We start from the raw sequence: 144,179 nt of genomic DNA on the forward strand, positions 1-144,179 counted from the left end.
GATTGGAGACCCGTGGGGACCCAGATACAAACTGGTAACCCGGAAAAAACTCGGGGCCTTGTGAAAACCCTGTTCACTTAAGGCCGAATAAATGGGCCTCATTGTACGGGCACTATTCCCTGCGCACCCCGTATGGGATGATGACGGCAGTGCGAAGAGCGCGGGAACTGCCCACTTTTCCCTATTAAAAAGTTGGAAGAGGCAGTCCTCTCTATGAAAAACAAGAAGTCGACAGGACCCGCTGGTATGCCAACAGAGGTATACAAACTGCTGCTGCAACATCGCCCAGACCTACTCCTTGGCGCATTCAACGCTTGCCTAAAAGAGGACAATTTTCCTTCTCTTTGGAAGATGGTGAGGCTTGCGCTGATCAGCAAAGGGAAAGGCGACCCTGAGCTGCCGTCTTCATACCGGCCAGTTTGTATATTTGTCACTGCCGGAAAAGTGCTCGAGAAGTTCATCAGAAGTAGACTCGCTGAAGCGATACGTGTTGCCATTGACTTATTCCCACGGCAGTTCGTCTTTAGAGCGGAGAGATCCACTGTTGATGCTGTCATGCAAGTCGTGGATGCTGTTCGTCGAGCGGAGGCACACAGCCGCCGATCTCCACGAGTGGTGCTCCTTATAACGCTTGACGTCAGAAATGCCTTAAAGTCTGTAAGAAGGAGAGCTATTATATGGAGATTAGACAATTCTTTCCACGTTCCGAACTATCTCTTACCGATATTGAGGAATTACCTATCTGAGGAACCGCGTCGGTGATACAGATGATGTGGCGCTTATTGCAGGACGCACTGTCAGCAGCAAAGCAGACAGCGACGAGTAAGCGGATGGATGACTGCTCACCGTTTAAACATGGCGCATTGGAAAAACCAAAGTAGTTATCCCAACTAAAAGGAGAATCCCGAACCTGCGCCCTATATCGATCAGCGAATCGATAATCGAGGATAAACCAACAGTAAAATACCTTGGACTGATACTTCTATCAAAGATGAGCTTTTTCGAGCAGGCAAGCTGCCGCTGGAATTTCGGTTCTAAGTCGGCTAATGGCAAATATTGGGAGTCCTACTTCTAGCAGGCGACGTCTCCTGATAAGTTCATCGCAGTCTATTCTGATCTACGTCGCAGAGGTATACGCTGAAGCTCTTGGCAAGGAGGTATATCGTAAGCGTCTTGCACAATTACAGAAACGGGAAGCTTTGCAGGTAGCATTTGCCTACCACACTGTCTCTGAACCGGCCGTAATGATAATCGCGGGAGTGATCCCCGTTGCCCTTCTTGCAAAGGAGCGTAAAGCCATATACAAGCGTAAGGGAGAAGAATCAAAGAAGATGGTTGCTCGTGAAGAACGGTAACGCACACTAGCTGGGTGGCAACTCTCTTAACAAATTGAGACTACAGGCAGATGGACTGCGCGGCTCATTAGCAACTTAGGAGCGTGGCTGACTCGGAAACATGGTGAAACTGACTATTTCCTTAGCCAGCTCCCAAGTAGACATGGACGTTTTCCGTCTTACCTGAACAACATTCTTCTGATTGTGTGTTTTGCAATGGAGTTGTGAACGACGCCCATCACACCTTTTTTTCTTGTAGAAGGTGGGATGGGTTTCATCAACAGCTCTATTTAAAGACAGGGGATTTCTCTCCAGACAACATTGTCGAAGAGATGCTAAGGAGCGCTGACAGTGCAGGACCTTGGCCAAATGGCTCGGGATTTGGAAAGAGTGGTAAGTAGAGTTGGACTAAAGATAAACAGCAATGAAACCAAGGTTCTCAGTCTGCCTATCTGCATTTAAGAAGCGTGGTTTCTGCTGACAGTGGCGCCGACCTGAATGTTGCTCGACGCATTGAGAGGGCTAAATCGGTATTCGCTGCCTTGTCTACAATCTCGAAGTGCAGTTGAGACTGTTCTGCGTTAGAGTTCTTTCTGTGTTGCTATATGCGAGTCCGTGCAATTCATCGGCTAAAAAATCATAAGTCGCCAGGAGCCGATGGAATTACAGCCGAATTGGTTAAATATGGAGGCGACCAGTTACGCCAAGTAGTTCATCAACTTGTGCTTAAGGTATGGGACAGCGAATCAATGCCTGACGATTGGCAACGAGGCATTATCTGTCTCATACATAAAAAGGGAGATATCACACAGTGCAGCAATTATAGAGGTATTATGTTGCTGAGTACCATCTATAAGATATTCTCCACTATCTTGCTAGGCCGGATAGCCCCATACACCCAGAATATCATTGGCCCATACCAAAGAGGCTTCACTCCAGGCAAATCAGCAACAGATCAGATTTTCTCTCTGCGGCAAGCGATGGAAAAACTATTGGAATATGGACAACAGTTGCACCATCTCTTCATCGACTTTAAAGCCGCCTATGATAGCATAGCCAGGGTAAAACTGTACATGGCCATGGGAGAATTCGGTATCCCGACGAAATTAATAAGACTGACTAGGCTGACCCTGACCAATGTGCGAGGCCAGATAAAAGCAGCAGGATCACTCTCAAGACCATTCGACATCAACAACGGTCTACGACAAGGCCCTCGAGAAGGTGATCCGTGATGCTGAGGTGAATGCAAGAGGTACGATCCTCTTCAAGTCCACCCAACTACTGGCCTATGCTGACGATATCGACATCATGGGAAGAACCACCCGAGACGTTCAAACTGCCTTCATCCAGATCGAGCAGGCGGCGCGAGATCTTGGGCTGCACATCAATGAAGGCAAGACAAAATATATAGTGGCAACGTCAGCACCGAAGACGAATCAACCAACAACATCAAACCGCACTGGTCAAACACGAAGAAGAATAAGGATAGGAGAATACAACTTTGAGACCGTTGACAATTTCTCCTATCTAGGGTCGAAAATCACAACCCATAACAGCTACGATGATGAAATCCGCGCACGATTGTTGTCAGCCAACAGAGCCTATTTTAGCTTACAAAAACTGTTCCGCTCGAAACGTCTCACCATAGGGTCAAAGCTCTTACTGTACAAGACTATGATCTTGTCAGTCCTCATGTATTCCCCGGAAACTTGGGTTCTTAGCAAGAAAAATTGCAAACTCTTGGCCGCATTTGAGAGAAGAATCCTCCGAAGAATTTTTGGCTGCCTACATGAGCATGGACGATTCCGTAGCCTTCACAATGACGAAATCTATGAGCGATACCATGACCTTCCGGTTGTGGATAAAATCCGGCTCAATAGGTTTCGGTGGGCGGGTCACTTAATCCGTATGGATGAGGATGATCCCACCCGGAAAGTCTATAAGGGCAATATCTATGGTAGAAAAAGAGGACGAGGCAGACCCTGGCTGAGATGGAGCGATAGCGTAGGTCAGGACGCCAGACAGGTTTTAGGGATATCGAATTGATGGACCTCGGCGCAAAACCGGGATGTCTGGAGTTCCTTATTAAGGCAGGCCAAGACCGAATACCGGTTGTTGCCCCGTTGATGATGATGATATATGGGAATAGCGCATGAAAAGTACACCCCACTATTGCTCAAAAGCTCCAGTATCATCGAAGTACACTGGCCTGATACTATCCCAAACGAAGAACTTGGTCGGTACACAGGTGCTCAAAGGTGGCGAGGGAGCAGGTGGCGCGACCATGTCTGCTAGGTAAGCATCAAAATGGCCAAAGGGGTTCCTCCAGGTAGGGGCAGCAGGAAACGCTATATTCACATCGACTTGCTGTTCGTGTGTACAATAGTCGAATGCTCAGAGGTCTCATACGTCGGCTAACAGCAGCCAGACACAAGACTGTTGAAACTGTTGTGTTAGATAAGAAACCTATTGAGCTATAAAGGGTTTGTGTAGTTCCATAAACAGAAATCCAGCCATGATAGAAACATGCTGGACCATGAGCGCGATTTAAATTTTGAAGGAATTCGATCTGCTTTTATGTATGGAATACAAAAGGTGTGTATTATGTTCCTTGGAGAACTTGTTCCATCCATTGAACGTAAAAGGTAGGTTCTGGGGACTTTGACAAGACTTAGATACTGCAAGTGTGTAATCATCAATACACGCGGACAGTTCAACGATTTATCTTTGGACAGCATAAGCGGTTGAAACTTGGAGTGCGTTCCAAATCCAACAACATCCTCAAGGAATTGAACGGACGATTGCATCAGCATAAGAGAAGTCTAAAACGAACGCATACTTCGGGGTTGAGCAATGGTCCAGGCATACTTTGGTATGTGCCCAATGGCACCGTTGAACGCGAGGGTCTCGTAATGGGGCACCTTTCGAAAAATAGTCCATCTAGTTTACCCGAAAAATGCCGGGGAAGTACGGCTGAAAGACTTGGTATTTCACAGGCACTTGCAGTAAATACAGGCTGCCTGCCTCTTTGTCAATATTGTCTGTCTCCTCACATCTAATATCCTACCCGCTGAACAAAAGCCTCTACCCTGTCAAATTACTTTCTGCCCTTTGTAGGCACCCATTTCGGTCCTATTGTATGCTTGATCTTTGACTACGTTATGTAGGTCAAGTAGTTCGACCCTATCGTTAAAACAATGCAAAGCCCGGCCTGCAAAGACGACAGAAAGGACGAAGAACTCAATTATGGAAGAAGATAAAGGGTAATTCTCCTAACGATTTTTTTAATGGGAATATCTTTCTAACTACTCAGAGAAATTGTTATTATCTCCTTAAATACGCACTATAAGCCGACATTCATTCCTTCTTCCTTTCTTCTCCTTAAGAGACAAAAATAACTTCAGCACTCTACTCTGTCAGCTCTTTTATAACTATCCCTGCCCTAGTTTCCACCCTTATAGGTACTTCAAGTATTTTCCTTCATTTCAAGCAAATAGTAATCATCTCCCAAACACTTTTAATTCTTCCATCGTCGCAACTCATTATCCTCGAAACAGTGGGTTTTAAAAACGAAGGAGCCGAAAGTAAAAAGGACATTTTCTTAATTCATTATCCGCACCATAATCCACACACAAACAATCCTAAAGAGCGAACCATTTTTTTCTTCGATTAATCTGTCTCTCGCGTCGTCTTCACGAAATCGTTTATCAGTGAAATAATTTCTCCCTGAGCTTGAAATCACGCTGCCGTTATCTGCATTTGCATAAAATGATAATTCACCAACATAATGGCTCTTCTGTGCATAGATAGCTCTGCTACAGGCATAAAATGGCGAAATGGTTGAAATGGCTGAATGGCGGACGGCATAGCGAACGTACCAAACTTGAGGACCACGACCAAGTCGACGATTGTGCAGGAAGAGCTGCTGCTCGTATGAAGTGAGCTGGTGAATCCTTTTTCGTAGTAATATTCTTAGCACTTTTCAATTGTTTAGGCAAATGCAAGACGACAGCGGGTTGGGGAGGGGGAGCGCAGGAGATAGTGTTACCGATTTCGAACTTGTACTGGGTAAGCGAATCCAAGAGTCAATACCTGAAAGGTCAAGATTTTTCGACCCTCGTCAGGTTAAATTGTCGACCCCGGAGTCGACGAAGTCCTAAAGAGGCTATTATTCGCTGTCGGATTTATTGTGGTCCTTGCTCATCCCAACCTTGAATAACGGGCATGCATACAGTTTGTTACTACGTTTATCGAAAACAGGACCATACTCCGCATTGTTTGTCATAGTAGGACAAACGCCAGGACTTACGAAGAAATCAAAACGCAATGGACCATATGCATGTCGCTCGAGGGATCAAAGCTCTACTCGCATAACTATCTTACTATTATCCGGGATAAGTTTGAAATTTACTTCAAAAGTATCCAATAACCTCAAGGTCCTTCCCAAATCAATAAGCTCTTCTTCAATCACAAAGGCAACCCTCAATATGTCCAAAACAAAAATGGAATGGATTTAGCAAGTATAAGCTCTAAAGTACTTGCACATAATAAAATCCAATGACACCGACTGAAACTTAAGCTCCTCATCCTTTCTCGTTTCACAATCTCACCCCATTCCCAAGCAGAAGATCCAAACAACCGTCGAAAACTGGCAAAATGGCAAATACAAAATACATGGACGATTTATGCATCACGAAGATCCTCCAATGCTTCGCGTTTTAAGCACATACAGTCAGTGCGCGCCTAATTTACTGTCTTTAATTAGATCCACTAATTGCCAAGTTGTTTTTTGTAATTGTCTTCAATAAGGACCTGCCCTGCTGCAGCGCTTCCAATGGCAATGGCGGCGGTAGCGGTGGCGGCAACAACGATACGACGACGACACAAACAATGATGGGTGCGGAGATATAGGAAGCGCTCAAGTTGCCATTCGAAAGAAAATACGGAAACATTCGTGAAATTGGTGCCATTTGACGCCATCAGGACCTAAGTGCTTGCTATCCTGGCGAAATCGAATTTGCTGCCGATATGCCACATGATATACACGATGACAATGGGTACAAAATTAAAAGGATGCGAAATCAACCGGGTAACATCCTGACGACGACCTCCCTGAACTCCTCCGAGCGCATATCCAAATGCTTTCCTCTTGACTTCGCTTTTTCGACTTTGTCATCTTGAAAATTACTAAAAAAACAAACAAACAGAAAAACATTAGAGAAAACTGTCGCATCGAGCGTAAAGGATTGGGAGCGCTCTTCGATCAGCGGTCGTTGTCTGAGCCCCATGAAGCGCTCTAATTGCGGTCATGCCTTGCAGCTTCCACTTATCCTTTGGGTTTTTCTAATATTACATTTGGAAATCGTTTGGATAATTTTAATTTGAACTGTTTGTAGTTTTTCCGCTTTTCAATTAGCTAATGCCCGGGGCTGGGGTTGTTCCCTTGCTATTGGCTTGGGTCGTCTAGTCCTTCGTCTTCTAATTGAGCTTCCGCCTTGTCAGTTTTAATTTTGACTGTTAAGTCGGAACGAATTTCCAAAATGTAACCAAGAAACAAGAAATAAATGCAAATTGGCTATTGCACGAATGCTACAGAGAATGTTGTTTGCGAAATTGGATTCGGCGATAAGAAAGGCGAGATGGAATCACTGAGAATGGCGATAAATAATGAAAGTTGGCCAGCGAGTTTTGAAATAAAAACTATGAAGCCAGTGGCTAAGCCGGAGTGCATCCTTCAAAATTGTCGATTGTCAACTACGTATCTCCGTTGGCACGCAAAACAAATATCTTTGGCATGAAAAGAATGAGTTATAAATGGGTCGAAAATGGTAAGAAATTGATGAACAATTTGAAATCCCCAATATGATAGGCGGCCTGGTCTAAATATGCTTCAAGTTAAGGCAAGTCCTCACACGATTGTAAGGCCGGGCTAGGAATAGACTTATCCAACTTACGAGGATCTGTCAGCCTGCTGGTCATGTGTTAAGGACAAGCGGGTCTGGCGGGAGAGTGAGTCGAAGTAACAACCTGAGAATCATCCTCCCTGTACTGGAAAAAGAGCCAACACGACCCCAAGCCAAGATGGAACAGCATACGCCACGGGCTGCGTGGCCAATGAGGAGCTTGCTCTTTAGTATGCAAACTCTGAATACCTAGGGCACCTTCAGTTTCAAATAGGACCCTCACCTTGATGACTAGGCTCGCCAGGGTGGACATTTTTCTCAACTTGTCATGGGGCTAAGACATAGACTCAACAAACAAATACAAAAACGCATCATTGTAGGATGAGCTACTGGCATCCACCCAGGAGACAATAGTCGTCAAGAGCAGTACAATCGGTACCAGCACCACTGCCCTAAAACCAATGGAAGCGAGTTCCGGGAGCGAGGCAGCAAACGATCTAGTGGTTTCAAGCTCGGAATCCGCTGGCGTGGAGCTGGGTGTAGTGAATACAAGCCATAGTACACGTAACCTGAAACCATCCACGTCGAGGGAACCTTCAAAAGCAAGGGTTGACAAGAATTTCGATAACCGGAAACCGGGTAAGAAGCGGAGGTCAACTAGAGTCCTGTCCAAGCACACATGCGATTGTCAAAGAATATAACAGCAAACGCATGGGGAACTAGTAGAAGGCGAAACCCACCGCATTCAAACCCAATCGATCGCTAGACGAGGTCAAACAACAACATAAGCAGAGCAGAGTGAGCAAGGGCTCGGACGCCAAGCAACCTCTACAAAAGGGTAAGCCGTAACAGCCGGTCGAAGAACCACGAACTACGAAACGCTCCAGCCCCGCGCCATTAGTTACTTACGTGTGGCGTCGGTGGATGGCAATTCTGCCAGCGACAAACTAGCGCCGAAGTTTTGAATCAGTGTTGAGGCCAAGCTATCGGAGAAGATCATCGAGCATCTCGTGAGCACTAAAGTCGAACGGGGGGGATTAATCTTCGATACCTCTCAGGGAGTCCGTGGGTTCCACCTTATAATATGCGAAGAGCTTTCTCGGTACATACATTGCTATGTTCATCGACGCCTTCAAGGACGTCATCCTATACGACCAAATCTCCAAGAGACCGGGCACTCGCATTTGGCTGCCAAAGATCCGCATGGATAAGGACAAGCCCTACGTTTTCAAAACCCCAGGATTCGCATGGACGGCTGGGTAGTTCCCAGGGAGGAGGAACCGAAAAAGCGCAGCCAAGCTTAGGTGCTTCCTATAAATGGATAGTGTCTGGAAGCACTAAAAAAGGCTGGTTACAAGCTGCAGTTCGGTGTCGAGAAGGCAAATGTAAAAGAGTTCCACACCGTGAAACCGGACGATGCCCTAGACCCAGTCGTCGCTGCCAACAAGTTTTTGGAGGAAATTAATATTGACGGTCCGGCAGAGACTGACCAATCCCCTACGTAAGCAGATCATATTGAGAGCAACACAGGTAAATTTACAACACTCGAAGCGCGCCTCAACTAATCTGCTGGCCTTTCTCCTGGAAGAAAACATCGACGTCATACTAATAAAGGAGCCCAAGACCGGAGGTGGCCAAACTGTCAAAGGATTAAAAAAGAAATTTTATATTTTATTCCACAGGACAAGATGCGCTAATCGTAACAGACCATGTATCCTCGCCAGGAAGCGTCTGCACGCTTTTCTGTTTGAGAGCGAAGAACGCGTATATTTCCCCCGCTTATATAGTCGACGACCGATCAGTCCCGCCAGAAGAACTGCAACATTTGACGTCTACCATCGCAGCAGAAAAGTCTAGCCTGTTGATAGACTACAACCCCAATACAAGGTAAACGCTTTGAAGCAACTCGGAAAACAATGAAAAAAGTTAGTCATTCTTTGATTTTATTTATAACAACAACCTATCGGCGTGTAACAGGGACAGTACACCAACCTTCTATTTGCCCAGCGCAGAGAACTCTGACCGTTGTAAGGAGATCCTTGATATCGCCTTATTAATCGACAAAGGGAATCTTTGGTTGGAAAACTGAAAAGTGTCTGGCCAGAGATCCTTCTCAGAGCACTTTTCAGGCTAAATTTCGATGCAGAGGCTTCAACCATTTCAGAGACACCAAAAGGATCGACTAGAGGAAATATGGTCAAGCTAACCAGAATAAACTTTTCAGAGCGCAAATTGGCAACATTGGCGAGACTCTGGAAAAGACATTCGAAGCAACCCTTAAAATGTCGTGATCTGCTAAATGCAACAAGAAGACATTGTCATTGTGGTGGAATGAAGTTCTGTTCAGCCTCAGAATGCTGACCTGAGAAGTCTTCAACATCTGCTACAGGCATAAATATTGACAACCATACAAGGACTGCATAAAGAGGTATAAGTCGCCCACCAAGACTGTCAAGTAACGCCCCTGGTTGGGCTATCTGCGAAGGATTCTGGTTAAGGAACATAGGGGCCAATCCTTTCTCAAAAAGTCGCAAAGCTCACAGACGGACTCCACTGGCGAAACCCTGGAGCTGCTAATTTAAATTCAATTCCACACCAGCAAGGAAGACAGTCACGCAAGATTACCAAATCGGCAATTACCGAGGATAAAATCACCTAGGCTACAAACAACTTCTTGGCATATAAACCTTCTAAACCAAATGGCATAATGCCAGTCTTGCTGCAAAAACATCGAAAGGGAGCAGGCGCGATCATGACTCCGCGCAGGACTTTTGACCAATCAGCTCCACCTTCTTCGTATTGAATACCCTACAGCGCCCCCTGGATACCCAATTAAGGACGGTTATGGAGAGCGCCTTTCTCTAAATCCCAGCATGGAAACCTCAAAGGTAAATCCACAGAGGTAATTGCATGATTGAGCGGTTACTATAGTACAAACAGTATACTCTAGCCACCTTCCTGGATATAAAGGAAGCATTCAAAAACATTAGTACCAACACCATCGAGGAAGCCTTAACCAGAATATGATTGCAGGAATATCTTACGAATTGGATAATCCTCATACAAAGAATTATGATAATCCAGTCTGATCTGGGAGCCATTTGACCTGAGCTGTGAACAGAGTTACACCCCAGGGCGGCTCCATCTCTCCAGTGCTCTGGTTGATAATGATGGACGAAATTATACCGATATTGGACAGTGATGAAGGTATGTAGTGAAGGTGATGATATTGGTGTGGGGGATGTCCTACTCCGTTATGAGCGAAATCAAGAGGGAACGTTTAAAAAAGTGTCCTCATGGGCTACAAAATGTGAGCTCGGCATAAATCCAACCAAAACGAAGCTGATGCTTTCCACTAACAAAGCAAAGGTACTCGAATTCCACTTCTTGCGGCTAAATGAATAAAGGCTGTTTTTTCTTCCAGTGCAAAGTATCTGATTGTCATTCTGAATTCTAAGTTAAATTGCAGATTGAGCATATAACTGAGGATTATGAGGGGCTTTGTGGCTTTCTATGTCTTCAAAAGGACCTTTGCAAGGGAATGGGGTCACGGGATGTACCATCTCAAGCAAAGTTCTTCGGACTTCCCAAACAACGTGTTGCATTATTCTTCAGCGACGGTGCGGAGGTTTTCTCGGATACACATAGCGTGGCCGAATCATACAATCTCCCAGGATTCCCCACTATATTCCAAGTTGAAGTACTGGGGATACTCGAAGCCTATCGATGGCTGAGGCGTGATCAGAACCCGAAGCGTAACATAGCCATTCTAACCGACAGCCAAGCGGCCACTAAGGCTTTGTACTCAATGGCGACATACCTGAGCGCAAGAACGCGCTGAACAGTCTCAGCGGCACACTCAAAGCAGCCCTCTTCTGGGCTCTTGGTCATAGGAACATAGAGAAGAATGAACGGGCTGGCAGACTGGCCAGACGGGCCCTGCTCTGGCCAGTTTTCGATAGGCACAGTCTGCGTCACGCCGACGATTTTAATGAACGGAACTCGGTATATCCTACAATTCGCAATGCCGAAACTGCGGAGAGGAGGGAGAAACCCTCAGGCACTTGGTTTGCGACACAAGGTAAACCATTTTTTGAGGACCTCAAAGAGATTTCAAGCCCTGCAAGGAAAGCTTCTGTCCTTCGTGAATGATACGAGCTGGCTCTGAAAATCTGAGACGGTTGGACTATGTTTCAGTAAATCTTCATGCGAAATATTTTTACTGCATAAATGCATGGTTCTTTCGCAAGCGGAATATTGTTATTACATACATTCATAACTTTTCCGCGACTTTCTCGTTGGCGACATGCCATCTGAACGGGAGTCAACATTAGCGACTTCCCGTGCAGGTATGCACAATATTTGGAATTGAACGTGAACCGCAACATTATACAAACTGCAAAACAACCGGGCCGTCTGAAGGCTGGGTATTATAAAAGTATTGTGTGGACCTGCGCTCACTTTGGTTAGCTTGGAGACACTGCAGTTAGATAGTAAAAGTTGGAGTAAAGCAAGAGATTAGTGTAAATTTGGAAGCCGCATTTGGAAGTTACAGTTAATTAAGAAAGTTAGTCTAAAGCTAAAGTCGCGATTTTCTTGTAATAACAGTGTACAAAGAATAGGGAGAGTTAAAGGGAGGAGACAAGGAATAAGGTAAAACAGTTCATTTTCAAACCCGTTTCCAGGTTAACCTTGGGATTTACTGAGTGCTGGCCCATCAGGTGAAGTACATCAGGACCATCCAGCCCTTTAGGTGTTTCTCAGACAGTCCCTCTTAATCTTACCACAGCGGATATGGTGTTAGAAGTTTGCGGGGTCAAAATGACACCACGACAGTAATTGGGCTCCTCGGAGCGGCCACTAATACCTACCTACCCTACCTAGGAACATCCTGAACTACTCATACCGGAGAGCAACATGAGGACAAAGCTCCATTTAGTCGGGACATTTTAGAAAGACATTACTTCCTGTTTAAACCAGCAAATGATTACCTGGTAATCGATGGTGTTACACTATCTTTTGTAGAAGTGTGCTGATGTGAAAAATCGAACCTTGATGTTTATATCGTCCGCATATGCGACGATTTACCAAAACTTGTAGAGTTCTTGCTCGCTTTCCGGACTGTTAGAACCCTGGGGTTGTACTTGTAGACTTCATGGAGTACCCTGAAGGCACCAAATTTGTTTAGTGACTTAACATTTCAGAATCCAGGAACGTAGTCATTTATTAATTTAAGCGGTTCTCGAAATGCCTGCAACCCCCCTGCATGGCGTGGAATTGTACTCCACCTCCGCCTCTCAATCACATCGCGCACGGGTAACAAGCCTGTACGCCGAACAATTCCTTAATTCGTAATTGTATCAGAACAGCGTACTCCAATGATACATCGCAAAGTTTGAAACCTTTGAGTGACAGTGGGGGTCACTTTCCATGTCCTACTCCCATAGAGCAACACAGAAAGAACACTAGCACAAAACAGACGCAACTTAATCTTGGTGTTGATCGAACTCCATTTCCAGATTTTAAACAAGGCAGCGATCTATTTTCGCAGATACGGCTGTTAACGTTCTCCACAGGATCATCGAAAAATGTGTGGCCACATGATACTTCTGAAATCATTGCGTTCTGTGACATCTTCCCTTTTGTCATGGGGCACATTACGCTGAACTTCCTGGAATTTCCTCGGTATCGAAGTAGCGTATCATACGGTTAGGTTAATCAAAATATAATATATGCTATTTTAATGGGATCCGTTACGTTCGACTACTTTTTAGAAAACATTAAGTCCTCAAATACCAAGTGCCGGCAGTGAAGGCGGATCCATGACGGTACGGTCTTGTTTTTCTCGTAATACAATTAGTTCAATGTTTAAAGTCGTGGTGTAATGACCGCAACCAAAGACTGTAATTTATTACCGGGATTTGGGATGCCTCAATCTCGCAACAAATTGGCTAACGATTGGATTTTTATGCACGACAATAACGAGAAACTTTCAGCTCGAATGACGGAGAGTTGGACAGCCAACAACCATTTAACATCTTGAAGGACGCCTGCACATACCCCTGACTTGAATCCCGTCGAACATCCCTGGGAAATCGTTGGCATAAAGATCAGGGAACGTAATTTCATAAAAGCAACATAACTTTCCACTGCCATTAAGTAAGAGTGGACGAGACTTCGAATCGGTCTGATTGGCTTGTTGTGTTGTTGCGAATACTAGAGCTTTCAATTCGCATACCTTCCGTACAAAAAGTACCCGGAATTGATTAAAAAACACATAAATTTAAATTTATTTGGTCTCCATCAAAATAGGCCTCCAGTTGTGATACCGGCTAATCCAATCTTTCATACACTTTGTTTAATGTCTTCAATTGACTTAGAACGGATTCCACGAAGTTTGGGAAAGGGAAAAAGTCTCATCTCCTGTAATGATGCGTTTCAGGAGTCTAGTCCACGGGAAATCATGTCTTCATCGACCTTTTCCCGCTGCTCTTTTTGCATAAAATTGAGTTCTTTCGGAATCAATCTTGCAGCGACGCGTCTCATACCCAACACGAAATTCCATGGACAGTGATTTTATCAATGCTCAACTCACGAGCCTCTAACACTAAAATGACTATTTTCAAGAACTAATTTCTTTATTTTGTCGATGTTATCGTCAGTGGTAAAGGTTGAAGGCCGCCCAAAACGAGGCAAATCTTCCACTGCTTCATGCCCTTCTTCGAACGTTTTGTACCACTCGTATGCTTGCGTTTTCAGCATAGGTATGTCACCGAAGGCTTTTTTCAATATTTTCAAAGAATCAGCACAAGAAGTTCGCAGAGCACTTTTGAGGTAGGCTGACACTGGCAGCTGCTGTAAACACACAAGCTGACAGATTGCGCTCATAGTTTTTATTTTTTTTAGTAATTAAGGAAAGGTGTGTCAACTTAAGGAACAAAATTGTTACCGATTCCTTTTGAGCGGTTACTTTAAATTGCCTTTTCCGAGTACCTTTTATACAGAAGATACTTGTTAACTGTTAACAGTCGACTCAGATGTGAATGAGTACCTGAGCCAAATCAAGGTAATAATCTCGGGCGAGCGCAATGCTGACCACATTGCCTCCTACAGTGTACTGTAGTGTACCGTTACGGTCTTAAATGAAGTGCCCTAACACACTTCAAGGCCCTGATCCAATATGGATTGCTGCGCCAACGATTGTTATTATTATTCCGCGATGGTTTTCAGAGTGCCTAGCGATTCATGTTGTATCTCCTCCATCGTCTAAAAACGATTTCCTCGCAGTGGTTCTCAGTGTTGAAAATAACTAGAAGTCACACGGTGCTAAATCAAGCGAATTTTTAGCGAAAAAATCACGAAAAACAAATACTTTTTTTCCTAGAAGTTAAGTTGTGTTCGCCTAAAATATCTTTCAAAATGGTATTAACAAATGCTTTCGAAATACGCACAGCATCAGCAAGGTCTCTAACAGTCATTCGATGATTGACAAGCACAGATACTTCAATCTTTTTGATGTGTTGTTCATCAGTAGAGGTTGGTAGTAGTCCGGAATTCTCTTCGTTTTCAACAACTTCATGACCTTCTTTGAACTGTTTGTACCACGTGTAACATTTCTTTCCGATATAGGATGGACCCCAAAACCTTTCCGTTCAACCTGAACATTTGTGGACCGAACATTTCATTGCCAGGGAGAAAATTTAATACAACCTCTTCGCTCAATATAATTAGATATTGCGAAAATCGTCGAATGGACTTTAGCGACATACAAAACTGAGCCTAAAATGAAAAACAAGGAATGTTTTAACATGAAGTTTGTCAAAGATGTCTGCCATAATGCTGTCAACTTAGAAAAACAATTTTTTAATACGCAGTTTAGCCGCGCGCTTTCAATATATAAATTGATCTTACTTTTGAGGCACAATATTTTAACGTAAACGGGCACAATGCTGACCACATTGCCTCCTATAGGGTATTGTAATCCTGAACTGTTACCGTCTTGAATGAAGTGCTCTAACACACTTCAAAGGTCTGATCTAATTGGATTGTTGTTGCGATTATTATTATTATTATTTTAACATATAAGATAAAGATCAAAAATCCATCCGTTTTTGAACAAAGAACATCTTTAACACATTTACTCCTAGACCCGACAATAGTAACTTAACGTGACCGAAGCATTACAGACATGGAGTCAATAAGGCTTCACTGTCGCCAAAAAGGTAGCTGAACACTGTTTGTTTTGAAAAACCGACAGTCTATCCTACGCAACTCTATCTATATACAAATACTTAATAGATCAATACAATATAAACACTTTTCTTCTAATATTAGCATTTAATATTCAAAATAGTCTCAATCAAATAATGAAATTCAAATACCACTATTACAAGGATATATCAGACCATTGCACCTCTTTATCACCTTCCTTCCTCCCTCCTCTGAACATTCGCCAAATTCTGCGCTGATTTAAGATGTGTTCGCATATGCACCTTATTATGGCCAGTCGTCCGGAATGTCTTATCACAATATTTACACTTATACGGTCGTTCGTTTGTATGCACGCGAATGTGGACTTTCAGGACATCCGCTGAGCTGTAAGATTTCCCACAAACTTGGCAATCGAACTTGGCTCGATTCTCCTCATGTACTCGTTTATGAGTATCTAATGTGCACTTTAATTTGAAGAATGCGTGGCAGACATTGCATTCAAACGGTCGTTCTTGAGTATGCGTTCTCAGGTGCCGTCTAAGATCGATAGGTTTTTGGAATGATCGTCCGCATTTTTCACAAGGATTCTTTCTGACTGATGAATTATCTGAAGTAGATTGAGGAGGGTCGATAGGAGGAGGAAACTCTTCAATAGAATGAACAGTAATTGTGTTTGCAAGTGCCTTTGTAGACTTTTTACGGATCAGTTCTTTGATATCAATAAATTTCGATGAATTCACACGTTCTGCATGCGCTGTAAATGAAGGGACATCTTCCACTACATCCTCAACTGCATTACTTTGAATCAGAGAATCATCAAGATTAAGATACACACTGTTATCAGTCTCTATGAAATTCGTATCCAACTCGGTTGCTCCATTCGCATCGCTCGTATGGTTAACATAATCATGCATAGATTCTTCCGCACAATTTGGATTTTCTTCGTTTACTTTCAAATCTTTCGCATGCGTTTTAATGTGGACTCGGCATCTTTCCCTTGTTTTGAACGATTTCTGACAATATGGGCACAGATACGGTCGGGCCGAACTATGAACAGATTGGTGTCTTTTGAGTTCCGTATTAGAATGGAATTTGGCGTCACACATATCACACTGCTTTGTTTTCTGTCCGGTATGAATCTCTTGATGCCTACGTAGAGAACTGAGGGTAGTGAATTGCCTGAAAAATTGATTAAGATAGGATACGTTATGAAATCATTGAAACGTAACTGATTTAAACAACAACAAAGACTGTGTGGATGTCTTATACTTCACCAAGGAGTGATAGAATTATACATACCTATGGGAACCCGGATTCGAATGTCCTAGTTGAATATTTATAAGGGCCCTCCAATAAGGCAAGAGCAAAAACATGTGGATAATAGCGAGCCGCAACGTAATCCAGCACCATATTTTTCGAATGAATTCTAATACGAAGATCTAAACTACTCCAATATCTGGTATAAAATCAAATTCTCAACTCGAGCACCCAACCATCCCATCATCATGACACCTCCTGAGTTAACTGCTTCCTAAGGAATGTGGCGGCCATCAAACGTTATCACACTCCGCATGTACAAACTTGTACTGAACCCCCGAGCAGCAGATCCTGGCCGGAATTTAAAAAGCAACCTAGGTGATCACTATTAGCGTGAAACAAGGCTTCGAAGAAAACTGTCCTCTCAGTGCGTCAAACAAGGTGGAAAGATCATAGTAGAACTAGAAATTCACAAAGCAAGGGAGAAGCGCAAAAGCACTTCTCTATCAAATTCTCAAAAACGCTTGAAAATTATATTAAGCACGACTAAACCATCATTGTGGAATCGTTTCTGCGAAAAGACGAACTCGCTAAAAAAGTTGTGTGAAGTGAACCCTAGTTCAAGAGCATGGCCAACAACCGGACAACCGACTCTTGCGAAGTAAAAGGTAAAATGAAGGCGATAAGCATGGATTCAACCGCACCTATCGGATAATATCCAAATTTATAACTCTCGACCTGAGACAATACCTAGCCCTCAACCCAAAGACTAATCTGTGATTTGAAGCCTGGACACCGTATAGAGAGTTTCATAATTTTTTTCAGATTTTTCGGTTGGGTAATTAATGAGCATGGGCCCGTTGAAGAAATGATCACTTTTCAGCGCCTCCACTCCCCACCTTTCCTACAAATGTAAAAACTTCGAAAAGTCCTAATCGAGACCTTTCATTTAATACCTAACATCACTATATTTGGTGAAAACAAATTTTACACCCCCGTTTTGCGTATATGAGGAGTCCCCCCTTTAAATTCAACGTAGAAAGATCCAAATCCATAGTTTCCATCTTCCTACCAAATTTCATGTCAATCTGTATAGCCATTTCTGAGAAAACTGCGTGTGACAGTCAGATAGATAGATGCGCAAGCCTTCACAGAAGTGTAGCTAAACCAACCTGCTAAGGCTGGTGGCCCCACGGAAAAAGCTTTCCATGTGACGCGTGCATCTCCAAGGTATGTGATGCATCCATGCCTAGGAGGTGCACATTCCTCAATAGAAGATCCAACTACAGCCCGCCACGAGTCCGATGAACGGCTCAGCGGCGGTAGGTAGGATTGATCAAGTCCAAAAAAAGCGAGCAGCATGAGCATCCAACGGAGCAAAAGAGAGTCCTTTAGGGAGCTCTGCTCTGAGGTAAATGTAAACCCGTGGGGGAGCACCTATAGAGTTGTGATGTGCGATGTGTTGTGATCTCCGCAGATCACGCGCCTTACCATCTGATTGGAAATCGTGCAGGGTTGTTCCCTTAGCAGGAAAAGGGCGTCGACACGTTTCAGAAAGCTCAGAATATGACGACAATTTCAGTGGTAACCACGCGCGAGCTGTTGGAAATCTGCAGCAGAATAGGTGACAAGACAGCTTCGAACATCAACGGAATATCGGATAAAGCCATTAAGCTGGCCGTGAAATCCATCCCGGGCATAGTCGCTGAGTTGTTCAAAGCGTGCATGTCCGAGGGGATATTTCCCAAAACATGAAAACGCAAAAGTTGGTACTGTTGCCTAAGGCTGGTAAACCTCCGGGTAAGCCATCCTCCTATAGACCCATATATCTTCTAGACACTATGGGGAAAATGCTGCCACGGGCAATCTATAATAAATATATTGCTCCCACTTGTTAAGAACCAAAGAGGCCTGTCATATAGACAGTATGGATTCCGTAAAGCCCATAGATGCAATCAAATTATTTACTGGCTAAGCCGAAAATGCAATTCACGGAAAAGGTAATACCAGCAAACATTGCGTAATGGCGACCTTATACGAAAGTCTCCCACGTAACTAGCTGCTATTATCGATAGTTACTTGCGAAAACGGACGCTCTGATATGATAAGGACAAGGAGTACGTTGTCTCCTCGGGTGTCCCACATGACCCACTATTATGATCTACTTAATCTTCCGGTTCCGGAGGAGACCACGGAGGTGGGTTATGCCGACGACATTGCACTGGCTGTGGTCGCAATGCATCTCGAAGATTCTGAGTTGAACTCATGTGGAGCGATCAGTGCTGCTAAGCACTGACACTTACGGAGGAAAAACAGGAAAAAGAAATGTCGCTTACATTAGAATTGGGAGTCATATCGTCGTTTCCATCGCCAGACATCAAATACTTGGAACTGTTGATCGATGCAAATATCAACGTGATGTATACTTCCGAAAAAACATCTGCCGCTAGTATGGCTCTGGCAAGACTGATACCGAATGTAGGAGGTCCGCGGCGGGGTTCTATGTAGGGGGGACTAACGCTATTACCGGAAAATTTTGTCCGGAGAATAGTAGTTTGCCAAGATCAACTCTATGATCGCGATGATCCAAAGTGAACTGTGAAAAGCGGAAGACGTCGGGAAAGCGCGGCAATGATCGCCGCAGATAAAAGAAAAGAAACCTTGATAAATTAAGCTGACTCCACCCTATGATGGAATACTTCAAAATGGTTCCACGTAGTAGGTAGGAAAGTCGAGGGTAGTTTTAGTGGTGGAAATCTGTGAAAAAAAACAATACTGGGCGAGGTTGCAGCAATGTGTGGGATTCTTACTGACCAAAAACCATCCCCACTTCTCCGCCTATATCCACGCGAGGCCACTATCTAGTATAACTTCGCTGGGAGGGCTCTGGTTTACTCCAGCACAATTAAGTCCCATGTGCGCGCTTTTCGGGCTCAATTCAGTTCCTGCAGCTTTTCGTGTATCGCGATTATTCCTATATTAGCACCTCCTTCACATGATTATGGGCTCCGTTGCGGACGTCGTTTAACCTTCCTTTTACATTCACGAGTCCCGGCCAACGGAACACAATACACTCCGGTTCCTCGGATATAGCAGGAGCATCTGGGAACTCGTCCAATCTGAAGCGATGGAAGTACTTCCTCCGCAACACATTATGTCCCAAACCAGGGCCCCATTACGAAGTCTTGGAGAACACGTACTGTCCTAACATATCATTTCGACCCGCCATTCCCTGCCTGTAGCAATCTGCTTACTTTCCCGTATGGCCCTCTTAACGCTTTACCGACAGATAGCCTATTAATCGGGTTTTGTTATCGCTGCACTTGCGCGCCGGCTCGCAAACTCGATGATCCCAACAGAGAGATTTTCTGGTTCCACCAGTAGTATGGTTTCCTATTGTGGTGAAAACGCCGTTGCCGAATTGAAGAGTCGCATGCCTTAGTTGCCCGTTGAAATAGCTAGTTCACCTTTTCACCCCGTTCCTCTTGTGTCGTGACATCCTTCTAAAGCCGCCAAGAATGTCTCCTTTTCAGGAGCTCCAGTGGACCGGATTTTTCACCTCTGTTGGACATTCGTCTGTTTTTATTGTCGAGAAAGTTGGCTTTTTGGTTACTGTGGATATAGTGTTCACTCACAAGCCAGACCATCCCTCTCGCCAAATAGGTGCTGAGGTAAGTCAGATCGAGAAACGAGCCTAACCCTCTGCCTTGGAAGGTGGCATACATTCTACGTTGACTAATACGATGTTCAGCTAAAAGAGGTTTCAAGCAGAATTTGAACCCTGGTGTTCATCACTCGACTGCCCCAGTCCAAGGCCTCCAAATCTAAGGCGTTGCAATCGCCGGCAATAATTTTAGGTCTGTGGTCTCTAGCGTCCAGCACCAAGCTCATCACCTCCTCATACTGCGTTAATGTTGTTCATATGGAGGCCGTTGATTTCAGCCCTTGCAAAGCCAGTTCCCGAGAAAGCAACCTTGCCGAACTCCACTTTCCACCCCAAATTCTTGTGAAATTTTATCACGGTAAAACGAAAAACACTTTCCGCCATCATGACTCTGATATTATTAGTTGCTCTGGAATGCCCCTCCATTGAAAAACACGCCAGATACACTCCTTATTCACGCCATCGAAAGCTTTCTCCAAATTGTTGAAGAGCAGGTGAAGCGGAAATTTAAACTTCACACACTGTTCAAAAATTATCCTTAGGGTGTTGATGTGGTCAATGCAGGAGGATCCGGAGCAAAAACCAGCCTACTCTTTGTCTAATAACGTTTCGAGATGTTTCTTAATGCGCTCCACGACTATTTTAGCTATTATCTTGACGGCAGCGAGCACGCAAATACCCCTCCATTTGTCGCACTCAAGACGGCTGCCCTTTTTTGGAATCTTAATAATCATCCCCTTCTTCCACCCTCTAGGAAAAATTTCTGATTTCCAGAATTTCCGTATGAGTGGAAGTAGCAGATCTGCAATGTAGTATGATGATTAGTGATAAATAACTCTGCCGGAAGTGACTTTACTCCGCTTGAATGCATTGATGGTCGAGAAGATTTCACTTTAGTTTGGAGGAGCAGTCCGTATTCTTATGTTACGGTGACTAGCCATTTCATCCACAGTTGGCAGAACTTCATCAGATGTTATACGGTAAATAATGGTGAAACGTTCCTTCCACTCCATAAGCTGCATTATGGATGAGCAGTCGACGATTAACGTCCCTCACAGGACCATCTTGTGAGTACCCGTAAGCTTTTCTTCATATGAAATCATTGTTATATCCGAAAACTTCTGCCACCCTGACAAGCACAATATTATTATTCTCCTTCAACAACGCCACACGCTATGCTAAATTTCCCGAAATTTGGCATGATACCGGCCCAATACTCATCAATATTCTTCGGTGAACTGTTCAAGATGTCTACCGTACGGCCAGCTAGTTCATTTCCCCACTGTCGAAGGACACCCGAGTTCCGAAAGCGGATTCCGTGGAGATTCGACGTCGAGGTTCCCCACTCTTGCGAGAAGATGCGAACACAATACGCCAGCAAAGGCAAGTCAGTAATGATCTCGCTCGAGACCGTTGTTAGCGCCTCTCTTATTTCGCACATTCAGAAAACAATTCCTAATTCTTCTGCTGTACGCGATGTGATTGATCTAATTAGATATACGTTGATGGCAGACTCTGTGCTCAAACAGTGTGTTACCACTAACAAAACGGCGAAAGCTTCAAAAGGCCGTAAACGTTTCATTATTGTCATTACGGCCGCTAAGACTGTCTTTCCTCGTCACAAGTTCGAGCACCTTAGCATTTAAATCACCAATCATGATCGCAATGTCACCTTTTGGAAGTCTCCCCTGAACTATAATACATTGACCTGTTCAAAGAAAGCCTCCTCGTTCTTTGCGTTACTGGTCTATTGAGATGGTCTTCATTTTTTAAAGCAATCTCGTAGTTAGTATTGTGTCTGATACCGGCTCACAGGAAATTAAGGCGTACCCAGCGGATGCGATAATCATTATTCGACACGGGACTCACACTTCCTTCTCTCAGGCTTACCAGAGAACAATAGCACAGTGCTTCTGACACAGAAAAATTAAAACTTTCGGAGGAACTGAGACAAAAATTAATCATCTAACTAAGAAGACAGGCGAACGGGATGACACAAGGTTATGAAAGTGCTTTCAAATATTCAAACGAAGCGCTCGCTTGTAAAAATGAAACCAACGCACGCAAATGAAACCACGCAAGGATTCTAGTAACAAAATGGTACTTACTTCAAGCAAACAGAACATTGATGTGGTTTTGCGCCAGCATGGCTCCCTTCGTGCTGCATCAAATGATCTGGTCGTTTGAATTTCAACCCACAAATCGAACACTGGAAACGTCGATATTCTTCCGCTGGACTTTCCAGACCCATTGATTCAGTTAGTAACATCGGACCCTTCAAATTTTTTCTTGCCTCCAATTCAGCTGGATCTTTTGGCCGATGCGTGTACTCGTGTATTCGTAAATTGCTTGAACTACTGAAATGTTTGTTACATATTTTGCAGGGAAACAGTTTCGAGTCCTTATGGATTCTGAAATAAAAAATGAAGATCACTAAAATGGGGTATATGCATAAATACCTTGGAAAATCATTACTTGGCGTGAATATCAAGCTGTCTCAATGAGCTAAATTGTACAAAACATTTTGGGCATTGGAAGCAATTTGTGATCCGTTCGCTGTCCTTCCCATGAATTCGTAAGTGGACTTGAAGGTTACTATTTATGGCAAAGCAACGGCCACAAATGCCGCATTCATATGGTTTCTCGTTAGTATGCACTCGACTGTGTCTAGATACAAAAAAACTGAAGAGTCAAAAGTAACCAATTTCAAATATAACAACTTTACTTACTTCAGCAGATCATGAGGTCTTTGGAACCGTTTCGAGCAAATATCACAGCAATAGTACTTCCTCCCGTCTTCACCTTCAACTTGCTTCACAACCACCTCTGACTTTTCTTTGGCCGAATTCAGGGTTTCGACAATCTTCACATAGCCACAATCAGCATCACTTGCGGTCAATACATCATCCCCAATCATTCCCACAGACCCTATTACGGGGCTGCTAACTTTTCCATTGGGGAATAATGAACAATTATCCGATGTGGTATCGGGCATGGCAATAGTCCGTAATTTTGCCATGATTTGATCGAAATTGCATTCAGAATCTTCGTCGTTATTCTCATGAATTGTTGATAGTTTAGTGGAATGCATTTTGGCTGAGTGGCGATTAAGACTGTTCAGTTTGTTGAATACACAACTACAATCCGGGCATGGGAATTTGTTAGTTAAATCTGGATTGCTAGGATGCACGCGCTGCATGTGAATTTCGAGATTTCCACGTTGTGAGAATCTAGAAATGTACAAAAAAACGAGAAATTATTGAAATTAATAAAAAAGTCATTTCTTCCATCAGAGGCTCCTCTTGCTTATTGAGATTCATGGGTAATTTTGTATTTTTCCAAAAAACTATAAGACTGGTGTGGAAACGACCGCATTGCATAACAGGGGCTTTTGAGTAACAGTGGGGTCACTTTTCATGTGCTACTCTCATATAGCACAGAAGAGTCTCAACTTAATCTTGGTGTTGAGATAATTGCATTTCCAGATTGTAGATAGGGCAATACCCAGTCCGGTACCAACGTTGGCAGGAATCACGCTTAATCGACGCCTTCGATGCTTTGTCGATTAATGCTAATAGAGAGAGTGCGATGACCCATCAGACTGAGAACCTTGGTTTTGTTCATATTTATCTTCAGTCCAACTCCACTTGCCTCTCTCTCTCAATCTACAATCATTTGGCCAAGGTCCATGACCCGGTGAGAGAGCAAACAGGTGTCATCAGCATAGTCGAGCTGTTTGGAGAAAGATGTCAATCCATTAAATTCCTCCACGTCCTCTTGACAAAGCAGCAAAAAAAACGTCACCGATATCGGTCACCGGAAGGCAACCCTGCCAGAATCCGCTTTCAATCTGAAATTTCGCTTTGATAATAGCTATTAGTTTCTCCGGAACGCTTCTCCTGTGTAGAACACGACAGATACACTTTCTCAAAATGGATAAAGAACAATTGAAACGATGATATAAACTCTGCGCACTGTTTCAAAATAACCTCTAGAGTATTGATGCGTGGAACGCAAAAAGATCCGGAGCGGAAACCAGCTTGCTTTCTGTCGATCAAGCTTTAGAGATGTTTTCTTTAATGCGTTCCAGGATTCCTCTAGCTAGTTTCTTTGCAACAGCAAGGAGCAAGCAAATACCCCTCCAATTGTCACAATCAAACCGGGCGCACTTCTTTGAAATCTTCCACTCTCTGGGAAAGGGCTCGGATTTCCAGGACTTCCGCGTGTATGGAAGCATCAAATCTGCTTCTGGGGAAAAGATGTGAAACCCAAAATTAAGCGCACGTGAAGCCTAAACGCGCACACGATATCCCGCAAAACTCACACTAAACAAAGGCCCGCGTATGTTTGAATTTTAGGTACCGGTGTAGACCCCCGCATCGAATAAAGGACACGTTAAGTTTTATATGATGAGACATGAAAGATCAAGTGTTCAAAGAATGCCCCCCCCCACATTCCCGAGCCTGGCTAGCAAAGAGGGCAGCAAGCGTGTCAACGGAACATTTCGATGGTGCTTCAATATTTACGAGCGGACCTTCATGGTTGCCAACTCCCTGACGAGCACTCACTACGGTCGTTTGATCATCGAAAGATCACATTTAGTCAATAGAAGCCTTCATCAGAAACAATCCGAAATCACACTTTTCTGGTGCAAGAACCATGGGTTCAATTTAATATAATCTGTGGCATTGGAGGCTAGGATCTTCTACGATGAAAGATCCATAAGATCGAGAGCTTGTGTCCTGATGCCAAGACGCTTAGAGGCAACCATGCTGAGAGAGTTCTGTTCCCAGGACTTAGATATGTTCATCATACAACACCAAACTAATAGCGAGAGGAAAAACATCATAGTTGCGTCCGCTTAGTTACACTATTATTCTTTGTGTCCTCCACCGACGCAAGAATTAAGGGATCTGGTAACATATGCAGAATCAAGTGGTCTCGAATCGAACTCTTAATAGGTTGCAATGCGCTCACCATATTTGTTGGGACAGTAGCAAATGCAATCCAAGAGGAGAGAAGCTAGGGTGCGCACCTACGTTCGTGGGGCCGAGAAAAAGTCAAGTAATTGACCTAACAATATGCACTTCAAAGGTGTTAGAGTTGATTACAGATTGGGGGGTACCAGACGAAATCTCACTGTCAGATCATCAATACCTAGAATTCAATCTGATTATTGCGGGCGAACAGTCTGTAATACAGATTGGACAAAGGTTAATGATCTTCTTGGCAATGAAGTGCAGCTTCCTAGGTGACTAAGGACTCCTTTGGTGCTTGAAGATTAATTGGAAACTCTGAATTGCATACATTTAGAGTGCTAAGAAGAGGCTAGTCCAATTTGCCGGGGCTAAAGCGATAAAAGGGTTCCTTGGTGGAACCAGGAACTGGAGAAACTTCCGGAACTCACAACGTGAATATAAGAGGCTCATTAAGTGTTCGAAATGAGACTTTTAGAGCGTATTGCGAGGAACTGGCAGGTGAAAAAGAGACTTCAAGGCTATACGGCGTTTTTAAATGGAATGAGTCGGCCAAGTTCGACTCTCTTAGAAAACCTGATGATACTTTCACGAGCTCCAGACATCTAAAGGAAGTTATGGAGCACTTAGAGCAATTGCTGAGAAATACAGGGTGCGGAAGCATAACTTCCTTTTTTAAAATGCGCGCCACTCAGTTAGTTGATGTCATAGCGGAGCGCTAGTGGTCTCGTTCAAGAGGGGATACTGTAAAGTTTTGTCCCGACATGGTTCAGTCGTCATCATGCGTTGGAATAGTGAGGAGCGTGCATTTGCCGTTGAGGTTTACTTTTCAAGCGGATGTTCGGTTATTGCAACACAGCGTGCATTTCGGAATCGCTTTAATTTAGCCCCGTTGGCTCCCGTCCCAGACCGCAAATCAATTGTTACATGGGTCACTACATTCAGACAAACTGCAAGTGCGACAAAAGGAAGAACTGGAGTCCCTCGGCCCGTTAGATCACCTGAGAACATTGAAGCAGTGAGAGCGTCAATGTTGCGATCGCCACGGCGTTCTGCGCGCAAACACGCATCTGCCCTTGGACTATCCGATCGTTCTGTGAGAAGAATTCTTCGTGATGATCTTCATTTTCATCCCTATAAGATGGCTATAGTGCAGAAACTTTCAGAACGTGACTTCAATTCTCGGATGAACGCGTGTGAGCTTCTTCTTGATGTCGTTCCCGAGGGGGCTATTGTTTTTTTTAGCGATGAAGCCCATTTTCATTTGTGTGGGTCGGTTAACAAACAAAACATGCGCTACTGGGCTGACACCAACCCTCGAGAATTGCATCAAAAGCCTTTGCATTCACCCAAAGTCACAGTGGGGTGTGCAATTTCCTCAGCTGGAATTATTGGTCCCTGGTTTTTTGAGGAAAATAAGGTTACAGTGACAGTGAATTCGCACCGGTATGTAAACATGCTACAAAATTTTTTTTTCCCACGGCTAGAAAATTTGGATTTGGGGGACACTTGGTTCCAACAAGACGGTGCAACAGCACACACTTCAAGAGCATCGATGGCTGTTTTGAGGGAACACTTTCCAGAGCGCCTTATCTCAATTAAGGCGTTTTGGAATGGCCGGCACGCTCTCCCGATCTGTCCCCTTGTGATTTTTTTCTATGGGGTTTTTTGAAATCCTGTGTTTATGTGAACCGTCCCAGAACCCTACAAGATTTGAAGACCAACATCCAAGAAGAAATTGCCAACATAACACCTGCTATGCTAACAAGAGTCATGACAAACGCCAGAAATCGGTTTACGCAATGTATGGAGAATGGGGGACGTCACCTAACAGATTTGATCTTCAAAACAATGTAAATAAAAACTTTAGACATGTACCTACATTATAAAAAATAAATAAATATTTTCCGATGCATACAATAGTTTTTATTGAGTTTTGAAAAAGGAAGTTATGCTGCCGCACCCTGTATATTGTTCTAGCAGGTCTTGCTTTGGGCTATGTGCTTACTTCTTGGCAGAAGGTTAACGCAATCTTCATTCCAAAGCCTAGGAAAGATGACTATTCTAATCCAAAGAACTTCAGACAAATCAGCTTCGACTTCATTCTTGCTGAAAGGTTTTGAAAAAAATGTTTGAGCATCACAGTCGTGGGAAGGCGCTTAGGCCGCACCCACTTAATGAAAACTAACATGCTTAGCAACGTGTAAAGCTCTGAGAGTCTGCTCTTCATTCTTTGGTTTCAAAGATAGAGGATGCAACTCTGAACGGTGAGTACGCGATGGGGGTGTTCGTGAATATTGAAAGGGCGTTTGACTGTGCGACTTTTGTGCCGAGCTGTGATGCCGCCAGAGCGCATGGTGTTGATGATACTTTAATTAAGTGGATCTACGCTATGGTAATGCAGAGATTGCTTTGTGCTAAAGTGGGTGTTGATCGCTACCTAACAATGGAAACGACGGAAGGCTGCCCTCAAGGAGGTGTGCTATCGCCACTTCTGTGGATGATCGACTCACTGCTCTGCAAACTGCAAAATTTGCCAATAAACGCTCAAGCTTATGCTGATGACGTGATTATGCTTGCCGTTGATCGGGATCTTGGGACGGTATGTAGAAATATACAACGTGAAATATCTGGGAGTCACTCTAAATAAAAAAACTTCTTTGGAACAAACATGTAGAAGTAAAATTCAATCAAGCTCTCACAGTTTATGGGCTGTGTAGACGGTATTCTTCTTGAGAATGATGGGGTCCTAAGTCCGCATCAACTTAATGCTGGACCGGACCAAATGGGGAGCAACTTACTCCCTCTTTCCTGGTCCACGGACCCCTCGCTTAGGACTTTCGCCTCGACATGGGGACTCAGGCCTCATGTGGTAATGTGGATATAGGTTGCTATCACTAGCCCGATGTTCGCTTAAGCATCCGTAATGTGGTTCTGCACTGGTCGTTCTCTACCCGTTCTTTCATGATGAGCTCTTAATAAGCTCCCGTGGCGACCACGCCGTCCCGAATGGCACACATGAACCCCTCCGTCTCAGCAAAGACAAATCGACAAATGGCTGCTAAAGATAATTCACATGTTTACCGTGCATTGCCTTCGACTTCCATTCATCGATCCGTTCTTGGTCCGACTTCACTCCACTCAGAGGAGTGAAAGATCGATCCTTCAAGTTAAGTGGAGTCAGTCCACAGACAGCCGCATGCAAGGGACTGGCCTGCTCTTTGCTGTAAAAATAAGCGGGCAGCGAGTCGACTTGGCGATGATGTTGTGCCGCCACGTCAACCACGCCCCTACTTCCGATGTCACGAGGCAGGTTTATCCGCCCCGCGGCAGACTTTGGATGATGCACTCGGACTTTGGACTTAGTTGTCCGTATCCGCCGCTGGACTATACACACTCCATCCAAATATCACGGCTGAACATGTCTATTATTCACAACAGACTTCTAAGATGGTCGTCAGTACCAGCATACAGCTTGATGTCATCTAAGTGCATCAAGTGTGTCAGTTCGCACTTGGCACGTAGGCCATACTTTATTGCAAACCCATGCCCTCTAGCTTCATTCAGTAGCCATGAAAGGGGGTACAGTATCATACAAAACCAAAGGGGAATCAACGAATTCACCTGGAAGATGCCCCTCCGTATACGGATGGGCTCCGTGGTATTGGCACCCTCAGATGTACCACTGATAAGGTGGTATACCATTCTTCCATGACTGTCGTCAAAAGCTTTATTAATTTCCGATCAATGCGATACACATGTGCGATATCGATTAGCCAGGTATGCGGGACGCTATCAAAAGCCGTGGTATAATCGATATAGCAAATAAAGAGGTTTCTTTGGCCTCTAGTTGCTTGTCCTACAACTACCGAGTCGATAATGAGTTGCTCTTTGCAACCCCTTGATCCAACTCGGCAGCCCTTCTGCTCCTCGGACAGAATGTTGTTGGTCTCGAGATGCGTATTAACCCTTCCACTAATTATGGACGTTATGAATTTATAGAGGGTTGGTAAGCAAGTAATCGGTCTTGTGTCTGCGGGGTCGTACACCGTGTCCTTCTTAGGGATAAGGTAGGTAATCCCCTCAGTGAGGAAGGGTGGAAATTCCTCCGGCCGATTCATGACCTCATTTATACTGCGTGCCAACCGACTGTGTACGCTGGTAAATTTCTTATACCAGATAATCTGCACCCAATCCAGACCTGGGCCCCTCCAATTTTTCGAGCTGTTTATGGTTCGTCGAACTTCTTCTTCGTTAACATCTGCAAAATTCATGCCAGGCGTATTGGCACGGAAGGTGCCTTCGGCGGTGATCCACTCAGCATGCTGGGCGGGTAACCCCCAAAGTCCACCCCAATACTCTTTCGCTTCGGTCACCGAAATCTGATTTGTTGAGAGATCTGAAAAAGCTCCGCTGGTTCCTCGCGTATGTTGCATTCTGGACACGTCTGGAATGACTTTCGTCATACCGTCATAACCAACTACATATGACAGAAAGTTTCTGCTTTAATATGTTCAGAATTTCAACTACGGGTGTCTCACTGGGGATCGCATAGTTCCGGTAAACCCTCTGCACTTTATTCTTCACCCGTCTGCTGGCATTGCTAGTGCTGATCTGAATCAGTCTAGTAATGTCCTGCCTTCCTCCTTCCAGATCTCTTTGGTCACTCAAACCAATAACACGAACGCGAATCTTCTGACCGTGGAATCTGCTAGCCGCAACTGTACCACAATACACAAGTGATTGTAGCCAGCCGATATGCAATTTCATCATTGATTTGAGATAGAATTCCCGGAGTTACTGGAGATACATAGTGCCTAGGAATACCTGGTCTATGCAAATATCCGAGAATTCTATACACGCTCTTTGGAATTCGGCCCTAACCTCAGCGGACGCTAGAGAAGAGTGCTTCGGCGAGTACTAAAACTGTTCCCTGCAATGCGGCGTGGTGTTGTTGATGCCACTGCCTCTGCCCCCATCGACTCTCGATCACCAGTTTCCCCGATGACCTCAAGTCGCACACGCTCCCTGAAGATAGCCGGAATTGTGTCGTAACGAGAAATAAAACGGTACTGGTCTGCGACTCGCTGCACAGTCACGTGCGCGAATTGCGGGAAATGCTCGACGAATCCCTGGTGCAACAAGGGGTGGTAAGATGTACCCGCCCCCGCCGTTATTTCGTAGTAGGAGCGGATAATGAAGAGGTTCATTTCTTCAGTCCATTTCATCCGCTGCTGAAGTGGTGGCCACAGATTTTGTTGATCCTTTGATATTCCTTTGAAAGAAAACCGTGAATTGAAATCAAGTCGAACTAAGTTTATTTAATTTGAGGACGTCCTTTCCCCTACCTCCCCTCTAACCCCACAAAACTCTGGTTACAAAGGGCCATTCTTCATAAAGAATGGTCTGAGGATGTCAAAGCAAAGTGGAAACCACGCGCGCGATCAAGCCGTTATTTTTTTTTAATTTCATTTCCAGGTTTAATTCGCGGGGTGATGCTTGTAGGCTCACGTAAATTCCCTTGTTTGTGTTTTTTTTCAGAATTCGTTGCGGACCCACGCATGAGTAAAGGACACGTGAATTTTTGTAGAATGGCCCGTGAGAAATCGGGAGGCTTCCGGAAACCCTTCGAGATTCAATAAACGATCTACACTAGCAAACGGGAATACATCGAAATATGTATATATGATGAACACAAATATGAGCTTACCGTGCAGAACACTTTGGACATTTGAATTCTTTTGCCCCGGAATGAATAAGGTAATGTCGCCGCAAAGTGGATTTCTGGGTAAAGTTCATCGAGCATTTCGTACACTGAGAGAACAGTGAAATTTTATTAATCCAACTATTTCGATTCTATGAAATGCAAATTACCTGATAATGTTTAGTTTTCGTGTGAATCAGAAGATGTCTCGTTAAATTGCTGGACCTCGTAAAGGACTTTTCGCAAATATTGCACTGAAATCTCCCTATTTCCTCGCCCATTGCCGAGCTGCCAACATTACCCTTTGAAATGAAAAATAAGCAATTATTCGTTTTTTAGCGTACAACAATGGGAATACCTTCCGCATAATTCCCCCGGTCAAATCATCGTACTCAACGCCCATTGTACTGTGAGAATGCTTCATATCAATATGCCGCCAAAACACGTTCTCATTCTCGAAATTCTGGTTGCATTCCTCGCAATAGAGATCTTCATTCCTCATATGAGTTTTCAGATGGCTGCGATAGCGTGTCGAACGTTGAAAACAAGCACCACACTCAGGACATGCAGCTGGTGCTTCCAAATGGCTGGCAACATGGATTCTACAGTTCTCTTCGGAGTTGAATCGCTTAGGACACTTCTCGCACTTGAAAGGCTTCGGCAACGAATGAGCAGTCTCTCTGTGTAGACGACGAAGGCTTGGAAGATGGAACTTTTCAGTGCATAGGTCACAGTTGTAAGTCCTCGGAAGGCGGTTTGCAGATGCCGTGGAGCTTTGGATGTGCTTCTTTCGACACTTTTTATATTTAAGAGTCGCCTTGGTTGATGGAGCAGATCCAGGTGGAGATGGTGGCGAATGTAGACGGGCTGTGGTGCCGTCAATGGCCGGGTTAACTGACGACGCAGCAGATGAATCGTTGATGAACCGATCAAATGAAGAGGAATCGGTTACAGGCGTCCCAAAGATTGATAAATTCGTTTCATCCAAGGGAATAATCATAGTCTGTGAATCGGAGACCGAATATAAAGTGTGAGGACCAGGATCCATAGTAACGGTCGGTATTCTCCCATTTACTTGAAAAAGGGGAAGAACCCACAATGCGAATGGTGAATTACTACGCCTGGGTAGTCGGCGGTTTTGCTCTACTTTCTCATGAGTTTGAAATCAAGTTCACACAAACAAAATATTAGATAAACTCTCGGTCGTGAGCTTTTAAGTGAAAAGTAGCTATTCTCGCCATTTCCTAATATAATAAACACTTTCTGCGGAAATACACACAGATCCAAACTTATGACACAAAACACAAACTAATTCAATAGACATTGGCGGTTATCAGCTGATGCCGGCAATGCAGTTCAATAAAATGACAAGAAGATAAAATGACGTCAGTAACGGTTTAGGTACTATCCGCTTTAGAAGGAGTTAAGTTTTGCCCCAGTAAACACTTAACCACATTGTTAGATTCAGTTAGACATTTAATCGATTACTCAAATATGTAATTATGAAATTCTTTTCATGTTGTCATGAAAGTCATAAATGCAGACCTGTTCCTTCCGCAATTGACTCATGAAATAATATTATGCAGACCTGCCTGAGATGGAGCGATGGCGTATGTCAAGACACCAGACAACTTTTCGGGATATTGATGGACCTCGGCGCAAAACCCAGATGTCTGGAGTTCCTTATTAAGGCAGGCCTTGACCGGATACCGGTTGTTGCGCCGTTGATGATGATGAACGCAATGCTGACCCCATTGCCTCCTATAGGGTAGTGTAATCCTGTAGTGTACGGTTACGGTCTTGAATGAAGTGGTCTAACACACTTCAAGGCCCTGATCCTATTGGATTGTTGCGCCAACGATTATTATTATTATTATACCTTTTTTACCAAGCCCGTTACGTAGTTTCCTTCATCGTGTTTTAAGGTTACTTGCCTCCCTTCTTTGATGATACATATGCTTTCTGCGCATCCAAAAGGTGTATTTTCCGCAGCCACGTTGCCATCGTTACGGTATGTCCTTCTTCCACCATATGCCTTGCTACCATTGACTTGATATTTCGAGGGTCGTCACTTTTTCGTTTGGTGTACTGTCTTATTTGTTCCTCGAATCTTGTGGCCACTAGCCTTTTAGTCTGACCAATATACACTTTTTCACATTCTGGACAGCTGACCTTATAAATTCCACTCTTTTTTTAATTTGGCTTTGGTAACTTAGTCCTCAGTTGTCTGTTAGCGCTTGTGCTTACCACTTCGATGTTAGGTTTTGAAAACAACAAACAAATCCTTGAATGATCACGAGAAAAGCTATTCTGTAACCGACAAGGAATTCCTGGTCGTAGTATGGGCCGTTACATACTTTCGGCCATACCTAATAAATTCAAACTTGTAACATATCATCTTCCTATTAAGTCCCTCCACCAAAAATATTCGGGCAAGGAGTTCAGCCAAAGAAACGAACGCAGGTTGCTCAAGTTGCAGGAGTACCAGTTTGAAGTAGAGTACCTAAAAGGCAAAGAGAATAAAGTGGCTGATTTCTTAAGCAGACTTCCTAATTGTGGCGCAAACAAAGATGATGAAAACTATTCCGTCCATGTTCTGTCTGATAATGCCACCATACATTCTCAGGGAGAAAACAATTAGACCATATTCCCATAAACGAAACAATAGTTAACCGATATAAAACACAACTGATATTCAGCTACGATGTTGATCCTGAAATAGAAACCTCACATGGGAGAAAGGTAATTTATGTGGATATGTTGAGAAACAGGGATTACTGGATAGGTATCTCAGAAGATTTGTCACCCCAGGTGTTATCGGAATCTATACGGAAATTCCCAATCACCAGTTCAACATAGTACAGCAGCTTTCAATAGAACTTCTTGGAAGCCAGAAATAACTAAAATTCATAAAAGCGACTTATCGAGCAAAAGAAATCAAAACTTTAGAAGGACTCCATGAACAAATATCTCTTTACCATACTCAAAAAAGCCTCCATAGTGGTATAGTTGAACCCTACCAGTTTGAAAAATAAAATATACTATCCCGGGTTAGTGAAAGCAATTACTAAAATAATAAATAATTGCAAAACGTGCCTCGAAACAAAGTATGAACCCAAACCAATAAAAATAAAATATAAAATTAGTGCAGCACCCACGGAAGCAAATGAAATACCATACCATACCATTTTTGACCCTGATAGATAAATTATCTAAAAAGGCATACGTCTATCATTTACTAAACCGCAAGTGGACAAAAAAGGTAGAAGCTCTAGAGGAACACTTTTTCAAATTCGGGAAACCTCAAACACTAATTTCTGAGAATGAATTCAAAGCAGAAAACTTCAAAAAATTCTTGAGAGAGCAAAATGTTGACCTTCATTTAACTAAAAAACACACATCGGCACTACTGATATAAATAGATTTCATTCCACCATTCAGGAAAAAATAGTAGCTACGAGGAAATCAGATCTGACAATAGTCCAAAAACTACACAGAGTTGTTCAGAACTATAACAACAGGTTCCATTTAACTATAAAAGTGACACCAGAAGAGGCAATGCGAGCCGACCCCATGAATTCAAGGGAAAGAGTTCAAGCATTCAAGGAAAAGATACTTATTAAACTTAATAAAGATAGGGAAGAATATACTGAAAATCGAAATATCATTCTTGTGAAAAATTATAAACGTAATTACTACAAACATGAACCCCGCTATAGGCTCTAGGCAATGCAAGACGACTCAAGTAGCATCAAACGTCCACGAAAATTTTCAGATGCTGACATCAGTATTTCTCATACTGAGTCTGCTGGCGCTTCCACAAACTCAAGCATCATTAACAGTGAATGCAATCACAACAAGTAATGGCTTTACTACAATTAATACGGGACAAACCGAATTGGTAATTGACGCTAAAACCGTAATACATATCAATAATACGATCGAAATTAGACAAACTGTTAATCTAATCGAGGAAAGTATTCTCAATTTAAACATCATTTCCGACCGATTAGTACAAAAACAGCTAGAAAATATCTACGTAAAAATTGCAGCAATAGAACCAAGAGGGAAAACTAGGTGAGTTTTTGCTGTTTCAAAAAAATTAAAACAAAAATGAAGAAGAAATGTCAACTGATGTAAAAAATAACATAAGTAGGATTGAAAATTTAAAAAATGGTCCGACGGGGGCCACAATAGCATAGGCTCTCAAATTTTATTATCAAAATTAAAAGAAAGCACGCGAGGTTCTCGAGCGAGTGAAGGCTCCTCACTTCACTTACTCTCCAAAGGAAGAGAAGGTGCACACCTTCCTTCTCAAAGGCTTGGATGCGGAGGAAGATCCCGATGAGGTGTTAAAAATCCTTCGGGAGACGGGAACTGATTTAAAGTCCCTCTCAGTGTCACGTTTTAATACGAGGAGATCCGTTTTGGAAAAACGAATCCTGCCGCACTTCGTCGTGCAGATAAGCCTGGAGAGCCGGGGAAGCGATCTGACCGGCATCAGTTGGCTTAATTACCAGGCGATTCGTTTTGAGCGCTTGCTGAGGGACGAAATAGTCCAGTGCCGAAAATGTTAGCGCTATGGTCACTCGGCAGTGAACTGTCAAATGACCTTACGATGTGTAAAGTGCGGGAAAGGCCATACCGTAGTCGAATGTTCCCTGACTGAATCAGAGGGCAAGGAAAAACCTTCTGTGTTAACTGCGGAAGCGGAGGGCATCCGGCTTCGTACCGTGGATGTCCTGCATACCTCAATATTAAGGCCACAAAGCAGCAGGCGTCAAGATCGGCCCAAAGGCCGAAGGTGTCAGCGGCATCGAACGGTACCGTCCCTTCGGCACCAATTTTCCCGGGGATCCCGTTTGCAGAAGTAGTCCGACAAGATGCAAGTGGCGGCATGAACACCATCCACAATAAAATATTAACTATGTATGAAAACATGCAGCATAAGCTGCACGTACACAATACAAAAATAAACAGTATAACGGAATATTTACACAAACAACATGTCCACTGCTAGGTCTGCAGTCACAGCGGTACCACTGGATGGTCTCCGGATCATCGCGATTAATGTGAACTCCATCGTAGGAATCCACCGAAGAGCGGAGCTCCTTGATTGCCAGGCAATAGCCTGACATTGTCTTGAATTCAGAAACCCACCTCAATCCGAGGCATCCGATAACATTCAAGGATATTGAATTCGTGAGGAACGATAGACGAAATTGTGATGGGGGAGGCGGTACCGGAGTACTTGTGGGTCGCCATTATCGTTTTAGGCATATTAATAGGCCTGAATTTGAAACCTTTGATTGTTTGGATGTCTCTTGTATTCTGTTTTCACTGCCTAGAGGAGGGAATTTCTACATTCTGTTAGTCTATGCAGTGGGAAACAATCGAGCCAAATTGAAGGAGGAATTCCATTCTCTGTTTACGATACTCGAACTGAACAGGCTGTAGTATAAATGCGAATTATATGGGTCAGAGAGTCCAACCTGGCCCAGGGCAAATTCCTATCTGGATTTGTGCATTGCTGACTCGCGCCTGAACTTTAATTTTAAGAATCTTCAACGGAATCTACAGACTCTTCCTTACGATAGCAACCATAACGCAATTCTTAAAGAAGTTTTGTTTGATGGACGAAGAGTTCGCCTTCTACCGATGGACAGAGAGGTTTATTCGGGGATATCGAAAGGAATGCCCACCTCTTGATGGGGAAAACGATAGAACAATTCCGCCAGGTGAAAGGAACTTGAGGAACAAGGAAATACTTCAGTATCTTCTCAAGCTGGAGAACTTGACGCTGGAAACAATTGAACAAGTCGTCCCTAAAATTAAACCTCGCAATAATATGGAATGATATAAAACTACAGCCATAAAACGGTTGAAAAAAGTGAAAAGCCTTCTGCTCACTCGCGTCAACAAAATCTATCGGAGATATCATAAACCCATATTGGTTGAGTTCAAATCACTTCTTAAGATCGCAAGGGATCTTATCCGTCAATATTACATAAATGAAGTGAACTCCCGATAGCGGGAGAAGTTAAAAGTAATTTAACCAAGCGATTCAGATTCCATGTTTACAAAGATAAATATGTTATTCCGGAAGAAGTCCCGAGTAACTGTACCGAGAATTAAAGTCGGTTGCAGCGAGATACAACACCTTATTGACTCAGGTATAGACACGAATAGTGTAATTGCTAATGCGCAAGGCAATTACAACGTGATGGATGATGCTCTGAAAGTCGAACTTATAGAGGAGTACTTTGAATCGGTGCATCGGTCCAGAGCGGACTTAGAGCCAACGCGGCTTTCGGAAATTGTAGAACGAGATGTCCACAATTTCAAATATAGCCTGAACGGCACTACAGTTCACCAGTTTAGTTCTGCGTTGCAGGCTGATCTCATCCCTATTGATAATCTGCTTGATTACTTTGTCTCATGTGGAAAATTAACCACTATATTTAGAAGGGTAAACAATAAGAGATCATCGCGTAAGGATTGCATTCCCAACGTGGTCCTCAGGCATTTACCGGACATTGCCATTCGTAATTATTGCATCTTGTTTAATAATTTATTGAACAATTGTTTCTTTCCAGGACAATGGAAGAAAGCCCGAGTGTTCCCGATCTTAAAGAGAGGAAAGGATTCATCCAGTACTAAGAGCCACCGCCCAATTAGTTTGCTGCCTAACATCAGCAAGGTGTTTGAGGTTTTGTTATTGAAAGCCTTGAACGGGCATATTAAGAGGAAGGAATTATTGTCGAATGCGCAATTCGGCGGCGGATTAACAATGGTGAGTGCGTAGGCGCTTGTCTTATAGACATGGAGAAGGCCTTTGATACCGTCTGGTTGGATGGACTGATTTTCAGGCTCCTGAAGAATGAGTTTTCCAACCATCTCGTAGCGATGATGTGTAGTATGTTGAAATTAAACCAAATAATTGATAATATAGCATTGATAAAACATAGTCTAATACATTCTAGTACGCTGACGACAAGAGAACTAAAAGAAACTCGACTTATCTTCTATGGACTCAAATACATCAAAGTAGGACTCTTAAGATACGACAATTAAAGAAAAGGGAGGTTACGTATCAAGTTCCCTATCCTGATGTTGCTACCTTTAAAAGCACATAGTGGGATGCATTCCAACACAATTTTCCCACAATCCCATCTATTGTTTGTCTTGTAATTCTTAATAATCACACCTGAAGTTATTTTGTCGGATGTATTGAACACATGTTCATTGCATGGCAAAGTAAATATTCCCAAGATCAAGACCCAATCTGCAGATGCACAATTAACCAACATAATGATGAACCAGTAAACAATTAGAGACGATAAAAGAGCTAAGCATTTAGAAGTTAAGTCAGTTCTTAGATCCAATTTTTAACACTAGCTTTAAATTTTAATAAATTTACTCTTTTACATTCCGGAAGTATCCGTTTTTTATCTTATACACTTCATGCGCTCCCCCAGCGAAGTGATACCCCACATGGCTATGTATTTGGTGAACCGGGCTCCTCCCACTCTTAGCGATTATGGGAACTCAATGTACAGCAATGATATGCACTTCATTTCCAATGAATAGATTCGTCTCCCAAGAAAGTGCGTAGGACAGGCATACAGCTCGTAAACCGATTTTAATTAAGTTTTGTTTTTCACATTACTCTTAAAGCCTAGCAGAAGAAATCGATGAATACAAAATCGGAACCAAAAATTATGCACTTTAACAAAAACTAGAAATCACTATGGACGATCAAGCGGATGAAGTCTTGCTCATGGCACACTTGCGCATCCGTGGAAAAATAATTCAACTTCGAATCTTATCCGATTGAATTGTTTCAATTTAGGGATACCTATCTTCATCTTCGAAAAAGACCGTACCAATACGAATAGGAAAGGCATATTAACACTAATTAAATATAGACAAATATTACAATTCAGTCGCTCATTATTCTCTAACAATATTTTAAGTTTTAGGGCACATTTCATGCCGCATTCAATATTTTCAAATACTCATTCAGTCCAAATTTCTTAATTCATCACTAATCGACTTTTGTCCATCTTCAATCGCATCTGGGTGCGGCGGCTCATACATGAAATCCGGGGGACAATCCATATGTAAACTGCATTTCTTTTTCATAACTCTTAGATATATCACATAATCGTTGTTTTTTATCTGCTAGAAAATCATCGACATCATCTGATGCCATGTGAGACATGACGGAGTCCTTCCGTTTTCGTCGCGGACTTTCCGATTGATGAGGATCGCACTCCTCTGCTTCACTAGCTTGGTATTGTAAGTATATTGGCGTTATGAACCTAGTAGATCTGTAAGGAGTAAGAGGAAGACAAATTTCCATTGAAAAAAGCTTTGGATTTTTAGATGAAAATTCAAGACTCGCATCACAACAGCTTAAGATTATGGAAACCTAAAATCCAGGAGTTGACTTACTTTTTTAATAAATACGGATCAAACGGGAAAAACGTCTCCAAACACTCTTCCGGCGTTGAAATTTCATTTGCATAAACCGTTGCCAACTTTCGCCTGGCATTTCGCTCTAAAATCGCATGACAATAGGCTAATTGATAAGCTCGTGTTACTCCTGCGAAGGCCGTCGCTACAGCTGGTAGACATACTCGGAGCGGGTTGAATGTGCATCCAACAATTGCCGATAGTTGAAGAGATTGTAAAAATAGTAAACCCTTTTTGTCGTGCGTTAAATCTCGACTTCTGAATGCAATTACATAGAAAATTGCCTGGCATACAGAGAAGAATACTAAGTTGGCCTTGAGAGAACAATTCGATTGTACGGAATCGGAACGCTGGATGTACTGATGCACCCATGTAGACATTTCAGAGAGATAGTTTTGTATTGTACTGGAAAATGTGGATAAAAGGGAAAGTTTGAGATTAGAGAATGAAATCCTATCTTAATTTAAAACTGCATTCCATACTTACTCCTTCGATACAAATTTCGCTCTGGCTAAGAAGCTGGCTATATACCCCACGGCCGATTGTCTTATAGGAGCCGATACATTAGGATTTATGACTTTACTCCACATATTGGATAAAAACTTTTCAGCTAAAATATTCTAGAAAGTGGAGAAAACACATAAGTAACAAGATGAGATATTTGACCAATTGACATTACCTTTAAACTACAAAGATAGAAAAGTAAAAATTGAACATGGTGCGTGTTGTGACTAGGCAGAATGATGTCTTCGAACGCACTCAATAATAAATTAAAACAGGAGTTTGTATTTAGCACATTATTTTTCGTGGAACTGTTGGTGCTGTTACTACTACGGGACGATTCTTTAGCTAGGGTTTCGATGAAGCAAAACAGTTTTTCTAAGCAAATATCCAAGGTTTCTGCCACTGGAAGCTTCATCGTTTGTTCAGCTGCTGCGAATATTACAGAAGATTTCTGATTATTGACTTTAACAAATTACAAACTTTTATTATTGCGATTAAAACTAGGAAATTTGCTAAGCCTGGTGCAACAGGAAGGCGTAAAATACATGCGCTACCTGTTGTCAACCAAAAAAGAAAACTTTGACTATGACACCTAAACAAAATTCTACAAAAGTCTTACAGTCGATCCGCGATTATTTCAATCCGTTAACCACTCTTCATTCCACGAAAAAAAAAACAAAACAGTTTATCCTAAGAGTTACCAAGAGAAAAGAGTAAAAAATTCTAAAAGTAAATATGAGTCTAGTACTTCGATGGACATTTTTTGGCGCATCATCGCGAATATGAGCACCCCCATCTTAAGCGCAGCGAAGCTATGAATTGCTAGTGAATCTGCACAACAGATCCCCCATTGACCCCACAACTTCCCCCCTAGCATCTAAGGAAGAATCTCCATCCATTTCCATCGTTTTTAAAGATGTTGTTGACTCACGTATTCCCAACCTTCCTCAAAAATACCGCAACATCATTATCGTGCATAGTCTCTCTGAGCCGGTTAAGCATGATGTTGAATCCTACATGAACACTCCTAGCTCCCCCATCGTTTATTAGGTGCGCCCATTACCACCGAAGAAGCTGACAGTTGTTCCTAAACCCAATGGCGAATGGAGACCTTGTGGCGATTCCAAACGTCTAAATGCTCAGACGACTGCAGGCCGATATTCTATTCCATTCATCGACGACGAAAGTGCGCAAAGAACTCCATCTCAAACTGCCGTATTTTCTCCACCTCGACTTATTACTTACGTCATTGTTTGCCATTGACCGCCCACCATCAATCTGATTGTAAGCTCCCCGGGGGCTTTCCAGGCGTTTGCGACCACCAAGCAACAGATGGTAAAAGTTACACTTTTGGCATTTCCGTAGCAAGTTGCCGTACTCATCAATCTTCAGACAACTCTTCCTAAACTTTAATGTCCTCAAATCCTCCGGGGTAACTGCCGACATAATCGTGATTCCTAATCCCAGGAGAGAATTGACATCTCCGATAGATTCTTCCAAATCCCACTTCCCTAAAAGTGTATCTATTGAATGATATCATAGACCGCACAGTTCGCCAGTACACTGAAGAAATTTTGGAAGTATTAGACGAACTTGTGCCGATATGAACCCTCAGTTACCGCAGTCCTGACGCCCTTTGCTTCACGACGAAGACTCTTTAGAAATAGATACCCTCCGCAATATTCCTTTCTGAAGAGCGAAAACCACCATACTTCAATTTGCGAAAGAATCGCCACCCTGTATACTTTATTAATATAGAAAGCCCAAATATGTGCAAGAAGATAGAATCTCCCCGCAATTATAACCTGCCGCAAAACATGTTTTCCTGAAGACGTCCGTGCGAATCACTTTTTCAAAGCCTACCATTATGCACTCCACAAAGAAGTCGACTGGACTGGAGAAAATGCCTGAAGAAATGCTTTGCAACCATTAGTTCTCTCCCATGAACCATTGTTTTACAAATCGAAAAATATTTTTGATTTCCACCTTCTTTATATCTTATCTTTATAAGTTAATCCTTAATTGTCTAGATGCGCGGCAATTTCTAGTTAAAGCTCAGCAATAGTTGTCCTCATCTGACCGATTCCGGTCTAGGTCAGCCTTCAAACATACAGAATTCCCTCATACGGATTAGGTGACCCTTCTCTATAGCCTATTGAGTCAGATTTTATCCACTGCCGAAAATATTCGTCCATTCTCCAAGAGAGAGAGCCAAATTACTATCAACTGAAGTATAGGAAGTACCTATTGAGTACTCACGTCTAGCTATTAAAAAGCTACCTTGATGTTCAATACCGAAAAATATTCGCAATCTCTTAATACTGTCATTGATAAACATTCTTTGATCGTCATCACATACGTTTGAATATGTTTCTTCAGAGATTGGCGCAAAAATTTGTCCCGAATCGTAATTAAGTGCCACTGCAAAAAATAGAGATGATGACTTATAGTCATTGGGACGTTATCATTTTTGTTTCATTTAAAATTTTGTCAATATAGTGCTATATTTTCAAAAATTACAACCCCTTGAGCTTCATTTTCAAAACAAAGCACTATCTATAGTCATAAATCGACACATTATTTTGGCTAATCAGACCCGCAATTGTAGTAGCAACTCTGTACAGCGACCAAAGAGGATAAAATTTATTAACAGGTTCTACTATTAATCCGGAGCTGTGGGATGCTTGTGGGGAAAGAAAGACGACTGATCACATCATTTACAAAATATTTCACTAAAGTGTTTAAATATTAACCCTATCTCCACCTTCACGTGCTTTTTCTTAACGAAAAGCTGAAGTCGGAGAAGGAGGAAGGCGAGCCTCCCGCGCCTAAAAACGGGACAAATTGCACCAACTGTTCCTCCAGGTTGAGGGTTGGATAGGGCTGATAACTCTACACGGAAAACCAACGTTACGAAGCCACAGAAGGAGCCTCGGACAGGATGGACTTTACAACGGCGAACTCGGCAACAACAACGGAACGTGCGCTTCTTGTACAGATATGGAGCTGCCAAGCAGCTAGTCGATACCTTGTCCCAATATAGGGCTATGTTACAGCGTTGCAAGAAATGCGTTGGACAGGGACCGGTTTCCTGGGGAAGAGCCACTACACCATATATTTTAGTGGCCATCCAGTAAACCATATGCACGGAGTAAGTTTCTTAGTCAGCCAAAAAATGAAACCTGCTGTTATCAGCTTTGAAAACATAAGCGAACGGCTGAGGACTCTGCAAATTTAGAAATATAAGCCTCATTGACGTTCACGCCCCTACAGAGGAGACTGCAGAGTAGGAGAAGGATACCGAGTCAGTTGAGCGGACCCTCGAAGCCTATCCCAAGTATGATATCAAAATCATACTTGGAAATTTCAACAGTCAAGTAGGGACGGTGCCCGTATTCTGGCGATACGTCGGCTCCCATAGCTTACACAGGGATACCAGTGACATAGAACTGCGGATTATTCAGTTAGCAGTATCGCACGAAATTGTTGCTGGAAGTACCTTGTTTGCGCGGAAAGCGGTCCACAAACATACGTGGGCCTCTCCAAACGGGACCACTTTCAACCAAATTGACTCAGCCTTGATGAATGTCAGAATATATAGGGGGGCCAATATAGACTCGGATCACTATCTTGTTGGCATGATGCTCCGAGCTCGAATAACAACACTACCCAGAATCCCTTCTGACAATCAGGTGAGAATGAATACTGAAACCATTCACAACACAACCTTCCGTAACACCTATAAGGGGGAAATGGTTACCGCAATACCCGCAGTTAACAGATGTCCTGGAGATGAAGCATCAACAAATAATCTTCACAACCACCAGAAGAGCGTTATCATTGATACGGCTCCAGCCGCAAGAAAAGCCGGAACGGCTGGTTCGACGATGAATATAAGCTAGCAACGGAACGGAAGAATGCCGCATACCGAGTAATGTTGTATTTTTAAAGAACGCGGGCACGCGCAGAGACTTATCACGAACTCCGTCGAGCGGAGAAGCGAATTCACAGAGGGAAAAAAGAAGCCTGGGAGAACCAACAAGTCTGTGAACTCGAAAAGTACAGGGAGCAACCGCACCAGGCGCGGAAGTTTTACCAACAAGTCGGCAGGATGAAGCCTTATACATCTCGATGCTCATCCTGCTGAGACAGAGAGGGAAATCTGATTTCCGACAGAATGGGCATATTGGAGCGATGAATTGAGTACTTTGATGAGCTACTGAACAACCAGAACATCGGCGAGTTGGAGGTCCCGCCAACTGAAGACGAAGGACAAATACTGCCACCACCAAGTTTAGGAGAAACTGTCCGTGCAATTCATCGGCTAAAAAATCATAGGTCGCCAGGAGCCGATGGAATTACAGCCGAATTGGTTAAATATGAAGGCGACCAACTACATCAAGTGGTTCATCAACTGATGCCCAAGGTGTGGGACAGCGAATCAATACCTGACGACTGGCGACGAGGCATTATCTGTCTCATACATAAAAAGGGGGATATCACGCAGTGCAGCAATTATAGAGGTATCACGTTGCTGAGTACCATCTATAAGGTATTTTCCGCTATCTTGCTAGGCCGGAGAACTCCATACGCCCAGAACATCACTGGCCCATCCCAAAGAGGCTTTACTCCAGGCAAATCAGCAACAGATCAGATTTTTCTGTGGGGCAAGCGATGGAAAAACAGTTGGAAAATTATATCTGTTGCACCATTTTTTCATCGACTTTAAAGTCACCTATGATAACATAGCCAGGGTAAAACTGTACACCGCCATGAGAGAATTTGATATCCCGACGACTGACTGACTGACTGACTAGGTTCACCCTGTGCGAATGTGCGAAGTCAGATAAAAGCAGCAGGACCTCAATACCAATCGACATCAACAACGGTCTACGACAAGGGGATCATGCATCCTCTTTAACCTGGCTCTGAATAAAGTGATACGAGGGGTACAATCCTCTTTAAGTCTGGTGGCAACGTCAGCACCAAAAACCAACAACATCAAACCGCACTGGTCAAACGGGAAGAATAAAAACAGGAGAATACAACTTTGAGACCATTGACAATTTCTCCTGATAACAGCTACGATGATGAAATCCGCGCACGGTTGTTGTCAGAAAACAGAGCCTATTTCAGCTTACAAAAACTGTTCCGCTCGAAACGTCTCCCCGTGGGGTCAAAGCTCTTACTGTACAAGACTTGCCAGGTCTCATGTATTGCTCGGAGGCTTGGGTTCTTAGCAAGAAGAATTGCGAACTCTTGGCCGCGTTCCAGAAAAGAATTCTTCGAAGAATTTTTGGCGCGAAATGTTGTAGCGATGGAAATAAGAAACGAAAAAGTGACAACACTGTGCAGATCTTAAAAATAATAATGGTTGGCACAACAATCCAATTGGATTAGGGCCTTGAAGTGTGTTAAAGCACTTTATTCAAGACCGTAACGGTACACTACAGAATTACAGCACTCTATAAGAGACTATGTGGTCAGCATTACGCTCGCCCGAGATTATTACCCTGATTCGACTCAGTACTCATTCACAGCTGAGTCGACTGGTATCAAACATCAAATAACGATACAAATTCCGCTGCCACCGCGATCTTCCGTACGACATCCCCTCTTATCCTCGTGAACAGCGTAACGATGAGATTCGGCAAATACGAAAAAACCATGGCTGTTGTTGCTTATACGAGTGTGGAAAGACGGCCAAAAAGATTCATAAAACGTTTAAATCGGTTTCCATAACTGAACGATTTGTGGACTGAACGCTACAACGGTACAGAGAAACAGATGACATCGAAGATTGGCCGAGTGAGCGGCGTCCGTGGTCTGCACGACAGCCGAATGTTGATCGCCGTTTAGCAGTTCGAATGTTGGCCTCGGAACTGGGCATGAATCGTGAAACAGTCAAATAAATTATAACAGGCAATTTCGGGATGAAAAAGTTGTACGCGAAGATGGTTCCAAAGAAGCTTTCTGAGGAGCAAAAGCAGCATCGAATTATCGTCGCAGAACTGTTTGGAATACGTGTAAAACAATCTCACGCTACTTAATCGCGTTATTATAGGCGATAAGAGCTGATTTTTTCAATACGACCCGGAAACCAAACGCCAACGTCCCAATGGTTGTCTCCGCACGCCGCCCCGCCCGAAAAAAGCTCGCATGAGCAAATCGAAGGTGAAAACGATGATTATTACCTTTTTTGATAGCCGTGGAATCGTCCACACCGTAAATCAAGACTACTGTCGCCAAGTACTCGAAAGATTGCGAAAACGAGTCAACAGGGTGCGCCCGGACATCGCTCGTAACTGGATCCTTCATCACGACAACACGCCGTGCCACACCGCCCTCAGCGTGTCCCAGTATATAGCCTCTAATTGGCCCGATATGTCACCTTGTGACTTTTTTTGTTCCCTAGAACAAAATCGGTGATCAAAGGAACTCATTTTGAGTCAATTACGGACATCCAAGCGGCCGTGACGAGGGTATTCGCGGACATCCCAATCGAAGCGTTCCAGAAATGTTACGAAGGGTGGAAAACGCGCTGAAATCGCTGTGTAGCTGCCCAAGGAGACTACAGAGTCGTAGAATAATTTTTAAATATACGGTTTTTATGGAATCAGCCTCATTACTTAATTGTTTAACCTCGTATGAGACTAAGGATCGAGCACCACGTGTTCAAAGGGGGCACCATCCTCCTTAAGCCATGGTGTGGTAAGGAGTTCCCTACCACGGCGTGACAGACATTCACTTTTATGAAACCTCTGTCAAGACTAACTTAACAGTGTATGAACAGATGTTAGAGACCGTAGTTCAGCCTCTGAATGAAAGCTTATTCGGGGGTATTGATTGGTGCTGGTGCAGGATTCTGGCCATCCAGAAGCCCAGACTTTAATCCATTGGATTATTCTCTGTGGAATAAGCTTAAAGAGGTCGCCTGTCGTCATCAGCACTCTAATTTGGCAACTTTGAAGGCCAGTATAGTGAAAGTCGCGCGTGAAAAGCTGCTGGACACAGTTGGCGCAGCGATCAACGAGTGGCCCAAGAGTCTGAAGCTTTCTGTGAACAACCGTGGCGATCATTTCGAATAACCATGTACACTTAGTTACTAGACTATTTTGTACCTTCTCGCCTAATTTCAGTTTTGTATCTATTTTAGTTTTGCGGTAACAAATTTTCAAAGTACTCATAGAACTTATGGCTATACTGTGTATACATGATCGAAAAAATCTTCATTTTCTTCGCTATTGAATACAAAATCCTAATATTAATCAAAGTCCAACATACCTTTTTCATTTTCCATATCAATTTGAAACATTTCTTCGCCGCCATCGTCCATCTCTTCGTCTTCATACTCTGCATCTTCAATATCAGCTCGTGGAGCATTAGCGTCGAGTTCCAATAGTCTGTAACAAAGAATTCATGTTTTAAATCCCGTGTCTAAGAAAAAACAATATTTAACCATTGCAAAAAATTACTCACTTTCTAAACAGCAGATGAATTGAAAAATTGCATGAAATTAGTTTATATTTCATCATCGTGAGTATATTATGAACATAACCGCCAATCACATGTGGCGGTTTCTTGTAGTAGGGGAATGACTTTTCTATCGTCTCCAAAACAACATCAAAGCTCATTGGCATAATTGTCATCAGTCGCCTTATGACTTGATGAACAATTTCCAGTCGTTTACTTGCCGCGGCAGATGGAACACCTTTAGGCCAATTTTCTTCATCTTTGTCCTGAGGAATCCAATATGAAATTAAGTGTGAGATTCCGAAGTGAACATATTTTGTATGCGCGACCAGTAGATCAACGTAGAATTCAATATAATTTTTGATGAGAATTTCACTCCGGTCCTGCCAGTCAAGCGAAATTAGAGCTTCGACTAGAGTTGAAAATTTTGGCGTTAGAAGATTTATTGATTCTCGAGCTTCAGATATCACCCGTTCAAAATCGGCATCCTGGAAGGGAATAAAAAGAAATTGTTAAGGTTTTAGATACAATCGAAAACATTTATTTACTCATTTATTCTGTAAACAAAGAGAAAGACGAGTTACATGCTGATATATAGAGAAGTGGAAGGAATTAGTTTGTAAGTTTCATTAGTGGATGTGATGCTACGCAGTTGGAGCACATCAGCACCAAAAATCTAACATTTGATGCGTCCATAAGCGGGGCACCCGCATAGAAAATGTTCCGTCGATTCCGTTTCGTCATTACAGGATCGACAGGTATCATCTGGGATAACTCCTATTCTGAAAATATGCCCAGCTAGTGAATTATTGCCAGTCAGAACGCCCACAATATTTCTGCAAGTCTTCCTGCTTTTCGATAGGATAAACTTTGCAGTATGTTTGTTTTTGGTTCTGACTGGAAAAGTTTTGTCTGTCGAGCAGCAATAAGGCTTTGCTACTTATCATTATCGGAAGCTTGTTCCCAGTTTTTGATAGCAGCATCAGCTGATACTACTGACACTCCAATTGCTGGGTCCAGGTATGGAGAAAGTTGAAGCCTCTTTTGCTAAGGCTTCCGAGATTTCATTTCCCTCTACATCACAATGACGAGGTACCCAGAGTAATTCCACCGTATTGAATCGAGAAACAGAGTTCAATCGGTTTCTGCATTCCTGAACGGTTTTTGAAGTAATCAAAGTGCTACTCACGCCCTCAGTGCAGCTTGATTATCGCTACAGATTACGATGAGCCTGCCCGTCCACCGCTCGTCAATGATCAATGTTGCCGCCCTTAGGATCGTATACACTTTAGCCTGAAAGACCGTTTTGTATTGTCCCAAGGGAAAACCCCATTTCTTCGTTTCAAGTTTCAGGATAACACCACGTCCATTATTTCCCCATAGATCTAATCGAATTAGTCTATGAGCTGCTCTCATTGCAGTACTCTGAATAAACAAATCCAAAGGCTGCAAATCGAGTAATGCATTCAGAGCGGCGCAGGTGACACCCAGACATACTGTTCTTTGCAGTGTGGCTAGTTTATAGCGAAAACTCTTTTGTTCCAACTTAACCCACCACACTGCGGATGCATAAGCGAACATCAGCCTAATGATAGCAACATATATCCACATTACTACCTGAGGTCTGTCCCCATGTCGAGGCAAAAGCCCGCCTTCACAGCCCATAAGCTGTAAGGGTTCGTTTCATCGTTATCTCTATATGTTTGTTGCAAAGAAGTTTCTTGTCTAGAATAACTCGCAGGTATTTCACTTCTTCGGAGAGTTGAAGGTTGGTACCTCTCATCTCTGCAAAGCAAAGACCATTCAGTTTCTTCTTTTTGTGAATAATATCTTTGTGGCTTTATTTAGATTAACTGAAAGTCAATGGCTGAGGTACCAACTATCTATCAGATCAACGGCGCGTTGTGTATTTCTACACACCATTCCGGGATCCCGACCAACAGCTAGCGCAGTCACGTCATCCGCATAAGCTTTAACATGTATTGGCCCAGAGCCAATATCCTCGAAAAATGTTTCTTAGAAGTTGCTCTAAGTGCTCTATACTCTCCTTTAGCATCGCTGGGTGGATCAAATCCATACCAGGAACTTTGAAGTGTTCAAATGATAGTATAGCAGTCCTTAGTCGCCTAGGGAGCTCAACTTAGTTTGTTTAGTTTATTGGGGGGAGCCATTGTACTATTCCCGTAAATCGCCTATTCAATTGCTTCCCGCAGGCTTTAGCGAATCTGAAAACATTCTCCAGAGGCAGAGAGTGTGGAAATTCTTCATTGAAGTACACCTTGCCCCGTTAGAAGCCCTACTAGGGTTTTAATGTCCCACTTTTTAAGGGACAACAAAAATGAAGCTATAGTGACCGAAGACTCTTTCACAAGGATTTTCGCCTGCCGGCAAGAGTTCAAATTTCTCCATTCGGCTGTGTGAATCCTTGCAGTTTCGCCCTTCAGGCGGCCAAGTTTCAACAACACCTGATGACAACTCCACATCAACTGGCTTGATATGTCGTTGCTATGTAGTGCTGATAATGCCGCCCAACTGTCGGGCCAAGAGTTTGCATTTTTTTTACTAAGAATCCAGGTTTCCGAGAAATACATAAGGACGGGCAAGATCATAGTCTTGCACAGTCAGAGCTTTGACCCTATGGTGAGACGTTTCAAGCGAAAAAGTTTTTGTAAGCTGAAATAAGCTGTTGGCAGCCAACAACCGTGTGCGGATTTCACCTGCAATAGTCAAATTAAATTCTAAGTAACGGTAATTTGAGAGTGAGACTTCATCTAACACTCGCCAGTTTCTAACCAACTCTAACAACTTTAAAGTGCAGATTGTTAGGTCAATTACTTCACTTCTTCTTGGCCCGTTCGCGGTCATCAGACCAGCTGAAGTGATCAAATCAAATAGCTTCTCTCCTCTAGGATTGCATTTGCTACTGCCCCAACAAGATATGCTGAGCGTTCGCATCACAACCTATTAAAAGTTCAAGGCTCCTGCATACACTGGTATTGTAAGTTGCCCGCAACAGAATCCTTAACTGATCCAATACCACAGATTCTGTTAAAAAGAACCCATGGCTCTTAAACCAAAAATATATAAGGACAGTCCTACAACTGTCAGCATGCTATAAGTTGATTTGACTAACTCTTATGTTTGTAGCCATAAGCTAACTGAAAAGTTTGCTGCGTTCAGTGTGGATCTCACCGGGGTTATCAGCTTGTCCTCGCCGAGAGTTCCGCTTTCTTGTGTCCGATTTCTCTGGATATCGCCACACATAGTGGTGTAGCAACGTCCATGTCCTTATTCTCAAAAAACCGCCTTATTTCGCCTTCCGTTATCGTCGGCTGGGAGCCCTCCCAGGTTCACGGTGTCTGGGCTGCATCGATCTGTTTTCACATACTGGCGTAAGGCCAGTTGCGTCCACATTGCCAGCTTCCTTTTTTGGGTTTTTCCGGCCACGCGAAGTTATTCTAAATTAACCCCCAATCCATATAGAGGAGAAACAGAAAGCAGCTAACGACGCGTGGAAAGGAGGCCAATCATACGCTCATGCGTCTTTCTCGAAATTTCTTGGCAATTATCAAGTGGCTCTGATGCCCTCAATCATATTGTGTCCAGATTCGTCTTTGAAAAGACACACTGCGTCGTAATCATCAAAAGAAAAGAATGGTCGATAAATTGGCACGAGTCCTTTGGGAGTACAAGCTTAATAATCTTCACCGACGGGTCAGCCATGAAAAACGGATCGGGCGCAGGGGTTTTCTCAGGAAATCCGATTATGGAACTGGGTCGAACTCTCGGAAATATATATGGCGGAGATATTGGGTTGGGGAAAAATAAATGTCGTATTTTGTCAATAGATGACGACACTTGGAACATATCTTGTGTTGTACTTATCGCATCGAGTCATTCTATACGGCGATTTGAAGACAACAATCTGTGCTACAAGTGCCTCTTTGACAGTGTTATGATCGTACGTTTTAGTCTCAAGTTATAGCGCGTCAAAGATGAGAGGTAAAAATGCAACGAAGGCGGTCGAAAAAATTTGTGAAGTTTATGGGCCCGATACTGTAACGATTCGCACACCACAGCGTTGGTTCGATCGATTTCGTTCTGGTATAGTGTATGTCGAAGATACACCCCGTACTGGTAGGCCAGTCGTCGTAGAAACCGATAAAATCGTCGAAATCATCCAAGTAGACCGGCATGTGAGCATTTGCTCGATTGGCCAGGAACTGGGTACAGACCATAAAACCGTTTGGAACCATTTGCAGAAGATTGGATTCCAAAAAAAACTGGATGTTTCGGTACCACACGAATTGACGCAAAAAAATTTGTTGGACCGAATCAACGTCTGCGATGCATTGCTGAAACGAAACGAATTCGACTCATTTTTGAAGCCAAGCCCGAATTGCCGGCCAGGAAGGTTTTGCTGAGTGTTTGGTGGGATTGGAAGGGAATCATCCACTATGAGGTGCTCAACTATGGCCAGACCCTCAATTCGGTCCTCTACTGTGAGCAACTCGACCGTTTGAAGCAGGCGATTGACCAGAAGCGGCCAGGATTGGTCAATAGGAATGGTGTTGTGTTCCACGAGGACAACACTCGGCTTCATATATTTTTGATGACCCGCCAGAAGCTACGGGAGCTCGGATGGGATGTGTATAATTCGGACCTGGCACCAAGTGATTACCATCTCTTCCGGTCCATGTAAAACGCTTTTGGTGCTACTAAGTTGGCCTCAAAAGAGGCTTGCGAAAACTGGTTGTCTGAGTTCGCAGCAGGGTGAGTGGTTATAAGGGGGGGATAATGAAATTGCCTTCTAAATGGCAACAAGTTTGCGAACAAAACGGCGCATATTTGACAAGAATCGGATAACTCCAAGTATGTTAAATAAAGCCTCAAATTTCGATCACAAATACGACATTTCTTTTCCCCCAACCCAATATATGCCATTTTATTGGCAGCCGAAGGATGTTTGCGGCAAAAGTGGAGGGGTCGTACCGTTCGAATCTGTTCCGACAGTCGGGCAGTATTATCAGCACTAAACAGCAACGATATATTCAGCCAGTTGATGTGGAATTGTAATCAGGTACTACCGAAACATGGCCGACTGAACGAAACATTCCTGATGTGGGTGCCAGGGCACTCAAACATCGCTGGTAATGAGGAAGCTGACAAACTTGCTCCCCATGGTTCTAAATCCACAATGGTCAGGCCAGAACCAGCTTTTGGCATCCGGCTATACGCTGTCAAGTCCACTGAAGGGGAAATGGCAAGGATTCACGCAGCCGAATGAGGAACTTTGAACTTTTGCAAGAAGTCGAAAATCTTTGTGGAGGAACCCGGCGTCGCTATAGCGGCATTTTTGTTGTCCCTTAAGAAGTGAGATGAAAACCCTAATGTAGCTTTTCACGGGACACTGCGCGGAGGAAGAAAAAACGGCCCTGCACTTCGAATGCAGCTACCCGGCCTCCTCAGACCTCAGACGAAAATGCCTTCGCAAGGTTTTCTTCAACGAAAAGTTTGCGCATTCTCCATCTCTGAAGAATGTTCTCAGATTCGAAAAAGCCTGTGAACGTTGTTGGCGAGAGGTCGATGAAAAGGCGATATTCGGGGATAGTTCATACAATGGGCCTAGCAAAGATCTGAGTGCTTGGAACTGCAGCTCTCCCCACTAAACTAAACTAACTAATAAAATCCAGAAAAGCAGAATGACTGGATTTACAAACGTTTAGAGATTATTAAATAGTAATTAAGCAAGGTGGACATGGTCCATTTAAAAAAGTTTTCTTTAAAATTTCATTCTATTGCGAAATTATCATGAAGTTTCTCAAGCAAAATCAATAACAGCAAATCTATACCAAATTTAGGAGCTCAGAAGGGAGAAACTAGACCATTTAGTGGTCAGGGACAGCTCCGCTTTCAGATTCAATTCTGGAAATGTTTCCATGATCACTGCGTAAAGAAATATGCAATAAATGGTTCCTATGCGGACGTGGACACTGCAGTTTCAAGTTTGCCTTGCGAAACAACCACCAAACTGACACCTGCAAAGTTGGTTGCATTTTGTACTTTACGCGCTCTGTCAGTCTACCAGGCAAAACGTATGACTTAAAGCTACCTTTGTATGACGTGAAAACCCTATTTCTGTTGAATATGATTAATATTTCCTGAAAATCCTATGAAATTTTCTGCGTGTACTCTAACCTTATCTGACCACTGTAAAAAAAAATAATGATTACGCAAAGGGGTCGGTTCCAACTTACCGTCAAAGATGACTCCTTCAGAAACGACACGAATTCATTGTAAATCATGTAATCATTATAATTCAGTACAGCCTCTATAGCCCCTGCCACGCCATGCTCCTTGGGCATCTCAAACCGAACCTTGTTGATGACCGCAGCCTTGGCCTTCTCACGCTCCACCGTCGAATAAGTTTTCAAAATCGACGAAAGTCCTGTTCGCGCACTGTACACCGACATGTTCGCGGACATCTCGAATTTATTATTCTCCATTTCCGCTATGTTGAACACCTCTTTTCCACGACTTTCCAAAATGTAAGGTTATCGTCTGGACCGTCCGTGAAAGGCGACCTCCTACCGTCTGCCTTCAAATCTTATCGAATAACTTCTTTGTCCAATTGAATTTCAAACTGTGTTCGGCTGATTCACGTGCGCACAAAGTTACATTATCCCGAAATGACACTGCATCGAATAGCGACTGAAACATTTCTTGAATTTATGAAACTTGCTGGCGGTTTGCCGTCGAACGTAGCACGTTGCCGTGGTCCTGTCACTTTTCTACGACGTTGCAGTGAAAAGCGCGGCGCGGACCAGATGGCATGTGTTTTGGTGTCAAACGGGGCAAGGCGTAATCTAGTCGTGTTTTGGGAAAAAGGCATAACCGCTCATCAGAGTTAATACGAGTCAGCTGGTCTTGAAAGAACTTTGACGTGATTCCCTGAGGAAACTGAGGTTTTTGTTTGGTCACGTCTTCATATTTTTTGGCGCAATGTCGAGGTTTAGTGGGGCCCTCCAACTGACAGACTTGGACGATTTCATCACTCCATCGCAGGTACTAACGTCTATGATTGGGGTCTAATGGGGCCTTCATGTTATTTCTTTGTAGGAATGCATAAAACCAGTGAAGATTGACGTGAAGAAATCCAAGACAGGTTCGAAGATAACAATCCAAGAAGATGGATATTATGAGGAGACAGCTGTAAGTAGGCTTTACAACCTATCATGCCCTCAGTATATGTAATTGTTGCGAGTTAGCCGATGTCACATTTACAGTCATCATTCTTCCATTAGCATTCCAAACCTCAGGCTAAACACTTCCCCGTCATTAGAAAACAAGCCTGGAGCGGCCTTCGCACTACTTTCCGTCATGCCTCCTGCCCTCCCGACTCCAGGTGTTGACACCGGGAAGCGCCATATGAACATTAATTTGCTGGCCACGATACGGTAGGCGAATGCTCCAAGGCCTTGGGAAATCAAACTACAACTGTACAACTCGTGTGCTCCTTAATTCGGTAGAGGCTTTAGGTAGGTCTTGCATCCATCAGTATGAATGCTGAGCCTTACAATAAATATAAACTGGTATCGTTAAGCTTGCCAAAAAGGGGCTCTGATAGTGGTCACAAAATCAATGCGTGCCTTCAGAAGACCGTGGCATCAGAGCTGAACGGCGGGAACTCGTATTAACCCACCCAGGCATAACTACTCCGTCTTAGATAGTCTTCAAGTCAAAATTCTCCTTAACATTTCTCTGAAAATGTTCGCACAGAGCACCCCTACGTAAGCAGTTGCTCATTTATACCATCGTTCTCTTTGAGCAAATAGCCCTCTTGATTGCTCTTCCTTCCATTCTACTGGCTCTGAGGCCGTACCTTGGGCAACCTAAACTCCCTGCCTCTGTGTTTGCGGAGCGTCAGCCCATATCTCCACGCCATAGGGCAGGTCACACTACATCGTGCTCATGAGAAGGTGCATCCTATTGGAGATACCATAAACCGACTGAAAAGCGAAGCTTTTGCCCATCTTCGATTTGAGGTCAATCCAAGGTTATTAACCTCTGGCTTTCACTCTGTGATCATCATCATTATCAACGGCACCAAACGGAACTGATGCTATTCACCACCAAGGCAAGAATATTTGAATTCCACTTACCGCGGCTGAATGAGCAAAGAGTGGTTCTTTCCTCCAATACTGGATCCAAAACTAAATTGGAGATCAAACATAGAACTGAGGCTTAAGAAGGCCTATATAGTTTTCTACGCTTGCAAGAGAACCTTCGCAAAGAAATGGGGTTTCCGGCCGAGGATGGTTATCTGGATGTACGTCGTAATAATATTCAAAGAACCGCTTGTGCAGGTGCTACTGGGGCTCTCCAATCCTACCCGGCAGACGCTTTCAATGTACTCCTGCATCTTCTTCTCTTTAGATCTCCACATTAAATACGTTGTAGCGTGCAGTACCGTCAGACTACGTGAGTTCGGATGCTGGGCAGCGAAGTCCTACGGATACAGTAGCATCCTAGACGAAGTACCTCGGGAAATCTAAGTATTCTCTACGGACTATGCCACACGCAAGCTGAACTTCATGATAAACTTCGCTGTGGACTTTTCAACCAGGGTAAAGTGGAAGACTGGCGGCATGTTGCAAGGTTATTACATAGTATTCTTTACCGACGGATCAAAGATGGTCTGTGGGGTCGGCGCGGGGGTTTCCTCGAATACACAGTGTCGTATGGTCTCCCAAGTTTCGCCAGTGTATTCCAAGCGGAAGTACTGGCGACACTGGAAGTCTCCCGATGGCTGAAGCGTGATCCGAGCCCCAAGCGTAACATGGCCATTCTGACCGCCAGCCAAGCGGCCATCCAGGCCTTATACTCAGCGACGACATCCTCCAGGCTGGTGGGGCAGTGCAGAGATGCGCTGAACAGTCTGGGCGGCAAGGTCAGGGTCACCCTCCACTGGGTTCCCGGGCATGGGAAAATTGAGGGGAATGGGCGGGCTGACGGATTGGCCAGGGGGGCTGCTCTTGGCAGTCCTTCGGTGGATAGAGTCGGTGTATCGCACTACTTAGCAGCCGCGGGCCTTAGATGGCTAAGGCTTATTAGCTGTGCCAAATCAAGGAGGATTTGGCCCACTTATTACATAGTCCGATCACGAGAGCTCCTGTGCCAGACGCATGCAAATGCATTCAAGATTACGGCGGTCTGCACGGAGCATTGACCCACAGGGGACCATGCTTCCAGGCTCGGCATACCCTACCGAAGCTGCGGAAAAGGAAGGGAAACCCTCATGCACTTTCTCTGTGATTGCCCAGCTCTAGCTAGAGTCACGCTACGGACACTGGATAAACCATTCTTTGGGGAATTCAGAGAGATTTCTAGCTGCAGGGTGGGAGAGCTGTTTTCCTTCGTGAATGTTACGGGCTGGCTCTGAAGATCCGAGCCGGCTGGACTCTGCTCTCATAACAGTAGTCACGGTCTTAGGAGTTTGTGACACCAAAACGGCGCACCACAGCCCTAACTGGACTGGAACCGGCCACTGATACCTACCTACCCAACAACGGCGTAACAACCGGTATCTGGTCTAGGCCTCCCTAGGAATTCTAAACACTCCGTTTTTGCGCCAAGGGGCACGAATTCAATATACCTAGAAGCTGGCGTCCTGACCTATGCCACCGCTCCATCTAAAGCAGGGGCTGCCACGTCTTCTTTTTCTACCATAGATATTGCCCTTATAGACTTTCCTGTTAAGTCGGGTTTTATTCACAACCAGGCGGATTTTTCTCTCGGTCAAGAGTTCGCAATTCGTCTTGCTAAGAACCCCAAGTGTATAGTAAAAGCTTTGACCCTATGGTGAGACTTTCGAACCAAATAGTTTTTGTAAGCTAAAATAGGTTCTGCTGTCTGCCAACAACCGTAGTTGCTATGGGTAGTGATTTTCCACCCTAGATAGAAGAAATTTTCAACGGTCTCAAAGTTGTAGTCTCCTATCTTTATTTGACTTGTGCGATTCGATGTTTTTGGTTCTTTGTTGTTTGGCGCTGACGTTGCCACCATGTACTTCATATTGCCTTTATTAATGTGCAACCCAACATCTCGCGCCACCTGCTCGATCTAGATGAAGTTAAACTGCATAGCTCGCGATGTTCTCCCCATCATGTCAATATCGTCAGCAGGATACCTCAAAAAATAGACGGCAAAGAAAGACAAAAGAAAACAAAAAGCTACGCCGGCAGAAACAGAGGAAGAACCGAAGATGAACTAGATCGTCGGCTCTGTTCATTAATCCAACAAAAGGTAAAACATTCCCGGAAGTTTTTAGTGAAATCCGCTAGATACGCTCAATGGAACACGAAAAGAGTGGGGCAGAAGTGTCTTCTATATGAAAAACAAAGAGTGACGGAGCACTCGTTAAATTAGCTCCGAAGACAACTTACAAGAGTTCTGCGAAGCGGTCAAGAGGCCATTGGAGAAGAAGTCTCTCATTTCTAGTCTAGAGCCTACGTGCTCTCAAGAAATCCGACATCTTGACTGCCTCACAGAAAAGGTCGAAGCTTGAGGGGGTCATAAAGGGTAAATGTCCAGATGTAATCAAAGCCCGGACAGGTATCACTTCTGTGAATGATCGAGGCCAAAAACTCCCTGAAGTGGAAGTCGCGGAGCACCACACAAGGAAAATCTTTAACAGCGGGAAAATCTAAATTAGATGGGTAGTAGCAGGAGCGACTGCGGATAATCCCCACCAAGTGTCACAACTGCCTGGACTATGGACACACGTCTACAGCTTGTCACGGATCCGTCGAGAGGATAGCATGTTGTAGATCCGGGCAGGAAGGCCACCAAGCTAAGACTAGCAATGAAAAAGAGAATTGTGTTCTCTGCAAGGGCCGTGGCGTGTCTGGTGAAAACGTTGCACTGTGGAGTCGAGGTGGTATCCGAGCCTTGAACTTGAAAGGCTACGACGCGGGGAGCATGATTCGTATTCTACAAATTAATATGCACCGGAGTGTAACCATTCATCAGTTGCTAGTGTGGTTCGATGCGGAGGTAAAAGCAAATCTAGTGTTAATCAGCGAGTAATACCGGAACAAGGACCCGGCTCCAGTGCATCCACTTATCAGGTATCTTTCCCATCTGGAGCCAGAGTGTCATTCGACTTCAGGTTCTTACCCAAAGTCGAGGGCTAGCCGTAACAAGTTTTATACTGGTGGATGGCGGAAAATGCCGACCTGCAGAAAGTGTCATAAGCTCCACCTTTTGGTACAACCTTCACACGCCGCGAGGGGCATGCGCCACAAAGCAAAGTACAGATCAGCTAAAAGGAAACTCCCGGTTACCGCGGCTTATCCCCAATTCAGTTCGGGTGCAAAGCAGGGAGATCCAGGGTGGATGTTGCTATGGAGGTCGTAGATGCCATTTATTGAGTTGACGCACACAGCATCGAGCTCAACAAGGGGTGCTCTTCGTAACGCTTATAAATAGCTTCAGTTCCGTAAGATGTGCAGATATGCTAGGCACATTAGAAAATTCATTCCACGTGCTGAGCCGTATATCTCTTACGGATATTCAGGGATTATCTGAGAGACCGCTCCCTGCTCTATGAAGCGTTATAGGGCCAAAGGAGGACGGAGGTCACAGGGAACCATTGCTTCTTATTCATCCGTTTGCCGTTCACGTTCGATTTGTATCGAGATTGATTTCGATGAATGGACACCGAAGTGGATTGAAGAAATTGTATTAGTTTCCGATTTTGTAAAAAGTATATTCGATGGTTGACATGTGTTTTAAACTATTTTTGTGCCATAAATATGTTTAAATTTGACTTCGTGAAAGATGAAGCTGCGCATTTGTTCACTTTTTTCTCCAGTTCTTCTCTAAAGGTCATAACTTTGTTAAGGAAGTGCCATATAATAAAAATAAGGAATAGTATTGATCATAAGGCAATAGGTATCCCATATTATTTAAATTCGATTTATCTATAAAATGTTATTAGTCAATAGGAAAAATTGCATATATAACGGTTTATTTCTTCACAGAGCGGCACCCAAAAACTCCAGAAAGTTGAAATCACACTTCAAGATTGCTTAGCGTGTTCAGGATGTATAACTTCAGCCGAAGGAGTGCTTATAACACAACAGAGCCAAGAAGAGCTCCTGAAAATCCTGCAGGAAAATGAACGAAATAAATCAATAGGAAATTTGGACGAAGTGAAAACAATCGTATTCACAATATCCCAACAGCCAATCCTCAGCTTAGCTCACCGATACGAAATGAACCCTGAAGATTGCAGTCGCCACTTGGCTGGCTATTTCAAATCACTTGGCGCTGACTACATTTTAAGTACAAAAATTTCCGATGACCTGGCGTTAATCGAAAGCCGAGTGGAATTCATTGAAAGATTTCGCAATCAAAGTTCCGATAGCAAAAACAAACAATTGCCGATGCTATCATCTTCGTGTCCTGGTTGGGTTTGCTATGCGGAGAAGACCCATGGCAACTTTATATTGCCATATATTTCGTCGACTCGATCTCCACAGCAAATTATGGGGGTTTTGGTGAAGCAGTTTCTGGCACAAAAGCTCAATGTCGCGGGCAGTAGGATATATCATGTTACGATAATGCCTTGCTACGATAAGAAATTGGAGGCTTCCAGGGAGGACTTCTTTAGTGAAGTGAATAATTCGCGGGATGTTGATTGCGTTATTACTTCCAGTAAGTTTTTGTGGCATATATTTCAGGTTTATATGTTATGGATGTTTGTATACGGTTTGTTCGTTTTCCAGTTGAAATAGAGCAAATGCTGGAAAAGGATGAAAAATCACTTGCATCGTTCGAGCCAGTTGAGATTGACTGGCCATGGAATACTCCACAGCCAGAACTGAATGTCTGGGCACATGAGAGTTCCGGATCGGGTGGTTATTCCGATCATATTTTTAAATACGCTGCTAAAGAATTATTCGGAGATGAACTTAGCGGATTGAACTATCAAAATTTAAGGTAATGCATGTGAGAACAGCTTAGATAAAAAGGTTGTCTCATTCTCACGTAATTTTTTCTATTACAGAAATCCTGACTTTAGAGAGATCACCCTAGAAAAAAACGGAGAAGTTGTTCTACGATTTGCAGTCGCAAATGGCTTCCGTAACATTCAAAATTTGGTGCAAAAATTAAAACGTGGCAAATGCCCGTACCATTTCGTCGAAGTTATGGCATGTCCCTCAGGTAAGTCATTGATTTGATTACTCCATACAATAACAATTTAGGATATTAACGGAAGAGTCTTAGTCAGTCCTAAAACATCGAAGTATTGTAAATATAATTCATTTCGTTTTAATTTCTACAATAATTTTCTGATTAGTTACTACTAATCCAACTCCAACTCATAAGAAAAAAGTCAATTATGGATTATCGATTATCTCTATTTGTCTATTGTCAACGACGAAAACCTGAGATATGTCTCACTTTAGCTTTGACCATTCAGGCAGTCTGCACCTAGGTATACGAACTGCGCCCACCTTTGGCAATAATACAAATATCCTCCAAAGTTTTGTTCCTTTTATAATAAACGCTGCTAAGGACAGAAAAACAGCGCTATGACTGTTGGCCATTCAAGTCCACCTTCCTGGTCGGCAATACCGACCTGGTTGTTTGGTCACCCTCAAGTATTTATGATTATTACATGGCTAAAGGGGATTATTTCCTCTTCTGTTGCCCAATTTATTGAACATTTGTCTTGTCATTATACACACTTCAATTCAATTCAATTCATCATTTGTCATTCAAATCCAAGAGCCTGCTCAGTTTTTTTGAGACTGTTTCGCTTTCAGTCACCATATCGAAGACCGCATGCATATAATGAATTGAATCTTTTGAAGTGTTGCTTCTCAATGAAGCAGCTAGGTGTGGACAAGGTTGGATCTGAGCTTCTGAAGTCCTTATGACTTCAGCGATTGCCAGAGGGCCGACAGCTTTTTCCTAAAGGCGTTGGCCGCGACTGCCGAGAAAATCGACGAGATGCAAGCGCACGTGATCATGGAGGTGTCGTGCGAGGCCGTCGGCGGCGAAGAATGATTTATGTTCCATAGGGCGTTCGCAAACACATTTGATGTCCGCCTCAAGAAATGGGCGTACAGGTAGACGCGCGCTGCGGTTCGCATCGAATTCAGACATGTATTGGTACCATCGTAGACTCGCGGAGCAGACCACTAAATCTACGAGCTTATGCACTTTTCGGTGGGGACGCGGCGACGTTGACCAAAAGCGCAGCAACAAATCGCCTTACAGTATACGATTCCCTTAGTAGTCACAGTTATCTAATCGACACCGGCGCGGAAATCTCGGTCCTCTCCGCCCCCAGGCACAACAAGCTTTTCCTCAGCAGCTGAAATTAGCAACAGCAAACCCCACGTCCATCATAACTTACGGCTATAGGCAAATAGACGTGAGTTTTGGCTTGCATAGGACCTTTTTCTGGCGCTTCATTTTGGCTGACATCATTGCACCCAGATTAGGGGCAGACTTCCCGTGTCACTATGGCTCTCTTAGGTCGTCAGGGAAATTTCTGTTTTTGCAGACGTTGCCGACCCACATATTCGTGCACTTCTGCAAAAATACCACAATATCATTACAGAGCGTAGTCTCACTGAGTCAGTTAAGCATGTGTGCCTCCAAAAACTCGCCGTTACGCGGACAAAGTATGAATAGCTACAGTACTTAAGCAGGCTATATGTAGACCTTCCAACTGCAGTTGGCCATCTTCACTCCATCTGGTCCCAAAGCCCAACGACGAATGGCGACTTTGTGGCGATTATGGGCGCCTGAATGCTCAGATGATTCGGGACCGGTAACCCATTCCATTCATCCAAGGCTTTGCACATTATTTATCAAACTGTCGTGTTTTCTCGACATTGGATCTCGCCAAGGCTTACCATCAAATCCCTGCAACTCTCGAAGATATTCTAAAGACAGCAATTTGAACATATTCCGGACCCTTCGAGTTCACACGGATGACTTTTCACCCTTCCAGAGAATCATCCACTCTGTACTAAGAAATTTGGACTGCTGTTTCGTGTATTTGGATGATATTCTGGTCGCATCTTCCAACGACTCCGGCCCATTTCGAGTATAACGTCTCCTTGACAATGGTCTGATTCTTAACGTTGAAAAGTGCAGATTTCTCCAACAGCAGGCGAAATTTCGTCTAGGTCATTCCAGCACCCCTGACGGCGTACAACTGGTTTCAGGCCTTCCTTCAGATAGCGCAGGTACCATTTAGCACCGGCGCCACTGAGACTTGTCTCCTTCCTGACATCTGTTTTATTTATCTCAGACGTGCTTTTACTGGTCCCTGCTCTTTGAGCAGTGGTGTTCGTTGGCTGTTATCCACGCAGTATACCAATGTTAACCTTGGATCCACTGCTTGATGTCCCAACTTCTCCCTTCTTGGGTGTAATCACCGGGCTCTCAGTAATTCGGGGATGTTCCTCCGCCTGATTAACCAGCTTTTGTGCGGTACGGGGCCCCGCTTGTTTGGTTTTCGTTGTCTTTTCTTGTTTTGTACTCATTTGATTCCCACGAGTATGGGGGTTAAGAGGTCCGCCGTGCCATAGCCCCCCGTAGCACGGTAAGGTCTAACTTACTTGCTGAGGCGACCAGGTATCAGTGAGGCTGTTCGAATACAGTAAGTTACCCCCGACTGCAAACTATCCAATGGGCACGGTTCGCATAACACCTTGGGGGAGGTGTTTTTCGACTCCCAGTGTAGATCCGTAGCGTCTTGTTAATAGTGGGGTCACCTCGTACAGGGTGAGGCTATCACCGCTCACTAACGGTCTTGGTAGACGAGAGGCTTGGCCCCTGAAAAGCCACGCCCCGCCCCAGAGGAAAGACAGCTCATCCTCAAAGAGAGATAGGTTGGCCTCAGGGAGCTATGTTTCGCGTCAGTCTATCCTGCGGTGTACCCGGCGACCTAGTCCCCAATAAGAGTGACGGGTTTGAAGAGACCGGATTGTTGCACCTGCTACGTTGTCAGATTGAAACCTCCACTGTGTGTCTCGTCATGCACGGACAGCGGCCCACATCTCTGGGGGGCTTCGAGTCGGCACCCACGTTCTGATGAGGACTGATACCACTTGGAGGCCACTGCAACCACCGAACGGGGGTCCCTAAAGGGTCCTCGAGCGTGGGGGGGAGGCGTTCAGTTTAGACGTTGGTGGCAAGCCCAAGACGGTCTCCTTAGATAGACTGAAACCTTTCTTCCCGGAAGCAGACGACACTGGAAGGAAGCGGGAATGCCGCGTACGTTTTAACGTCCGCCTGTCGGCCGGGACCGAGTAGACCGCCACGGGTCCTCTCGCTGAAACCTCCGGTTTCAGCAGAGAGCGGAGCGAACGAATGTGCTCAATTTTAAGAATTGCGTCGACCATGAGACCGTTTGTTGTTTGTTCCGATGCCAAAAGAAAAAAATAAAGATAGAATCGACTAACAGTCGCGGCTAGCATAATAATGTAGAAACGACCAACTTTGAAACAAGAATATTCGGTCATTTATTGGGCAATCATCCAGTTCCCCTTCCTTTTTTCCCCAAATCAAGAACCATTTTCCAAAGTGCAAAACTTAACAATAAATGAGCCAGCCGCGTATGTGATATCCATAGATAGTTTCGATATCCACCCTGTTGAGGCAATATGCTGCTACATTGACCTCTGAACTACGCAGTTAGAAATTTTGGTTTATATTCACTTTTTCATCTCAAAAATCTTATTTTTGCATGTTATAGGTTGCCTAAACGGTGGAGCCCAAGTACGTCCACAAAATGGTCTACCAGCGCGTGAGCTCACATCGCAACTAGAACAATTCTACAAACTGTTACCAAAGTCTAACCCTGATGGTCCAGAAACCAGCAACATCTACGCCTCCTTCTTTAACGGTCAACATAGTGACAAAGCGAACTCTTTACTTCACACTTCCTATCATGCCGTTGAAAAGATGAACACAGCATTAAATATAAAATGGTGATTAGTTGATATTTTTCGTAATATCTAAATGTGAGTTGAATGTTGAATAAAAAGGTCAATGTTAATTATATCTATTTATTTTATTTATTAGAAAATTTCATTACAAGGAGCTCATTGTTTATTGAAAGGGAAAATCTCAACTAATCTATAAGATCGGTCGAATTGTCATAACATTTTACAACTTAAAGGAGGAATCGTTTCAAACGACAAATCTTAATCTAAATAAATCGCACAGCACTTTTATGAAATCTACGTGCAGTCATTAGCTCGTTGTCCTGAAATTCCCCGAAGTTCTTGATTTAGAGTTCTCAACAATGGATGCTTGCCGCAGCCGCATCGTCCTCGGAAATCGTCCAAATCAAGTGCCCAAACCATACCACCACCCAATCTTAAACTACGTACAAAGTCAGATTTCCTACGTATCTCCGAAACGTCATCATAAGACACCCATTGGTTACCCTTGTATGCATAAGGTCCAATACGTCCTTCAGGATCGCGAACCACAGTCCAACCACCACGATTGATATTCTCGCAAATTTCATAGTAAGCGAGGAATCCACCAGATCGGGTGTACTGACCAGCCTCGCCAGGACCGTAAGATTTTTCATTCAATCCACGTTTGTTAGTGTCAGCCAGAGAGAATGACTGGCCGTATAGTGGCATTCCCATGACTAGCTTATTGGGTGGAGTTCCCTTTTCGATCCAATAGTGGATTGAGAAGTTACCGTTGAAGTAATCGTAAGTGTCACCTGGATAGTAATAGAGTGGAGCAACGTGACCAGTTTGTTTGTCCCAGTGACCGTGGAAATCATAAGTCATGACGGCGATCCAATCGAAATATCTGGCCAATTCGGGAACATCGTAACCGGCATCAATGACCATTTTGCTTGGTGAAACCGCGCTGGAAAGGAGTAATCCTCGGGGTCTGAATTCTTGTGAAAGCTCTCGAACGAGAGAAGCGAATCCTTGCTTCTCTTCGGGTTTACCTTTGTTGCATTCGACTTGCCAGCATACTGGATATTCCCAATCCAAATCCAATCCTTCGAATCCGTATTTCTCCAGGAATTCTATGACATGCTTAATGAACCGTGCTCTAGCTTGTGGGTTAAGTACGAGTCTGCTGTATTTGTCACCTAAGGAGTCGTTCCATCCTCCAATCGCAAGTGTGACACGGATTCCTTTCTTTTTGTACTCAACAACTCGTTCATAGAATCTATTATCGATATCGGCCCATGAGTCATGCGTTTTGATAGTAAGCGTGTTCGGATTAAGTACAGCAAATCCATAGACGATATGTGTGCACAAGCTGTCATCAATGTCGTCGGGGGTATATTTGCCCTCTCCAGGCCGGTACCAAGCCCAATTTGTGAAGTAGCAAACTACTTTGTATTGACCATCGCCGGATACAGGTGGAGGCTTGACTATTGGTGGTTTGGGACGTTGGGTGGACGGTTTCTTCGAAGGAGTTTCGAAAGGTTTCTTGGTAGGCTTCTCTCCATCGGGTTTAGGATGAGTCGGAGCAGCGGGTCTGGCGGTCGTTGGAGCAGCTGGTCTAGCTGTAGTTGGAGCAGAACCAACAGAGTCAGATAATGATTGGCATTTGGTGTTTTGTGGCCAGTCACAGTAGCCATTGTTCCAGTACAAACCAGTTGGACATCTGGAAGATTTATTCAAAAATAAGTACCATGAGATGAAGCTTTGGAGCTAGTCTTACCTTTGTTCTGCTAGAATATCAAATTGACAAATGTAGTATTTATTACAATCAGTTGGATGCGGAGCGAAAACTTTTCCATTGCAACTTTGTCCTACTGGGCCAGTTTCATGGATATCACTGTACGGTGGAGGAGTGTAGGTTGGACGTGGAGTTGTGTAGATTGGACGTGGAGTGGTCGATTGCGTGTACTGCCAAGTGGGCTGTGTAGTGTATGGCCATACAGTAGTAGACCGTGTAGTATAAGGCCATGCAGTAGTGGGCCGTGTAGTATAAGGCCATGCAGTAGTGGATCGTGTAGTATAAGGCCATGCAGTAGTGGATCGCGTAGTATATGGCCATTGGGTTGTGGGACGTTTCGTCGTTGGTCTTCCTGAAGTCGGTTTCATGGTGACCGGTAAATGTGGTTGCGGCCTATGAGTGGTAGCTTGGAGTTGTGCATTGTCTATTTCAGGCGCCACTAAAATAGCAAAATGTAGTTACACAATTAGAAAAGATGTGAAAAGCTCATATTGTTCGCATATCAAATTGTGGGATTTTCATCTATTTACTTACATTCAGCCTTATCCTCCAATTTACACATTGGGTGCGGTCCTGGATAATTTCTCAACACACGATTAATCGTTTTCAAAAGCGGATACTTCTCACATTTGCAAAGATTTCGGAAGTCATCTAAATCCAATGCCCATATCATAGCACCACCTAGTCCCATGGCCTTAACATATTCACTCTTATGACGAATCATTGGAGCATCGTCGAATGATACCCATTGATCGCGGTTATAGGCATAAGGTCCAATACGTCCGCGTCTATCACGTACAACTTGCCAGCCTCTATCTCGGATATATTGACAGATTTCATAGTACGATAAGAATCCTCTAGCACGAGTGCCATCTCCTGCTTCACCGCCACCATACGTTGGAGCATTCAAATTGTGATTCTTGTTTTCAGCCAATGAGAAAGATTGTCCGTACATTGGCATGCCCATCACTAATTTCCTTCGATCGGCTCCTTTTTCAATCCAATAGTTGATTGTGAAATTGGCATTAAATGTTGGTTGTTCACTCTCAGGGTGAACATACATTGGAGCGACGTGTCCGGTCTTCTTATCCCATTGTCCGTGGTAATCATAAGTCATGACGGCGATCCAATCAAAGTGTTCTGAAAGAGCTGGAACATCATAACCTGCATCGATAACCTTTTGATTTGGTGAAACCGCCGATGATAGGAGGAGTCCTCTAGGCTTGAAGGCATGCGAAAGTTCTCGTACCAAAGCGGTGAATCCTTCCTTTTCATCTTCATAGCCCTTTGTACAATCAACCTGCCAACAGACTGGGTATTCCCAATCCAAATCCAATCCCTCGAATCCATACTTTTCAATGAATTCAATGACATGTCTCACAAATCTTGCTCGCGCTGCTGGATCTCTTACCAATCGTGAATATTTATCACCAGCCGAATCGTTCCATCCTCCAATAGCGAGGGTGACTTTAATTCCTTTCTTTTTGTACGCAACAACCCTGTCATAGAAATTGTTATCAATATCAGCCCACGAGTCGTGTGGCTTGATTGTGAGACTATCTCGGTTAAGGACAGCAAAACCATAAACAATGTGAGTACATAAATCGCCGTCTATGTCTTCGGGAAGGAACTTGGCATTGCCTTGTCGATACCATGCCCAATTTGTGAAGTAGCAGACAACTTTGTAGTCTGTACTTGATGGCACCACGGCGTTATCTACGGGATGTATGCCGGTGCCGCCTCCAGCGACAGGTAGTTCTTCAATTTCTAGATTTGGATCAGATGGTCCAAGAATTGGTTGTTGTTCGGGCGGGATCTCTTCAACTTGTGGTGCCTCGGGTTCGAGAAGACCAGCTACAATGTACAAATTAGAGTTATAAGCTTTTATCCTTGGAGATATGTTCTTGTGCATATATTTGTAATTTTCAGATTATCTACTTACGCTCTGGTTCATATCCTGATGGTGGATCCTTCAAAACGTTGTGTATTTGCGTCAACAATGGGTGAACACCATCACCACAACGATTTTTGAAGTCATCCAAATCCAAGGCCCATACCATTCCTCCGCCGAGGTTTAGAGCTCGAACCATTTGTGATTTCCTTCGTATGGTCTCCTTATCGTCGAATGACACCCACTGATTTCCTTTGTAAGCATATGGTCCCATGCGTCCGTATTCATCTTGTACGACAGTCCAACCGCCACTCTTGATGCGATCGCAGATCTAAAATAATATAAAGTTAGGAAGTTGTGTTTATCAAATGGTTATGGTGATGATTTCAAGGAAGCAAACGAGAGTTTTTAGTTATTTAATGTACAATTGACAAAAACCAAATAGTCAGATGTGAGCCAATAACATCGTTGTCACAATTGGTCTGACAAGGCACAAGGAGCATAGCCCTTTGTTGGTTGCCAGTACTCCTTCTCCCTCCTTAGGACTAGGACTAGGAGAAAAAGATTGTAAGTTGCCCAATTTTGAGCATTTTAAATATCTCGGTTTACGCCATGAAATTGCTTCGCAACTCAATGCAACCTGAATTGATCGGGATTTTGCACCTGGTGTCCTTTGCGCCCACTGCATTAACGAACATCTCAAATCTAAAATAGACCATACCGTTTTTTGGCCTGCAACTATTTGTGGCTCACTGTGTTGGACAAGCATCTAAGACAACGAACCAAAAGACCCCAAAGGGATGACTCCACACGTTAAGAAAATCAATCTTGACTCCTCTTGAAATAAATGACAAATCTGATCCAGAAGAGCCGAACCCGCTACTGAACGGGTCTTTAGCAAAAAAGGCAGATTTTGCATATAGCGACAAAAGCGCGCTGCAATTAATCAACTCCAGAATTTTTTGGTAATGTTTTACTTCAAAGAAGGGACGATGATGACGAATATACAAAATTGAGGGTTGCAGATTGGATCAAAATTTTTAAGGTTCTACGCTTCAAATATATCCTTGAAAAGCGAAACTAGCATATCCATTATCTCTGTCAGCTTATCCCCTCCTTTCTTTCTTTCTTCAGCAGTTCGTCCTGAGTCTTCATAATTGGGAACATAATTGCAAAACAATTCCCTTTCGACTTGTTCATCTTCCCAATTGTGGTCTCTGGGCTCATGTTCGCATTCACGGCAGGAATCAAGCATTCAGGCAGAGAGAAATTACAAGCATCCACGATAATTCGATAGATTATCTAAAGCGTTGCAAATATTGTACATACCAGCCAGCGGTTCCTAATCACGTCCGCTTCTGTCTTCTCATCAGCCACGGTTAAACCAGCTCTTTTCAGCCCAGATGCTCCTATTGTATCTGTTTTGTAAATCTTGACATCCTATAGGTGCTTCATAGCAAGGTGGAGGACAACCACAGCTAAGTCATCCACAAAGTCAACACGTTAGAGTCTTCAACCCTATTGTCTAATCTTGCATCGCGGTATCGCACTGGGTTGAACGGTCTATGCGATTTGCCTAGTGTGCATTATCTAGGTTTTCTGTCACAGGGAAACCTACAAAGTTTTTAGTTTAGTTTAGTTTACTGGGGGGAGCCGCAGCTCAGAGCACGCAGGCCATTGTTAGGCCCATTGTACTATCCCCGTAAATTGTCTATTCAATGGCTTCCCGCCTACGGTGTTCGCAGGCTTTAGCGAATCTGAGAACATTTGCCAGAGGCAGAGAGTGTGCAGATTCTTCATTGAAGAAAACCTTGCCAAGGTGTCTTCGTCTGAGATCTGAGAATGCCGGGCAGCTGCATAAAAAGTGCAGGGCCTTCTCTTCCTCCTCCTCACATTAGCTGCACATAGCCGAAACCACTACCCCAATCTTTTCCATATGGTAGTTTAAGGAGCAGTGTCCCGTTAAAAGCTCTACTAGAGTTTTCATGTCCCACTTAAGGGACAACAAAAATGCCGCTCTAGTGGCCCTAGGCTCTTTCATAAGGATTTTCGCTTGCCGGCAAGAGTCCAAATTTCTCCACTCAGTTGCGTGAATCCTTGCAATTTCACCCTTCAGAGTAGACTTGACAGTAGATGATCGGATTCCAAGAGTTGGTTCTCGCCCCACCATTGTGGATCCAGACCCTCGGCGAGCCAGTCTGTCAGCCTCGTCATTACCAACGATGTTAGAGTGCTACGACAACTCCACACCAACTGGCTTGATATGTCGTTGCTATTTAGTGCTGATAATGCCGCCCGACTGTCGAACCAGATTCGAATAGTACGACCCCTCCACTTTTGTCGCAGATTTTCTTCTGCTGCCAATGAAATGGCATATATCCCCGCCTGGAATATGGTCGTCATTTTTCCGAGGAGTCGGGCCAGTTTTATAATTGGATTCTCCAAGAACACCCCTGCGGCCGATGCACCCTCCATGACTGACCCGTCAGTGAAGATTATTAAGTCTGTAATCTGAAAAGACGCATGGCCACTTGTCGACCATTCTTCTCTTTCGGTGATTACGACAGTGTATGTCTTTTCAAAGATGAATCTGGAAACCATATGATCGGTCGGCATCAGGGCTATCGGATGTTTTTCAAGGAATTTTCATATAGACGCATGACCGTGTGGTTGGCCGCCTTTCCACGCCCCAATGGTATCGAGTTTATATGCGTCGTTGGCTGCTTTCCGTTTCACCTCCAAGTGAATGGCGGGTAAATTTAGAATAGCTTCAAGTGCCGCAGTCGGTGTAGTACTCATTGCTCCAGTAATACTTAGGCAACCAAGTCTCTGAATCTGCGTTCGTTAGCGTTAGCAGCTTCCTGTTGTTAGCCAAGTTCAGTCTTGACCACCAGACGATGCATGCATACATCAAAATGGATGTATACATCCCGTATATCTGTTTTGGTGAAAGTCCCCAGGTCTTACCTATCGCATTCCTACAGCACCAGAGCAATCTGCAGGATTTCTGATATTGTTCCTGGATATGATGCTTCCACGTTAACTTGGAGTCGAAATGTACTCCTAAGTACTTGACTGTTTGTGCTAGCTGGATTTTCACCGCTGCTAAGGTGGGTAGCGTATTGCTGTCCCACCTGACGTTCCTAGTGAACATAACTAGTTCAGTCTTCCTAGCGTTCACTGTGAGTCCATTGCGGAGGCACCAACTGTGGATTTCATGCAGAGTTGCATTCAAGCGGTTACATACTGTGTCCGCAAACTTGCCGGTAATTATTACGGCTAAGTCGTCCGCAAATGCTAGCGCGAAGACTTTTTTGTCCTCCAGGAGCCACAGCAGGATATCCATTACCAAGAGCCATAACAGTGGAGAGAGAACCCCTCCCTGTGGACAGCCCCTGAGACATCCTGCTTCAATAGACTTCTGGTCGACCGATATGTGGATTTTTCTGATTGTTTCCTGACTTTGCATTCCAGTTAATGAAGACATGACCAGATTGAAATCCGCATCTCGCTTTTTGCTCCTTGTTAATGCTCCCTTATGAAGTCCACTTGTCCCAATTACCCAAACCTGTAGCTTGAATCCAACTCCTGATATTATTAGGCAAGACATCCAACCCAAATTAGAAAGCAACACTCACCTCATAGTACGCCAAAAATCCGGCAGCTCTCGTATATTCACCAGCTTGTCCAGGACCTGGTGCAGGAGCATTAAGACCATTAACCTTAGGATCAGCCAGAGAGAATGATTGTCCATAAAGCGGCATGCCCATGACAATTTTCCGTGATGGGGCACCCTTCTCGATCCAATAGTGCAAAGAGAAGTTCTGCAAAACAAAACAATTATAATAGTTAATTCAGAAGCAAAGGGTTTAGTCTAAACACAACTCACCGAATTGAAGTAATCAAAATCATCTTCAGGATGATAGAAGATCGGTGCAACATGTCCAGTCTTCTTGTCCCATTGTCCATGGAAATCATAGGTCATAACAGCAATCCAATCAAAATACTTTGAAAGTTCGGGTACATCGTATCCAGCATCAATGATCTTCTTACTGGGTGATACGGCGGTAGAGAGCAGCAATCCTTTAGGTTTGAATGCCTGTGACAATTCACGAACCAAAGCGGTAAAGCCTTCCTTTTCATCCGGGAATCCTTTGTTACATTCTGTCTGCCAGCAAACAGGGTACTCCCAATCCAAATCTAACCCTTCGAAGCCATATTTCTCAATGAATTCCACAGCTTGTCGAACAAATCTTGCCCGAGCAGAAGGATTCCGGACTAAGCGACTGTATTTGTCTCCCTGCGAGTCGTTCCAACCACCTAAAGCAAGCGAAACTTTCACTCCTTTACCTCTCAGTCCAGACACTCTGGTGTAGAAATTGTTTTCAATGTCAGCCCATGAGTCGTGGGTCTTGATAATGAGATCCGAATAGTCCAAAACTGCAAAGCCATAAACAATGTGTGTGCAGAGATCAGTATTGATATCATCTGGGGTGTAGCGACCGAATCCTTTACGGTACCAAGCCCAATTTGTGAAGTAGCAAACAACCTTATAGTAGCCAGAAAGAGGTTCAAGTACTGGACGATCAGTTGGATAAGTCGGCCGAGGAGTAGTAGATGGCCGCGTTGTGATTGGTCTAGGTGTAGAATGTTGGCCTTGCGGTGGTGGTTTTCCAGGTTCACCTATTGTATTATCGACACCCTCAGATTGTGTACACTGAGCGTTTGCTGGCCAGTCACAAATCCTTGCTTGATTATTCCAATGCAATCCCGGTGCACAGCTGTATGCTTCCAGTCGATCCCACAAGCATCTCAGGTATTGAGTACAATCGCCAGGATAAGGAGCGTATTCATTACCTTCGCAAGGATCATCTGGAGCCAGACGAGAATCAATCAACTTCAAGAACTTCGACCGAGAAATACAATTAACATTGTCAGCCCAGTCACAACTATTGAGATTCGTATTCCAAGCAAGGGCGGCGCCACAACTTTGCTCAAGCAATTGATTGTTAATACACATATGGAACCTGTCGCACTCAGAATGAGGATAGAACTGGCCAGAAATGCATCCGTCTGCTGGTGAACCCAAAGGTTCATAGCTTGGAGGTCGTGGAGTAGTAGGTGGTCGTGTTGGTTTTGTTCGAGGGGTAGTACGAACAGTCGTCGTTGTAGGTCGAGGTCTTTGAGTGGTTGGGCGTGGCCGTTGAGTAGTAGGTTGCGGGGCTTGATTTTGTCGTTGGTCACATTGAGCTGCTTCTGGCCAATCGCAAAGTTTGTTGCGGTTATTCCAGTGAAGGCCGCCAGCGCAGAATTGTTGCTTCAATTCGCCGTAGACGCACTGATAATAAGAATTACAGTTATGCGGATCTTCCTTGTAAGTACCTGGGTCACAAGATCCTTGGTCATTTTCGTAAATAGGCATGATCACAGCTGGAGGAGGAATAGTTGTGCTTGGCGGCGGTGGATAGTACTGTGTCGTCGTTGCAGGCTTAGGAGTAGTACGACGTGTTGTAGTAGTTGTCGGTCTTGGACGGGGTGTTGTTATTTCGGTTGGAGTTTGAGGCCACCATGTCGAAGGAGACGAAGAGGCTGGCTGCTCCCACCATGGCCTGTTTGTTGTTGTAGTAGGCATTGATGTTGTTGGCGAAGGACTCCATGAAGGCCAAGTGGTATGCTCATGCATTGGTGGCATGCCGTTTTCGCTTACAGTTGTCATAACTGGAGGAGCTGGTGTAACCGGCTTAGGTGGTCGTTGGCAGTTTTGTCCACTAGGAGCTGGAGAGTTAATTCTTCCTAAGGCTCGATTAATGGTTTTCAACAATGGGAAAGCTTCTCTACAGCAACGATTCTGGAAATCATCCAAGTCCACGGTCCAGGCTGCAATACCACCCAAACCTACGTCCATAACATACTTAGCTTTCTTTTCAATTGATTGAGGGTCTTCAAAACTAACCCATTGATTGCGGAGCATTGCATAAGGACCAGAGTCTCCTGAATTGTCTCGTCCAACTTGCCATCTATTATTGTTGATTCTGTAGCAAATTTCATAATAGGCCATCATACCTGGTTGCCTAGTGAATTCTCCTGGTTCTCCAGGGGCACGAGAGGGAATACCTTCACCAACTAGATTGTTGTAGGATTGCGTAAGGGTGAAAGTTTGACCATAGAATGGAATTCCTAGAATAATTTTTTCTCTAGCCGCTCCACCTTCCACAAGCGTTCTAATTGTGTGATCAGTATTGTATTGTGGGAATTTATCACCAGGTTTTCCAAACAGTGGGCTTACATGACCCGTTCGCATTTCCCATGCACCGTGGTAATCATAAGACATGACTGTTAAGTAATCAGCATATTTCGAAAGGGCTTCTAATTCATAGGCTTCTTGTATTACTTCCTTGTATCCAGAAATTGCTACTCCCAGTTGCAAATCTGGGTCCAATCGATTGAACTCTCGCTTTATATCTTTGATAAGTTGAGTAAAGTTCGGTTTGTCGCTGGCAGGACCCTTACTGCAGTCACTTTGCCAACACTTTGGATAATTCCAATCCAAATGGAGACCACGGAAGCCATACTTCACCAAAAATCCTACAAGGTTAGCTGCAAATGCTTGTCTGGATGATGGGTTGCTAACCAGATTTGAGTATTTGTCTCCGGTGGAATCTGTCCATCCTCCAAGAGCCAGAAGAACTGGTATATTCAAAGATGTTGTTCTCTTGTACAAATCATTTTCAAGATCAATCCAAGGATCGAATTCTTTAATCATTAAGCTTGTAGGATCTAAAGATGCGAATGAGTAGATAACTGCTGTACAGAGGCTTGTGTCCAAATTTTCTGGAGCGAATTTTCCATCCTTTTTGCGATAATTTGACCAATTTGTCATATAACAAAGCACTTTTGGGCCCTTGGTTTTTCCTAATGCCTGATATCTTTCCGGTCTTGATGCAGTCCTCAAGTTAGCCAAATTTTCACTTTCGATTTCTTCTTTCACCGTCTCAACATCGACAAGAGCCTGATATGGTGACCCAGATCTGTATGGTTGTGGCGAATCAATATCATAATGATCAGGCGATACAAAGGCAGACAAATGATCTTGTTTTGCGATTTCCTCAACTAATGGAGCCATTCGTAGATGAGCCGTTTCACTGTAGGCCTGGTCGGAAGGACGTTGCTCCACTGCAGATCGGATGAAAGTTTTTGCAGGCTCTTCTGGCTGAATATAGGCGGCCGGCGCGCTTTCAACGGCACTTCGAAGAGGAAGAAAAACTTCTCCGAACGTTGGAGCCAGGGAGAATTTGGAAAGTTCAATTTCAGTTGGACGTGGCATACTTTCTACGGCGGACCGGATGAAGGCTGGCTGACCTGGTGGTGGCTCATGTGCTCCTCGCACGGTGAGCAACATGGCCAGGAGCTGGAAAATTAAAATTTAAAATAAGTTTTTTTTCCAAAATATTAATTTGGTTTTAAGGTAGACGTACCAGTACATGGACTGCGTTCCTTAGTGTCCCCATGGTGTAAATTTAATTAATCGTTTCCACTTATGTTTTCTGAAAATAAGGAAAATGACGGTTAGGAATTGAATTGCTAAATATTTTTAAGGAAAACTCGGAAGTTAAGTTGTTAATTGACTATAAGTGAATTATTTTACGGTTGAGAACGAATGTATGAAAGGTATCGTCATAGTAGAAAGTGTTTTGGGCGGCGCACATCCTTCGAAACGTTAAAAAAATCAGTGCAAATTATATAAAAAATCGATAAAATATTAATTCTGGACATTATAGGATGATCATTATAATTTACAACTTAGGGAACCTTAGTCACCCGATGACTCAGATTATCAACCTTTTGTCACTTTCACAATGCACTGAACCGAACCCGAAAATGGCTACCAATGCTGAGTGGCAGGAGAACCAATTGACACCACACGATAGGTTTAGTCCAGCAGGATAGCAACTGGGGGTAGCTTTTTGATGGTGGACTCTTACGAAAGCCCCTTCCAGACTGTATATATGGAGCCTGAGTTTTCGAGGTTGGGTTTCCTAACACTACTTGTTGTGACTGACATTCTAAATGGTGAGTTCCTTGACTCTGTCTATTCTATTTTCGGTTCTTTCATTAGCGCTGGAAGTAGACCTCATTTCCATCTTTTCAATGATCCCAACGCGACAGATAGTCGCCAATGCTGATTAACATGGAATTCCATTAGCATCCGACTGGAGGTTTATTTTAGTAACATGAAAACCGGATATCCCAGAGATGTCTTTTTTGAAAGATCCTACTTTAAGCTTGGAAAAAATATTAGATAGGCTTCAATCCACTAAAACGAATGTCGAGTGTGCTCTCAAAATAGATCAGTGCTTCCACTTTTCTGTGAGGATCGCATTTTTACTTGGGCTGCAATCCTATTGACTACTCCAAAGCTACCTTAATGATGCATTGTGGTGAGGACTATGAAAGAAAAAGGAGTGAAATAGTGAAACTGCTCAAATGAGCCAGTTGTCCATGGAAGCATGCGATGCCATTATATCCACAAGTGTTCCTCAATAGACAACCTAACTATTAGTGCTAGCGAAATTATATCGCGAACCCTGTGCTTTCATGCAAGGCGACTCTACCAGCAATTCAGGGGAAACTCTTGAGTATTCAATGGGTAACTTGAAAGAGGCCCAACGCAAGAGCAGCGACTGTGTGAGGATACCAACATAAAGCAACTTACAGTTTGTTAATAAAAAGACTCCGAGGGTAAAAATCAATTTTCTTTCATCTTGAACACTACAGAAACGGCGGCAGAAACCAACAGCAGTGCGCAATATGTCCAGTGATCGTAGAGGAACGGCTGCAAATATGTGGGACTGACTGCAAAAACTAGCCTCAATTTATTCACAAAATCTTGAAAACGTACCTGACACAAGGAGTATTCCTTCACCGGTGGGAAAGTAAAGTCCTAAGCCTAATAAGAAGACGCAGTGCAATATGACCCTACCTGTCTGCTGGACACAATGAAAATGATGGGAAAAGGCATCTATAACAGGCATCTATCAATCTTTCGGAATGCCAATTTCCTATACTTGATACTAAATGAATTTCAAAGTGCCTACTATAATAATGGAAGCAAAAGGTATCGTTGTAGATCTGGCAAAAGGGGCATTCAGTTGTAGCAACTTACTTCGCATTAACGACACTGGACGGGGGAAGTGCTTTCAACTCCACAACAGATTATAAGTGCTCCAGAGTACATAGCGAGGTTGGTCAAAAATTATCTTTCAGAAAAGATTCTCTGGCACAGGTCAGACGAAAGTCCTTGTGAGTTTGCTCATAAAAAGTTCACATTGGATGGGTGACTTGTCGTCTACTCATCTTTGGAAACTTCGTGAAAACATACCTAAGTGACACTGTCGGTAGGCTTGCTGCAGGAGGTACGATACCTGTTTCATCCCATATTACTATGGAGTGGAACTAGAACCGCCTCCACAGTATTGCAAATACATGCGACACGTTGCTTTCAAAAAGATACAATTTCCCAGCAGAAGATCCAACTACTGGTGGAATACTGAAGTGGCTAACATTCGATCGGATTGCCACTGAGCCAGACAGACTATCAGAAGAGGGCTAGAATGGATCAATCAAGGGGGAAAATAACAGACCCACAGTGGAGCCCACCGCAACTTCGAGCAAACGTTCCTTCAAAACAGCAAAAAAATTAATTAAAATTTTCTTCGAGGCGGACCTAAACCCTTGAGGAAGTGCTAATAGAATTGTGTTGGGACTACTCAGCAGTTGTTCATTCCTCAGATCACGTGCTCTACTTTCTCCCTGAAAATAATCAGAGGTTTTTCTCTCAAAAGAGGAGAACATTAATGGCTGCCAGAGACCTTTGATGTAACGGTAATCCCGTATTTTACCAAAGACAAGAGAATATGCAATAAGAAAGCTCCGGGTCTGGACAGTGCATCGAATGAAAATCTTGTTCTCAGTGAAGTCTAAACTGGACATTTTCGCTGAGTATGCCTTCTATACACTTTAAAAATTGCAAGACCGGATAATCTTGAGAGATCGACAGTATAGATTAATTATAGCCAGATCAACCGTTGATGTTGACAAGTTCGATACTAGGTTGTCCGATAATCCATGAGAAAATAGTATCAGCTCATATTGCATTTTGATAACCCTAGACGTGAGAAATGCACTCGATTCAGTGAAATTCTGCCTAAAACAAGAGTCCCTGGCAACGATTGGTATAACCTGCTATCTTCCTGCTATTGTTGATAGTTATTTATATTTCTACACCGATGACAGATCTAAGGGAAATATAGATAAACCAATTAATCTCTCTTAGTTTCTCACAAGGAGGATATCGTCAATGTCTTTACAAATTTTATTATTCTTGCACTGTCAAAGATATGTGGGCAAAAGGTGGAACCTAGAGGAAACTCCAAGTAAATTGCTGATACAGCAAAATCTAGTAAGGAGAATGCCCATATGCCCCCTGCCCCATATAATGGAATTGGGATACATTGTTGTATCGGGCGTATCCAACACAATATGAGAGAAATTAAAATGGCCAGGAAGGAGTCGTTATGAGCGTCTTGAAAAAACGAAACCTAGCTAGAATGAATTAGTTCCACCCAGTATTATAATACTTTATGGTGGTTTCACCAGACGGAGAAGGGAGAGAATTTCCACATTCTTTAAAAGAAGAGAGATAGTAATTTCATCGCCACATAGGTTATACCACAGGTCCTTAAGTGTGAAAGAAAAATTACTATATATCTTTGCTTTAGTCAGGGCCGTAAAGAGAAAATCGTTCCCGGGATGAAAATATACCGCTCTGGGGTGAAAATTATGCGAGCCCCCTATCTTCACATTTTTTTATTGAAATTTTTATTTTGGGCAGGGAGAATCCCCCTCTATCCACCCGCCTCTCGTTAAGCCTGGTTTTAGTATTTTTTCAACTCCAGAAGAGGCCACGATTGTCGGTATCGTAGATGAGTTGGTCGTGGTTATCACCGAAGACCACCTGGAAGATGCAGGGATGTGGTCAACGGAAGCAATGGAAACAGTAAACACCTCGGCTGGAAGGGTCTGGTTTCATCCTAGTGAAGGCAAAGATAAAGTCACAAAACTTAATGAAAATTAATTGGGTTGCTGGTTGATGATGGCTCTGAGGGTCTGTTGGGCAGTTCAGGATAACATCGATTGGACATGAGAAAGAGGAGGGCTTCCTGGTAGCGAACACAGAACATGCAGCAAGACGACATGGAGCACTGACTTCGTAGACGAGAGGAGCCTTCCAAGAAGCGATGGACCCACAAACTCATCAAAGGAGAAACAAGCAACCACAATACCTAGTTACTGATAGAGCACATTGCTTCTCTTAGACAGTATTTGTTCCGCTCTATGATGATTCAACGCATTCTGCTAGATGTCTGAATAAGATACTAAAGGCCGACCTGAACCCAGATTTGACTTGTAGTTATCAATTGAGCATGAGTCTTTACATCAAATCTGCTTACCTTAGTAAAACTTCAAAAACAATATTAATTAGATATTAATTGGCGCACTCCTTGCATATGTTCCCTGTACTTTCCCCGGTGTTGCATAGGACATTCGGACAGTCTATTATTTTGTTTCTTGTTTAAAACTGTGCTCTAGTTCCTATGCAAATGAAAATCCTACACCGTCGAGGCAAGCATATGATAAGGATGACGATAAGCAGGACTAGTGGCTGGACCTTAGGACAACGGGATTGAGTGGTTGATGGTCCACCATTGCATCATCGCGATCTTATATATTATATAATAATAATAATAATCGTTGGCACCACAATCTTATTGGATCAGGGCCCTGAAGTGTGTTCGAGCACTTCATTCAACACCGTAACCGTACACTACAGTACACTGTAAGAGGCAATGTGGTTAGCATTGCGCTCGACTGAGATTATTACTCTGATTTGACTCAGGTACCCATCACAGCTGAGTCATCTGATATCCGACATCTAGTCACGATAACAGACCCATCTGCCACCAATGAGATTTGAACCGCGACCTTCTGCTACGACAACCCCGCGCTCTTGGGCCTTCCGAACATGATAGTTTGGTTCCGCTTTTTACCATAGATGAACTTCGTCTGCCAGCATAACCCGGTAAAGTAATTCTTGATTGAAAGTGACCAAATTCTCATCATTCCACTTCGAAGAGACGGTTTTCGAGGATACAGAGTAGGAGTCATTATTTGTTCAAGACTCGTGTGAAAGGACGGATGGATTGAAGGTTCAAGGGGTTTACCGTGAGTATCTGCAATGTAGGCATAATTCTACGGTCCTTTTCGGACACGAATTGATTTGGAGATGACAATCAGAGCCCCACCGTCATTGGCACAGCGGTACTAATTTATATTGACTGTAGGCTCAGTATTTGTACCAGTGAATGCGAAGCCTATTTAGCATCTCTGCCACAACCACCATGAAACTCTCACAAAGAGCTCTACCCGCGATATAAGCACGACTACCATGAAACTCCCACTAGGGGACCAACTGCAAATAGCCACACCGATAGTATTTCCTCCAGGAGTTCTTTTGAAGAATATCCTCTCAAAGTGTCATCCTGGTTCCCATGGTACCAGATAAACTCGGGTGAGGCTTCTTGGCAAGAGCCACTTCAGATAAGTCCCATTGCAGGTTGGTTTCTAATCGCACTCTTCCAGTATATCGGGAGGCAAGTAGGAAGAATGAGCACGCAAAGACCAATCGTTGCAGACAATATTGTCAGAGAGATGATCTGAGAAGCGCTGGTAAATGGAGTCGTGTTGCGCATTATATTCGGGCTCGTCTTATTGAGAAGAAAATTGAGCTCGACGGAGGGACCGGATGGCACGGGGTTCCCTGAATTAACAACTATCTTTCTCCCTTCCCATTGGTGAAAGGAATTCCCTGACTTGAAGGCTCCCAAATCGAGAGAAAGGGAGGGCTAGCCCGAAGTAATGTGTCAAACGGTTCCAAATTAGTTCTCTGATTACAGGGAGGTGTTTAGTTGGTAATCCGATTTCATACTGTTGCGGGAGTCCAACACTTAGTGCGGATACGCATCGACCTACTCTACTCGAAAAAAAAACATTGTCGCATTCAGGACGAGTGCGCTTCTTTGCAATGCAAGACCGTCGAGCCCAACGGCTATACTCCGTTTGAGTGCATTGATGGCCGGGATGATTTCTTTTCTGTTTGGTGACTAACCATTTCTCCCATAAGAAATGGAACTTCGCCGGATATCATATGTAGATTTTGGTAAGAAATTTGAGGAGTCCTGAATCCGCATCACGGTTGTGATGCACGGATCTCTCAATCTTTGGCAAACACCCAGTAGCAAAAAAATATAACTTGTACTTTCTCCCAGGACAGAGGAAACTCATCACACTGCCTCACCTCTGCTCTGGGAAGAGCGTGACCGATGCGACTACAAGGTAATATTTTCTCCCTTATATAAATTCACTTAAACCTGAATTTTATTAGGTGGTTGTGTCCGAGATATAATTCATACACATATCGTATTTTTGAATTTATATAAGGCAGCAAAAACCACCTTGTAGCCACTTTGGTCACGCTGCTTCTAGGGCAGAGGTGAGGCAGCATCTGATGAGTTGCCTCTGTCCTGGAAGAAACCGCAAGTTACAAAAACTTGGATGCTTGCTCAAGACTGAAAATTGAAACCGCAAGTTACAAAAAAACTTGCTATAATATTCCGTGCATCTTTTTAACTGTTGATTATCGTAGATGAGGAGTCGGCTGTTAACGCCCTTCACAGAACCATCAAAAGGTTTGCGGCCACATGCAAGTTCTTTGGTGATGCGTTATACACTTTTGAAATCATTGCATTCTGCGGCGTCTTCCGCTTCCCTGACCAGCGCAATAGTAAATTCCCTTTTGTCATGGCGCACACTACGCTGAACTTCCCGGAATTTGGCTCGCCCGCCATCGCTTGCAGCGGTCAATAAAGCTTTCACTACGATCGCCAAGGCCATGCTTCCCCATTACATATCCGAGCAAGATGTTACCAGAGTCCACCTTTGCATTCAGATCACCCATCAGGACCACAATGTCGACTTTAGGAGGCCTCTCTTCAACTGTGTATAATTGCTTATAGAAAGCATCCTTTTTCACTATATCGGAAGTCTCCGTTGGTGGATAGCACTGTACAATTGTGATGCTCCTTAACCTGGGCCGGAATCTTGCGATCAGAATCTTGTCAGAAACCAGCTTCCAAGTCGCGCCTTGTGGTAACCATCAGAAATAACCCGACACTCGGTTTTCCAGAGAACAAAAACATATTGCCGCAAGAGGGAGGGGAGTACTCTCCAAAATCTCACCGTCTTATTTCGTTTAAGCCCAGAATGTCCAATTTAATCGTTGGAATTGTTGCTTGAGTTGGAAAAAGCAAATATTCTGAGGACCCTCTATACCGTTGTCGAGGAGCGTGCGCGCATTCCAGAAACCTATGTTCTTCTATAGCTTTCAGTCCTCTAACCATTTCTTTAAAAATATAATAATGAAATTTTTTTATGCGTCGCGAGGTTTAAAGCATCTCGTAATGAATTTTAAATCGATAAATACATGTAGACTTGATGTGTCAGCAGTGTATGAACGGCACTAACAGTAATGGGATATAAAATTCCAATTTGCTTACATAATAGTGGAGAAATGCTACTTTTGCTTAAATAATCCCCGGAAAGTTGTACAAAATATTCTAGAAAAATCGGCTGGTCATACTACAAGTTTCAGAACGACACAAAAGAAAAAATCGTGAAACCAAAGATTTAAGCCAGTAACCCGAAAATGTATTTTATTCTTAGCCGTCAAAAACTTTCTTCTAAAAAATTATGATAACAATTTATATCCATATGACTGTCGTTCCTTGGTTATAAAGTGAAACCGAATACCTCAGGGAAGTTTATATTTCTGCCTCGTTCTATGCAGTTTTGGAATAATTTGTTTGCCCAATACTTGGGTATCTGGGTATGTAGCGGAGCCAGAAACAAAGACATTGACTTTCCCTAGCGAGTGAATTGTCTATTACCCCTTCAGTCTACTCTGGGTACCTGGTCACTGTGGCATAGAGGGAAATGAAATCTCGGACGCTTTAGCGAAAGAGGGGTCAATCTCCCCTATGCCGGGACCGGAGCCAGCAATTGGGGTATCAGTAGCATTGGCTAAATCTGTTTTCAAAAACTGGGAACAAGTTTCCCATAACGACAGGTGGCAGAGCTTAAATGCTGCTCGACACACCAAACTTTTCCTGCCAGAACCCAACATACGTACCGCAAAGTTTATCCTGTCGAAAAGCAGGAGGACTTGCAGGTGTATTGTGGGCATTCTGACAGGCCATAATTCACTAGCTGGGCATATGTTCAGAATAGGAATTACCGAAGATGATACGTGTCCCTCCTGTAATGAGGAAGCGGAATCCACGGAGCATTTCCTATGTGAATGCCCCGCCTATGGACGCATCAGGCATCAGATCTTTGGTGCCGATGTCCTCCAATTGCGACGGGTTGCATCACATCCACTAACGGAAATCCTGCGATACGTTAACGAATCCGGAATATTCCGTTAGACGGGGGAGGCGAGTACAATGGGCCAACGCGGCCTGAGTGCTCAGAAGCTGTAGCTTCTCCCCCACCATACACACACACACACACACCCCTTCAGTCTTCTAGGGAAAATGTGGACGAAGAATCCATAGCTCACCCTAAAAATTGGTCGGCCCGAGGCATATCGAAGAAGTGTCGCAGATAAAAGTTGGTGGAACTCTTCGACCTTAGAATTTAAGCAGTAGCTATGCGCAGGACAAGAAGAACACTGGAACAGCTTGACTGTTCAGATAATTGTATTTTCAAAATTGTGATTTGTGATAATAATATGTATCAACTATGATGACTCCCAGAGATGGCGAACACCATTAGCACATCATTCACAACGGAAAACTGAAAAATCAAAGAAGCTGCAATGTGAATTGTCAGCACTGTTTTGGATAATAAAAAAGACAAGAAGTCAGGCGAAAATGGAACAAAAAAATCTGAAGGGATAGATGACTTTAGAATGTCAGGTAGATAGCAACCATCATTGTTTGGGATGAAGAAGCTTAAATGGTTGGTAATATGACAAACATAACTTCAAAATGTGTCAGTAATATTGGTCAACATTTATAAGATTTACTGTCTACTTGGTAATATACATAAGAATTCTGATTTTGGCAGTATCTGGTGTTTTACGTAATTGGAGTTTATGAACTTCGATATCTATGCCTAGTTTGGAAATCGAAAGGTTTTACGTACCTTGACCACTCGCCACTGAACCCAAAAGGATTGATTATAGCTTGGAAATCGGACAAAATCACCGAGATCCAGAGGCGATTTTTTGAATAAGACCGCCTATCGTAACTATATAGCACCATGATGCATTAGGGGTGTAAAAGAAGTTATAGTTACATCAAGTTAAAACTTACAAAATTGAGTCATTTCTATTGCTTGGCTAATGAACCAATTCTCTATCAGAAAAACGTTTGACATTACAACTTTGCCTTCCATTTCCTACTATTAATTAAAATTTTTTAAATTAAAGTCTAAACTGGAATTCCGTCTACGTGAGACTTTGAAAATCCTCTTCAACTTCCGCAAACTACATAATTTACAGAGCCAGGCATATGACCTTACAAAAAACCTTTGTAATAGTCAATTTGCATAAAATAGTTGCATATCGATATCGATATAGTTTCACGTAACGATTAGATAACGACCTGCGGCAGCGAACTCACTTGGCCAATTCCCAACGATATCCATCCGTAAAGTATTCTCTGAATCATATACAATGCATAGAGTTAAAATCTATATTCTCCTATTATCAGCACCGTCTCAACAGTGAGCCCGAACCCTGAGAATATCATTACACCAAATAAAGCCAAGAAAACGAAATGTGGAGCCTGCATTGAGACATCATCCCTTGAATACTAATTGGCTCGAATCAAAAACACAAATGATTTTTTCTTCTGTTGTAAATTCATCATTATATAGAGAACTCATTATTATTAATGGCATATGTGCACATGGTGTCAATGTGCAGTTTATCCACCTCGTCAATCACATAACATTCAACAATGCGCCAAGAAGGATTTAAAGTGTATTTACATTTTCCAGGGAGAAATAGAATGTAAAATGCGAAAAACAATAACAATAAATGACGAGGTGAAAAAATAGAAGAGAATAACTTCCTCAAGGAGTATAACATCACAACATTGTTCTGACAATGAAATTCTTTTGCGGTTTATTGGCAACAATAACGATTTCGTTTATGGGAGAATTGTTAATCGTATCTGAGAAGAAAAGATATTTGTTATAGATCTAAGCCTGCGGCTTTTCTTAGTGAATCAGATGAAAGTCTAAACTTTTTCTATATTATGAATCATATTGGATCTCTGGAGATCCATGCATTGTGAAAGATTAAATCAAAATAATGACCACATTATGACAATCTTCTTTACCATTTTTCGTGCTTACTAATTCATCAATAATTGGTCATACCGAAAAGGCCACACAAGAGACGTTGGTTACTAAGCCTCATCTCTGGCTAGAAACAGCAATTCGTTGAATCAGCTGAGACTTCTGATAGAGTGAAAGAAGTGGGTGGCTTTCTATAAGCACCTCGAAATGGAGCATCTGGAAATTGGAATACATATGGTCTCAAGAATCACGACAGTGCAATGATTGAGATGATTGAGCATCAAACTCCTGGCTCTGACACCATTGGCTCCAATTTTAGTTCCAATTGTGCTCACGTCCATGCTGTGGCTGTAGGCTTATCACTTACGCAGCATTAAATATGGTACGAAGATAAAATAAGTCAGGAAGCCGAAAGCTAGATGCTGCAGGCATGAAAGGTTTTGTGTATTTCTTTTATAAAACGATTTGAGTGAACATTTGTCCCATTAGTACCTAACACGGAATATATCCATATAGTATGTCATATATCCACTTTTGCGTAACACTGACAGTCAGTCTTGAATTTGCGTAGAAGGGACGACGTTGACCTATTATAACTTTGTTAGTAATGGCGCGATTTCCCCCAGGCAGGATCATACTCTATTTTATAGCCCACATTGCTGCACTAGTCAAACGGGAAGAATAAAAATAGGAGAATACAACTTTGAGACCGTTGATAATTTCTCCTATCTAGGGTCGAAAATCACAATCGATAACAGCTACGATGATGAAATCCGCGCACGGTTGTTATCAGCCAACAGAGCCTATTTCAGCTTACAAAAACTGTTCCGCTCGAAACGTCTCACCATAGGGTCACAGCCCTTACTGTACAAGACAATGATCTTGCCAGTCCTCATGTATTCCTCGGAGACTTGAGTTCTTAACAAGAAGAATTGCTCACTCTTGGCCGCATTCGAGAGAAGAATCCTCGGAAGAATTTTTTACCCCCTACATGAGGATGGACGATTCTGTAGCCTACATAACGACGAAATCTATGAACGATACCATGATCGTCTGGTTGTGGTTAAAATCCGGCACAATAGGTTACGGTGGGCTCGTCACTTAATCCGTATGGATCAGGAAGATCCAGCCCGGAAAGTCTATAAGGGAAATATCTATGGTAGAAAAAGAAGACGAGACAGAACCTGCCTGAGATGGAACTATGGCGTAGGTCAGGACGCCAGACAGCTTTTAGGGATATCGAATTGGTGGATCTCGGCGCAAAACCGGGATGTTTGGAGTTCCTTATTAAGGCAGGCCTAGACCGAATACCGGTTGTTGCGCCGTTGATGATGATCATTGCTGTAAAACTTCGTGATTCTAGGATGACCTTAGGGGAAGTTATGCAATCAATTACTAAAAACTATGGTAATATACTATTATTAACTTGATTTGAACATATATCGGTATTTCGGACCTGAGGCACCTCTTGATTTTTTTCAGATTTTTTGATTGGGTAGTTTCTGAGAATGGGTCCACGAAAGAAATGATCATTTTGAACCCCCACACACCACACCTTTCAAACAAATGGCAAAACTAGTACCGGCATCAAAAAGTACTAACCAAGACCTTTCATTCAAATTACATCCCCTTTTGCATGCGTGGGGACCGCCCTAAATTCGGCGTAGAATGATGTAATTGATTCTATGCTTGAGCGTTTACAGTTCCCATCTTTTCACCAAATTTGGTGCCGATTGCTATAACCGTTTCCGAGAAAAATGCATGTGACAGATAGCCAGAAAGCAATTGATGAGGATACATTCATAGATGTATGGTTGGACTAGGACAATATACCAGATACATCCTCGGAAAGAGCCCTCTATATCACGGAGTGTATTGCGAAAACATATGATTCATCGATGCCGAGACTTTCCCCAGTAGAAGGCAAAACTACTGCTGGAATAGAGAATTGTCTGATCTTCGTTCAGCATGTCATCGGGCCAGACGACCGGTTCAGAGAACAATGGGTAGCGTAAACCAGGAAGTGAAGCAGCGAGCTTAAAAGGAAGCCCGAAGAAACCTGAAGCTGGCCATACAGCGAAGCAAGAGTGACTGCTTCAAGCAACTCTGCCCAGAGACGGATATAGTCCCCCAGACAGGGTTGTGATGGGGATATTAAGAGGTCAGGCAGCTCCGCAAATTACGTGCCCCGATCTCCTACTGAAAATTTAGAGGTCAGGCAGCTTCACAAATTACGTGTTCCGATCTCCTACTGAAATTCGTTCAGGGTTTGTTCCCTCAACACCAGCGGTTACAGTCTACAGACTTCTTTAGATGAGGCTGTAATATCCCCAGTAATGACAAAAGAAGTACTGGATATTTGTGGTAGGCGCTGGACCTCGACGGCATACCAAACAAAGATCTTTAGCTCGCAGTTAAGTCGAGACCAGACATATTCGTAGAATTGTTTGAAACATACTTGGCGGATGGGATCTTTCCCGCGATATGGAAAAGACAAAGGTTAGTGTTGTTGCCTAAACCTGGTAAGCCTCCTGGTGAACCGTCTTCCTACAGTCCTATATGTCTATTGGACACTATGGGAAAATGTTGGAGCGAATAGCATACAACAAATTGCTCGCGGCTGAAGAGAGTCTAGGAGGCTTATCTGATCGACAATTCGACTTCTGTATGGCCAGACCAACCGTCGACGCCATCAAACTGGTCACTGGCTTAGCTGAAAATGCGATGCGCGGAAAGGATGGCATTAGCATATAATATGCTCAACTCTGCGGGTTGGAACCTTATAAGGAGGTCATTGGTGACGATTGATATACTCAGTTACTTAACTGCGCTAGTCGACAACTATTTACCAGATAGAAGGTTCTGGTACGACGCAGACAATGGAAGCAAAGAATACATTATCTCCGCGGGTGTTCCACATTGCTCTGTTTTGGGACTGTTATTGTGGAACATCATGTATAATGATGTCCTTAACGTCCCAGTTGCTAGCGAGGCCACAATAGTGGGTTACGCTGACGACATAGCGATGGTTGTTGTTGCAAAAGATCTCGCGGATGTGGAATTATATTCATCCGAAGCAATCGCTGCTATAAAAAACTGGCTGAAATATGCAGATTCTGCACTTGCAGAGGATAAAAAAAGGCGGTGTGAAGCGGCGTAAGGAAACCATTGTCCGTATCAGAATGGGGAAGCATATCATCACTTCAAAGCCACCAATTAAATACCTTGGAATGGAGATAGATGCGAGGCTGAAATTCGAAGAGCACTTACAAAATGTTTGCACCAAGACGTCCAATGTTAGCATGGCCCACGCAAGAATAATGCTAAAGTTGGGGGCCCGCGACCCACTCGTAGACTGCTTATAGCTAGAGTGGGGAACTCTATACTGCTCTACGTCACGCATGCAATGATCAAAAGATGAGCGCGGTTAGTAGAAAGACCGCCTTAAGAACATGCTGCTGTTACAGAACCATTCCGGACAAAGCGGGTTATGCAGTAGCCGGAATGATGCCGATCAACATTTTGGTCGATTAGATGGCACGCTATGATGGCGGCTATGATGGACCCAATTTCTTCTCTGATCGGCACGTGAAAAATGCCGTAATGGAGGAATCGTTAAGAAGATGGCAGTAATGGGGGGAACGATCGAAAAAGGGTCGATGGGCCCACAGATTGACTTCGAGACTTCGAGACTTCGGTTTTGTTTCACACAAAACTTTAAAATTTAGTCCTGTGAGTTGAGGCAACTAAGCGGGATAGTAATTTGTGGGCCAGCACTTTATTGCTCCAAGACAAAAGCGAATTTATTATTGTAGATTCTGCAGTATAGAAGAAAAAATTCGTGCAAGTCATCGGCTTAAAAATCATAAGTTGCCAGGAGTCGATGGAATTACAGCCGAATTGGTTAAATATGGAAACGACCAATTACACCAAGTCGTTCATCAACTAGTGCTCAAGCTGTGGGACAGCGAATCAATACCTGACGATCGGCAAGGAGGCATTATCTGTCTCATACATAAAAAGGGAGATATCACTCAGTCCAGCAATTATAGAGGTATCACGTTGCTGAGTACCAAGATATTCTCCTCTATCTTGCTAGGCCGGATAGCCCCATATGCCCAGAACATCATTGACCCATACCAAAGAGGCTTCACTCCAGGCAAATCAGCAACAGATCAGATTTTCTCTCTGCGGCAAGCGATGGAAAAACTGTTGGAATATGGATATCAGTTCCACCATCTCTCCATCGAATTTCAGGCCGCCATTGATAACATAGCCAGAGTAAAACTGTACACGGCCGTGAGAGAATTCGGTATCCCGACGAAATTGGTAAGACTGACTAGGCTGACCCTGACCAATGTGCGAGGCCAGATAAAATCAGCAAGATCACTCTCAATACCATTCAACATCAACAACGATCTAAGAAAAGGGGATGCCCTATCATGCGTCCTCTTCAACCTGGCCCTGGGGAAGGTGATTTGCGATGCAGACGTAAATGCGAGAGATACCATCCACTTCAAGTTCACCCAACTACTGGCCTACGCTGACCATATTGACATTATGGAAAGAGCAACCTAAGATGTGCAGTCTACCTTCATCCAGATCGAGCAGGCGGTAATCGGGCTGCACATCAATGAAGGCAAGACGACGTACATGGTGGCAACGTCAGCGCCAAAAACGAACGAACAACATCGAATCGCACTGGTCCAACGAAAACAATAAAAATAGGAGACTACAACTTTGAGACCGTTGAAAATTTATCCTATCGAGGGTCGAAAATCACAATCGACAACAGCTACGACGATGTAATCCACACCCGGTTGTTAGCTGCCAACAGAGCTTATTTCAGCTTACAAAAGCAGTTCCGCTCGAAACGTCTCACCATAGGGTCAAACCTCTTACTCTACAAGACAATGATCTTGCCAGTTCTCATGTATTCCTCGGAAACTTGGATTCTTAGCAAGAAAAATTGCGAACTCTTGGCCGCGTTCGAGAGAAGAATGCTATGAAGAAAAATCCGGCTCTTAGGTTAGGCTACGGTGCGCGGGTCACTTAATCCGTATGGATGAGGATGATCCCACCCGGAAAGTCTATAAGGGCAATATCTATGGTAGAAGAAGAAGACGAGACAGACCTGCCTGACGCTGCCATTATTTGCCCGATATTTAGCCAATTATACTGAATCTAGTGAAGAAAAAATAAAGGATTCGACATCCGTTCCATTTGCGGTGAGGGAAGAACTTTCTTCCACGTGATTGTCGGATCCAGTTTTGATAATCAATTCTGCTTCCCATATAACTTTATAAGAATATATTTTGTCATTTTTAGGACCATGTACGTGACTTCTTACGACTATCTCTGATATTTCTAGAAATAAGATACTTTCCCCTTTGATGGAATAGAAATCGCATTAAAATAGTTTATGGAATGATGGATGGTTCCAGCTGAATTGAAAAGAAATTGAATATTTTAAAGCTGATTTTATTTAAGATCTTAACTTCAATGGCGATAGACACATTTAATGGTCATTGTGCTTCCATACATCATTTTTGGTGACAGTTATATACTATTATAAATTAAAAATACAATGAAGTCTATTCTGTTTATAAACTGGAAATTGGTGGCCAAGAATTTTGACAATGACGCACTTCTTTTGGGAAGGAATGTTTTACAGTAAAATTGCCTTCCAGCTCTTCCAAATATGGTATTGTCATACGATGTTCATCGCCTTCCCTGTGGGTGTCCTAATTAGTATTTCCCGCAGTTATCTTTAATAATTTATCATATTTAGGTCGCATATACCATATATATGTTAAAAAGAATAGGATTAAAAATATCCCCTGATGATTTTCATCGGAATATGTAGGACAAATTGGTATTAGTTTCTTTCTAACTAATTCCATCCATCCAATATATCTTCTTTTGCTACTTAACTTTGAATAAATCGCCAACTAGCAACTGATTTATTGATTCAAATATCCTCTCCGCGTTATTTTTATCATGTAAATGTGTATTAGAAAGGCCACTGACCAAAAAATTTTGTTCTCAAATGGAGGAGTATGTTTGAAATCGATTTCAACTAAGCGGGACAATGAAATGAGCAGAAAGACATTGACGGAGAGTGTTGAAAAAATCTATCCAAAAAAAGGTGCATAAATATTCAAAATGAAGATAATAATAATTAAATTAACATAGCTTTCGCCGTGGTATCAATTCTTTACTGAATGGGCCTAAAAAATTTTGGGTTGAAAAGTCTGTTTATTTGAAACACTGTTGGGGGTAGCCCAAGCACTTGAAGATATTTTCGGTTATGCTAAATACCTTATGCTTATTTTAATTTAGAAATAATTGGATTCTGACCCCAAACTATCCTTTCATCCCCGCACTTATGAGCCGAAAACTGACTCACTTATCCCAAGTCTCTACTTATTTTTTTATAAAAGCTTTGTTTTCATTCCATTCCATGATTCATGTGCTCATTCTTTGATATAAAAAATGGAATCATCAGAAAACCACACGCTTTTCGATATCGCGATAATCAACACCAGTAATATTTATTGCTCCGCCATGCAATGCGCAGGTCGACGTTCAAAAATTCGATCCATGCATTTTTCATTACTGATACCATTTCGGTAGTGAGCCATAAAAAATATATTTTGGAATCCTGATCTTGGAAAACAGCTTAAGTTCAAGAATTCGAAATCAAAAACTGGTATTCTGGGGGCTTGAGGCTATTAAATGACAACAAACAGTGCAATGACCCGCGCGTCTCATGATAAGCTAATGAGGAGTTTTTATTTACACTGAAATCTTTAGTAATTTGTTTACTATCAAAGTTTTTTGGAATCGTTACTAGTAAAACACTAGATGAAGTGAGAACTAGTCGTAATACCCACCAAGTCATTATTCATGATCTTAGTCTTCGTCGCAATTTGCTTCAACAGGCGGCAAAAAGCCGTTAAACAGGCTCTTGCATAGTTAATTGCTTCAGTGCTCTAGCTATCGAGTTACTGGCTTAAATCTTTCGTTTGAAAATGGAGCATGATCATTAATATAACCATGACTGTGACATTATGTATGTGGGTGGAGTTTTAGATTTTTTTCGCGATCGGTAATGCATTGTAAATTATGTTAATTGTCTAAATTTATCTAGTCGAGCGGTATTTTTTGAATAGTCATTGATGGAAGACGAATGAGCGGAGATTTATTAGAAGATACTTCCGATCTAGATTGACATATAAATCGTAGGTTTAGATTATCTGCAAATGCAAAGTCTTTATTAACAAGAAAATGGGATTATTAAACCGTTATGGAAAGGAGTGTCAGCAGGTGGTGACAGTGCTGGTTTTTTGCAGACTCAGTTCAATAGCTTTCGCGATGAGTAACGGAGTGCGTGAATTTTGTATTTTTCGGTGTGTTTGATTTACCATTTTCGATTCAATTAAAATTTGGGTCAGACAAATTGTATTATTGTTTAGATTTGAAGTTTTTAGAGTAGGTAATTTGAATTGTATATTTTTGTTATTATATTGATTTTACAAAGGTTGCTGAGTCATGCCACACAGCGAATACTTTCGAAGTTAAAATAAAGAAATTCAAAGGATTCCGATGCAATGAACAATAGGCGTCATTTTAGACTATGAATCTGGTCGCGTAGGATTACAGTGACAATGCATCTTTCAACTAGGAGTTGTGTTTTAATTCCAGACACAAAAGCTATTCTGATTTTACATCTTACAAAACCACCTAATTCGTTACACAGGGCATCCCATATTGTGAGTTATGAACTATTAGAGAAAAAAACTTCCAGATTTTGTTTCCTTTCTTCACACGCTTTGCTACGCGTAACCAATTTGGTAAGTACACAATTTATATCATACTAGTTCTGCCTGTGTATATTTGTAAAATCTGCAGATTTTCCGCAGGTACTGGAAGAAGTAAACCAAACTGATGATACACTTATCTGATCATTTGGTACGGCGAGGAAGACGGGGGAGCAACCCTGTCGGCCAGACCAAGCCCAAGTGACCATGGAGAACCTTCACGTGGCGACATCGAGAAACACTGTGCTCACTTTGGCTTCCTGGTGGTGATGCAGTAAGCGAATCTCCCATGGCTTAATTAGGCCGATCACACCCGAGTCTGAACGGAGACTTCTGTGACGAAACCTTACCAGGAGTGTACTGGTATCATGGGAACCGGGATAACCTTCCGAATTTATATGTCCTAGGAGAATTCCTGGTCCCGAACTGAAAGTCGGTTGTAGCGGATGGTCCCCCAGGGGGAGTTGGGCTACATCCAAGCAGACAAAGGGACCTTCGGGCCTCAAACATAGAGTTGCGTTCCAACGCGAGTGCCGTCTTGCTTCTTCTTCTTTTTCTTCAGCCTTTGTCCCGTTCACAAGCGGGGTTGGCTCATCGTGATCGGTTTCGCCATTTGGCTCTATCGAATGCCTGATCTGGGTGCAATCTCGAGGCTTTTAAATCCCCATCCAGCGTATCAAGCCACCGTTGTTTCGGGCTGCATCCACCAGTATGAATGCTGACCCATGCACTTAGTATAGACTGGAACATTATCCTCTAATGTTCGTTTTTTTTTTGAGTGTCATTTTCAATAATTTTCAGAATTTCAGTAGAGAGTGCAAATTTTACGGTGGAGGAGGAGGAGACTCTCATCTTCAAACCCGCTGAAAGAAAAAGTTAAACCCTAGCATTTTGACATTAAAATTACCCCAATTCGTCGCGCAATAATCCTTTTAATCGGGGACGACTGTTCTTCCTCTTCCTCTTGCATACCCCTCCGTCCTTTCTCCTTAACACGGTAGGGTTGAAAATTAAAACATAGCAAACACTCACTTTGAAGGACCATAATTTTTTTCAAGGCAGGGAGGTGATTGACACAAGCTTTCATGAGGAATGAAGAGGGGCGTATCTTCCCCCAACATAAATTTCGCATTTCTGTGCAGCAATCCGTGTCAAAGCATTTCCTTCGGATGTGGGGCCGTTAGATCCTGTTAGACGGTTTTAAACGCCTCCTAATCTATGATAATTTCGCCAGTACGAATCCGTCGTCCTGCGGCTGAAGGGTAGGTAGGTAGGCTTGGCTCTTCAGAGCCAGCCCGTAGCATTCACGAAGGAAAGCAGCTCTCCCACCCTAAAGCTAGAAATCTCTCTGAGGTCCCCAAAGAATGGTTTACCCAGTGTCCGCAGCCTGACTCTAGCCAGAGCTGGGCAATCGCAGAGAAAGTGCATGAGGGTTTCCCTTCCTTCTCCGCAGCTTCGGCAATGCGAGTTGTAGGGTATGCCGAGCCTAGTGGCATAGTCCCCTATGGGCCAGTGCCCCGTGCAGACCGCCGTAATCTTGAATGCATTTGCACGCGTCTGGTACAGGAGCTCTCGTGAACGGACTATGTTATAAGCAGGCCAAATTCTCCTTAACTTGGCACAACTTCTAAGCTTTCGTCATTTCAGGCCCGCGGCTGTTATGTAGTGCGAGTAGACTCGGCTAACGACAGCCGCCAGCGGAACACCGACTGTATTCGCCGAAGGACTGCCAAGAGCAGAGCCTTGCCTGGCCAATCCGTCAGCCTTCTCATTCCCCTCTATGTTCCTATGCCCGGGATCCCAGAGGAGAGTGACCTTGAGCGTGCCGCGCAGACGGTTTAGCGCGTCTTTGCACTGCCCCACCAGCCGGGAAGATGTCGTCGCTGAGTACAAGGCCTTGATGGCCGCTTGGCTATCGGTCAGAATGGCTATGCTCGAATCACGCTCCAACCATCGACAGACTTCCAATATCGCCAGTACTTCCGCTTGGAATATACAGTTGTAAGTTCAATCTCCAATTTAGCTTAGGATGCAGGATTACACCCAGCTACTTTACATTAGAGGAAAGAACCAATCTTTGTTCATTTAGCCGTGGTAGATGGAATTCAGATATCCTTGTCTTGGTGGTGAATAGCATCAGTTGCGTTTTGGTTGGGTTTATGCATCCGCATCAATATGAATTATATTGATGTTGAAACCCGCGAAGTTACTTCAGGCCTAAGTCGGCCACGACTGAGCCAAGTCTCTTTTGAAGGATATGGGGAATCCTGAGTTCGTCCACTTGATAGCAGACCGGACAAATTGGAAAGAATCTTTCTTTCTCGGTTTCTGGTGCATGGACTCATTCGTTCTCAGCTAGAACCCAAATTTTCAAAAATAGACGACTTGCGATTTTGTCCAAGGCAGAGGCTACTCATCAGACGAAGCTGTAAGTCGTCTATTTTTTAAAATTTTAGTTCTAGCCCAGAACAGAGGCGTCCATGAAACGGAAAGTGAGAAAGAAAGTTTCTTTGCAATTGGTCCGGTCCACCATGAAGTGGATGGCAAACTCATATCCTAAAAAAATTACAAAAGAATTGTTCCATACATTTACTATGAGAGTGTTTATACAATCCAGCAGCAGGCTTTCTGTGTCCAACACAGTATAGACAAATGTATTCATATGATCCAGTAGCTACCGTGCCCGGAACCTACCGTGTCAGATACAGCAGAATTCTTCTATACATTTACTGTGAGCGCAGCACAGTTCAGAATTCTTTGAAAGAATATATTTCCCTGTCGTGGAAATTATTCCAGTAGGGACATTGAAAAGTTATTCCATTGGAAGCGAAGAAGCATAAACATGCGCATGAGTTTTTTAGGGATTGTTCCGTCGAAGGCCAATCTATATCAAAATGTTTCTCTCAAGAATTCAAGCGTAATTTTCACAAATATAAAGTGGTTGCAAGTGTAGAATGCAGTTTTAACTTCTATTTTATCTGTAATTTCGTGAAAATAGGAGTAGCAAATTCGTTCCTTTTCAGCAGTGAATTTATCATCCGCTTGGATAAATAAATGAATGAACACAATGTCATGAAGAAAGTACCGTAGGGGCCTTTGACAATACTAATTATACAAGCATTCATTTTTCATTAGTTTATATTGATGAATCATTGATGCAAGAACAAAATAGTTGGCGAAGGTCCTCCTCCCCCCCCCCCTTTCCCTCAAGTGGAATGCGCAGAGCGGTGCACATGCCCATCGTAAAAATTCAGGGCGGGAGACAAATGGTCCTGGCTTCTACGATGCCAAGTCTGGCACGCTCCGTGCTGGATCGTATGAATACTTTCGTCTGTGCTGTGCTAGACAGTCTCCTGAAAATTTCTGGTGGGAGCATACAGCTATGTACGAGGATGTATTATGCATATATCTATCTAAATTGGGCACTATCCGCCACCCAATTAGAATATATATATACATATGTGTGTCTGCCTGAAGTAGCTGGTACCGATATACAAATAACTAAAAAAGTTCATGATGATCCTATACACTTTTTAGCGTGCAATAAATTGATATAATATACAAAAATTTCACCCTCTATAACTTTGTTAATAACAGTGGGATTTTCTTCAAACTTTCCAGAATTGAGCCTTTTATTATTACTCATTCTAACGCTAAATTCTACTTCTAGGATGAACTTAAAGGGTTTTTCGGGTAAATTTCTAAAATATCGTAACTATTAACTTTATTTGATGAGATATTGGAATGGGATGTATTTTGAGGCCTAGATTTCGTAGAGATATACCATTGTGACTTTTTCAAGATTTTTCGACTGTAAAGGTTCTGAGATTGAAACCTGTTTCACTTTTTGGGGCTCATATTTTGAGCCGTCAGTCCATTGTGTTGCATCCATTATCAAAAACAGTTTCGAAAAATACTAATTGAGCCCTTTCATTTGGTACCCTACATGACCATTTTCTGCGAAAAAAATGTGTACACCCCCCTTTCGCATATATCCTAAACTCAAAAGAAAATGACACCACTTGCTACCTGTAAAGAAATTCATAGACCACACCTATTCACCAGATTCCGTGACCATGGGTTCAGCCGTTTTCAAGTAAATCGGATGTGACAGACAGACAGACATTGAATCGATTTTAATAAGGTTTTGTTTCGCACAAAACTTTGAAACGGTCCAATGCTGACTGCACATCTGTTAAAACTGCTGAACTGACGAAACCAATTAAGAAAGTAACAACTTTCGTGACTGCATCAATAATTTTTGAAATCAGATGAAGTTCTACAAGTACTTGGAAAGTGAAGACAGTTAACCTCAAAGTAACTGAATATCAAAGTGCTGCTCAGAGTTTCGTCCAGGTCAAAGGCGACTTTTCAGATGCCCCCCACTCTCATCAATCCTTCTGCATAAGGCAATACAAGTATTCGATACCAAAAAAGCTCGGACAAGGTCTTTTTTGTCGAAATTTACTACAGTTTCGGGTTACTCGCTTAAATCATTTGTTTTTAACTATCCAATTTTGTACTTCGCGGGCACCCGTACGAGGATAAGATGTTAACATATGAAATTCTTTTCACGAGACTGGGAGTAATTAGCTTGCTTGGATAATCTGAAAAAATCAGGGAACCGAGACGCCTGCTTATTTCAGCACTTTATTGCTAATGAAAGGCATAATAATGATCACAAAAACAGTGAAACGTTTACAAGTCCATTCTTTAATTTAAGTTAAGTAAAGGCTTAGCTCCCTCTTAGACAATTTTAGGATGGGGATTGAGAATTTACGAAGATTATTACTGTAATTTATCCCGAAATGGTCCTAAGCTTAGTTGAACCAAAACTGCAGAAGTGATATATTGAATAGCCGCGAGACATCTGGGCATCTCAGGGATTAGCATTGTGGGCAAATATCATACTAAGATAGTGATTCCCCCAGGGCGGTTTGGAGACCCTTAAGGCAAAAACTGCTTTAAAGAAATTTAAATTAAAGTTCTGGGTTGAAATGGGGAAAATGATATATGGTATGCGTCTATCTCTTCATCATTGAAAGAGTCAATTTATTTACCTTATTTTATTTTTTGTCTCCAATCATTTTTGGTTTTTGCAAATTTTTTTGAATCCGATATCGACTTTCTTATCCTAGACTTCTAATCACCCATCCCTAAGAAGTTGTTCTTTAAAATAAAAGACTATCTGAATGTAATCTCGCGATGTTTCTAGCAATTAAATTATTTGAAATAATTAAGACTTGCCTTTCTTTTCGATAGTAATATTACAAGTCCTTAGACTTATAGCACTGATGAAGGCATTTGCAAGGTTAGTAAATATTACTGATGTGGCAGCCTATGTGAGGAGTCCGACGATGGACAACCGTCTTCAATACCATCGTGAGAAGAGGGTTTGCATGCTGTTTCTCAAAAGTAGCTAAAGCAGTAGCAAGGACTACCTCGGAGGTCGAACCTGCTGAAACAATACGCAGAATTCAAATTAACACTTCACTCGGTTTTTCTCGACTTAAAGAAACCTTGCTACAGAATTGACAGAGGGTGCAGCTAGAAGCCAAGCACAATGAAATCGCACCAGGAAAGATTTCAGTTTTTCTCCTCGCTGCATATAATGATGTAAAATAAATGACTGGGTCACGTAATATCTCAGACAAATTTGAGTCCGAGGTAGATGTAAAGCTTGCATTTTGTCACCGATCCTTATTCATTTTTGGGTCCGGTTTATATTACGTCTTGCTTTGTTTGGATGGTTTTAAAGAGCTACACGAATTTTGGGGTCTTTTTTCAGAGACTGGATTACCTAGATAATGGAATGGAATGGAATGAATTTGTATCTGGGAAATGTGTAAGGAGGGTTAGCCCACAACAGAACCATTTTTTCAGGCTGAACCTGAGACAATTTTAAACGGAAAATCACAGGCACCGGGATGAGTTGATCGAAAGTTGGGAATTACATTGGATAGACAACGAATTAACAAAGGTTGGTGATTAAATTCAACTTTCCAGAAATCATGTAAGTTTCTAGGTAGGTGGTGGACAAATACGCGGGATGATAAAAGGGCTTCGTTCGATCTTAAGGCTTAGAGCAACCCAGTAAAACTAGACATCCTTAACATAAGCACACGGAAACCCCTCTGTAAAGTTTTTCTTACCTTGCGACGGTAATTAAAGATATGAAATCCTATAATTGAAACAAAATTTGATGCTAAATTTAAGGATTAAGGAACTGATTCAGTTGTTGAGACTTTCTTGGTCACACAACACAGTTACATTATATTCTAACTTTCTTCGGTCTAGTTACCATGAATTTCATACACCGATTGCATTGTATCTAAATATAATTTCTTTACACAATTATAGCAAAAAATGTGTCCACTTCACTGAATATGTGTAATCACCTTTCCAGACTTCATTCCCATCTCCACTTTAGATCTTTTCAATCTAAATATAACCGCGAATGGAACATATTCTTTTCCTTTCACAATAGATTACGGGAATTTCTAACTCTATTCTTAAATTCTTAATTTTTTTCTACTTTCCACTTGAATACTAGAATTGTTTTTTTTTTTGCAGATCTGTTTTTTTTTTTGCTGAGTAGACATTTTGGCTGTCCATAATGCTTTAACGACTATCAGAAAGAACTAGTTCAACGCAAAAGTAAGACGTTCCAATAGTGCAAGAGCATAACTCAACGAAAAGCCACAATTTATCTACACACGACTATTGTACTTAATACACAACCGCTCAAGTACAACCGTGAAAATTTTAAATGCAAGTCAAGTACACAGTTCAAAAGAAGAAAAGCTAAAGAGTGTTACTTTTAAAAAACAGTTAAATTTACCGATAGTTGTCACTCCAATTGGCCGTAAATTAATCCATTGATTGCCGCCAGTCTAGGTAAGTAGCGCGAAATTGCAGCCGTAACTTCTTAAATTCACTTCTTATGTCCGTTTTGATTGTTTCCAAGATAATGATAATCCACCACTAAGCAATCCTATCCTCAACACTCACCACAATACAAGAAATGCACCGAGATCTCTTCCTTTCATCAAACAAAAGTTACATCTTCCCTGAACCGATTCGCAATAGTAACTAAGTCCATGCGTTACAAATTGTTCACTTTACGGCGACTTAATTAAAAAAAAACTTTTCAAAAACTTTAATTCGAAAAAGTTATTGTCACCAGAAGTTCTTTTCTTGCCAGACGGTGGACGGTCTTCTTAACACTCAACCGTCGTCGTCTGTATGCGAAACACGTTACTCCCAACTTCCAGAACTGATTCTTTTCGATCGATTCCCACCTCTATTTATACTCGAGGCTCGAAGGTGCCTTGGCCGATAGTCATCGTACTTCTTTCGTTGCTTCTTTAGGTTCTTGGTGAAGTCTTGGAGGCATAAGGTGGAATGCATCTTCGTTGTATTCGAAACAAACAAGTTTTCGTTAATGGCTTTTTGGCCATAAGCCAGAGCCTGCATATGGAAAGATTCAAGCATGAAAATTGATAAACGAAAGCTCCATGCACGCGCGAAAAAAGGACAATTGAAATTCAGAGCGACCCGTTGGAATTGAGCGAGGATAGCAGGCCTTGCTATCAACGGTCTTCTGCTCCAAACTTACATTCTTGCTACACACCTTCTCACCTACTTATTTTTTGAAAGTAATCCCATTTAAGAGGTTATCCATTTACTCGCCCAAAGTGTGTATGTTCACCCAGATTTAGTTACTTTTTACTGGTTTTATTGCATTTTCTCAGAATTCCGTCGGATGAAAAAAACACGAGATAACCCGCGTTTTATCTTCCAGAGTAAGTCATTTTTTCGAAATTTATTAAGAAAAAATGGTCACGGTAAGGAAATGTAATCTGTCGCATTTGAATTCTTGACTAATTAAACGGAAACCCGTTATTAAAGTTAAAATTATGATAAGTTGTCCGGAAAGGTCATTCACTTCTTGGTTATTAAGGAATAAATCAGAGGATTATGAGGCAGATGATTCAACATGTCATAGTTATATGAGAAGTAGTGTAAGGAGGACAGCTAGAACTCCTCAGAAATACTAGGTAAATCAAAAATAAGAGACGAAGACGAGTTACGGTTTCGCCCAAGGCAGAGACAACTCATTAGGCGCTGCCTCACCCTTGCGAGCACTAGGTATCCTTGCTGAAAGAGCAAACCTTTTTTTGGATGATAAGTTCTTATTTGTCCAATTTGATTTCCGTCCGGAACCCTCAAGTAAAAAGCTAAAGTTTGGGCTTTGACCTTCGACCTTATTTTTCTGCTCTCCTTGTGTTTATATGGGGAAGAGGGACTACTTTTGAGGGCTAAGACTCTAGTGCAATGAACTAGCACTTGACGGCCCCGTCTAACGAAATATTTCAGATTTGCTATCCCAGGATTTCCATAAGCCTACCTCTTGGAAAGGATAATGTTACTTAATTCGTATTCTAAAAATATATCCAGCTATTGAATTATTCTCAGTCAGAAATTCCAGAATTCTTCTGCATGTGTTCCTGCTTTTCTACAGGATAAACTTTCGAAGTTCATTACTTCGGTTATCAGGTAGCGATCAACACTTGCTTCAGCACCTAACAACTCTTTGCGTTAGCATATGATAGATTGACTTAATTAAAGTATCATCGACACCATGCTCTATGGTCCCATCACAAACCTTTCTTGAAAAGCGCGCAGTCAAAAACTCCTTCAATGTCCCGACCACTCTCTCGTGCAACCGCCATTCAAACTAAGGAACAGTGGGCAGACTCATAGCGATCAATAGGTGCGATCTTACTGTGAATGTGGTACTTGACTAATCTCTCTTAGCGCGAATAATGTTAGGCTAATTTATATAAAGCTCTTTGGGTTTGAATAGTCATTCTTCCCAGGCTTTAGTATGAAAACTACCTTTATCTGCCAAAAGGTAGGCCGCTACTCCGAGCAAGACATCCTAAAAAAATATTTTGCAATAAATCGCTCTTTTATACACTCCCATAGCATCCCTAGCAAAATGCTATCTATACCAAAGGATCCTTTTAAACGCTTAAAGGATGATGCAGCAGCTTACGTTTTCATTGTTAACTAACTAAACTAATTCTCTCTTGCCTCGGTGTACTTTCAAGGGGGTCTGTACTGACTCAACTATCGAATTCGTGAAAGCAGCCTTGGGCTTTCCAAGAGAATCCAACTTGGTTGACTCATCCTGTCTAACGGCCCTCCACAGTCTTGACCTCATTCTTTCGCTTTTAAGTTCCTGACAGTATATTTTAAAGGAGTCTCCTTTCGAACTTCTTACGAGCCTCTCGTATTCATGCTGGAAGTTTCTGGAGTTTAACCGGCCTGCATTTTTATTGTTTTTGCAAATGTGATTCGCCCGTTTGCTTCGGGAATTGCAATATTACCAAAGCATTCCAAAAGTATGTGATTCAGAGTTTCTAGAGCTTCTATGGTCAAAGGAGTCCTTAGTCGCCTAGGAACCTGCACTTCATTTTCAAAAAGTACATTGGATTTTGTCCAATTCCTTTTCATAGAATTGCGTTTTTATATTACAGCCTACTCGTCCACACTAATCAGACTAAATCCTAAATTATGGCAGGGAAATTATCCTTCTAGTTGTGCTTGATCAGGGAACTTTTCCAAAGAAGGGAATAGAATATCTACATCTCTGCAGGGTGCTGAATCGACCGGCATCCAACTTCTTATTAGGAACGAAGTGTACCGCCAACAAGGCAGGAAACTACCTTGGCGTAACAAGAGCTTTTCCCAGCAGATGTTGGGTGGCAGGCAATAAAGTCGGGCCAGTGAGGGGCGAAGTGAATTGACAATGAAACCCCAAGAGGCTGATCGGCAAGTTGCTTTTGAAAAATTACAAGATGAGGTTGATTTGAGCAAAACATATTTTGCAAAGCATGATGCGGGTGCATCCTTGAATACAACAAGGCATCAACTTCTCGAAATATCTCTGAGAAAGCCTTTACTCTCAAAGAAATATCGATCACAACTGAACCATAGTAGTAAAACGTCCTTGATCCCCCGTGAAACATCCTTTATTTGCTTCAACAGAATTTTATTTGCAGAATTTATTTATGGTGCAACTGTAAAAATCTGATTCTACTGAAAAACTGTGTGGCAGCATTTTGCGTTCTTGACAAAGACAGTGATGTCAATCATTACAGACAACTCTGCGCGCAATCAAAAATCGCTCATTTTTCTGCTGAATAAAACAATCATTTATACGAAACTTTAATAATTTCTTGAGGTCCTTCATTTTGTACTGTAGACTTCATGCGTTAAATTGTTAACAACTTTTTGCTATACTGGAGTTCAATTTATTCATTAAGGCTGGTTTCTCCATTCCGAGGTTCCCTATTCAACATAATCAACGACGCAATATCCGGTATCCGGTCTAGGCCTTAGTAAGGAACTCTAGACATCTCGGTTTTGCGGCGAGGTTCACCAATTCGATATCTCTAAGAGCTATCTGGCGTCCTGACCTATGCCATCGCTCTATCTGAAGCCACGTTTTCTTTTTCTACCATAGATTTTGCCCTATATAGGCTGGATCATCCCCATCCATACGAATTAATTGACCCACCCATAGCAACCTATTGAGCCGGATTTCACCCACAACTAAGTGGTCATGATATCGCTCATAAATTTCATCGTTATAGAGGCTACCGAATTGCCCAACCTCATGTAAGGGGCCAACATTTCTTCGGAGGATTCCTCCCTCGAACGGCCAAGAGTTCGTAATTTGCTTGGTTTCCGAGAAATCCAAGAGAACTGGCAAGATCATTGAGTTTTGACCATATGGTGGGACGTTTCTAACGGAACAGTTTTGGTAAGCTGAAATAGGTTCTATTGGGAACCAACAACGGTACGGTTGTGATTTTCAACCAATACATTGTAGTCTCCTATTTTTATTGCTCTCGTTTGCGCAGATTGATTTGATGTTGTTGTTTCTCGATCTAGATAAAAGTAGACTGTAGATTTCGGGTTGTTCTTCCCATAATGTCAATATCGTCAGCATAGGTCGGTAGTTGGATGGACTTAAAGAGGATGATGCTTCTCGCCTCCAGGCCAGGTTAAAAGAGGTGTACGATAGGGCATCTCCTTGTCTTAGACCGTTTTTGTTCTTGAATAGTCTCGACAGTCAGCCTAGTCGGTCATATCAATTTTCCTTGGCATACCCAATTCTCTCATGAGCGTGTACAGCTATACTGTCATAGACGGGGCCTTGAAGTCGACGAAAAGATAGTCTAACTGATGGTTATATTCCAACAGTTTTTCCATCGCTTGCCGGACAGAGAAAATTTGATCTGTTGTTGAGTTGCCTGGAGTGAAGCCTCTTTGCTACGACTAGATGATGTTTTAGGCGTATGGCCGGATAGCCTAGCAAGATGGCAGAGAATATCTTAGCACTCGGTACTCAGCAACGTGATACCTCTATAATTGCTGCACGGCGTTATATCTCCTTTCTCACACCTTGTGCATCAGTTGATGAACCGCTTGGTGTAGTTGCTCGCCTCCATCTTTAACCAGTTCGGCTGTAAATCGCCTCCTAGCGACTTATAATGGACGGCACGGACTGTTTCCTCCATGCTTGGTGATGGCCGCATTTGTCTTCAGTTGACGGGACCTCTAACTCGCCTATATTTTAGTTGCTAAGCAGTTCATCAAAATATTCAACCCATGGCTTCAATATGCCCATTCTGTCCGAAATCAGATTTCCCTCTTTGTCTCGACAGGATGAGCATCAAGATGTATAAGCCTTCATCCTGCTGTCTTGTAGGTAAAACTTCCGCGTTTAGTGCAGTTGCTGTCTATGGTTTTTGAATTCACAGATTTGTTGATTCAACCAAACTTCCTTTCTCTGTCTGTGAGGTCGTTTTTCCACTCAACGAACTTCGTGATAGGTCCCTGCGCTTGCCCGAGTTGTTTGAGAGTGAAGGTATCCACCTCTGACCTTGCAGTCTCCTCTATAGAGGCGCGAACGTTAATAAAGAATTTTGGAATTCGTCTCGTAAACGCAAAGTTCATAATCGTTCATTTATATTTTCAATGCCGATAACAGGGGGTTTCTTTTTTGGCTGACTAGGAAGGCTACTCCGAACACATGATTTATCGGATGGATAATATAAGGTTAGTGGTTCTTCTCCAGGAAACCAATCCCTGTCCAGAACATCTTTCAACACTATTACATCAACCTTATGTTTGGACAGGATATCCATTTCCATTTCTGTACAAGGACTACACGTTCCATGAGAAAATGCGGCGCGGAAAACTCGCTTTCATCCTTCTCTGCCTGTAGTTTTTTATTAAGAAACAACTCCCAGAGATCATCACGTGGAGGTGGAAATGGGTTTGGTGCCGGTTCAGCAAACGTTTCTTATATTTTATACCACATAAAACTCCATAAAATATAGGAAACGCCTGCTACCAATCCACGTTTCGCCCCGGGAACTATACTACCCTTTGACGACCAAGATATTACTGAATAAAACCGTAAGTGCCCATTATATTGCCTCCCTTGGTTTGGCAATTTGAATTTCTCTCCCTTGATAGCAGCTAGAAAAGTATGTAATTCGAATAATAGGTGTTGCCTATCAGTTCTTCTATTGTATTATGGTGTAGTACAACCTTACTCATCAGAGGCCAATTTCGATCAAGTAAAAGTTGATGGCAAAACGAATTTGAAGAAAGAAAGCGAAAATACGGAAATTGGAAAGAGGGAATCATCCGGCATTGTCCTGGGGTATATCTTCAGTTATCGAATATATATGTAAACAATATGGAAAAATGTAATGCTTTCAACGCGTACAAGCAAAATATATGAAACAAACAGGCAGTGATAACATGTATAATACATAAACCTATTGCTTCAATATTGCTAACATTTCAGCACCCAGACTCAATATTGTCAACTAAAACTCTGACATTTCCAAACCTTCAGTTGCCTCAGATCCCCCTCCGAATACGCACGCATTCTTCGTCATGAGAACCTGATCAATTTATATTTTTGGAATACTTTGAATCTTTAACCTTAAAGTCTTTTCCCTGCCATCCGTGCATATGAAATAGCTCACAATTATATTCAGAGTTTAAAAGAAGAAATGCTGCCATCAACCCTGGGATATCACTTCAATTAAACCCATAAAGTAATCAGGAAGAAAATACTGTCTCTATTCGGATAGCTTCCTGCCTACACTGTCTGCATGCTTTTGTGAATCAAAGGACCTCTCCTAAAGGCGGATGCAAATGTAACCCACGGTCTTTTTCGGATACGTATTAATTTAAGAAAAACAATCAAAACTCTGAGTAGCGTAGTGGTTTATACTGAGTGCAGGCTCAGTGTTCATACCAACGGATGCGATACCTATCTAACACCTCTGCCGTAATTAAGAGATACTCCAAATTATAAAGTGCAACTCCATGCATTGAATCCACATGGAGCTTTGTCGGTAATATGAGCGTAATGACATCCGCCAGCAGCGAGTAGTTATCCAGAAATTCTCCTGGAGCATATGCCCTCAGAGGATTACATGGTATCAGATCATTTATGGAGCGGTTTTGCGACAAGAGGGTCTCTTGCAAACTTTAGCCAGATTGCATCAATGGATGGCCCCTAAATATTGATAACCTCTCTTTTGGCCTCATTTTCGAAAATGGATTCATTACTGAAGTTGAAAATTTACGATTCAATTTCTATTAAACTACTAAAATATGCTAGTAGTTTAGACGGATGCATATTAATTTTCGAACTACCCCAGCAGATATGGTGAGCAATTACTTCGATACCTTTATTCTTGGTTTATTTGGTAGCTCTGATGAATATTTCATCCGGTGCTTCGTCAACGTCGTAGATGTATGTAAGTAGAACTTAACAGAAGCTCCTTCATCTCTTTGCTGACTCTTTATGGTTAATTTAAATGTTGTGGTAGCGTCACCTCATAACATGTTAGAAGAGCATGGAGCTATTTCCAATCAAAGATAGAATCAGTCACCTACATTGAAATATAGAAAATTTTTTTGCAGGAAGTTCAAATCTTCCTTATCAACAATGACTCTTTCAACAATTAATTCTACCATTCATTCATTTCCATTCATTTGCGAAATTTTATGTTCTATTCAAAGTGCAGTAGATACCACATCTTCCCCTGCACGAATATAGTGCTTGTCCTGAACGACAGGTTGTTCAAGAGTCGTAACATCTGTTCCTTCTTTATATGGAAGCTAAGGAAGCACTTCTAGGGCGTGAATAGCTCAGGAACTTTTTCGCGGTGATCCCGCATATCTTCTTTTATTTCTTCGGCAAATATGCTTCAGTCTACATATATGAACTTAAATCCAACCGTAGTTTTCCTATTAGTTCATCGCCCCGTTCGCTGTCGCGATGGATAAAGAGTTACTAACTTTATATAAGACCAACCCACCTGATTCCAAGTCCTCTATGGTAATAATCGTTGGCGCAACAATCCATATTGGATCAGGGCCTTGAAGTGTGTTAGAGCACTTCATTCAAGACCGTAACGGTACACTAGGAGGCAATGTGGTCAGCATTGCGCTCGCCCGAGATTATTACCCTGATTTGACTCAGGTACTCATTTACAGCTGAGTCGACTGGTATCCGACGTCAAATCACGATGCAAATTCCACTGCCACCAGTGAGATTTGAGCCGCGACCTTCCGTATGACAGCCTAGTGCTCTAACCACTGAGCTATCCGGCTATCTATGATGCCGTAGACTAACATAGCTAGCAATCGTCAGAAATTCAAGACCGGTAGTCTTTGTAAATAGTTCCCACCGGAACCTTGGGTTCTGGTTTGATTCGCCCGGTGGGGATTAGATTAGATCTATGGGAACCTGAATCAATGTAGATAAACTCACTCCAGTTTATCTAAAGCTAAATATCGTTGAATTTATTTCGTTTCAATTGATCTACCATGTCCTTAATTTGTGAGGAGAACTATGTATAGTAGTACAGCAGTGTTTCATTCATTATATTCTCCCAAAGATCAAATTTTGTAGACGTGGCAAATGAGTATTATGTGACTGCAACATCTGATAGAAAATGTACAGACTTTTGGCAGTGACATATAGAATCAAAAAGGTAAATCCTGCGCATACTATTCTTCATTGATTCTCTCCTGACATTATGAATCTAGCAATGCATAATTTGCTCTAATATTATAAGCTTCATGATACATCTTCTCTGTCAGCAAATTAAAACATCGAGGCCAATTCCATCACCATTCATATTGACAATTACCGTGGATTCGCAGTATAAAAATGATTGCAAGTTTTCTGCAACGAAATATGGTTTCACACAAATAATTATGTGCCGCGATATAGGCATTAAACCGCCGATCTTCACTGGGGCGTAAAACTCAAATTATAAAACCCGATAAAGGCAAAATTAGTCTCCATAGAAAGAAAACCCTCTATCAGGTCTTCACCAGTGATAAGTCACCGGTTTTCCAAAAATACCATGATACCAGGCGACATAGAGAAGACATCGTTGCTGCTTGTTGAACTATTCAAAATTGTGAGGTTCACAAAAAAACCTAAATCAATGACAAAAGCTTCAATTGATTCCCTTTATAACATGTCATATGGGAAAATTATGCGTATACATCTTGATTCAGGCCTTCTTCTACTCGCTAACGTACTCACCAGCCCAAGTAATGCCTGCATCCGAGTTGAAATCGGAAAAACAACCGGTCCAAACAACAACGGAAGTCCAAAGCATTAAGATTCATTGATTTAGTTTTCCGTATCGTTCAGTCAAAGTCTAGCGGAAAATTCCAATTATCCAAATACGCTCATCCACGGAATCGCCAGAATTTCTTTGATTCAAGGTGTGTTCATCGTAAAACCACCGAGGGTCCAAACGGGCTAGAATGTAGGCGTTACTACATCGCTTTCTCGGCCTAGAGAAGATCCGTAATCCGGAAAACCGATTATAAAAACCGCTTCGGGTATTGACTAGTACCCACGATATGCTCTGTCACCATCAAGGATATTAAATTTTGTAATACCTAGTTTTTACCCTACATAGTACTATGAACTTAAAGCATTTTTCTGTCATATATCATGAAGATTTTTGAACGCATTCTTGACCACCAAGGATATCGAATTGGTGGACCTCGGCGCAAAACCGGGATGTCTGGAGTTCCTTATTAAGGCAGGCCTAGACCGGGTTCCGGTTGTTGCGCCGTTGATGATGATGATGATTCTTGACCACGGTATTCGTCTGTCAAGAGTTGCCGAACTACTAAAGCAATACACACTACGCAGTTACTCATGGAAAATACCGTGAGAAGCATCGCGTTTCTGGATTTGGAGAAAGCATTTAACGGGGGCCCACGAATTCATCTGGTATGCTCTACAACAACACCTAGTGCCAGAAAAACTCGCGCTGGATTCAATTGCTCTACCACGATCCGAAAAGTAAAGTTCGAAAGGCTGGCGGGTGTATCAAAACCGCTTCGTGTCTCTGTCGGTGTTCATCAAGGAAGCGCCCTCTCACCATTCCTATTTGATCTTATTATGTCCCGCACCCCATGCACTGCTTTATGCAGATGATGTTTTCCTAGCGTCTAATAGCAAAAGTGATCGCGAGTAACTTGTCAAAAAATGAAAAGAGAGAAAACTGAATTTTTGGCGACCGGTCCCCATGAACCAGACACTATTACTGTGAATGGCAACGAACTGCCCAGAAATGAGTGATTTAAATATCTCGTGTCAATCCCATTAGCCGATAGAAAACTGCGTTATGAAATTTCTTCTCGTATTAGCCTAAACTGCATGAAGTGGGTACCACAACTGGTGTTCTTTGTGATCAACGTATCAACGAACGTCTCAAGTCTGAACGTTTACCGGAGTGTCGTCCGTCCTGTTGCTCTCTATGGTTCTGAATGTTGACCGACTATAAAAGACAATGAACGTTGTCTCGCAGTAAGAGAAACTAAGACGTTGGACTAGTGGCGTAAAACACCCTGATTACGTCCGAAATGAGGATATTCACATCGATATGAGGTTGCACCAATCATAGAAAAATTGCGAGAGAGACGTCGTCGATGGTATGGTCAGGTAATTCGCGCTAATGGGAATTCACTTGCCAAGATTGGTCTGAGCATCGACGTCGATGGTAAACGACCAAAAGGCCAGCCGAAACAACATCGGCTTGATACGCTGGATGAATATTTGAATGTCTCACGTACATCCAGATCAGGCCTTTGATAAAACAAAATGGTGCAACCGCTTATGAACGGCACGAATGTTTTTTCCTATCATTGTGGGTTTATCTGCTCAGTCAACTTTATCCTAGTGCCAACCCGGAACAATTGCCAGAGTATCTAGCGAAATAATCCTACGGAGCAGGTTATCATGACACATAAAGGCCCAGTGACTCCACTGTTAACAATTTCGACACCATATTATCTATTACAAGAATCTAATCCATTTACCATACCAAATTGCGAGATTGTGGCGAAACAGCTGCAGCAGGCGGAGTAATACTCCTGGTCGTCATGGCACCTAGACGTCGAACGCCGTGCTGTCCATTACGGGAGCCCGACCCAGTCACCAAGTCAGACGACTCCCGCCGGCAATCCGTACTGGACCTTAAACCTCATTAGATGCATTTTACACCTAACTGGCAGGTGTGGGGATAGCTTCCTCAGTAAGTAATCTGCAAGACTGCAAAGTTTCTGCACTTTCCTCACCTACCCCCTGAGACGCTGCGGTGGCGTACAGCCATTCAAACTGCACCTATCCATCCCTCCTCCTTTCACAACTGGGCTTGGGACCGGCTGCGGCGAGTAGATTATTATCATTAGATTTTTTATTCCCTGTTTCGAGAATCCCCCCTTTCCACCCCCTACTCTCATTAGACCTGTTAATGGTCGTTCCTTCTAAGCCTTTCTGAAGTTTTCTGCTGCCCTTAACAGCATTCTCCAACTTTATGCTTATTTACCAGCAGTTAGTTGCCATTTTTATTGAGATTTAGGGAGCTGATGATGCTATCTTCATCTGCTTCCCAAAATCACAGAATTATATGACATTTGTGATAAAAGAAAAGGAAAGAGCTGCAGACTTCTAAATTATATGCATAGAGTTTGAATTATACAAATTTCAATGGTAGAAAACTGAAACTTTCCCACACGAGAGTTCTATTCGGGCTAGAAGATACTTATGACTTTTGGCAAATAAAAAGTGAAGACGAATACCGTCGCCCTCCATTCTACCTACCTATCTATGGGCGATAGACCAATGCGATTACCATTAGCACAACCATTTGAACGACAAAACAGAGACGTCTTCAAGTACAATGACTCTAATCGTCATCAGCTCGGCCTTGTCTTCTGCATTGCTTACTTAATTAAGTTGACATTGAACTAGAGACATTCACTTCTCCAATATGCTCGGCCCCTGCCTACTTCGACAATGGACAGTTTCAATCTTGGGCAGATGAAGACTTCGAATGTTGAGCTGACTTTTAAAGAGCGACTCCTGCTTCACTTTGCTTGTTCTAAGCTCGGGGCGTTAAATGGTAAACAACTCGAAAACCCAAGAAATATCAGTGAAGGAAAAAAAGATGGAAAAGAACAATAAAGGCACAGCGGGCTGTGTGTGATAAGACCACCTGTAATAAGTGTCGACAGTTAGCAGCTTTTAAAACTGTGGGGCTCGACACTCTGTCTAAACGGGGCGGTATCCAGTTTTCCAGTCTTCAAGATCTGAAAAGTGTTAAATGAGAACAATGTTTGCGTATCTGAACAAAGATGTCTTGCTGGAACTCTTACTTCACAGGTTATTTATTAATTTGATTGCAAAACAGCATTTAAATTGAACCAGTTTTTAACTTTTAACCAGAGTTTCAGTTACATACGCATATCACCTCGCAGGCAGATGCATTCAACTGCTTGGCAATGTGCCTGGGGGTGAGGCATCATGCACTTTGTGTAAGACGAGTTTGCAATACATAACTTATTTTTGAAAATATTTAGATTAACTTGAAGGCAAGATTCATTTGCTGGGCTTTTTACACAAAACGTTTAATGCTTTTTCTTTTCATCAATCACTCCTTTTCCATCATGCACCTATGCAGAGAGGGAGTTATTCAGTTAGATATATCCAGCTCTCAGATTCAAACTTCTCAAAAAGCCGACGTCAATATTAAGGTGCGAATATCTAGCCGATACCATCGTTGGAGATGCAGACTAAAAGTGCATACCTAATAACAAAAATATGATCAACGAAACACTAAGATCAAGGTAAATGCAGCATCCCATCTTATTCCTACACTTTCAAAGGTTGACTTCCTAATTTAAGTTATTGTTCTAGATAACAAAGAGCCTGATCGCTTTTAATTCTTTTTTTTTTTTCATAAAATCTACCTCACGATTTGTTTACAATAATTTCATGGAGTCAGTTTTCAATAGAATCAATTTGGAATTAAATTTTTATCAAGTGAGAAAACCGCAGAAATATTTATGGCTTCAGGGAAGAGTCAACAGAAGGACGAATGAAAATGAATAAAGCTCGCCATACATATGTGGATGAAACCTAATCTATTTTAGAAATGCTAATTTTTCTGTAAAATTTGTAGTTTTTAGCGAGATATAGCAGGTGCGTTTGGAATTGTCATCTACGACCTTCCACTCCATGGGAAGACTATTTAAATATAACTTTTTGAAGTGGGCTTGCGCCTCGTTCAGCCCCTTTTCTCTTTTGGATAATTCCGAGAATCATCCAATCCAAAGCGGCAAAAACGCTGTCTGCAACAGCCACTGTACCCTGCCTAGGCAGTTGGCGTCGCCGTGCTTCCGTTGATCCTTTTCCCACGACTTCGGCCTTCCTAACCTTCCTTTTAATCGGAAAAGGTCTTCATCAAGTCTTATCAAAGGACCAAACTACAACGAAATTTTCGACCCACTCGTCTGCTTCGTCAACCTGGGATGATTTTTTAAATAGTATAAGACTTTTACCAAGGGACCTAAAGACCAACCTAACGAGTTTCAATTTATTTGTCTTAGCTCTCCAACACGCGTCATCTGCATTACTAGAACCTGGCTGGATGACAGGATTTTAGATTCTGAACTCCGCGAAAGTTACTCTGTCTTTCATTTTGACAGATACTGCGCTGCACCAAGCCAATCAACCGGTGCAGGCGCCCTGATAAACGTTAAATCACCTTTTCGTGCTGAAACCATCTTTTCCTCCCACGATTCTACCACCGTATCAGTCATATCCTGTGTATATTTCCTCTGCCTTAGCTCCTGTGCGAAAATTTCTTCGACAGATTACCAGAAGTCCTAACGATATTGTTCCTCTCTATTCCATTCATCCTCTGTGGCAACTTTAATCTTCCGATGCTCTCTTGGCTCTTCGACCTTTTTTTCTTTTAGCTAGTTTCACGAACACATGTGCTACTTCAACCTTTGGAGAAATCACTTAAATCCCACTCTGGATCTTATTCTCTCTGCCAAATTTAACTTTTCTAAAGCGAATCTCTGAAGCTTGATCTAAGGCCTGGCGACTATCAGTTGAGTCCGTCTCCTCTCTCCATAAGCTTGCGATCCAGCATATACCAATCTGTCAGATTTCTTTTTTTGTTTCTTCCCCTCCGCCCTTAGTCCCTGCGTTCTTACCCAGTCTGATTCACCACTGAAGTTCACCGAAAACTTCAAAAACTTACTGCTAGGGAGAAGCTCCTGTGTCCTGGAAACCATGCCGACTTTGTTTTCTATCAAAACTCTTTGTTCCAATACTCCTACTTTCAGCAAATTCATTGGTGCCTCTGCTAACTCCCCCCAACTATCTTGTGATTTACTCTACCGCTACTTTTCCGTAATCTCTCTCATCACCCCCATTCACAAAAATGACAATCGCACTCTTGATGAAAATTGCCAGCCTATTTCTTTCTTCTCCTCCTATTGCAAAATCTTGGAAAGGTATGGCAATGAGTAGTTGTCTGCCCATTTAAGCCACCTCTTAGCGAAAGAGCATCACGTTTTCTTAAACCTAGGTTCGCTGCCTCCAACTTGTTCGACTATACAAACTTTGTGGCCAAATGTCTGCATGAAGTGCATACTATCTATACCGATTTTTCTGAAGTTTTCGATAGTGTAAATTACAAGATACTTTCGTCCTAATCTCTTTCAGCGTTCCCATATCACTTGTAACATGACTTGCCTCTTACCTTTTTAATCGAGCCTGCCGCGTCTATTTTAATGGCTAGACATCAGGCTGTTTTTCTCTTCTCTGCCGTCCCGCAACGCTTTATTCTCATTACTGATCCCTGCTCTATGCCGATAATTTTAAGCTGTTTTCCACTATATATCGGTACTTATAAACTAGGTCCGCCTACAATCAAACCAAGACACTCTGGTCCGCAGGTAATTTGCTAATAGGTTAACACTGTTCCACTTGATGTGCTACTCGCTGAAATTCTGACCCACTTCCTTTTTCTACTCGACCCCCCCTCTGAGTCCCTTTCGACAATAAGCTCCGCTTCGACACTGACAGCCTGAATCGAGCTTTATACTACGCTCCTTCTCCGACTCTCTTCAACTCGCTCGTTAGAAATGTCCTCGAGTAATGCTCTGTAATCTGGTCATCCCCCCCCCCCAAAACTGTGGTTGCCCTGCTCTAGAAAAGGTGCAAAGTAAATTTAACCATTCCCTCTTCTTTAAAAAGGATTTTCCCTCCCGTCTCGGCCCTGTTAAACTACCTCCTCCAGCAACAACGTAGAACCTATCTCGATTTAACTACTTTTTCAAAATTTCTAAGGGTCTGATGGACTGCTCCGATTCTATTGGCATCAACTGCCACACCGCCTCTTATAATGCATGTAACGCAGGTATTTTTAACTTGCCCTTCCGAGCTTCGCGATTCTAAGACTATGTCGATGTTACAACGCACTACAGCGCTCAAAGTCTTCTCCTACAGTAAATTTAATCGTAGATTAAGGTTTTTGTTTTCTCCTCTCTCTGAAGACAATATATAATTGAAGTTTACTCTGTTTGCCGCCTGTTTAAATATGTAAATAAATAAATCGATCGGCTTCCCCCTGTACAGTAAAAGTAAGTCCATCGGAATTATGCCCCCTACAGACATTTTAGGGCTATCTACATATAGCAAACGAAATTGTTTCTTTCAGTCCACACAATTCATAAGTGTCTCTGGCGATAGGGTCGACAAATATAGCAGATATTTCGCAATGAGTGCCTCCGTCCACGGACGGCACCATTGGTTGGCTTTGGCAGGTGTATTTAGACATGCCTTGAAATTCAACTAGTAATCGATCATCATCCTAAGATATTTGATAGCCAGTTTGAGATAGCCAAACGAAATCGTCATTAGCGACGACTTCTGAAACAATTAGTACAACAGTAGAAAACCTAATAGCCTTGTGGTACACCTCTTGGAGGATGCAACCTCTGGGTCAATTCTTCGTCTCATACTAGAGAACCTTCTCTGTACCGACTGGCCTCGCAAGAACCCACGGGCATCTATTTCAGGCAATGGGGAACTGAACGCAAATTTCTCGCCTAGCATCTGCTGTAGGCTTATCACACTTGGACGGCCTTAGGCCTGACGATGATGAAACTAAAACATAGTCTCATTAAAACCTGAGACTCTGTCGATGCCCTGTACTCCACAAAGGAGTTGACTGGCGCATATCTTGCCAGACAGCGGTTGACGGCGCTGATAAAAATCTTCTTCATATCTGTGATTAAGACGGTTCGGCTTTTACGTGCGCTGAGTCGCTTGTAGTCAGCTATGATGTACCAAATTATGTTCGGCTTTCGAATGGAGTGTGGCCACCACGGCTTCTGGCTGCTGGCCTGAACTCTTTTATGGTTGCGGTGAGACTCGGGCCAGCGAGTTTCCGAGGACATTCAATGACAGCAGTTTCAAGCAATTAAATCTGATGGTGGATTAGAAATTCAAACAGTTTGGCTGCCGAACTGTCTGTCTGTTAAGAAGTCTTTTGAGACGTTTAGTCGATCTTGCTCAGAAGTCTTGGTATCAGCGACCTCCGCTACTTGATAGAGTATACTACGAGTTTCCTTGAAACCCTTTTTCGCTGATATATGTGGCGTGGTCAGCTTCGCGGGTGGGTGGTTGGGGAGTTGGGCCATGGAGACAGGCATTGCTATCATATCCTTGGCCATCGATTCAACCATGAGAGGCTAGACAGTGACAATTGTAAGCACTGAAGAAGGGAGCAACTGGCCTATTTAACAGTCTATAGGCCATTTAAGTTGATTTCTTTCAATCTCATCCTCGATTTGCTTTAATTTCTTTTCTATATTCTGAGGATATACTGCTCGCAATATATAGATATTCATCTGGTTAAGATCTTACTTAGATGGTAGAGTAAATCCTGTCTTCTTCAATGGTTGCATCTCGTCTCCATTTTTTTCCTCATCGGGAATACCCGACGGGTCCATCCCCAGCCCATTTGTGGTTTTATTTTCCGTGAATGATCTTCCTTCTTTTTTTACCTGTCCTAGCCTTTCATAAGCAGATTTAAAATTGTTTTTTGTTCTCGTTTCGCCTACCGATTAGTGCAGCCTTTAGTCAAACCAAACCTTGCCAGATTATCTCGGTGGTGCGTTCGTAACAAGTTGCCACTTAATTGAAGAAATGCTACTCGTTATGCTATTCACTAAGAACATCTCCCCCGTTACCCGTTTATTATCTTGATGGTCAGCCCTTAGCTGTGATTGCCTTTTACAAGGACCTAGGTGTGACCTTTGACAGCAAATTCCGATTTAATTTTCATCAATGTACTCGGTCGCACTTCCAAAATGCCTGGTTTTTTCCTTTGCTGTTCCTCAGTGATCCTTTATAAATACTTCGTCCGTAATATTCTTGAATATGCTTTCATAGTGTGATTCCCTTACCATAATTGTGATTACGATGCAATTCAATCTGTGCAAAGGAGATATACTCGATCCCTAACCTGTTCACTATTCTTTAATCTAACATCTCTGCCGTAGATCTTTCACTGACCGTTTGAAACTTTGTAACAGCTTGATAGACAACTCTATAGCCTCCAAAATTCATTACCGTCTCATTACTTTACCCATCACATAATATTCGCAATCTTAATGTTTTCGAGGTTCCTTTCGCTGAGATCTTGTGCTACTACAACTCCCCCATGCCCAGCATGCTACGGACCATTTACAGCTTGGTTCTCTGGCTTCATCCCTAGCCACTCACAAAAATAGATTTGATTTTGTTTTACTTCTGTGCACTATATGCACTAATTAATTAATAAATACTACACTCCTTCCCCCCTCCCTGTAGGGCTTATATAGGACTCTTGCCATCAATTCCTGCAATCCGTTTAGCCTGATTTGCGTCTTTGCGAACTTTTTCGATTTTAGTGATCTCAACTGTTCGTCTTTCTTAAGTTCTTGCATGAGATTTTATTTCTGAGAAGCAACTCAAAGGTTTTCCAGGTTGTCAAGTTTGGTATCCCCGAACTCAATATTCCAGAGAATGCCGGCCGCTTCTTTGGAGATGGTCACCTCAAGTCGCCGTGTCTTTTTTGCCAACCATTTTTTTTTGTCTATTCTGTTTGTTGAGAATTTTTTTTGCCTCTGGAAGGTACTCGATTGATACGTTCTACCGTTCCTGCAGTCTCCCTGGTCTCCTCGTGCTCATATTCCTCACTCAATTCGTTCATACTCCTTTCATTTTGTGCCTTCCCCCACCTCATCCTTATATCTCCTAGCAGGACCTGCATATTCTGGTGAATATTATTTGATTACCAAGTAACATGAGTGCTACCCCTGTTTGTCTATTTTACCCATTACCACAGGAGTAATGAGGCGTCGGAATGATGTCCTTCTTTTCTTCAAACATCCTCTTGCAGCTCTGAGAACTATCTTGAATAGCAATAGATGTACTCCGTAAAAATGGAGATCTACGGAGAATAGAACTGCTTTCGAATGAGTCCGCCTTCCGCCTCTCTTGTTCCATTTGTTTATTTTCGCAGACTAGGTACTGGAAATACACAAGCAATCATCAATCTGTGTGGGCACGCAAACAAAAAAAATTGTCCCATCTCCGAAAATTTTATAGTCGGACGACCTCTCCACCCACAGTGGGTGACAGGTTAGTGCTTCTTTAGGGTTGGCTCAGTGTGATAGGACCATGCTTTTTTAGAATATTAGCTGACCCAGGACCCAGGAAATTACGTTATGTTTTTGGTCTGAAATCGATGCAATGAATTTGGGCAAGGTCATTATTAGCAAGGTGACCCCCTGCAAATAGTTTGCAAAACAATGGCTCTACTATGGGAAACATTTGTGGGGCGTGTGATTTATCGAAATGGGAACTCAGAGCCTGAGGCACATAGCCAATAACCGACAGCGATGGCACCTGTGGGTAGTTGACACGCCATATCCAACATTGTTGTTTTCAAAAACTTTATATATATGACGGAACACAACTTATAGGAATGCAAACACATGTGGAACAGCCAAGTGCATTGACTCTGCAAGAGGAGCTTTGACCATCTGCAAAGAATTTGACTTTATTATTTTGAATCACACGATATGCTCTGTCGGCTCTCATAATGCAACTATCTACATCTTTTGGCTATAAAACGTGTTTATTGATTTTAAAAAAATATTTCATTAATGAAAATACTTTGGAATTCACCATTAACATCCAGGTCAATGATTGGAGGCGTGGCAAATATTTTTAGATCCCAGAAATTCGGGATTATTTCTTACTTCGTTTTGGATTCCAATCAACTATAAAACGCATGCACAGTTACATCTAAATTCAGTAATATTCTCAAGAAATAAAAATGGCTGTTCACTTTTTTCCTACGCCAAAAAGAAATCCAAACTGGGCCCCGAAAGAATCCAGAACGGCGAGTCTGATGGTCCGACTAAGCTCAGAATGAGTTTCGTTTTCAAATTCAATCTCCCACTCTATGCGGGGAGCCTTTCGTTTAACGACGTTGTTTTTGCCACATCTTGGGAAAGTTTATCGAGTTCTTCTATTATTTATCTGTTTTCGAATTGAGAGCTCCTGTGTGACACAGTTGGTACATGTCCAAATTATAACGACTGATTTGCATTGCAAAGGAGCACGTCAATGCGCCCAGTGTTTTCGTCTGCAACCACCCAGAGCTAGACATCAATAAGGTCATTAATATAGTACCAGAGTCCTGCCGAGAATTTTACTGATATATATATACCGTGATTAATAGATTTCTTCCTCTAACCCGTGAAATTTTGCCAGAAATTATCCGAGAGGCTTTTGAACTCGAATATCCCAGATTAAGGGCAACGACCTGATGTTTTGAATATGTAAATATGCATGAGTACATTATTTTAGTACGCGAAATTTAAGAGCAATCTTCGAGGAAAAGATGGGTGGATCAGTTGGGATGCTCTGATTGGTTACCGAAAAGAACCAAGTCATGGAAGACATCAATGCGAAATATTTGCATAAAATCTTTTTAAGTGCTGTCGGAGAGAAAAGTCCTATTTGCATATTGAGCAGAGAACGCCTAGTGATAGTGCATAAATCACATTTGACCTCATTGACACTGTCTGCTAATTACATACTTATTAAATGAATGAAACCGAAACATGCTATTCAGTGGAAAATCTAGGTTTGATAGCGACCGGATTGGGTGCTGTTATCATGGAAATTGGAAGATTCCGTTCCCATTTGCCGCCATGCATGTGGAGATAGGATGATGCACAATAACATATTAGATTGCAGTCTAACTAAGGAAAAGTAATCTGAGATGAATGAATCTTTCACGTACATAGATGCTCACATTCGTCGCAATTGATAACGTTTAATTACAGTTTTCAAGCACATAAGCCAACGACAACTGCAAGAATTAAAACCTGAATCTGTGGGAATTACCCATGATTTTTTGTAGGGTGTGTGAAAATAGTCAACTGCCTATTTGCTGTTGGAGGAAAGTTTATATCGTTTTGAAAATATCACAGGGTGTTCAGCCCTTCAACATATACTCTCGTAACATGTTTGTAACATAAAATAGAAGTTTCAAACCGGAAACTGGTAAGGCTGCCATATCCAGTCGGTGGCACATAAACATAGCCGATCTGTTCCACTATGAGGTTTCAGCATCCCCTCCCTCTCCACGACTTTCCCAGACGCCCGTACATCTCCTCTACTCTTCTACGCCAAGTGCCCTTTGGGGCGACCCAAATGTCAGCCATCTTTGGGGAGTTGATTTCCACTGCATGACAGCCAGCAATCTTCGGCCCTCCTTAACGTATGACCTATCCACTACAACTTCCACCTCCTAATCACATTGCATATGGGTGGATCTTTCCAGTAGCAGTGGTGGTTGCTTTCCATGTACTACTCCCAAATAGCAGCACGAAAAGAACACTAGCACAGAACACTCTCAGCTTAATCTTGGTGTTGAGATAACTGCATTTCTAGATTTTGGATAAGGTAGCGAAGGCAGATCTAGTGCTCTTAATGCGCTCTTCCAGTTCGGTGCCACCGTCGACAGAAATCACGTTTCCTAGATATACAAATTGATCGATGTCCTCTATGCTCTGGCCATTAATGCAGAATGGGAGAGTGTTTTGACCCGTAAGATTGAGGACTTTAGTTTTGTTGCTATTTATCTTCAGTTCAACTCTGCTTGCCTCTCCTTCCGAATCCAGAGCCATCTGCCTAGCGTCCTTGACCCGGTGAAAGAGCAAACGGATGTGATCAGCGTAATCGAGGGGTTTGAGGAAAGATGTGATAGTCTATTGAACTGCTCCAAGTCCGTCGGACAAGGCAGGCTGAAGAACGTTACCGACAAAAAAAAATAATATCGATGACAAGACCCTCACGGACTCGGCTTTTCGTCTCTCAAATTCCGCAGCGATTTTACATCGGTGCTGCATTAGTTTCTCTGTAAATCTCCTTCCCTCCATCCCTTAAGGCAGAGTGTGTACAGCTTCCCCGTTAAGGAAGACCTTTTCCAAGTATTATCGTCTGAGGTTGCAATAAACTGCGCAACTGTATATATTAGCCGTTCTATCCTCTTTTTCGCATTGATTATAGCTAGCAGAGCCCATCAGACCATTTTATCCAGGTGATACATTAGGGAGCAATATTTCCTGTTAGAAACCCTAGTAGTATTTTGATCTCTCTTTTCTCATAGGGCTTCAATAAGTCACAAACATAACATTAACATAATGTATTTCCCTATCATGTCCAAGGTGGTGTTATCAGCGCCCATCGTGGCATTCAGAAGACCTATCACAATCATGCATAATGTTATCCTTAAAAAGCCTCTCTTGGGCCGCATTGATTTATTCATAGAAAGCCTTCTTCTCCTCTATATCGGAAGTTTCCATTGGTGTGTAGCCTTATATCGTTGAGATATTTATCATTTTGGACCGAAATCTTGCAAGCAATATCCTGTCTGAAATCGGTTCCCAGGATATGAGTACATAGGCCTTGCGGATACAGTCAGCGTTATTCTAACACCAGAGAGTGACGCTTACTTCCAATATGCTTGTCAGAATACAATAATGCAGTGCTACAGGAATGGGGGAGCGCTCCCCAGAGCCCCATCATTTTAACTAGCTTAGTTCCAAAAAAACCAGACTGTGACCAATCCCCACGTTGATTCTAGGCGCAATGACTGAGAATGGCCGATGGCGAAACAGATACGGTAGAGAGCTTCACCTTTTATTCCCATTTTGTTACCAATCGGCTTGGTGAGGTGAAGTTTTCAGAAGACCTCTGCTACTTCGACAATCAGAGATGCTACGAATGATCTCTTCTCCTTTGAAAGCGGTTTGCCAAAAGTTGCTGCTCTGTCCGAAGACAGATTTCATGTCAGCAATACTGGCAAAAGAGGTCTGCTTTGGTTCGCTCACTAGGACAGATTAAATGTGATGACTTGGAGTAGGGACTTAAATTTTGCATCGATAAGCTCCTCGAATTTGATCATAAGAATCGAAGTTTGATTTTGTTTTTTTATTATCTTTCACCAAGGAAAGTAAGCCAATCTCGGCTGAACATCTTCAGATCTAAACTAATTATATCTTGGCTTGGATGGTTATATCTTGATTATAGTTTTAATTTCCCTTAATGATACCGCTAACCACCGCAAAGTACGTAATCACCCGGGAGAATATGTGACGTCTTCTCCACTCAAGACCACATCGCATTGTAAATAGAACCTCACCCCAAACCAAAAGACCGCCTTTGGTCTAAAGAATGGACGTTCAATATAATTCGCTCTTACATCCACTCCAACTTCGACAAGCAAGCCAGTCTTGCGGAAAAGCTCATTTCCGCGGATCCTCCCGCCTCTGCCGTTCGTATACGCCAGCCGCACCGTACCACCTCCAAAGCAGCAAATGTCAATCTTGCATCTGAAAAGTCAGCAACAATACGACTCAGTACCATCCTACTAATCTCACTAACTAGGCTATCGGTCGAGAGTCAGGCCACCGTCCAAACCAACGAGCAGCAGCAACGTTAATAATCCGACTTTAGAAAGTGCAGCTCTCCGAAAGCCGACTCAAATTAGCGCTGAGATCAGCCGACTAATAGCCAGAAAATTGCAGAGCGCCATGGGTCTTCAATAATAACTATAGAAACTAGTAAGGCCACTTCCCGCTGCTTCCGAACTCTGTCAACAAGAGGGAATAACTCAAGCCACGCTTGACACAACATCATAATACTCAATTTGCACTTACATCACCTATATCCATATCCCAAGTAAGAAGGTAAGAGATAGGTCCTTGTATCTCCATCTGTCCACAGTGTCTGTAGTATCGCAGACCATCACACCTTCGGGATGTTTTCCCGATCACTTTGCTCTTTGCTCTGCCATAAGAGCGCAAGGACACCTCTTCCATCGCCTGCCCAAACAGGCATATGAAAGCTTACACGGATCAATACCCGCTACCATCATCCAAAGTTAGCTCTAAGAGATAGAAAGCAAGGTATTCTCGGTAATTAATCTCTGCAAGGTTTTCTATCAGATGCTGATAAAGGAGACCTTCCGAAGAGACTCTATATAACACAATTCGGCCACTTTGAAAGCGGCCTAGTTGCTTCAGCACACCATGGGCCATTTGCTGCATAATTGACCGTTTGGCAGGTGTTACTTATTTACTACCATAAGCAAAAACTCCAATATCAATGGAAGCTTACCATAGTTCTATTTGAAAGAAAGCTTTGTATAAAGCGGGACAAATACGTCATCAGCTAGAGCGAGGTATGATATCTCAACTACATCATCTTCGCAAAAGGTATCAAACATTCCGAAGTTAGAGACCAAAATGCATTTTACCGTTGAACGAAATTCTCAAAGCTCTGCCTGCCAAGGACAAGAGCATCCGTTTAGGGTGAATCCATGAGACTGAAGCTACATTCGGAAACAATAAAGCAGTGCACTCTGACGTTACGGTGACTTTGTTCCTAAAACCAAACGCAATGCTAAACTTAAGAACAGGCACCTCCAATATCCCCCTTTGGTGAAACACTGGAATTTCCTTCTAGGAAACCCTTCAACAGGGAAAGACGTTACACCATCTATCGCACTCTCCAGTTCCTAAGCTTCCTGGAAGGTCGCTCTTTCAAAGTGTTCAACGACCATTCGTCTATATAGCCCAGTAAAGTTCAGACAAAGCCTCAAGCCCCCTAAACGCCAACTGTACTACATCCTACAGTACGAGGCAAAAAAACAAATGTGTAAAGGGTGTGAATAATGAGGTACCAGACGTGCTCCCGCACACATGCGCCGTCGCTATACCATCCATCGCCAACCCTCAAATCATCACTGGACCAAAGGACCAAGAAATATAGTATATACCTCTAATCGTAAACTCTAAACTGTCGTTTCTTTGGCTAGACTTTCACCGCCACTCTATCCTGCGTTACGCCAACGCGGAAATGCCAAACCTTACATACCAGCAACATTACATTACGCAAGGCAGCTTTCAATGCAATCAATTCACGTAGCTCTTTCAAGCTGGAAAACCTCAGTGCCCCTGGTAACGTAGAACTATGGTATGTCTGACTGGACATGAGGAAAAGTGTCAAGTCGGTCGGTTTGCCGTTCATCTTTACATTTGATTCATATAATACCGTATCGTCCTCACTCAAATGCTATGATCGAGCGCCCCGATCGAACGGTCAAGGCCACACTCATATGAAACAAGCATGTTCCATGCCCCAAACTGCTCCTTAAAAAAATCTTCGTTGTAGAAAGGCTACATCACTTCGCCCAGGCTATCAAGCCAATTCCAGTTTCCAGGGATATGCGCCGGACATGCCCTTCTTTTTCAAAAACTTGCAACCGTACTCACATGTATTGAAGCTTGTCGACTCAATCCGGGAACCCGCTAAAACAACCCTACATCGGTCCATACAAGGTTTTTTTCTTATGGATGTGTGTGAAAATGTTAAACACCTTAATTGCGGCAGTTGATAATTCAATTCTCCGTGTTTTCGTTAGACCCATCTTCCTACTTACGAGATTATTGTATGTGTCCAGCGGCCTTTTTCAAAATTATTCTTAGTCGTTTTTAGGTAATCCGCAGTCACCTTGGATGAATTCGCCGTCCTCCTCATTCGTTAGAAGATCGAAACGGATCATCCTCTCGATGAAATAAATTGCACCATCCGATGCTGTCCTGTAAGCACGACACAGCCTTAGCGCGAACTAACTCCCTTCCGGTTCGCAGTGGTGCTCAATGCTCTGGCCCAGTTAGAAGCCGCATATAATAGAATGGATTTCACCATGCCTGTGATAGTATGTTGGGTGAGGGGGAGGTGAGGGGAGGTGAACTATTCCTTTGCCTTCTGTTGTGTATGGGCTCAACTTTCCATCGATCATGACCTCCAGGTATCTAATATTCGACTTTGAAACGACCTAGTATACCAATCCGGATTTTGACAATATTGTGTTTCTTGCCATTGCTAACAAGCATGGCTCCCATCTTTTCGTTCGCCAGTTTAATCATTCATAACAATGATTTGATAGCATGAATGGTTTCACTTCCAACGTTGCCTGATGTAGAACACGAAAGCCAAGCACTGCATCATTCATTAATTTCCGTGGCAGTCGTCCCTAGTACATCTGCTGCTAGAAAGTATTCTTTCGACCCGCCGTCACCTTCGTACCAGAGAAGCCTCTCCGAGATGTGATTCTCGATTAACAGAGCTAAGTAACCAGGAATACCTAATTTAGCCAAGAAGTTTACCGCAACGCAGCACATACCCATAGCCAACGTCCAGTAAGCTAAATCTACGGCCGGTGCTATCGTATCGATAACAGAGTGGACTTGCTGAAATCTCGCCCGTGTGACTGAAGTGAGGAAACCGAAAGCTGAACGCTTCAGGTATGAGAGGTTTTGTGTATTGCTTATATAAGCATATTTACAAGGTCATATGTCCCATTTGTGCCTAGATCGTAGTGCGTATTTATTTAGTTTATCAGATCATTCACTTTAGTATGATACTGACATTCAAAATCTTTGCAATAAATTTGCAGTAAAGTGGCAACTTTGACCTATTATAACTCTGTTAGTACTAGTGCAGTTTCCACCAAATTTGGTAGTATCATGCTCTGTAGTATACCCTACATTACTCCGGTGCAGAAAGTGCGGAGCAGATGGACATATCGCCAAGGAGTGCACAGCGGACCCCAAATGCATGCTGTGCGAAGGAAAGGAGGACATCGACAACCGACATATTACTGAGAGCAGCAGATGTCCAGTGTTCAGGAGAGCACTAAATACAAGAACCAAAAAAGATTGATTCAATCTCAACAACTGTGAGGCGGCGCAAGACCTCCTCTCACAGACAATCCGAGAGAAGGGAATTGACGTTGCTGTGTCTGGACCAGGGACCAAACCCGTAAAGCAGCGATATGGGCGTGCGACGGGCAGGCTATTCAGGAAGTTATGCAACGTCCGGAAGCTGGTTTCATGAGAGCAAAGATGGGCGGGATTCATGTCTCCCCCTGTTACACGCCTCCTAGCGCAACATGTGCACAGTACGAGGGGATGTTGCACCACTTGGTGCTGGACGCATGGACTTCAATGCCTGAGTGGGGTAGCCGAAGGACAAATGAGAGAGAACATATCCTGCTCGAAGCATTTGCCGAGTTGGATGTTGTATTTGCCAATGTTAGGAACTCATTTACGTTCAGATGGAGAGCCCTGGGCTCTATCGTCGACCTCACGCACGTGAACACCCGCATTGAGCACTACACCCAAAGCGACCATCAGACGATCTTTATTAAAGTCGCTGGTGGGCCGAGTGGCGAGTTGAATTCTCGCAGAAAGCGGGTAGGAATGCCGGGCTGGACGACGAAGGCGTTCGAGCAGGATACGTTCTCTGAAGCTCTGGCTGGTCATGACGACCTGAATGGCATAGAGAATAACGCGATGGGTGACCGAGACATGCGATACTGCTATGCCCCGGAGGCGAAAGTTTGCAAGAAAACAGCGAAACTGTTGGTGGAATAGCGAAATCGCGGAGCTAAGATCGGCATGCCATCGAGCAAGAAGGCTGTTCCAGCGATCCTAGGGAAGACCAGATCACGGAGAGCGCGAACTAGATTATAGGACGTTGCGTAGCAGAATAAAGGAGCAAAAGAGATTTAGGCGACTATATGCCTACAAGCTGGTTATGAAGAAGTTGCAGGGGCAAAGGTCGCCTCAGGTGCTCTGTTCACGGCTTCTACAAAAAATTGTAACCACACTCTTTCCTCGCCATATTGGGAGCAGGTATCAAACGGAGGCCCAATTCGAGGTAATACCTCTCCTAGAGTCTAGAGTAATACCTCGCGTTACCGAGGAGGAACTTCGGGAGGTGTGCGGAACGATCGGCGATGGCAAGACTCCGAGTTTGGATAGCATCCCTAATAAAGCGAAGCTGACTGTGGGGACCAGACCTGATTGGTTCATAAATACCTTCGGGGCGTGAATGGCGGAAGGCGTATTTCCTCCACAATGGAAAAGGCAAAAACTGGTGTTGTAGCCCAAACCCAGCAAGCAATCGGGGGAAAATGTTCGAGCGCATCATCTACAATATATTGCTCCCAGTCGTGGAAGACGGGAATGGTCTTGCGGATGAACAATATGGGTTCCGGAAAGCTTGTTCTACTGTTGGCGCGGTGGACTTGGCTCGAGAGGCAATGCTTTCCGACAAGTGCTGTGCCGTGGTGACGGTGGATGTAAAAAATGCATTCAACTTCGCCAACTGAGGCCGCATTGAGGAGTCATTGGCCAAAATTAATGCACCTGGTTCCTTGGCTAAGCTAATCGAGAGTTACCTGTCGGACAGAGCTCTCTGGTACGGGACGGACGATGGACCCAATGAATACATCATTACAGCAGGGGTACCACAAGGTTCGGCGTTGGGTCCTCTGCTCTGGAACGTGATGTATAACGGGGCGCTCTTCGTTCCCGCAGCAAAAGAGTCTACGTTGGTCGGATTTCCAGATAACCTCGCCATAGTGATCGTTGCAAAACTCCCGGAGGATGTGGAGGTTTACGCCACCGAGTCGGTCATGTCTGTAAGGTGCTGGCCTCATTACAAATTGCCGGAAAAGAAATACGATCAGTCTGCGGGTTGGAAGCCATATGATCGTCTCAAAGCCGACCATCAAATACCTTGGCGTGACTCTCGATGCCAGACTCAAAGGGCTTCAAAGGGGTTTCAAAGGGCATATGTTGTACGCCTATGAAAAAGCTGGCCACAACGACCCTTGCCAGGATGATGCCGAACGTAGGTGGGCGAAAACAGTATAGCATGCTGCTGATAGTTGAGGTCGAGCGGTCCATATTGTTGTACGCGTTGCCGGTGCGGGCGGAGGCTTTGGACAACGTATAGAACTAGAGGAAGATAAATTCTGCCTACCGTCTGATTGCATTGAGGGTATGCAGCGCATTTGGAACTAGTTCGGATGATGCGGCGTTCGTAATCGCAGGGATGGTCCCTATTGACCTGTTAGGGTAAGAGATGCGATGTCTGTATGGACGGAGGTAGGCGAGTCCATCTGGAACGGAAGCAAATCACCGGCGAACGGCAAGAGAGGAGTCGCAAAGATTCTGGCAGCGACGGTGGGATGAGTCGACGAAGGATCCGTGGACATTCAAGCTTATTCTTGATATTAGGGAACGGCTTGACCGATGACAGGGGGACGTGAACGGCGGTTGCTACCGAAAGTATCTGCATCGTATCGGTGTGGAGGATTCCCCGAACTGTTACAGATGTCGTGGAATCCCAGAGAACCCGGAGCATGTGCTGTTTGAGTGCCCGAGATTCCGGGAGGAGAGAAGAAGCCTGAGTGAGGTCCTAGAAGTCGGCGTGAGCCCAAAAAACTTAATCCGGAAAATGCTCATGTTGGAGGTAAAGTAGACTTTGGTCATCCACACAATTGTGCGGATACAAACCCAACTCCTGAGAGAAGCACTCGCAAGAAGAACTCAAAGAAATGGAGAGGCTGTAACCTAAAGACAGAATGGAGCTACTGAAGGAAGCAAAAAAGCGGAAGACTGCAGAGTTGGAAACATGAAGGCCTACGGAAGGTAAGCCCACCCCGGGAAGTAATGCCTAAATGATGGTCCCGTGGGGCATGGGCAGGAGAGAGGGGGGACTGCTTTTTTAGTGAGTGGGAATCCCACACTACATCCATGCCAGCTTTGACGTTCACACGGCAGAGCTGAAATGGATGTATCTTTCTAAGATTTTTTAACACCTCCGTGTATTATAAAAAAACATTACTCAAAAGCAGGGGGGGGGGGGGGGGTTCCAGGTCAATTTCGAAAAAATATACTTATAATAAATATGGAAATATACTATTATTAACTTTCCGGAACCGGCATGGAGAGTACTTTGAGATAACAGATACGTAGATACTATGTGTTTCTTATATATTTGATTTGGGTAGTTTCTGAGAACGGGTCTTTGAATTAACTGATCCTTTTCGGACCCCCGCACTCCTCCCCTTTGCAACAAATGCCGAAACAAATTCCGGCTTCGGAAAGTACTTATCGAGACCCTTCATTTGAAAGCCAACACCGTGGAACTATGTTACTGCATGCGAGGGGAATGACAGATCCCACTTTTCTATCAAATTTTGTATCAATAGAAGTACCCGTTTCCGAGATAATAGGCACGACAAACAGACAGGCAGACAGAGAGTGAATCGGCAGATGAGATAGCGAATATATGCCATGCGGAGCCAATCTCTCCCTTATCGCAGACGAAGAACGCTGAGAGGGAGAGATCCATAAATAGATGACAAGAGCGGTGGGAACGCTCGGGAAAGGGTCGGTGGACTCACAGGCTCATTCCTGCCATCAAGGAGTGGTTGGAGAGACGACACGGTGAGATCAATTAAAATCTCACCCAGTTTCTCACGGGGCATGGAGGATATCGCCAATACCTGCACAGGTTTAAATTGGAGACCTTATCCGGTTGTCCAAATTGCGAGGACCCACAGCATGTATTTTTCCACTGTCCGAGATTTGTGGAAGAAAGGAGGAACCTAGAGGAGACTCTAGGAGAGGTGCTGGTACCAGAAAATCTGGTGCCGAAAATAGTAGCACATCAAGAGAATTGGGATGCGGTCAACTCCATGATCACATCTATTCAAGATAAATTGCGAAAGGCAGAGGAAAGGAGAAAATCGGTCACGTGCACCGCGTATAGAAGAAATGGGAGGGAGGGAGGGGGGTCGGGGGTGGTTTTAGTGGGTAAAAATCCCACACACTGGTGTGTCCAGACCAGTGTCTTTTGAAGATTTCCACCTCCTCAAAAAAAAAAGTGAATCGGGGGAAGGAGGTCTAGACTTCAATAAATACTTCCGGTTGTATTCTATAAGTGATACCTTCTCATTTTGGATGTAATAACTCGAAATGTATACCGATTTACATCCCATTTTCTTTCTTGAGAAGTTGATCACGAATTTCTTTTCTTTTCCCCGGATTATACATATTTAGCAACATATTAGCCTTTTTCAGGAGATTTTGCACTTTTCATCTCACACACGTCACGGATAAATGCGTATACATCTGGCGTCGTTGTATTTCTGGGAATCCCCCTCATTTCTCCATCTCTAATATGAAATACCTTATTTATAAACAGAAATAGGTATTTAATACCTATTATTAATTTTATTTCCATTTCCAATTATGAACATGATTACAAAGCAACATTTTAGTTTATTTTGTTCTCAAAACACTCAAAATAACAAAAGGAATATTTTCCCTAAATTTTCTATAACGGATAAAATATTTCTTCTCACAATCGACAGGCAGAGGCCGCTCCATGCGAATTGTTGCCTTTCAACTTTCAACAATTGAACTGAATTCTCTCATTTTTCTCTCTCCCTCTTTCCCAGTACTGACAGCTAAATTTTCTCTGACAAATGTTTGTCATATGTCAAAAGTGGAAGCAGAGTCATTTCGATCTCAGAACGAGTGTGTGCGTTGGTGGTGTCTTGGTTCCGCTTCGAATAATTTGCAAGTGAGGTTTTAATCCTCCACTTAGTGCGTGAATTCTGCATTTTGAGCGCGTCCGCTCAAAGTATCTGCATACAAACCTGCCCGAAAGATCTCCAAAGTTCCTCAGAAAATGCTCAACAGTTCAAGGTTGTTGCCATCATTTTCAGTGAAATTCCTGCGAAAAGAAGTTCGACGCTATGCGTTTTCCAAACACCCGCGTAATGGGATTATTTTGCACCCTTCAAACTCCGCGCTTTACTCTAAGTTCACGGTTCGGGATCCTATTGTGGACAGTGCTCCTTTGACCAGTGATCGGGCGTACGAGTTGCTGGTCTCCCTGAATGATGTCGAACGAACGGCCCTAAGGACTGCTCTGGAGAAATACGAATCTCAGAAGATCAAAGAAGAGTTTGTGGGTGAGTAAATGACCTTTGCGTTCACTTAATTCTGATTGAAAACTGAAGAGAACTAATCGACTCTATCCGCGCCTTCATCTACCTCTACTTCTTCATTTCTATAGTGTCGTGTGCTGTCCAAACTCTTGCACCTTCCTTCCAACTCTGAAGTTTTCCGCCACTTCTCAGTCTTCCGGCACAAAGTAACTATCTTTGAACTCTTATTTGCACTTGTCGGGTGGCCCTTGACAGCTCTATGTGTGTTGTGTGTTTGTCTGTTCTCCCGTTTAGGCCAGTCGCGGCTCTATTTATTTTGTTATCATTTGCTTTGCATCGAATTCCGAGCATGCGGCATTGTGCGCCTTATCTGTAGACATAACTCTATCTTTGGTACGTGCGTAAAGCAGTTGTGACACTCAGTGCGCGCAGTTCGATTTACTACTTTACACTTCGTTGCTGCGGGGAACCTCAGTGAGTCATGACTGACGAAGTTCAGATTGAACTGCCGCTAACTAGTCATGAATGGAGTTGAGGTCATTCCATCTCTGGCTGCAGAGCAAGCCTCTATGGAGTTGCGGCCTGACCTCCAACACAGAAAGAAACTTGACCAATGTCGAACTCGGTCTATATCAACATTTTTTGTTTTTGGCTGAGACATTAAAAATTGTCACGACCAGCAGTTGTGTACAGGTGTTTTCGTCAAATTATCTTACCTACGGACTCTGATATGATTTCAAAAAATAGACGCATCTAAATTATCTTCTCAAAATAATCCCATTAGAACGATATTGCCTGTTATCAGAGAATGTGTTTAAAAAAACTCAGTTACCATGGATACACTGAATCAACGCAAATTTTGAGGAAGCTCGCATAAACGGCAGTTTTTCTACTTTTCCTATATTCAGATGGAAAGTTATCTGATTTGCCATGTCAAGATTTGTGGTGTGGATCGGCTTTGTTAACCTAAGACATAACATGCCTAGGAGCATTACGCTTCTGGCATGCAATGCACTCCCTGGCCCAAGAATGAATGATCTTGTTCATGGACGCCCAGAAATACTTGTTAACGACTAGCCGGTTCGAAAGATCGTGTATAAGCGAAATATTTCCATACAGCAAATAGCGAAGATTGGGAGCTTCTTGAGCTTGTATTTAGAGTCCAACGATAGGCTCTGAAGAACTGCATCATCCTTTTGGACCGAAGTTATTGGCTAACATTCAACTGCGACTGGGATGTTGACTTCTGCGATCCGGGACAAACCGTCGGCTACTACCAGACTCATGTTGAATATCCGATGTAAACTGGCTAATGAAAGTTAGGTGCCTAAGTTAGCGAGGGTACGCTTTGTCGTGCTTTTGCCACAAGGCAAATATGAACAAGGTAGTCAGATACGGGGTTAATAGCTCAAGATCGATCGTATGTTCTGTAGTTCCGTTAAGCGGGATTCAACTGCTTTGAGAAGATACTCAACGGTTGCCAGTTTTGGATCACCTACTGATGACGAGCAGCACCGATTACGATATCTGAGGCATCGACGAACGCGGCATTGGTTCATCTTGTTGAGAAAATGCCGAAAGTGCAGCGTCAATCAGGCTACTGTTTGGTTTTCCAAGGAGTATACACGTAAATTAATAAAAAAATCGACGAAGCAACAGGGATGGAGGGAGAGCTGAGTGCGTTTGGGCGCAGCACAAAAATGCGTCGTTCACCGCAGCGATCAGCGAAAGAGGCTTCGAGCGCTGATATACCCGATATGACACCGGGACACCCAAATAAAGAGGAAGCCTTATCAAGTGGCGCGACCCAGAGTGCGGAGACTCCAATACCTAGTAGTGCTCCTGCTCCGAAAGAAAGCTCAGTCAGAATCACTAGTCCTGAACAGATAGATTCGGATACAAACCGGATGCAACTGCAGTCAACCGTCCTAGCTAGAGCCAAAGAAGAAAGGCTCACCAGAAAATGCGCAGCAGTGGTGAAGTGTTTGCAGTCGGCAATGTTCCTCCAGAGGAACGTCCGCAAAGATGTCAAAAATGGAAACAGGAACTGGAGGCACTATTGGACCGCATCTCCTCCTATATGCGAACGTGGAGAGCAGCGGAAAACGATTGGAGAGCAGAAACAACCGCAGTCCCCGCTGAGAACACTGCTTGCGTCGACCGCAGATAGCCCACTGCAAAGCGAACTGGGGAAAAAGCGGATAGAGGACGACGTGCCTGACTTTATCGAAGTAGTTTCCAGGGCCCAAAAAAATAAGGCGAAGAAGGAGAAAGAAACAACCGATTACGCCGCCAGATACACGTCTGTCCAAAGACAAGGAGGCTGCCATCCGGAAGCCAGAAGCAGAAAAGATGAGAAAACGAAGAAGGACTAGACCGTCGGCTTTGCTCATTACGCCAAGACATTTGCGGAAGTCCTTAGTGAAATCCACTACAGGATGAAACCCAAAGACAACGGAGTAGAGGTGTCTTCTATACGGATAACGAGGAATGGCTGAGTTCTCGTCGAACTGGGCCGAAAGACGACTAGCAAGAGTACTTTCTGCGAAGTGGTCAAGGGGTTATTGGAGGAGAAGGCTCTTGTTTCCAGTCTAGCTCTCTAGAAATCCAGGATCTTGACTGCCTCCCAGAAAAGGTCGAAGTGGAGGAGGCAATAAAGCGTGAATGTCCAGAGGTAACCAATGCCCAGATAGGTATCACCTCTGTAAATGCTCGGGGCCCAAAGTCCCCGAGCAATATGCGGGTTCGAATGCGGATTGTCCCCACCAAGTGCTACAGGTGTCTGGACTATGGACACACGTCAGCAACTTGCAAGGGATCGGACAGGAGGACAGCATGCCGGAGATGCGGCCAAGTGGGTCATCAAACGAAGATCTGCAATGAAAGCGAGAGTTGCGTTGTCTGCAGGAATCGTGGTGCGTCTGGTGAGAGCGTCACACACACTGCGGGGTCGGGACGGTGTCCAATCTTCAGGGCGGAATTGGAAAGAGCTAGGGTGCAAATGACATGATCCGCATTTTACACATCAACGTGCAACGGAGTGTAACCGCTCACCATTTGCTAGCGTAGTTCGCTGCGGAAGTAAACGCTAATCTAATGCTAATTAGCGAGCAATACCGAAACAACTTATCGGGCACCGCTGCCATCTGGACTTTGTGTTCGTGTCGGAGGACGAGGGGACGGGTTTGTCTGAATTCGGTGTTTAGGGATAACTTTTTTTAGCATTTACCTGACGGACTTTCGACGCCGGCTTGATGTTCTGGGGAACGCCATTTCGAGCACAGAGGGACGAATCCTTTTAGGCGGTGATTTTAATGCAGGGGTTCTTGAATGGGGTATGCTTCAGTCAGACTCCAGAGGAAAACGGATTCTAGAAATGGCGTCTCGTAGTTTTAAACACCGGATCCACGCCAACGTTTCGACGCCCAAGTTGTGAAGAAAGCATTCCTAACATCACTTTTGTGTCAGAATCTCTGGCATCATCGGTGGACGGATGGCGAGTCCTAGAAGATTTCTCGGCAAGTGATCACTAGTACATCGTCGTAAATTCAGTGATGAACCTGATAACGACGACGTGTGAGCCTTCTATGACTGGTGGACGGCAAAAATGGCTGATCTACGCAGGGAGTGTCATAAGCTGCGCCATTTGGGACAACATTTGCACGCCAACGAGAAGGTATGTGTCATAAAGGCACAGTATAGATCAGCAAAAAGGGGACTCCGCAGCGCTATAAATAAAAGCAAAGCTCGCAACTGGCAGAACTTTGTCAACGAGGTGAATGAGGACCCGTGGGGACTTGGCTATAAGCTTGTCACCCGGAAAATCGGGGCTCTGCGGAGGCCCTGCATACTAAGTGCCAACCAGATGGACCGCATTGTGCGGGCATTGTTCCCCAGACATACTGTACGGGTTGATGTCAATAGCGCGGAAAGTGTCGAGGATTGCTCCCTTTTCACAATGAGAGAGCTCGAAGAAGCGGTTCTCACTATGAAAAACAAGAAGACGCCAGGTCCTGATGGCATCCCGACGGAAGTTTACAAACTGGTGTTCCACCAACGGCCAGAATTGCTGCTTGAGGCGTTCAACGCTTGCTTGAAGGAAGGCATTTTTAAGGTTTTGTGTAATACAAAACCTTATTAAAATCGGTTTACTGTCCGTCTGTCCGTCATACGCATTTTTCTCGGAGGCGGTTATAGCGATTGACACCAAATTTGGTGAAAATGTGGGAACTGTGAAGGCTCATGCATACAGTGAGTTACATCATTTTATAACAAACTTTCATACTTGAAGCGTCCAGCTTCCGGTTTTCCGACTTGTTTCTTGTTGCTGGAAAGTAGCCAGACTCACACTGATCAGCAAGGGTTAAGGAGATCCGGAGCTCCCGTCTGCATACCGACCACGGTGTATCCTTGAAAGTGCTCGAGAAGCTCATCCGCAATAGACTCGCTGAAGCGAGTTCTGCTCTATGGCGCGGAGATATGTGCTGTTGCCCTTGACAAGGAGGTGCATCGTAAGCACGTTGCTCAAGTGCAAAGGCGGGGAACTTTGCAAGTGGCGTCTGCTTATCGTACCGTCTCTGAACCGGCCGTGATGGTGATCACCGTTGCCCTTCTTACCAAGAAGCGCAAAGCTATCTACCGCCGTAAGGACGAGAACTTAAGAGAGGTGGTTGCCCGTGAAGAACGTCAACGCACCCTAACCGAGTGGCAACTTTCTTGGCAAAATGAACCAAGGGACAGATGGACTGCGCGGCTCATCGACAATTTAGTCCCGTGGTTGAACCGAACGCACAGTGAGATTGATTACTTCCTTATCCAACTTCTAAGCAGGAATGGAGATTTTCACTCTTACCTGTACAGGATTGAAAAGGCGCGGTCTCCTGATTGTGTGTTCTGCAATGGAGTGGCGGACGACGCTGAACACACCTTTTTCTCTTGCGAGAGGTGGGGCGGCTTTCGTCAGCAGCTTTAAGCAGACAGAGGAGCTCATTCCAGACAACATTGTCAGAGAGATGCTGAAGAACGCTGGCAGCTGAAATCGTATTGTGCACATTATGTTCGGGCTCTTCTTATTTCGAAGAAGATTCAACTCGACCGGCGGAGGGATCGGATAGTAAAGGGGTCCCTAAACTAATAACTCCCTTCCTGTCAAACGGTTTCAGGCTAGTTCTCTGATGACAGGGAGGTATTTAGTTGTTAGTTCGATAGAGTATTGTTGCGGGAGTCACTAATCGCATTCACCTACCATATTCCAAAAAAAAAAACAAAATTACTTGGTGGTCTCAAACACCTGGCCGGCTTCTGGAGGCCACACATCCTGTTCTGAAGGAGCTAAGAAGGGCCTCGTGGTGAGCGGCTTTGGGTAGGAAACTATGGTAGTAATTTAATAATAATAATCGTTGGCATAATAATCCATATTAGATCAGGGCCTTGAAGTGTGTTAGAGCACTTCATTTAAGACCGTAACGGTACACTACAATACACTGTAGGAGGCAATGTGCTCAGCATTGCGCTTGCCCGAGATTATTACCCTAATTTGACTCAGGTACTCATTCACAGCTTAGTCGACTGGCTTCTGACGTCAAACCACAATACAAATCCCACTGCCGCCAACGAGATTTGAACCGCGACCTTCCGTATCATAGCCTTGTGGGTCTAACCACTCAGCTATCCGGACACTTCTTCACACATTTCTTCAATTGCCTGAAGAAAATCTGCAGTTTTTGCAAGTCCAGCCAGTTTTATATAAAAATTGCTTTGTTCAAATTACCGCAAACTTGCGCCAAAAGTGTCATAACTCGAACATTCCTGTTTTTTAGTTAATAACACCATTGATAACAGAATTTTGCAAAACTCCCTGAACTGCAATACAAATCAGATCACTAGATGATACGACATTTCAGTTAATTCAAAATAATAATTTATATAACATTTCCGTCATCGATTGTATAAGTTACGAACGCCATGCTCTTTATCCTTCAAATTAAAGTCGCCCTCTCGGAAGCGTCGGAATCAGCGCACACAAGTGTTGGAATAGTATCCTCTAAAACTGTTGCGAATACCTGATGGCTTCCACTTGCGTTCTTTCACTGACTAAATAAAGGCTTAAACGGTAGAGGGGAAACTATGCATATTGTCGGTGCATTGGATATAGTCAGTATCTCTTTAAGAAAAATGGTGCAAAAGGCTCGATTGCCTTCAAAACGAATTCTAAATACTGTCCTCGCTGTACCATTCCCTGCAGATATAAAAAGTTGTATGTTGTAACAACTGGATAGCTGCCAAATGTATAGCAGAGATAAAGTACGAGGATATTCGTCCTACCTTGAATACATTTAAAAAGAACAATTCGTGAGTTAAAAAAAATCCCAATTGGCAGCAATGACCTCAGTTGAATTTAAAAATGACAACGTTTCGTTTTCGTCAAGATGGATAATATAATCGATATTTTTTTTCATTTTGATGATTCTTGGTCATGTATTGCGGTTACAAAATTCTATCCCGAACCATTCATTGGCTGGCCATGCATCCTTGTTACAGACGAGGAAGATCAGCAATTAGCACCGGATGAGTTGCCCATTAAATTTTTAATTTCAGACGCAATAATATTGAAATTTTCCAAATCACATTTCAAGCTCCTAGTCAGAAAGAATATTAGCAAAAGGTTGCATTTGAGGCAACTGGCGATTGACAACCAAAATTTTGTTACATTTTTAAAACTTTGCTTACATGGACATAATTTGATTATTCATATCTGATTACACTTATGGCGGTAAGAGATTGGGAAGGGTTTAGGTTAGTGAAGAATTAGTTTTCTGTGAATCTAAAAATGCAACAGTTCAATTAACTACTTCATTCACAACATTATGCACATTCATTTTTTCCAATCTTCACAATCCACGTAATAATTGTATGTAACCACAATTTCACCCTTAAATATTGCTTTATTCGTATTGTATTAATGTTCGTCTATAACTTTTTTTTTTCAAGCACATATTTTAGTTTTTCTCATTTTAAGTTCTGTTGATTATTTCATTTATCATTTCGTTTTCTTTTGGTTTATTTTTCTCACACAGGAGTGCTAGCCAAAACACGATGGCGAAGTAAGTTCGGACGACCAGCAAAAATGCCCGCCTTAGGTCAAGTTGATCCAACTGGATCATACTGCGCGGTTCCGGACGATTGGTTGAAGAAAAAATTAGGTATTGTTTATGGTTTTATTTTCTCTCTTCTATTTATTCTTAACACTATTACAAATTTAATGAATTAGATTAGTTAATTTTTCTATTCTACATATATTCCTTAGATATTCCTCCTTTAATTTGCATGCTGTATCTTTTCAAGAGTTTTGCTATCTATTTAAATGTTAAATGTTTGTATTGTATTCAAATACCCGAAGATATTTGCTGCCTATAGCAATAGTAGCTCAAAAATGAAAACTAATACCATCATGTTTTATTGCCAAAATTCCAGTTCAGATCGCGAAACCACCAAGCAGCTCAGATCTCCATAAATGTAAGTATATTTTATATGGAAGATGGACGAAAAGTAAGACACCTTTTTTACTTCGAAAAGAAAACTAGGAGATGTTAGAAGGAACATAAAAATCCGATTGCAAATCGCTTTTTCATTTACGGCTATTAATTTTGGACAATGATTACGTTCTCCAATTGGCAAATCCCAATAACGATAATCTTTTTCGTGGCTTTCCTTGAGGTTGTATGTCTCGGGCTTCACCCTTTGCCATGTGCGTGATTTGTGGGCTTTGTGGCGATAAGCCTGAAGATTTCTACCATGATGACCCTGCGGATAGTTCCAATCCAACCCAATAACCCACTCTAAAATAGTTGACATTATCGTACGACAAGGGGAGTCTTATAATATATTCCGCACAAGCTATTCAAATTTCAAATATACATGAAAAGATACCAAGGGGGTCATATCTGCTTGCAGACAATTTATTTGCTTGGTTATCAAGATTACAGTGCCATTCGTTGAAGAGTATAGCACTATTTACGAGCGCCATATTTTGAAAGTCGAAAACTAAGAAAGTGTTAGAATTTTGGCACATCCTTAGTTTAAACGGTATCTTACGTTTCGCCCATTCTGGTAACTATGGACATCGGATCATAAATTCATTAATTTTTGTTTTTAGTGTTTTGGATCAACGCCATCCCATTTTTAGGCTTTGGCTTTTTGGATAATTTTACTATGATAATTGCTGTAAGTATACATAAAATTACTTTCTAATTTACAGACTATTTGTGGGTAATATGCTCAGTGACGCGTTTCGTCGGACAATTTTAGGCCGGGCGCAAGTTAAAACACAGCTTGGTGAGGTGACATGACGTAACTTACCACGACGTGAACCAGTTTGAGAGCATTCGTGAGGTGCGAGTTGAAAAGTAGCAACTATTGACTCCTCGGAAAATCCACGCAGTTGCTAGTTATATTTTTCATGGAAAATTCACTTTTAATCCAAAATGATCCGCCAACCCCTTACCGTCCGATCCCTCCGCCGGTAGAGTTCAATCTTCTTCGCAATAACAAGAGCCCGAACATAATGCGCAATACGATTCCAGCTGCCAGCGTTCTTTAGCATCTCTCTGACAATGTTGTCTGGAGGAAGCTCCCCTGTGTCTGCATAAAGCTGCTGACGAAAGTCGTTCCACCTCTCGCAAGAGAAAAAGGTGTGTTCAGCGTCGTCCGCCATTCCATTGCAGAGCACACAATCAGGAGATCGCGCCTTCCCAATCCTGTGCAGGTAAGACTGAAAATCTCCATGCCCGCTTAGAAGTTGGGTGAAGAAATAATCAATCTCACCGTGCGTTCGGTTCAACCACGGGTCTAAATTGTCGATGAGCCGCGCAGTCCATCTGCCCCTTGGCTCATTTTGAAAGTTGCCACCCGGTAAGGGTGTGTTGACGTTCTTCCCGGGCAACCACCTCTCTTAAGTTCTCGTCCTTACGGCGGTAGATAGCTTTGCGCTCCTTGACAAGGAGGGCAACGGGGATCACTCCCGCGAGCACCATCACGGCCGGTTCGGGGACGGTGTGGTAAACAGACGCCACTTGCAAAATTCCCCGCCTCTGCACTTGAGCAAGGCGCTTACGATGCACTTCCTTGTTAAGGGCATCAGCCCATATCTCCGCGCCATAGAGCAGAACCGACTGCGTTGCTCCCATAAGGAGACGTCTCCTGGTAGATTTGGGGCACCCAACATTTGCCATTAGCCGACTCCAGCTGCAGCCCTGTCCACTGCTGCTTTGATTTGCTCGAAGAAGCTCATCTTCGAGTCGAGCATTAAACCAAGCTAGTTAACCGCTGGTTTTGACTTTATAGTCAACTCGCCGTTCGATATGGGACGCAGGGTCGGGATTCTCCTTCTGGTCAAGATGACTACTTCGGTTTTTTCCAACCCAAAGCTGAAACCGTGAGCAGTCATCCATCCGCTTAACCGTCGCATCAATATGCCAAGTCTGCTTTGCGCCTGTTCAACAGTGCGTCCGGCAACAAGTGCCGCAACGTCGTCTGCATAACCGACCAGGCGCGACACTTCGGGCATATCGAGTCTCAGCAGACTATCATAGGAAGCGTTCCAGAGGACAGGCTCCAGGATGGATCCCTGTGCTGTATGATTTCCATCCTCCTTTGGCCCTCTAGCGTCTCATAATTTACAAATCCAAGGTTACTTGGCCAAGGTCTATGATCCAGTGAGAGAGTAAACTGATGTCATGAACATAGTGGAGGTGTTTGAGGAATTTATTTGTATTATTCTGTCAAGGGAAAGTCGCATCGTGTCCTTAAAGAACTATTGCGCCCCTTTTACTGGTTATAGTTTACCTATTAATCATAGTATCTCAAATAAGTCTATAACCGTCAGGAACTTTAGTATATTCCCTACTTCCAGATCTTTCAGCTTTGCATCTGGTATTAAGTGTTCTCCCAGATGCCTCGACCTACTTCACACAAGTGCCGGATACTGTCCCAGGACGTGTATAGAGGTTTCATCACACTCCGCGCAAAACCTCCAGCAGTGTCCGTAGATATCCCTAGCTTCCCTAGATGATAGTTTAGCCGACAGTGACCAGTGAGGATTCCCACTATGATTCGGAGGTTTTTTTTGGTGAGGTTGAAGCAATCCTTTGTGCGCATGGGTTCGTATCCCCCAATGAGCACCCTGGACTGCTCCATCCCTGGTAGGCCCGCCCGGTGTAGTTGCTTTAACCGTTTCTCCTCATTTCTTAGCGTCATAGCCATGAAACCGTTTCCGATTCCACAGAAGGATTCTGGCCCGTGTAAAGACGTCCCTGCTCCGCTCTTGGCTAGTTCACTCGTTGCCTCCCAACCGAGCATGGTCTGGAACCCAGAGTATCCAGACCTTGTTGGATGAGCCGAGTGTATTCAGTCTCTCAAGGCATTCCCATACCAGTTTAGAATTCACCTCGTTGAACTTAAATGCCTTGATGGCTTGACTATCGGTGAGAATAGTAATGTTCTGACTCCTGACTTCTGACAAAAGGCACATCTGTCTATGGCGTATATTTCCGCCTGAAATATGCTAATATACCTGCCCATTGGCTCGAAGTACATTTTCCTTGGACTAATGACACCGACACCTGGTCCCTCTGTTGTGAGGGATCCGTCAGTGTACCAAATAATCAGTTGCTGATTTAAGCCGTATGTCGTAGCCACGCTCTCCCAGTTTACCTTGTTACTCGAACGTATTTCAAACTTATTATCGAAGTGAAACCTCTTTGTTATGTTATCCGTTGGTATCAGTAATTCGGGATATCGCCTAGATAGAATATCAATCTTCCTTCGGTTTAGGCAGCTCCCCGCCTCACTGATACTCCCGGCCATCCTGGTTATTGACCTCCTTGCCTGCATCTGTATGTGCAGATGGGGAGGGGTTAATCCCAGAAGGACCTCCAGGGATGCTGTTGGGCATGTCCTCATTGCCCCACTAATCCACATGCAAACCAGTCTTTGGAACTTGTGTAATTCCCTGGCTTGTGTACTGAGTTCGGTTCTTACTGCCCAGATTACCGCCCCATAGGGCTGCAACCCCATTTTTTTCCTGCTATGAACCTCGTGGCTTTCCGACATGTGCCTTCCAGAGTAATTTTTGGTCCAGCGTAATTCCCAAATATTTGCCCCTACAGATTAAAACACTTGGACTTGTATTGTATTATTTGTTAGCACGTCCAGGAGTTCGTCCACTACCATGCTCCACATAAGTGGCGATAGTACCCCGCCCTGTGGACAACTTTGAATAGTGTTCATGACAATAGAATTTGTATCTGTTGGTACTTCTATTTGTCTGCTTTCTAGCATTTTGCCCATCCAGAATGCCAGGGTGTTTCCCACTTCCTTGCCTGCTCAGGGCATCTTGTATTTCTGTGTGCGATGTATTGTCGAATGCTCCTTCGATATCCAGAAACGCGCACATTGCTTTCTTTTGTTTCTATGGCATGCCGTAATACATCTGTCAGCTGATACAGAGCAGTTTCAATAGACTGTCCTGTCCGGTAAGCATGTTGACAGTGGTGTAGGGGATTACGCTTTAGAACGCTAGTTCTAATATATATTCTCCACCGTTTTGAGTACCAACGATGTTAGGCAAATTGGTCTGAAAGGGATCTTTTTTACCCGCTTTCAGATTAAAGACCACTTTTGCCCGTCTCCATGCCTTTGGTATCCCCCTTACCACCCTCAGAAGAGACTCGTAAGATGATTCCTACGCCTCTCTGGATTAGTGCTAAGAAAATGCCATTTACTCCGAGTGATTTCAATGGTTTAAAAGTTCCCGTTGCCCACTTTAGCCTAGCTTCTGAGCATACCTCTTTTGCTAGTTTCCAGTTCTCCTTTCTTCTCCTTTTATTCGTTGTTGGGGTGTCAGGCAGATTGTTGTCGCCTGCCACCGTGGGGTAGGACTCCGGGAAATGAGTTCTGAGAAGCCTCTCCTCATTCTCGGTAAATGTCCCATCTTCCTTCTTCAAAGAGACAGAGGATATTGCCCCGTCTTTGGCTACGCATACCATTACAAGCCAATTGTTTTTTTTAATTCCACAGAACTTTTTAGCCCATCCTAAATTTTTGTATGGCCCTACTGGGCGACTTGTAGCAATACAGCATCTTAAGATTCCTGCGTGAGTTCCAGAAACGCACCTATTGAAAATATGCAACACTATTTCCTCTCATCCCATATTAATGTCAATTTATTCTTTTTCTTAAAACTCAATATTTAACTTCATTTCACAGGGCGATTATATAGAAAATTTATTTGGTATGTTTATGTGCATATCCACCATGGCGGCTGCTGCATTAGGTAACACCGTGAGCGACATCCTTGGAATCGGGTCTGCATACTACATTGAAAGAATGTCCGAAGTAATGGGGCTGAGGCCACCGAAATTGACTGAATATCAATTAGATATGAAATCAAGCCGGCGGGCGGCTAATGCTGTAAGTAGTCTTGTTTAAATAAATAAAGTACGAAATATTAAATCCGTCATATACATAGTATAGCCATAAGTTCTGTCAGTCAAACAATTTTTTTTTTCTCACGAAATAATAAACCAAATCAATTGAAAAGTGCACCATTAGACATAGAGCTTTCAAAAGAAAAAAATTATTCAAAATGGCGGCTGCTAGCAGCTATACAGGCCCAAAGTCTCTGAGGCCATGCATCCATCGCTTCACGCATGGTATGAAGCGGCAGTTCTCGAGTTGTACGATGCTGGCCTTCAAACACTCCAAATCTGTGTAAGTCGATCGCGGGCAGTCTCCTCTAACTTAGCCCAAAGGCTGTAATCCAGAGGATTCAAAT

At 43.1% G+C, this 144,179-nt stretch overlaps 5 protein-coding genes across 7 annotated transcripts in view; 2 read left to right on the top strand and 3 right to left on the bottom strand.

Annotated features, from left to right (window-relative positions):
- Positions 1-15,507: 15,507 nt before the first annotated feature.
- On the bottom strand, positions 15,508-32,334 carry LOC119651031 (zinc finger protein 236-like). Its single transcript, XM_038054345.1, has 7 exons — positions 31,408-32,334; positions 31,220-31,351; positions 31,056-31,159; positions 23,099-23,599; positions 22,845-23,036; positions 22,478-22,780; positions 15,508-16,627 (listed from the first exon to the last, which is right to left on the bottom strand). Exons 1-7 carry the CDS (start codon positions 32,095-32,097, stop codon positions 15,658-15,660), a joined length of 2,892 nt encoding a protein of 963 aa, XP_037910273.1. The 5' UTR covers positions 32,098-32,334; the 3' UTR covers positions 15,508-15,657.
- A 6,650-nt stretch (positions 32,335-38,984) lies between these two features.
- Positions 38,985-54,313, bottom strand: LOC119652521 (RNA polymerase I-specific transcription initiation factor RRN3). 2 transcript variants are annotated; one of them, XM_038056717.1, is made up of 7 exons: positions 53,762-54,313; positions 47,511-47,992; positions 47,316-47,434; positions 40,207-40,457; positions 40,014-40,147; positions 39,507-39,932; positions 38,985-39,382 (listed from the first exon to the last, which is right to left on the bottom strand). In XM_038056717.1, the coding sequence occupies exons 1-7, from the start codon at positions 54,008-54,010 to the stop codon at positions 39,142-39,144; spliced, it is 1,902 nt and encodes a 633-aa protein (XP_037912645.1). In that variant the 5' UTR covers positions 54,011-54,313; the 3' UTR covers positions 38,985-39,141. The 2 variants fall into 2 exon arrangements, with proteins under 2 accessions (XP_037912645.1, XP_037912644.1); XM_038056716.1 differs by having other exon boundaries at positions 40,207-40,460; positions 53,762-54,312.
- Positions 54,314-54,408: 95 nt separating this feature from the next.
- LOC119653154 (probable cytosolic Fe-S cluster assembly factor GJ13047) lies at positions 54,409-64,598 on the top strand. Its single transcript, XM_038057694.1, has 6 exons — positions 54,409-54,569; positions 54,624-54,716; positions 59,549-60,224; positions 60,296-60,509; positions 60,577-60,734; positions 64,291-64,598. The coding sequence occupies exons 1-6, from the start codon at positions 54,507-54,509 to the stop codon at positions 64,527-64,529; spliced, it is 1,443 nt and encodes a 480-aa protein (XP_037913622.1). The 5' UTR covers positions 54,409-54,506; the 3' UTR covers positions 64,530-64,598.
- Positions 64,590-100,718, bottom strand: LOC119653153 (probable chitinase 10). Its single transcript, XM_038057693.1, has 8 exons — positions 100,297-100,718; positions 75,627-75,695; positions 72,041-75,559; positions 71,790-71,975; positions 68,203-68,482; positions 66,795-68,114; positions 66,243-66,699; positions 64,590-66,185 (listed from the first exon to the last, which is right to left on the bottom strand). The coding sequence occupies exons 2-8, from the start codon at positions 75,657-75,659 to the stop codon at positions 64,778-64,780; spliced, it is 7,203 nt and encodes a 2,400-aa protein (XP_037913621.1). The 5' UTR covers positions 75,660-75,695; positions 100,297-100,718; the 3' UTR covers positions 64,590-64,777.
- A 30,043-nt stretch (positions 100,719-130,761) lies between these two features.
- Positions 130,762-144,179, top strand: part of LOC119652569 (transmembrane protein 65) — a 16,174-nt gene continuing 2,756 nt past the window's right edge. Inside the window, exons 1-5 of one of the 2 annotated variants that reach the window (XM_038056782.1) lie at positions 130,765-131,371; positions 138,424-138,549; positions 138,821-138,862; positions 139,503-139,570; positions 143,612-143,815. In XM_038056782.1, coding sequence (XP_037912710.1) covers positions 131,086-131,371; positions 138,424-138,549; positions 138,821-138,862; positions 139,503-139,570; positions 143,612-143,815 — 726 coding nt within the window. In that variant the 5' untranslated portion in view covers positions 130,765-131,085. Of the gene's footprint in view, positions 131,372-138,423; positions 138,550-138,820; positions 138,863-139,502; positions 139,571-143,611; positions 143,816-144,179 lie in introns of both variants that reach the window. The other variant, XM_038056783.1, reaches the window with a different exon arrangement.

The sequence above is a fragment of the Hermetia illucens genome, chromosome 3 (assembly GCF_905115235.1).
Source record: "Hermetia illucens chromosome 3, iHerIll2.2.curated.20191125, whole genome shotgun sequence".
Taxonomy (NCBI): Eukaryota; Metazoa; Arthropoda; class Insecta; order Diptera; family Stratiomyidae; genus Hermetia; species Hermetia illucens.

Coding starts and splice junctions, on each gene's coding strand:
- LOC119651031 (XM_038054345.1), bottom strand. CDS start 32,097: ATGGATCCTGGTCCTCACACTTTATATTCGGTCTCCGATTCACAGACT. Junction 31,352..31,407: donor CCGGGGGAATTATGCGGAAG/GTATTCCCATTG, acceptor TTCATTTCAAAG/GGTAATGTTGGCAGCTCGGC. Junction 22,781..22,844: donor CAGCTTGATATTCACGCCAA/GTAATGATTTTC, acceptor TTTTTATTTCAG/AATCCATAAGGACTCGAAAC.
- LOC119653153 (XM_038057693.1), bottom strand. CDS start 75,659: ATGGGGACACTAAGGAACGCAGTCCATGTACTG. Junction 75,560..75,626: donor GGAACGCAGTCCATGTACTG/GTACGTCTACCT, acceptor TTAATTTTCCAG/CTCCTGGCCATGTTGCTCAC. Junction 66,700..66,794: donor ATTGGAGGATAAGGCTGAAT/GTAAGTAAATAG, acceptor TTGCTATTTTAG/TGGCGCCTGAAATAGACAAT.
- LOC119653154 (XM_038057694.1), top strand. CDS start 54,507: ATGTCGAGGTTTAGTGGGGCCCTCCAACTGACAGACTTGGACGATTTC. Junction 54,570..54,623: donor ATTTCATCACTCCATCGCAG/GTACTAACGTCT, acceptor ATTTCTTTGTAG/GAATGCATAAAACCAGTGAA. Junction 60,225..60,295: donor TGATTGCGTTATTACTTCCA/GTAAGTTTTTGT, acceptor TTCGTTTTCCAG/TTGAAATAGAGCAAATGCTG.
- LOC119652521 (XM_038056716.1), bottom strand. CDS start 54,010: ATGGAGAATAATAAATTCGAGATGTCCGCGAACATGTCGGTGTACAGT. Junction 47,435..47,510: donor ATTCATCTGCTGTTTAGAAA/GTGAGTAATTTT, acceptor TCTTTGTTACAG/ACTATTGGAACTCGACGCTA. Junction 40,461..47,315: donor TGATATGGAAAATGAAAAAG/GTATGTTGGACT, acceptor TAATATTCGCAG/CAGCTGAACAAACGATGAAG.